The 121,896-nt window shown below is 43.0% G+C and overlaps 2 protein-coding genes across 4 annotated transcripts; one reads left to right on the plus strand and one right to left on the minus strand.

Annotated features, from left to right (window-relative positions):
* Nucleotides 1–22,501: 22,501 nt before the first annotated feature.
* On the minus strand, nt 22,502–97,819 carry BRWD3 (bromodomain and WD repeat domain containing 3). The gene is made up of 39 exons (XM_083722008.1): nt 97,022–97,819; nt 96,864–96,922; nt 96,650–96,679; nt 95,717–95,776; nt 83,074–83,224; nt 82,548–82,646; nt 81,007–81,167; nt 78,904–79,125; nt 78,476–78,576; nt 76,087–76,157; nt 75,180–75,280; nt 74,165–74,205; nt 73,029–73,133; nt 71,490–71,643; nt 69,267–69,401; nt 67,520–67,648; nt 65,742–65,967; nt 59,877–60,044; nt 59,574–59,757; nt 57,257–57,350; nt 54,775–54,924; nt 53,561–53,637; nt 47,309–47,486; nt 46,693–46,809; nt 44,620–44,727; nt 43,745–43,869; nt 43,166–43,248; nt 42,805–42,916; nt 40,673–40,734; nt 40,391–40,546; nt 38,351–38,471; nt 37,764–37,889; nt 37,181–37,316; nt 36,619–36,765; nt 35,476–35,628; nt 33,592–33,761; nt 32,683–32,777; nt 31,667–31,822; nt 22,502–29,220 (listed from the first exon to the last, which is right to left on the minus strand). The coding sequence occupies exons 1-39, from the start codon at nt 97,053–97,055 to the stop codon at nt 28,454–28,456; spliced, it is 5,364 nt and encodes a 1,787-aa protein (XP_083578134.1). The 5' UTR covers nt 97,056–97,819; the 3' UTR covers nt 22,502–28,453.
* Nucleotides 96,831–117,324, plus strand: LOC310836786 (uncharacterized protein). Of its 3 annotated transcripts, none has more exons than XR_014560194.1 (4): nt 96,831–96,911; nt 97,855–97,926; nt 111,324–111,583; nt 117,021–117,324. XR_014560194.1 is itself a non-coding variant. In XM_083722647.1 (4 exons), the coding sequence occupies exons 1-3, from the start codon at nt 97,362–97,364 to the stop codon at nt 111,568–111,570; spliced, it is 360 nt and encodes a 119-aa protein (XP_083578773.1). In that variant the 5' UTR covers nt 97,336–97,361; the 3' UTR covers nt 111,571–111,583; nt 117,021–117,324. The 3 variants fall into 3 exon arrangements, 1 of the variants encoding a protein (XP_083578773.1); XR_014560195.1 differs by lacking the exon at nt 117,021–117,324 and adding an exon at nt 114,403–114,689; XM_083722647.1 differs by lacking the exon at nt 96,831–96,911 and adding an exon at nt 97,336–97,402.
* The last annotated feature ends 4,572 nt before the right edge of the window (nt 117,325–121,896 follow it).

Consider the following 121,896-nt stretch of genomic DNA (forward strand, 5'->3'; position numbering starts at 1 on the left):
CCAAAAGGCATATAAATTACTTTCAGCCCAGGTACCCAATGCATGGCCAGAATGTCTCTGGCAATAGAATTAGGTTATTATTTACCAGCCATGGTAGGTAACTATCAGAAGCAGTTTGCTGGATGTGGCAGAGGGTGGTAGCAGTAAACCTAGGATTCATTTCACTTAAAATAACCCATGATTAAGCCAAAGTAAAAGACTGGAATGCTGTTAAAATTAGTCTGGTCATTTCTCCCGAGGGGCTGTGCTTCTGTCTGAGCAACATATGAGTTGTGAATCAGGGCATTATCCTGTAGGAGGCAGACACCTTTGGTCAGCATACCACACCTCTCAATTTTTATGGCCTTCCGCAATTTCTGCAGCAGTGAAACATAGTATGTCCTGGTAATTGTGGTACCCTTTGCCAGGAAAGCCAACATCACTACTCCGCAATGGTCCCAAAAGACCATGAACATGACCTTGCAGGCTGAAGTGCCTACTTTGGAGGTGGTGAGGCAGAGTGCTTCCATTGTTTGGACTGAGATTTAGTCTCTAAGTCATAATGATGGACCCATATTTCCTCCTGAGTAATTAGACTATTAGCTAGTTGGTGAACGGTTATGCAGCAATCCTCTAAAATGGCGGCCTCCACTTGCTGAATGGTGTCTTCATCAATAGTGGACTGTGGTCACCCAGGAATGGGAGCTATTCCACCAAAGTCTGACCACACTTTAAATGATGATGCCAGTGCTTGACAACGTCATACGATGGGGCATCCTCCCTATAAATCCCTTTCATCTCATTGAACGTCTCCCATGGTGTGCACCCTTTCAAGTACAGGAACTTAATGACCGCTCTGCATTCAACTGGTTCCATTATCAGACATTACTCCACATTAGCACCCATAGCAGAGAAAGCGTTAGGAGTTCAGGGCTACAAATTACCACGTTACCCATGGAGAGATGTATCATTACACAAGAGCAATTTCATCTTCCTATGATAACCGGAAGTGGGTCAGGAGAAATCTTTAATGAACGACCCTTGTAATCACCTCAAACTTTTGAAAGTGAGCATGCCCTTTTTTTTAGTGCACTCACTCTCACATTCTAAGTGTCTCCAATTGCTCATTTCTGTGGTAATATATTGCTCTAAGATTACATTACAAAGGGGATAACAGACCTGTTCATGACTAGTAACAAAGGAAGTTGGTATAGTCATTTTAACAGTCCTCTTCTTCTTCAAAGCTCAATCTCATGACTATAACAGTGTTTCTCAAACTTGGGTCGGCAGCTGTTGTTGGACTACAACTCCCATCATCCCTATGTCGCAGGACCAATGGTCAAGGATGATGAGAGCTGTAGTCCAACAACAGCTGGAGATTCAATTGTGAGAAACTGTGCATAGAATCACAAGGTTTACGCACATGTACTGGATTAAATCACAGCCATCTCCAGGTAGATCTGGGAAAGTCTTCTAGATGAATCCCTGTAGTGAGAAGAAGAATTTTATTATTTATACCCCGCCCATCTGGATGGGTTTCCCCAGGCACTCTGTAGAGGTGCCGCCACTCACTGTAAAAACAATACTGAATTAGATGGACCAAATGGCCTAACTTTGCATCCTATGTTATTGCAAACAGTTAATCACTGCATATGCAACAGCATAAAAATAACTACTGTACTTACACAACTGCCATCTCAAATTATGCTCCTTTAAGAAACTCTGCCAAATCTTCCTGAGACTCCACTCTACTTCCTAATTCATGAATTCCTCATAAGGGCACGCAGAAGGATTTATAAATATTCAGAAAGCAATCATTTCTTTAGTGGTTAATTAAACAGAGCAGTTCATAGCTACCAAGACTATGTGTAATAATCTTTAAGACTCATTTACTGAATTTGCTGAAACCAAATGGTCATAATATCCATCTACCAATTTATTTACTTAATTAGACTTACAGCCTGCCTTTTTTCAAGGACTAGGGATGGGCAATGGTTCTAATGGCATTTTTTTCTGCCATGACCTGGTTTAATCTTGTTTGGTTCTCCCACATGCAGTTCCCAACTGTGGCCAGACATTTTAAGAATACCAAGACTTCCAGACCATAACAACGGTAAGGGAAGGGCCATAGCTCAGTGGTAACACATCTGGCTTGCATGTAGAAGGTCTTAGGTTCAATCCTCAAAGCAGAGATTGGAAAAACTCCTGGACAGCCGCTGCCAGTTAGTGTACACAGTTCTGAGCTAGATGATTCAATGGTATACGGCAGCTTCCTATGTTATGCCAAATTCAGATGACAAAAGAGAAATGGGTACCACAACAGAGTGCTACATATCTACACAATTTTCCCCAGTGGTTTCATATATTGATTGATAGTTGGTTGAAGAACCACGGCTCAACAGTGGAGTGCATACTCAACTTACAGAAAGTTCCAAGTTCAATCCCCAGCATCTCTTGTTTTAAAGGACCAGGGAGCAGGTGATTTGAAAAACCTCTGCCCGAGGGCATGGAGAGAAGTTGTCAATCAGAACAGACAACACTCAGCCAGGAAAGCTTTAAGGAAGCTTCCTATGTTCCTGTGTAATGGAGCGGGGCTGACCTTCTTAGAAACACTAGTAGCCCAAGATCATTTGTTACTTGAGCCCAAGCCAAAATTATTATTAATTGCACTTATTAGGTGCTTTTCCTTTCCTTTCCTTTCCTTTCCTTTCCTTTCCTTTCCTTTCCTTTCCTTTCCTTTCCTTTCCTTTCTCCTTTCTCCTTTCTCCTTTTTCCTTTTTCCTCTTTCCTCTTTCCTTTCCTTTCCTTTTTCCTTTTTCCTTTCTTTCTTTGCATGATTTTTTATTGAAGCATTTTTGAGACAACAAAATTAAAGGGGTGGTGGTGGAAAAAAGAGAGAAAAGAAGAAAAGAGGGCTTCCATCTGTCAGTTACATAAAAAGAATTATTCAAAACTTTTGCTCCACGACAACATCCTATTATCAAAATTCCACTTTCTGCAAATCAGTATTTTTTCCAATCTTCAAACCCAAATATCATATGTTCATCTTCCTTTTTACACAGAAAGTCCAATTAATAATATTGTTAAATGTCAGCAATAGCTGACATTCTCCAATTAATTGTACCAGTGTTGCCTCCAGCCATTCCAGGTTTGATCTTCTTGCAGTCCATGGGACTCTCAAGAGTCTCCTCCAGCACCATAATTCAAAAGCATCAATTCTTCGGCGATCAGCCTTCTTTATGGTCCAGGTCTCACTTCCATACAAGGCCTGGTTGAAGAGGAATGTTTTTGCCTGTTGCCTAAAGATGTGTAATGAATGATCCTCCCTGGGAGAGCATTCCATAAAATGTGGAGCCACTGCAGGAAAGGCTTGTTCTTGTGTTGCCATGAGAGATGTTGCCTCTCAACATCTCATGGAGGGGGCACATGAAGACAGTGATGATTCTCCCCCCACCCCAGCAACTGCTCCCATTCTACATACAGAAACTAACCAGTATAGATGGGGCAGAAATTCAATTCAGTAGACATTTAAGTCACATCAAAAAAACCAAGACAGACTTTCAGCAAAGTAAGCGACTCACATCTATGCCAAATAACAAAGCTTTAATAATAAAGGAAATTGTAGCACAATATCATACTATCGGAGAGAAACTAAAACAACATGAGGCAAGAAGCAAGAATGACAGTTGGTCTTTTTAACTGAACTGAACTAAACGCCTGAAGGGAAGGGCCGATTCTGGAGCACAACACAAAAGCCCCACCAGATGCCAGACATTCTACTGTTCAAATTAGGCTCCAGTGTTTTTCTAACAAAACAAACTGGTGGCCAATGTAGGAAGGGCTGGGAAAGACTCCTTGGTCTGAAACCCTGGAGTGCTGCTGCCAGCATGTATAGACAATACTACACAAGATAGACCAAGAGTGAGTCCGCATAAGGCAGCTTCCCATGTGAAGTGTAGTTGGGTTTGAATATATGGCACTATGTACCAGGGTTGCCAGGTCAGAAGCATTCCAGACCCTAAGATTTCAGGGGCCAAACTCGAGACCTTATTTGCATATGTGGACCTGAGTGAAAACTATCTACAGTATCCCCCTGCTGGCCCAGGGTGAGAACTTCAGTACATAACATTGAGTGTTTGTGGAAACTAACACTTTGCCTCAAAGATAAAGTCAGGGCCAGATGTAAGATACAGAATGCAGAATATACCTGAAAACATCTGTGCTGTTTGTAAGATACAGAATGCAGGATATACCTGAAAACATCTGTGCTGTTTGTTCAGAAGGGCTCAAACTCTAGAGCAAAGCCTTGAGAGTGAATCATATTCAACAGACAGCTTCAGAAAAGAATATCCAATATAGACAAAACATTTAGACAAGCTAAAGTGAAACTGCTGAGTCCCTGCAGTCAGTACACAGACAAGAGTAAATAAAAAGGCACACAGATAGAGTGAATAAAAAGTGCCGGTACTCACCATGAAGTTGTTACACTAAGTGCCACACTCTTAACCAGGGCTTTTCTTTTATGAAAAAAGAAGTGCCAGTACTGTGTACCCCTAAGTACTCCCCAGAAAAGAAAAGAAAAAGCACTGCAGGCAAGCAATAAGCATTAGTATCATTTGAGGACACATTCCAGGCAGGCAAAATTTAGGGAGGGTGACAGCAGGGCTGGTGAGGGGGTGTGACCTGGGGAACATCTTGAGGGCCAGATACAGAGACATGAAGGATTGTATTTGGTCCCCAGACCTGTGCTTCCCATCCCTGTCTTACAGAATAGTGATATAAGTGACACCTGCCACAAAACGTTGCAGGGCATTCCCGGCCCCTAAGGGCTCTACCATTATAGACCAAGAAGAGCAGGAGGCAGAAGTCATCTTATTCCAAAATAAAGCCTCGGTCCATACAGTATTGTTTACTGTCTATTTCTATCCTGGACGTGTTGTTGTTCAATGTCTTTATAAATGACTTGAACAAAGGAGGGGACACTCATCAAATTTGCAGATGATACCAAACTGAGAGGGGTAGCTAATGCTGTAGAAGACAGAATCAGAATTCAAAATGACCTTAACAGATTGGAGAACGAGGCCCAAACTAATGAATTTCAATATAGACAAATGTAAAGTTCCTGCACTTGGGCAGGAAGAACCAGATGCACAAATATAGGATGGGGAAAACGTGGCTTACTGGCAGTACATGTGAAAACGATCTAGGAGTATGTAAAGGTAAAGGGACCCCTGACCATTAGGTCCAGTCGCGGACGACTCTGGGGTTGCCGCGCGCTCATCTCACTTTATTGGCCGAGGGAGCCGGAGTACAGCTTCCGAGTCATGTGGCCAGCATGACTAAGCCACTTCTGGTGAACCAGAGCAGTGCACGGAAACGCCGTTTACCTTCCCGCCAAAGCGGTACCTATTTATCTACTTACACTTTGATGTCCTTTTGAACTGCTAGGTTGGCAGGAGCTGGGATTGAGCAACGGGAGCTCACCCCATCGCAGGGGTTTGAACCACCGACCTTCTGATTGGCAAGTCCTAGGCTCTGTGGTTTAACCCACAGCATCACCCGTGTCCCGCCCGCAAGGTTAGGGTTACCATATTTCAAGAAGTAAAAATCCAGACATTTTGCCGATTTTTGAAAATTCCCCCCAATGGTAATTTCCTGGTCCATCAGCTCTGCTAGCTGTCCTGTCTTTCCTGCTTAAGCGTGTTGAGCTGCATGCACCCGAGCCAAAGCCAGAGCTGTCTGAGCCCAAGCTAGTGTGGTGTAGTGGTTAAGAGCGGTGGACTCATAATCTGGTGAACTGGGTTCGCTTCCCCGCTCCTCCACATGCAGCTGATGGGTGACCTTGGGCCAGTCACACTTCTCTGAAGTCTCTCAGCCCCACTCACCTCACAGAGTGTTTGTTGTGGGGGAGGAAGGGAAAGGAGATTGTGAGCCGCTTTGAGACTCCTTCGGGTAGTGATAAAGCAGGATATCAAATCCAAAATCCAAATCCAAGCCTGGACCCGAACCACCAGCGCACAAACACAAAAAAACTCCATAACCCCAAAACCCTGACATTCACTTCTAAATTTTAAAATTCCCCAGTAGGCCCTCCCAAAATAGGGCATGTCTGGGATTTCCCAGACATATGGCAACCCTAAAAAAAAGTAGCAGAGGTTTAGGAGAATAGTTTTCCTTCTCCTAGATGGGCCACCTTCCCAGGTTGACGAGCCCCATCTGCCCCTCACTTCCCTCTACAGCACGTGCAAAAGCTGCTTTCTTGAGTGTTGTACCCACTATTGATCTTGTTTGCTCAATCAGCCAGAGCCTGTCTCCACATGCCATAGGAGCCAACTCCTAGGGGCCATGGGGGCTTTGGCCCCCACAATAAAATATTTGTGGTGGCTGGGCCCCCACAAAGTTGATGGGCATTCCCATTCAAATGGTGTGCATATGTACTGCATCATGTGATTGATTTTGCAGGGCGGGGCTTACCTGGGCCTCCACAATATTTTATTCAAGTTGGCACTCCTGCCACATGCAGGGGAAGTCCCTAACTCACCAAGGGATTGAGACCCACCAGCTACCCTCATCTGGCTTAGCACAACATGTCCCCCATCAGAGGTACTACCCATCCCCTAACACCCCATGCACCCCAAATCCTTCAATTATCAGGTTGTTATAATTTTTGTCTGTTTGTTTTTCAAAAAAGTCATAAGATCCACAGCTTTGTCACTCTGGCTGAGGCCAATCCTTCAGAAAAACAAATCAATATTCCAATTATCACTGAGGTTAATCTGCACTCTGCAGGAAATTGGACTTACCGGTTGGTGACTAAGGATGGCTATAATGGCTCCAAGTACACAAGACACTTCTGTGGTATCGTGGTTATGCATAATCTCAAAGCATCAGAAAACCTGAAAGAACAGAAATGGAACTGAAGTCTCTGTTGATTAAGATACGCACAGAGGCAGTGGGGGCTGCTGCATTTGGGACAGCGGTTCTCAACCTGTGGGTCCCCAGATGTTGTTGGACTACAACTCCCATCATCCCTTAGCTCTGGCCTTGCTAGCTAGGGGTGATGGGAGTTGTAGTTCAACAATATCTGGGGACCCACAGGTTGAGAAAGGCTGATTTGGGAGAACCAGGCACTGCCCCACCAACCTCATCTTAGCCCCCACTACAAAAAAAGGGATACTCTTAACCTTATTTGCACAGTGGGTGGTATTTTTGGTAGTATTCTACTCCTTAGTCTCCTTAGTCTTAGTTTCCCTTTGTAAAGAGGAGAATAGGAGCAAACCAATAATTAGCTAGATCTGCCTGTCATTGGCTGTGGCGCTACCTACAGTTGGCCTCCATGCCTTCTTCCCTACCAGAACCCAGGGTGCACTAGATCTGGAGTTAGATCTAAGCTGCAGCGCTCGGGGCTTTAGCTACAGACCTGTGAAAATCACAGCCCCTTTAAGTATAACCCAGTTTCCCCCTTTCCTCTCAAAGTTCAGCTTTAATTGTTGGGGGGGGGGACCCACATTACTAGGACATTTGAATGCTCTAAATAATAAATAGATGTTGTTGGGACTTCAGCTTCCAAGAATCCCAGTCAACATGGCCAGTGGTGAGGGATGATGAGAGTCAGGTTGCAGCAAATCCTTGGAAGGTCACAGGTTTCTCTGCCCTTGTGCTAAAACATAAATTAAATGCTAAGTAAAATAATAACAGCACCAGGCAACGTTTTGAAAGGCTATCACATGACCCAAGTTCATCTAATGCTCTACAAGCATTAAAGTCAGTAAACAGAAAAAAAAAAACTTGGTCAGACAGCCTCCATCAAGTTGATCAGGTATAATCCAACAGAAAATGCATTGCAGAACAGTAGTAAACATGACGTACATTGTCTATTTCCAGACACATTTATGAGATTTTGTTTTAAAGGTGAGATTGCTTTGCTGCCCTTTGGGTACACAATGAGCTACCCAGAGCTGCTCTATTCAACCAGTTGCGTGGGCTGAAACCAAGGAGACAGGGAATGCTCCATTACTACTGCTGATGACATAGTCAAGTGCAACAGAAAACAGCTAGGGGGAAATATGGATAATTAATAAAATCAGCAACGCCTACGAGCACTTAGGCCAAACTTTTCCAGAGTCAAGCAGTATAGCTGTGGACCTCAGAAGCATCCACCCTCCATAGGCAGGGAGAACTGGCTGTGGCTCTACCCACCAGGAAGCCAAAAAACAAACTTCACATACTATTCTATAGGGGCAGCAAAACATATTGAGAAACCAGGGCCAGGATTAGGGATGGGGGAGAAGTTTTGAAAAGTTTGCATTTAAAATGTGAGCCTACCTAATTGGTTCTTTCTGACACAATAAGTGAATCAAAACACAGCCATCTTTAGGAATTCACAGTTCTCTGATTTTTGCAATGCAGTTGTCCAGCCAAGTAGTGTGCATAATGCATATACTAGTGCAACAATTCATTTTCTTAGGCCACAAGATCCCCATGAGTACTCAGTTGATTACCGTATTTTTTGCTCTAAAAGACTCACTTTTTCCCTCCTAAAAAGTAAGGGGAAATGTGTGTGCGTCTTATGGAGCGAATGCAGGCTGTGTAGCTATCCCAGAAGCCAGAACAGCAAGAGGGATTGCTGCTTTCACTGCGCAGTGATCCCTCTTGCTGTTCTGGCTTCTGGGATTCAGAGTATTTTTTCCCCCTTGTTTTCTTCCACCAAAAACTAGCTGCATCTTATGGTCTGGTGCGTCATATAAAGCGAAAAATACGGTATATTACTGCTAACAGTAATGAAACCTAACATTTTCAATAGTTTGTGCCCGGAGGCTGCTTTGAAGTGTCCCTAGTTGTCATAAACATCTGTGCTGTAACAAGCATTTTTGTGGATGGGGGCTTTGCTCTGAGGCTCCCCACCCCCGTATGTGGATGCCTTTGCGTTTCATGCTTATGGCAACAAATGAAATTAAACGGTAATTTCATTGCTATTGCTATTGTTATTGCTGTTTCAATCAAAACAACCATCTGAAGGCAATTTGCACCGGAAATAATTCAAAAGCGGCTAAAAACAGACACATCCAAAACAAGAATAAAACCATACAAAGTAGGAATTCATAGCAAAGGGCCCACTTATTCAGCTGACAAAGTCTTTCAGAGCAAACATGTCTTCAATTGTTCCCGAAAAGTGCAAATAGTAGGTCCTGTCATAGCCATCTCCTTTCTACCCCACCTACAAGATCAAAAGCTCTTTTTAAGAAACGCTTCCTGTAACATGATGAGTTGAAAGCTATTTTGATCCAAGATTACTGCCTGGTGAGTATTTTGATGGAGAAAGATGGATAAGCCTTAGCTTGTTTTAAAAAAGGAGCCCTGAGAAATCTGCAAGCAAGCCTTACATAAGGTTGGTTTGTCCGCCCCCTCCGAAGCATCTTTGTCTGCCGCTTTTTCCACATAGGTCATTCAACAGGCAAGTGTCTTAAGCAAAGATAGTAGAAGGGCCAAAGGCATTGAAATTCTTTTGAGAATAGAGGGGGCACAAGAGGCTACTCTTTGGTCTGGGATGCAGCTAATGCATAATGCTGTGGCTAGATGGATGATTAGAACAGATTGACACCAACACATGACAGTGGTTTTAAAACACCTGTGCCCAGCGCAAAGTTGTTGGAGGTTCCAAAATTACAATACCTGGTGCTGCCTCAATACAGCTGCACACTTCCATCGCTGGGCTCCATCCTGAAACACCTGCACAAGATGAGTCAAATCCAGTTTCTCAATTTCTATGCAGTGGCAGCCACTTAAACACTGCCTCCTGCCCCAAAATTGCTCCCTTATCCTTCCTTAGGAACCCACCTGTGACATCTCTGTTGCTGCCACCAAGATGTTGCTCCTGAATGTCTCAATCAGAGACTACCAAGGCATCTCTAGGAGAGGAGCACCTCAAGCTGGGCCTTGCTGATGAAAACACATCTCGGAAGTATAGCTGCTCTTCATCTTGTTTCTGGAGGAGATTCTGCTCTTCACAGTTTAGGACCAAGAGGGATTTTTCAGTTGATGGCTGATCCACTGGCTGAGAGTCAAGAGCCCTTTAGCTCTCGACTTCCAGCTCACACCTCTGGGCAGTGGCTTCTAGCTACCCAAGGGCTGGGAGGAGCAAACAAGAAGCTCAGGAGACAGGCTGAAGACTTTTGGGCTGGGGTGCTGTTTGTGGGGTCTTGTGGAGAGGGGGTTGCTGCTGCTGGGTTTTTGTGTCTTTATTTTAGGTCTTGTTGTGATATATGTGGAAATTGTTCAGTTTTGTTTGTATTTTTTAATTGTTTAATTATTGTTTATGACTACTTTTGTTGTGTTGCAGTTATGTGCTGTATTTTTATTATTATTAGATTTTCCACAATGATAACACAAACTTATGTGCTGTATTTTTGTTTAAGCCACCTTGAGCATGGTTTGAACTGTGGAATGGCAGCATACAAATAAAATTATGTATGTATATATGTATGTATGTACACATGTATGTATTTCCCTGGGCGTTTTACTCTGGGATTTAGTTTCCTGGGAATGAGGTTACTGGAGAATGAATGGCATAGAGCAATATTTCTATTTATTTATCTAAAAACATTTAAATTCTGCTTAATGTTTCATAAATCTGCAAGTGGCGTACAGGCAAAAAGCAAATATACCATTAAAACAAAGGGTTGTAACCAACTAGAGTAAACCTACTGAAACCAATGGAACTACATTAGTCATTCACATTAACTTCAATGGGTCTACTCTGAGTTGGAATAGCATTGGCTGCCACCCAAAAACACAACCTAAAACCCAGTAAACAAGCAATATAAAAATGCATAAAAGCAAATCAACAAGAAATCCAGAGATTCAAATACATACACTTTATTTTATACCGTTATGCAGGTTGAGTAGAAGTGGAAATGAACAGCATTAGGCCTGCAATGGATGTCTCAAAGTTCTCTCTAAAATAATCCTTTTAGAGAGCCCAATTTGTCTCTCTTTTCAATCAATCAAAAACAGCCACTGGCTGCCTGCTCTGTTCTCTCTAACATTAGTACCATATTTGTTCCCTTTCAATGGCTAATTGGGGGAATAAGGATGAATCATTGCTGCTCATCACATGGGCCTTCCTGGGTCATGTTGGTTTCCATTGACTTTCAAATCAGCTGAAAGTCAAGGGCTGTACAAAATATTTTGTCTGTACTTTAGTGATATATTGCTGCAGGTCACCAAACCCACGCACAGAAATATTAGATTTAAGAACCATTCTGGGAACCGCCCAGACCAAACACTCACACATGCTTCCATTAAATATATATATACATACCAGGAACCATTCTAGTGCCATTTCATAAACAAGTCACAAAACAGGAGAAGGCAGAGAAGAGGACAATTAGAATGACCTTCCAAAAAAAGGTTGTGATGGCTACCAACTCAGATGGCTTTAAAAGGTTAGACAAATTCATGGAAGATAAAGTTACCAACCACAATAACTACGTCAGAGGCACCATCTTCCGAAGAACATTGAGGGGACCTAACGCGATGTGCTGATGTTATGTACTGAAGTTCTCACCCTGGGGCAGCAAAACTGTAGATAGTTTTGCAAACAAGGGGTCGAAAGTGACGTTCAGTGATTGGATAGTTTTAGAAAATTATTACCGTTACATTGTACTGGAGCTCTATATAAACAGGCTGACTGAACCCTTCAGTTCAGTTCTGTTCTGGCCTGTGAATAAACAAGAGCTGTTTGAAGAATCGCTGTGTCGTCTGATATGTTCACCCACAATCTAACACTGCCAACAAGGGTGGGATGGATGGACAACAGAGCACAGCCAGATGCAGCCACCCTCTGAGCGGAGCTGAATCACTGAGCTGAAACACCGAGTGAAATCACTGAACAGAACCAATTCAGAGCTGACTGTTCTGGCTAGAGCACGGTGTTCCATCCATCGCATCCACATCGGCATCGGAACCATGGCTTCACTTGTGCCTCTACCACCTTTTGCACCAGCCTCTGAATCATGGGACTCCTACCTCGCTCAGTTCGACTGCTACCTCCAAGCCAATGAGCTGACGGAAATATCACAGGAGCTTAAGCGGGGCCTATTCCTCAGCCTCTGTGGGCCTGAGGTGTTCGAGACAGCCCGAGCATTGGTTGCGCCTATAGCAGTCCAGGCAGCACCGTGGGACACGATTAAAGAGAAGCTCCGCAACCACTACACGCCAAAACCATCCAAGATTGCTGCCCGCCATGCGTTCTACCACCGGAACCAGGCAGAGGGGGAGTCAATTAACAACTACACCGCCGCCCTCCGACAGGCTGCAATGCACTGCGAGTTCCGAGACTTAGATGATGCCCTGATGGATCGAATCGTCTGCGGGGTCCGGGACATCCATCTGCAACAGCGTCTCCTCGCCAAGCCAGACCTCACGCTGCAGAAAGCCATTGAGGAGGCCGTGGCCTCGGAAGCTGCCGAACGCTCTGCCCAGGAGATCTGCAAGGCCAGCAGCCTGCATCTTGCTAGGAAGCCAGTTCCAGTGCATCATGAAGAGGCCAGCAGTGATGAGGCATCCTCCAGTGAAGACGATGATGTGCACCAGACAAAGCGGGAGCGCAGGAAGTTCCAAAAGAAGTCCAAGGGCCAATCAGAATGTGCTGGCTGCGGAGGCAGCCATTCCCGTGCCAAGTGTCGATTCAGAGATGCCATCTGTCGGACGTGTTCCAGAAGGGGCCACATCGCTAAGGTCTGCCGATCGGCTCCGTCTGACATCCCCCCTCCACCGACTTGCAAGTCCAAGTCTTCACTCCAGTCCGCCAAGGAAAGCTGTTTCGCTCTCACCAACTGCCACTGCCCTTCTGAAACCACAATTGGCCAAACTGACTCGCCTATGCGACGCAAGTTGAACGTCACTGTGCTCATTGAAGGAACTCCATGTGACATGGAGATCGACACAGGGTCTGCCCTGTCCATTGTGTCTTGGAGCACCATCAAAAGACTGGTACCCAAAGTGTCCAAAAGGCAACTCGACTCTCACCACATACAACTGAGAGACTACCAGGGAAACGACATTCCTATGGTAGGCGTTGGCCGGTTCCGGATCGCCTTCAAGGATTTTTCGGGCCTGCTCCGACTGGTGGTGGTCGAAGGTCAGCAGCCAAGCCTCCTAGGACTAGACTGGTTTGATGCCCTTGGCCTGGAAGTCACCGGCATCAACTGCATCTCTAACGCAGAGACTGAGGGTCTGGTCAAAGACTTTGCTGAGGTTTTTGATGGCACTTTGGGGCAATATACAGGTACGCCCATCTCCTTTAGCCTTGATCCACAAGTCGCCCCCATCAAGCTAAAGCCACGCCGGGTTCCCTTTGCTCTCAAGGCTAAGGTGGATGAACAACTGGACAAGCTGATCGCCCAAGGAGTTTTGGAGCCGGTTGACCACGCCAAGTGGGAAACCCCCATTGTCACGGCTGTCAAGCCAGACGGGTCAGTGAGAATATGCGCCGACTATGAGTGCACGATCAACAAGGCACTTCAGCAGCATGCTTACCCGGTTCCTGTTGTTCAACACCTGCTGCATTCCCTGGGTGAGGGGAAGGTCTTCGCTAAGCTGGACCTTGCCCAAGCCTATCAACAACTGCCCGTCGATGATGCCACTGCTGAAGCCCAGACGATCATCACGCACCGAGGGGCATTTCGCTGCCGCCGTTTGCAGTTCGGGGTGAGTGTGGCTCCTGGCATCTTCCAAAGCCTTATGGAGTGTCTCCTGCAAGGGCTTCCGGGCGTGGTACCATATTTTGATGACGTCTTGGTGTCCGCAGACTCACACCAGCAGCTGTTCGAGCGCCTTCGCACAGTGCTGACCAGGTTCCAGGAGGCCGGGCTCAAGGTAAAGAGGGAGAAGTGCCAGATTGCCGTTCCACAGGTGGAGTTCCAGGGCTATCTGATCGATGCCTCTGGCCTTTACCCGACCACATCCAAGATCCGCGGTATTCAGCAGGCCCCCATCCCAAAGAACAAGACGGAGTTGCAGGTGTTCCTAGGACTGCTGAACTTTTATAACATGTTCCTGCCCCACGAAGCCACAGTGGCTGAGCCTCTTCACCGACTCCTCAGTACAAAGACACCTTGGTCCTGGGGTCTTCGGGAGATGGCAGCCTTCAACGCAGTCAAGGCTCTCCTTTCATCAGACAGTGTGCTGGTACAGTACAGTGAAGCCAGGCAGCTGGTCCTTGCCTGCGACGCCTCACCTTTTGGCATCGGCGCTGTCCTTAGTCACCGTTTTCCAGACGGAAGAGAAGCACCGCTCGCCTACTTTTCCAGGACACTATCTCCAATGGAACAGAATTACAGCCAGCTTGACAAGGAGGCACTGGCACTTGTGGCTGGAGTGAAGAGGTTTCATGAATACCTCTATGGCACGACTTTTGACCTCATCGCCGACCACAAGCCGCTCCTGGGCCTCCTTGCCGGTGATCGACCAACTCCACCAGTCCTCTCACCACGCATGCTGTGACGGACTGTTTTCCAGGCTGCCTACCACTACCAGCTCGTCCATCGCCTGGGGAAATCAATGGGCCATGCCAACACCCTCAGCCATTGCACTCTTCCAGCATTTGTGGAAGACCCGGCTCCTGCTTCATCGCTCCTCCTGATTGAGGATCTTCCGGCAGCACCTGTATCGGCTAACACTGTGGCCTCCGCATCTGCCCAGGATCGCACCATCAGCCTTGTGCTCAACTGGGTGTGGAGGGGGTGGCCACAATGGTCTTTTGCATCGGAATTCCAGCCGTTCGCAACCAGACAACACAAACTCTCAGCTCATCATGGCTGTCTGCTGTGGGGAGACCGCGTTGTGATTCCTCAAAGACTCCGTCAACGCGTCCTTGAGGCTCTGTACATTGGCGACCCGGGAATCGTTAAAATGAAGGCGTTGGCTCGTTGTTCCATCTAACATCGATGATGCCATCACTGCCTGGGTTTCCGCCTGTCAAGCATGCCAAGAATTGAGGCCTGCGCAACCGGCAGCTAAGGGACACACCTGGGAGACGCCCAAGACACCCTGGTCGAGGGTGCACATCAATCTGGCCAGCCCCTTTCACAGCTGGACCTTTATGGTAGTGGTAGACGCCTATTCCAAATGGCTGGAGGTGGCCCTGATGCCCTCCGCTACTCCCGAGGCTGTCCTTCGGGTGCTGCGAGGCCTCTTTGCGACACATGGGTGTCCTGATGTCCTTGTCTCTGACAACGGACCGCAGTTCACGTCAGGCACTTTTGAGCGGAACCTTTTGGGACTGGGCATCCGCCATGCTCTAATGGCACCATTTGAACCATCCAGCAACGGGCAAGTGGAGAGAATGGTGCATTCGGGAAAAGAGGGGCGGCTGGACCGGGGAGACTGGCACCAAATACTTGTTCGTGCAACACATCACCCCTCATGCGGCCACAGGGCGGAGTCCTGCCGAACTGCTTATGGGCCGCCGCCTCAGGTCCCCGCTCGACCGGCTGCACCTGGACTTTGCCATGGCTGAACCCCCAGGCTGTGCCAACGTGCCACAGTCATTTGTTCCAGGAAACCAGGTCTTTGCCCGGAACTTTGTGGGGGACATTCCTTGGGTGCCAGCCACAGTAGTGGGAGTCACTGGACCTCGCTCGTCCCAGGTGGCACTCAAAGACGGACGCTTGTGGCGCCGGCACATAGACCAGCTCAGGCGCAGGGTTGGGGACTTGGAAACAACCGTGGTGCCCCCAACTGCGTTCATGGCTCCGAAACAGACACTTACAGATGGTGAGGCTCCACCTACACCTCTCTCGCAAACTGTGGGCATGGAGCCGAACCAAGCCACTTCAGAAGGTCTGCAGAACTTCCCACAGACTCAGACCACTGCTGTGCCTGACATTCCGCCAACTCCACTTGCAGAGGTTCCACCCACAGCAGCAGATCCAGGGGACTTGGTTTCAATGCCACCTAGGGTCGCGCCACAGCCTCAGCAAGAATTGGGCGGCCCCGCGGACTTGGATACCAGTCCCTGGCAGTCTGGCAGAGTTTCCAAGTGCCCAACTTATTTAAAGGACTATGTTGTTGGACATGTAACACTGTTGGTCTAATGGAAGTATGTGAAATGTAACCAATATGCTTTTGTGCCTAATTGAACCATTACATGTAGTGCTGTATATAAGGAAACCATTACGATTGTAACTAACGCCCTATCTCGGTGGGGAGGGGTGTTATGTACTGAAGTTCTCACCCTGGGCCAGCAGGGGGATACTGTAGATAGTTATGCAAATAAGGGATCGAAAGTGACGTTCAGTGATTGGATAGTTTTGGAAAATTATTACAGTTACATTGTACTGGAGCTCTATATAAGCAGGCTGACTGAACCCTTCAGTTCAGTTCTGTTCTGGCCTGTGAATAAACAAGAGCTGTTTGAAGAATCGCTGTGTCATCTGATATGTTCACCCACAACTTAACAGCTGACATCACACAACGTCCTAACATCACTCTGTGACCAGCTCCTCATTCAGCCTCAACAATGAGTGGCCCCCTCAAAAAAAAAAAAAAAAGATTGGGAGCCCAAACAGCCTCTGCCTCCAGGAGCCAGTGCCTTTGGTCAGAGGTGTGGGTGGTATAACCAGCCTCATATAACCAACATGCTTAAGTCTAATTAATGCATGAAGGGATACACTGGTGGAGGAAGGAGGGTACGGGGGGGTGCGGTGCACACCAGGTGTCAGCTGTGAGGGCAGGTGACATTGCTGCGCCACCCCCACCCCCCGCTCACTGCATGGGCGGCGCCACCGGATGCTCACTGCACAGGTGGTGGGCCGCTAGGGACTATGCTGCCGTGGGCAGCTAGCTGCGTGTCCCCCCCAAAGCTCACCACATGGGCAGAAGGCAGCTAGGGATGCTTGCCGTGCAGGTGGCTAGCCCCACCTCCCACCACTCTGGGTGTTAGGGCAGGTAGCTCCGCCCCTGAAGGGAGGAACACCAGGCTTAGCTATGTCCGCTTATTGTTGTACCTAGTGTACTCAGCTACGTGGCTCTCACAAGCCTCTATTGAGTTCTATACCAATAATTTAAGAACTTTTATCACTTTGCAACTAGCTGAGTTTTACTGCAACTTTTCTGAAACATATGAACCTGACTTTTGAAGAGTATGTAAGTAAACCAATTTTTAAACTTACCAAATGTGGTCATTTTCCTATGCTGTGGGAAGAGGGAAACTTTGGAATGAAATGTTTTAGAGGGACATTTTGGAGGGGCACATATTTTAAAGATATAACAGCTTATATTTCCACACTTTACTTTGCTGAATATTTTGTGATTTAAATCTCTGCTGAAGTTCTCGCACCAAAGATTATTTGCCCCAAACTTGGAATTCTCCTTCGAATCTCTCTCTCTCCCTTTCACGCCACTAAAAGAAACTATGCCATGGGTAGGTAAACTAAGACCCGGGGGCCGGATCCAGCCCAATCATATTCAAAATCCAGCCCGCAGACGGTCCAGGAATCAGTGTGTTTTTACATGAGTAGAAAGTGTCCTTTTATTTAAAATGCATCTCTGAGTTATTTGTGGGGCCTGCCTGGTGTTTTTACATGAGTAGAATGTGTGTTTTTATTTAAAATGCATCTCTGGATTATTTGTGGGGCATAGGAATTTGATCATTTTTTTTCCTTCAAAATATAGTCTGGCCCCCCACAAGGTCTGAGGGACAGTGGACCGACCCCCTGCTGAAAAAGCCCCCTACTGACCCCTGAACTGTGCCTTTGAATACCAGTTTATGGGAACTGCAGGTGAGAAGAGTGCTGTTGCAATCAGGTCCTCCTTGCACACTTATCATAGGCATCTGGTTGGCCACTGCTAGAGCGGGATACTGGTCCAGATGCGCCTTGGGCCTGATCCAGCAGGGCTCTTCTTGTGTTCTTAAAATGGACAGGGGAAAGGCACATTGGGGTGTTCAAAATGTCATTTAAAAACAAAAAGCAAAAAGAACACCTTACCTCTTTATTCTAAAGAAATTAATCTCCCTCCTATACCTTTTCTTTCCACTCCCATTCAGTTTGTGTAGCCAGAGTCGTAGGGTGGAACAACCTGTTATCTCAGCAAAGGCTTTTCCCCAAACCAGTGGTTGGCTAAGATAGCATGAAAGCAGGTGTAGGGGTTGGGCACTGGAAAGGGTAATCCTGAAAGTGGCGGAATGGTGGAGGGATACTTAACTATTTCAAATTTCTCTTTCACTCTCTCTCACACACAGGGATAACATCCTTAACACCCTTCTATGTGCCCTATCATCAGAAGTGTAACAGAGACACACACTTCTCTGTGGTGCTGAGATTGTGGAAGGCGCTCTCTAGGAATATCTGCTTGGCCACTTCTGAGCTTCCACTTAAGCAGCAGGTTAGTGGGGCTGTGCTCCAACAGGCTTTAATCTTTGGTGGTTGTGGTACACAGGGGAGTCTGGTCTATTAGGACAAACAGTGCACTGCCCCCACCAACCTCAGCTGGCTCTCAGCCAGCCATCTCCTACCTGCCTCCTTTTCTTACAAGCAGTCCAGGAAGTTGCACCAATTGTCAGCACCCTGCTCCCTGTTGGAATTTGGCTCCCTGTTGGAAGCCAAGACCCAAATTTGGGGCAAGTACTCTTTGGTGAGAGAACCTCAGCAGAGATTTAGCATGGCAAAACATGTAGGAAAGAAAAGTCTGGAAATGTAAGCTAGAAAACCTTGAAAATGTGCCTTTCCAGTGAATTCCAAAGTACAGTGGTACCTTGGTTTTTGAGCATCTTGGAAGTAAAACGTTTTGGTTTTCGAACGCCAAAAACCCGGAATTAAATGCTTCCATTTTCGAATGCACCTCGGAAATTGAACGGCTTCCGCTGAGGTACCACTGTATTTTTCTCAATTTTCTCTGTAATTTGCAGACCGCCCTTTGCACCTTGGTTTTTGAATGTTTCAGAAGTCAAATGGTGTTCCAGAATAGATTACATTCGAAAACTGAGGTACCACTGTATCCCACTTCCCTAGCACACAGACTGCACATGTGGTAAGTTATAAAATAGGTTACTTAGAACTAACACTTCAAAGGTCAGATTCATGTGCTATTTCATACCAAGTTGCACAGGCAGTAAAACATTTCTTGGTTACAAAATGCTAAAAGTTCCTAAATTATTGGCTTAGGTTTTCAGACTCCATTCTTGTCTAGCACATTCTTTTGTGCTAGCTAGAGGCTGATTAAAGACATGTTTCTAGAGGGAGCATCTCAGAGCTGCTCACACAACACATTCAAATGTAGACTGAGTACAACAAAAGGTTTGCTTGCCCATTTCCTCCCAAGCTGAGGGGAAGTGACAGGAGAGCTTACTCTATGACACTATCCCCTTCATGCTTTAGACCCACGGTTCCCAATGTGGGGCACATGCACCACAGGGGGGCAATTTGATTTTTAATGGGGGGCAATTTGAGAATGAGTTATTAACAGTTAGTGGCCTTTTAGGCTCCCTCCATGTGAACAGTTCACTTTTTGAATAATAAGAATTATAGTTCATGAGGGGAGGGGGCATCAGGATTTTAGAGATGCTTAGGTGGGGCATGGCCAAAAAAAGGTTAGAAACCACTGCTTTAGACTCAAGCATGCTGGTTACCTTACACTCCCTGGTTTCAGTGTTACTTTTGTAGAACTTAGTACAGAGAATGGGTGGCTATGCCTGTCATTGACTCTGGCATCACCTACTTTTGGCATCCCTGCTTTCTGCCATATCAGGCACATTGGGCACCAGCCACCACTTTTATTTGCCTTCCTTTTCAATGTTTTATTGCGATTCTTAAGAAGTGGTTTTAAGGTTGCATTGAATTTAATTTTTTACTTGTTTTACTGACCACTTTGTTGTTGTTTTTTTAAATTATTTTTATTGAGATTTTCAATTAAACAGAAAACAGAAAACAAACCAGAACAATCAATCAAAAACTAAAACAAACACTGACCACTTTGGATATGGTATGCAGAATAACAGAATGTAAACTCTCAGCTCTTCTTGCTAAGAGGGAACAGATAGTTATAAAATCTGCCACTGTGAAGCTTACAAAAATAAAGTAATGATCATAATCATAATCCTTCTTTTCCACAATCCTATATTTGGGTTCACAACATGTTGCCAGGGAAATTATCCTGTGAGGGGAGTCCTTGTGCTGAATTTGTGATAGCGCAATCAAGTCCTGTAGAGGAGGCAACCCTTGGCTGCGTAGGAGGAAATCCTTATTTCAATAGTGCTATCTGTGATATTTAGCAAGAGGGAAGGAAACTAAGAGGTAGAAAACAATACTATATTTGAAGCAGAAGTACACAAGGTACCCTTTAGAAGTGAGTACGCCAATTTATTTATCTTGATGTGCTGTGTGAAAGACTCCTGCAATTCACACAATTATTTTGGTGCATGCTGGAATCATTCATAAAGACATTCAGCAATTACTTTGGCCAAGCAGTGATGACTCGCTAATTAAACCACACGGAAAGCCCTTCATTTGTAAAAAGCACAAGGCCATTGCCTCTGATCACAATACCAGAGTTCAAAACAAAAACTACAAAGAAATTAAGCCTTTCATATGTGGGTTATTATTGAGACTGAACAAGGTGGATTAAGGGCCTCTTTATGTGACCTAGTACTGGGCATCCTATAGTCACAAAAAACGTTAACAGCTGCCATGCTGATGGTCCAACAGGTTCAGCACTTTTCTCTCTCTTAGTAACCCCAGTATAAGTTTTCAGTAGTGAAAGCAAGAGCCTTTGTCCACTACTGACTCCCACCCAGCAACTGCTATATAGAGGCCTGCTGCTTCTGAACATGGAGATTCTGTGAGGCCAGCTCCCAAACTGCAGCTAGGTGGGTCATATGCAGGATTAAGCTTGAAAAGTGATATTCAATCATGGGCCAGTCCTCTACATTGTGTACAAGGTGGCAAATGCACCCAGTTTGGTGGCCAAAGGGGACAGGGAAAACAGGATATATATCCAGCTGCAAGTATCATTCTCCCCTGACCCAGAAACCACTTGCTGCTCTCGTAATGCTGTCTGCAAAATTGGGAGTGTTGTGATGACAAGATGACTAAACGGCTTTAGACATTGCAGACGCCAAGAAGATATGGATTTAATTTGCACATTTTATGTCCACGGTTCCACCTAGCATACAAAAAGGGAAACTGCTGTGAATTTCTGCCCTCATTGTCTTCTGGGTGACATTCTAGACTTTCCCTTTGGAAAGCAAACAGGGCATCTCAAGTAAGATCCTCTCTAGAGGCAGGGGCTGCCCTCCTTCTAGACAGGACTGGAAGAGCAACCCCTTTACCCCCAAACTTCATGCAAGCAGAAACCTCTGTAAAGGAAAAACCTAGGTCACGTTCACACCATACATTTAAAGCACATTGCTTCCTCCAAAGAACCCTGGGAACTGTAGCTAAAGATTCTAGGATTTGTAGCTTTGTGTAGGGTAGGCTACTCTCCCATGGTTCTTTGAGAGAAGCCATGTGCTTTGAATGCACGGTGTGGATGTTACCCCAGTGCAATAAGCACTTTTTCAATAGGTACAACAGAGGCAATAAAAGAAAGATAACTTCCCCAAAGCTTTAGGTAGAAGTGACTGAAAACTATGGGACAGGGAGAAACTGATCCGGGAGTCCCTATGTATCACCCATCCACCCACAATGTGTGGTGAGCCAGAAGCATGGAAAGAGGATCACAATCCACTGAAAACCCAAGTGTGGGTGGAATACCCTGCAGGAGACACAGATAACAGGAATTCAGTGGAAAAAAACCTGTTTCTCCTATGGCTACTGCAGAATGTCCCAAAACTTTGGGACAAAGCAATAACACCCCGGGATGTGCCTTCAGTTGATCCAACTGGTAAATCCTCCTTACAGCACATGCCTGTCAAACTCCTCATCCGCTAAAGAGAAAGCATCCAATGTGGTGCCCCCCAGATGTTGTTGGACTACAAATACCATTAGTCCCAGCAAGTATGGTCAACAGACATGGGATGGGTTGATGGGAGTTTTAGTCCACATCTGGAGGGTATCAATTGCCTAGTAGCCAGGGCCTCCCACTCATGGGGCAAAGTGAGGCAGATTTCTCCACAAGACAGGTGTAGCAGCTGCTCCTCTGATGGATCTCCAGCTATGGCACTTTCTACATTGCATGGGAGGCTAAGGTTATGCAATCATGTAGCCAGCAGAAGAGACCTTCTGCACTGTTGAGAAACAGGGCTGAGCTGGGCATGCAGGGGAGATCCACTGGAGAGGGTCATTCTCAAAGGGCAGTCTGCTGTCCAGGGGAAGTGACTACTTCAAGCAGCCACAAGAGAATAGCTATCCACACTTTGCAAGATGCAGAACCTAGCAGCACCTCTTGAACTTGTGCATCCTCTTTTCATTGTTTCACCATTATAACCAAACCTCCTTCTCTTGCTCACCAAGGAGGTTGGAAGCAGCCGATTAGTCTAACACCCTAGTTTAGGGTGGTTGTTGTTTTAAAGAACTTGATATAATTTTCCATCAATACATTCATTCTGTATATACAATAAAACACCAAAAAATAATAATCAAAAATCATAGAATGAGTGGGGGTTTTTATTGAGATAATCCCACAGCTGGAAAAATGAAACATCCTAAATTACATTAAGTGACTTCCTTTCCCCTCCCTGCTCTCCCCCCCAAAAAAACCCTAAGAAAAAAAATCTTTACAAATTTACATTTTTTTTACAATACAAAAAACTAATAGCTTGTTGCATATAAATATTACATTTGGTCTGCCAACGTCAAGTGGCATCAAAAATCCCTGAAGCATTTCATTTTAAAGGGACCTGAGATAGCAGATGTAAAGATATGAACATAGAGCACCCTCTGAAAACAAGATGAAAGCAAAACAGTATTAGTTTAAACCAATTTGTGTGCACCTTTTTTCTGCAGGGGTGTTAACTGTGAAGTACTTTACACTGTCAAGAACACAATATACAGGCATTAAGAGCTTTTAGATGACACTAAGATTCCATGTGTCTGAAGCTCAGTTGTAAAGAGTAATATTCCTCAACAAAACCTGCTGTGAAGCTTTTAACGAAAAGGCAAAATAGGCCAGAAACACAAACACACACACACACACACACACACACACATATATATATCTGCCTTGGAAATAGAAACAAGCCTTCTGAATACCACTTAATTGTTAAAAAAGAAAAAGAAAGAAGTCTTGGCATGAGCTTCCCGATCAGCCTGGCAAAGGTTAAGACTACAGGTGTAAGAGTGTGTGTGTGTGTGTGTGTGTGTGTGTGTGTGTGTCTGTCTGGGGGGGAGGAACAGACATATACTATAATCAAACACTGACAGCCACATTTGAAGCACTCCTACTCTCTTGCACACCACCTTGGGGAAGGAGGGAGGGGAAATAAGGAGGGCATGAAGTACAATCTTATAAAGACTGAGGCCTACTATTCTTAGTGTATACTTTAAATATTTGGATGGAGAATGCCAAAATGGTATGGCGGGTATGCAGCAGGATTATAAAGTACCCATTTTGTTTAAAAACACAGTCTGCTAATTACATACCCATATCCATGCATATACATGTATTCATAAAGCACCATCTGATATAATACTATAGGTTAAGGCTGTGACAGCGATTCTGCTGGAAAATAAGAGCACAATCCAGCAGAGAACTTTTCTGCGCTTGCTCATTTAAAATAAAGAGGGTGTGCAAGGCAAATCTTATGAGCACTTCCTGTTCATTTTAATAGGCTTGCACAAGAGCTGATAAACATGCGGGGATCTGTAACACATGTATTTTGTTGTGGGCCAACGTCTGATATACTGAGCTATACATGTCAAAGTGTTGTTCTGTGTTTGAAGGGTCTTTAAAAAAATGCTAGCAACATTGCAGATTGAGAATCACCATTGTGAAATTCTTTAAAAAATGTAAACATCTGATATACGGTAGTAATATTGGGAGGGGGAGAGATTCCTTGTAAATGTAGTCATTTAGAATACATCATTTTAAAGAACATAATCAAAATACCTAAGAGATTTCTAATAGAGCACCCTTAGGTGTTGAACAGTGCATTCTGCCCATAAATATTTAATTGTTCTTACAAATAGAAAAGTTATTATATTTTGTAGCATATATTATGAAACCAGTACACTAACTTTGCAATACAGAGAACTGCTTGCGTTCAGTGTGTAAGTTAAGGTTGGTGAAATGTTCTTAGACTAAATCTAGTTTATCCTGCTTTGTGCCAATACATGATCAGCTGTGTTAGGTGAAGATAAATTACTCAGCTTCCTTAACCTTAGCCATGACCAACAGCTTTGTATGGTTTGGCTTAATGCTAAGAAATATTTTGCAACCAAGGGTTTCCAAGGCTGCCAAACAACAGAAGCAACATATGGTAGAGAAAACAAAATGCAATAACACCTTAGGCTTTGATCGGGGGCGGGGGGGGGGGAGGGTATTGCTATTTTAGAATTTAAAGATTACATGAGAAGGAATAGGTTTACTTCAACAAGAAGTCAAGGTGGTATGTGGGAACTTGAAGTCCTATTACTTTTGTTACTTTACTTCTGAAGTCCTATTACCTTTTGTTCCTATTACTAACAAGCAAATTGAAACTAGAAAATGATAAAATGCAAAAAAATACCTCACAAACCCTTTGCTTCTTGATGGCAGATGAGAGACTTAAAATTCAGTTGATATAACCATTTAAGATGTTGCCCAAACTTCAAAAGTTCAGGAAAGCATTAAATGCATTTCAGATAAAAGATTTCAGTATTGCTCTTGACTGGAACAGAAAGGTTTCATATATCTTATGTAAAAATCCAAAGTTCTAAGTCATCTTAAAGCAGGGAGGTTGAACCTGAAATCTGTGAAAATAGGTGTTCTGCATTTCCACATATACCATGCTGGTTATTGCTAAAGATGATTGGTTACTGTTCTGTTTAGAATACCACTTCCAAAATGCATGTGGCAAATTGTGAAGGCAGCCTCAGGCAAGCACTGAACAGCCTACAGTCAGACATGATGGGCAATTCAGATAAAATGGAACAATTGTGTTTCACTGCAACAAAGTTTTCTGCAGTGAAACATAATCTAGTTTTGAATTTGAATGGCCAATTTATAGGATACAGCTTTGGCCTCCTTGCAGAATCCCTTAAAGCAATTCTGCTCAGCTGTTCAGTAGAATCCAGCACCATTTCCTTTCTAAATACTGTTGCTTTGGGAGGTTTAATGGTGAGCATAATTTGGCATAAATACAATGAAGATATTCAGTTATTGCCAGTAAGAATAACTGGGAGCAACACCAAGACACATAATGAGTTCACAGAAGATCCTAAGGCTTGCACAGTAAGAAACAAACAAAATTAAGAAGGGGTGATTTGATGGTTTGTTCACTAAATTTCTACAGTTTTGATCCTGAAACAGAATTGTAGACAGACCATTACACTGATTCAGTATGGCATTCTCTGGATTTTTCAAATCCCAAGCCTTTACAGTGAAAGTTCTTTTGTGGCATTACACAAGGCATTACACAAATCATGGGGAAGGCCAAGCCTCCCCATCTCCAAGAAGCTAACTTCAATTGAGTGCATCTGATCCTCACTGAGGCTGCCAACAGCCTAGTGGGTTGATATCCAGAAATTGAACATGTGGAGCATTCACAGGGCAAGTGGTACAAAGGAACCAGCAGCACCTGAAAGGAGCAGGAAAAGGTGCAAGGAAGATAAGAATGGGGTAGAATGAAGTAGGGCCTTGGCAGTCCAAATCAGAGAGGTCCTGAGTGAAGAATGGGTCCAATTTTGTTATTTCCAAGCCAATATTGCTACAGAGTCCTATACAATTTTAACTTTGGAAAGTAAACCCTGTCCAAATTAATTGTGTTTCAGGGTGGTCCACATCACCTGATTGATATCCTCAAACAACAGATGAATGGGTACAGTAAGGAATCCTCACTTGATAACTATCCCAACCACCAAACTGAATAAAACACCACCAGGTTATTCCTCACATGCACAAGAAACCTCCATTTCCTTTAGAATAGATGTTCTGTTGTTGCAGGACCATTGTAGCCTAGTTTCCTAGTATGCCTAGTAATGAACACATATCCTTAAAATACTTTCATCCTAGAAAAGTATTCTTGCTTTCCTATCATCTTCACAGTACATAATTAGTCCTAAATAAAAGAGAACACTGAAGGCATTTCTCCCAAATTGTAATTGTTGTTTCAAAGAAGCACACACCGCTCCTTAGGGCACAGGTCTCCACAGTAAATACCTGTAAACAAGTGAATACCTTCTCTGGGGGCAGGATTTCAGTTCTTTAAAATAACACTATTTGTCCCCATTGTGGTTACAAGCAACCATGGTGACAGTATAGCCGGTCTATATAGTATAGCAGGAGATATGCTTGAGGTTTCCTTTTAAGCACACACCTGTCTTGTAGATCTGAAATACTACACTGAACAAAAAGATTCTATACTTGCACATCCTGAGGCACAGCCTGCACACTCTCAGAAGCAAACATGGAGCTCTTGTATTAAAGAATGCTTCAGGAACATTTCCAGGCTTTCATGGGCAGAAAGGATCTGAATCAGGACAACTGTGTGCCATACCTGACTCCTGGATTTGTATCCAGTGTGTATATAAATAAACGCTTGGTTTCTATATCACATAACTCAATAACATAATTCTTCTATTTTTGCCCTAATTGGCAAATGCCTTCCCATTTGACTGTTTTTAAAATCTATTTTTTACGGTAGATGATCCACAGCCACTTTTGTATGCATGTGTATATATGTATTTTCTTACACACGTTATATATAAATAATTATACTGTAATTCTGTGGAGATTTTATTTGGCTTTCTGTTTCTCTTTCATATGCTCTGTCAACCCTTCTATTTTATCTCTGGGATGATGAATTACACAAAATAGAAAAATGAAACTCTTATTCAAGAGAAGGGGGAAAGCAAATTTCTGAAATTCACTTGCTACAGTGATGAGGGACAAACATGGTTCCCCAAGCCTAGATTCTCCTTACACTGATGCACTGTTCAACACTGTTACAAGAAGAGCCCTGTGCAAATTATTTCTCAGTATCAAACCGGATGGCACCACACCCAATGAGAAATCCATACATGCCAAAATTCACACAGAGATGTTCTGCATTTGTGGGGCTGTGTCCACTTCAACAGAAGGAGCTGATTAGCACGCACAAACAAAAATAAAAGTGAGCCAATCATGCCCTTCCACCAAAGTGAATGGGGAAGCTGGGGGGAGGGAGAGGGGAAGAGCTCAGTGGCCTGGAGCTCCTTTGCCAATTAGCAATCTCTTAATCAAGGGTGTTATGATTCCCCGCCCCAGGGAAGATTGAGATGGTTGTCCATACTAAGTGAGTTGGCAAAGTTACTATAGTATAAAAAAGTTATGTTGTAGTTGAAAGAATCAAATTAAAGCATGTAAAGCATCGTGAGTATGATTGTCAGGTTGAAACCTGACAAATGGCCATTTTGTCGTTTAATGACGGACTGTGCTAATGCCACACAACCTACAGCAACCCCATAAATGAAGAAAAGGAAATGAATTTGCAAGTCCAGAGGCAGCTAAGCTACTAGAAAAACAGTGGCTGCGAAGGAGAGAAAATATCAATGATGATGTTAACACCTTATTGGCAGTCTCAATTAATGCTATAACAATATGAGGGTATCAGAATGAATATAGAAGCAAGTTAACTTTTGCATTTGGCACCTGTGTGTCTAGATAGTCATAGTTCTCAAGTATCTCATTGTATAATATTATTAATGCATGCATCTGTTAATGCATGTCAAAAGTCTGCTACGTATTTACAAGGCACCAAGCCCCACCCACCCCTCTTTCTCCCTCTCATTTTCAAAACATGAATTAAGAACCAATGAGAAAAGCATACCGAGATACCCAAGTTGAACATACTTCATGAAAGTTTGGCTTGGAAAGATTGAAATTATTCATATTCTTTGCACAATAGAGAAACTGTAAACATTTTATAGCTGCCTTTAAGATTGGTGAATTGTGCAAAAGTTATTACTGAATGTAAGGAATTCATGGCAGACAATTCAAAATCTCTGTAAGAAGGTGCTGTTTCTATAATGCACAAAACACACAAAACCAAAAAAGAAAAACAAGGGGAGACATCAAAATCATGATTCCATTGCCACTGTCCTCCTATGACAACCTCAAAGTGTAGTGTGGGAAAGTATTTCTGCAGATATAGAATGAATGGGCAAGGATTCTTTTGGCCAAGAACATGTGGCAATCAGAAGTCTTTGAACATACATATGGGCAAAATGGAAAAAGCACCACAGAAAAATGTGAGCAGAGTCCCCACACAATTTGCGTTGTAGATTTTCTGGCAAAAATCCCTGCAGTAGAAGGCCTTAGATCGTCAAAACACCATTGTTCACTTCCAGTTTCCCATTTGTCAATAATTCCATCCCATGAGATGGCTGACCCTGGCCTTTTCTGTCATTTTCCGCACCCTGCCTGACCTGGAAGTACCAAGGTTCAGAGGATCCTCAGTGTGCACAAAAGTGTCATTGTCTGAATCGTCATTATATAAAACGGTTCGCCTGCCCTCATTCCTAGTTTTAATCCGAGGCGGCCTGCTGAACCGCCCACCAAATGTGTTCTCACTGAAGCGTCCCCCCAAAAGATTCTCAAATTCATCATCGGCAATTCGTGGGCGTTTGGCTCTGGAGGCTCCTCTGGAGGCTCCTCTCCCTCTCCCTCTTCTTCCTCCCCTGCCTCCTCTTCTTCCTCTGCCACAGCCTCTTCCCCTCCGGCTGCCTCGCCCCCCTCTGCTCCACCTACCCCACCGGCCCCATCTCCCTCTCTTTCCTGTCCCTCTACCCTGCCAATTTCTCTGCCCACTGGAGATGTTCCTTCGGATTTTTCTTTTCGGTTTCACTTGCACAGATTTGCTGTAGTCATGGTCTCCATCTATGTAGTCCTGATCTGTTCTAGAGCTTGATTCAGAGTCAGAATCAGAGCCACATCCGCTTTCAGAACTTGAGCTTGATCGTGAATCTCCACTTTCTGAGGAGGATAAACCTGGCTTTTCTTTTTCTTCTCTCTTCTTCTTTTCACCAATGGGCTCATCCTCTTCTGATGCACTTGAGAGCTTCCGCTTGACTGTTGCTCGGGGCTCTCTCCCATCACCATTTGTCAGGGGCTTATCAGAAGGCTGATCTACAGAAATTCAAACAAATGTATTTGTCAATGATGCTGCTACAGAGCTAGATCTCAGTTTCCTGGAGAAAACAAAATATTTTTTTCCAGCCTGTAAGAAATTTACTCATAGAAGAAGCAGTCTTGTTTCAAAAGTTCTCTGCCTACCAAGATGAAAGTGGATTGTTCATGACACCTGCTCAAAGGCAAGCAATTTTAAACTGAAGCAGAGTTGGTTTTTAAAGAAATACATGATTAAGGGCATTGCTGAATCAAGAGGCAGACGCCTACCCATGAGACACCCATGAGATTGGTACTGGGTCTCAGCAAGGCTGAGCCCACCACCCAACAGATCACAGGGATATTGCAATGCTAGGGATGCCTCTGAGCCACAGTTGCAACAACAACAACAAATTTATTTACACCTCATCTTTTCCCCCGACAGGGACTCAAAGTGAGTTACAAAGAACAACCTCCTGCTTCTCCTCCTTTTTATCCTTGATTATGCCTGGCCTACATTCCCTGAAGGCCTTCATTTTGTAACCAATAACTAAACATAAGTTTGCTACATGACACCTGGACCCTGGAACTGCCCACCATTTCCCTAAGCCAGTCTGTCAGGTATCTCCTCCTGCCAGTCCTGTTCAGATGCAAAAGGGGTACTTGACTGACTCTGAAGCTTATCGGTCAGAAGGAGTCAGGGGTCACTTGCCCAGGAGAGGGGACAGAGACTTTATGAGGCTGAGTTTCACTTGCAGCTTGTTCCCTCCACTGTCAGGGATTTGGCTGGACTTGCTATGAAGATAGATTTTTAAGTAAATTAGAACCATTGTATTGTAGTGGCTAGGCTAGGATTAGTTTAGTTTGAAAGCCACGGTATTCTGGCCTATTTTGTATTCTGTTTGACCTTCTGCTTGCTTTTCCTCTATCATTTTTTCATAAGAAAGTTTTATAATTTGACCCCCCAAAGTGTGTGATTGTCAAACCTCAGGGTTTCAGGATCCCCGTGTGCCTAGATTCTTGAAATTCATGCCACCTGATGTTTAGGATTGGAGTTGTAAGTAACCAGCCTACTCTTCTGAGGACTGGGAGAGAATCACGAGAGTGTGAGGGCTGCCTTTAGACTCAGAGCCACTCACAAGGAAAGTCTGCAAAGTAATTGCTTTAGTGCATCCCAGATCCCCTCCCATCTGGACTGTCAAAGTAAGTGGAAGGGTGGTGGCAGCAACTACTAGTAGTACTGCAGGGCTATTGTTGGGCAGTGAAGTGGGTGTAAGAAGCTTCTATTGGGCTTCCCACCCTTCACCACACCCCTAAACATGTTTGCTAGCTAATCAGTTTGTGGAAGCCAGGAAAACGACATCTCTGCAAAGAGAGGATTAAAATAAAAAAGTTCAAAATTGCACAGCTGTTACAGACCACCACGGACCTTTCTAATGGTTTATTAGAGTGAGCAGCGAACAGACCCACTACCCTAAACTAGTCCCCACCTTCCTGCCTGCCTACTTTACAACCATCAGACAATGGTGGTCCTGACTGTCAGCTCCTTCTCCTTTATCTCAGCATTGTCTTGTAGAACTCAGCAGAGAGGAGGATGGGGACAACTATAATTAATTGAGACAACTTGTTATAGGCTCTGGCTCCACCTGCTGCTGGCTTCCCTGCCTTCTACCCAAGCAGTCCCATTAAGCACAACCACCACTGCATTTATGTTAAAAATACCACACTTTGGGAGCTGGCCCATTAGGAATGTGTTCCCTCCCAGAGAGAACTCTGCCACATTGTTGCCCTGTGACTAGAGAAGGGAGAGACACAGGGTGATCTGGTGCACAATCTAACAGTACATTTGCTTCACAAAACACAAGAATCAGAATCACTCTGTAACCAAATAAAACCCTTGACCAGTGGTTTTCAACCTGTGTGCCATGGCTGTGTCACTTGATTGTCAGAGGAGCCACAGTCAACACTGGCCTCTGTCCCTCTTCCCTTCCTCTTCCCTTCCTCTTCTGATGCCCTCTCACATCCTTGCTTCTCAAAGGTTTGCATAGCTGTTTTTCTCAGCAGCTCTAACTACAAGCTCCCCAGGTGAATGGTGCCTCTGGGGCTGGCCAGGTAGTCCTTCCTAGGCCCCTGTGAGGCAGTGGGAGGAGGTACCTCTCTTGGGAGTGGGTTTGGGAAGCTCAAAGACAAGAGGCGGCAGCTATGACCGCCCATAGGAGTTCCAAGGAGAAGGGAGAAGAGAGGAGGCTGAGGGAACCCTCCACAAGGGAGGGGTGAGGGGCTGCCAGCTCTGCAGTCAAGGGGTGACATAACTGGGCCCCACAGAAATAATGTAGCTGGTCAAGGGAGCTGTGGACCCAAAAAGGTTGAAAACTTCTGACCTAGACACACGTCCCCAAAAGGGGGGGGGGGAGAGGGAGAGGGAAATATAGAGAGAGAGGGAATCTTTATTCCTCCAACTTCTCACCTTGTGTAACTGGTGTAGATTTATTTCTAACTAGCCTATTTTTCCCTGGTTCAGCATCATTTCCGCTATGATTTTGGGTGTTTGAGCCAGATGAAGAAGGATGACTGTCCATCTCTTCAGCAGCAACAGCAGAGCCAGGTGGTTCCTCAGTAGTATCTGAAAATTTAAACATGATGTCACAAGTTTCGCAATGGATGGAAAATGTTAATGAATTTGAAAGTAGAAGCATTGCATTCATTTGCTTTAGTGGCATGTGAGTGTGTAGGCCTCAAATCCTTTATGAAATTTCTTTCAGTTATGATTGCACTGCTAGTGCAATGTTAACAATCATACAAATAATTGGAGGTCACAGAAGACGGATTCCTTAAGACGCCAGGCCTTTACCTAGTGGGAGTCGATTACTGACTTAGGAGAGGCTTCTGACACACTAACACATTTCTCTAATGTAGGGGTAGGAAACTCGTGACTCTTCAGAATGTGTTTGACTCTCATCACCCCTAGACAGCAAGGCCAATGGTCATATGCATGAATTTACAAACATAAATATACAATTTCCAAATCCCTTAGTGGGGGGATCACATACATTTGGAATGAAAGAAGCAAAGATGGCAGTTGGACAGAAATGGGCAGTAACAGATACTGTGACTTGGTACGTGCTTTTTCATCTACACATTTTTGCATGTAGGCAAACTATGAACATTCCCGAGGATGCTGGGGGCAGAACAGACTGGAGAAGAGATCTGACACTCTGTGGCAAAGGGCAAGGTATGCAATATAATGGGGGGGGGGGGAATATCAGCATCAAAGGAACATAAAGGGCAGAACAATTTCCTCGATGATATAGAGATCAATTATAAGGTATGGGTAAGATGGTGTATCCTCTCTGTCTGCCTAGGCCCCTGGGGCTCAACTAGTACAGGCAAAAGCAAAGGGTCCTTGTAGTGAAAGCAAGGTGGAAAAGTGGAGTGCAGAAGCGGAAAAGGCAATGAAAGGTTATTGCTTCCAAGTTCACGTACCATGAGATGAAACTGAAGAATTAGTCCTAGTTAAAGGCAGTGAGGTATTCAGGTTTGTTTTAGGCTGCATCGGTTGCTTTTGTTTTCCTTTGGGGCTATAAGCATGACAAAAAACAGCAGTGCATTATTCTTAACAATGACCTCTGTGAAGTCTGAAAGGTCAGTTATGTCTACGTTGTGTCTTTCATTGCAACTCAGCCTGCTTATAATTATACTGCATTTCCCCCACAAAAATCTGCTCTCACCAATTTTGTTGTGGTACATAAATTTCTGCAGAGGCTGGATGTTGAGGCGGAATACATGGCAGTGGCATAAAACAAATGTACTACTAAATTTATTATTTATTTAAAACATTTTTTATAGAATTGTAGAATTGGAAAGGACCATTAGGGTCATCTAGTCCAACCCTCTGCAATGCAGGAATCTCAACTAGATCATACAGAACAGATGGCCATCCAACCTCTGCTTAAAACCCTCCAAGGAAGAAGAGTCCACCACTTATGTTCCACTGTCGAACAGCTGTTACTGTCAAGAAAGTTCTTCCTGATGTTTAGTCAAAATTCCTTTCTTGTAACCTAAATGCCACCGCCATCCCAAGGAAGCTTACACAACTCTTCAAATGCATGAAAATATAATTACAAGACATGAGCAGCAGTTAAAAATGTTACAGAGTGCAGTGCAGCATGGCTCGTCCAAAAGCAGACATGAATAAATGTGTTGTCAGAGGGTTTATTTATTTTAAAGGCCAAGGTGATGGGGCTTTATGTATCTCCCCAGGGAGGAGGTTCTGAAAGTGTGGGCTACTACTCAGAAAGCTGTATGCCTAGTAGTCCACACACAGTCCAGTAAGCTCTCACTAAATGAACATCAATGTGTGATCATACATTTAGCAAGTATCAGAATTGTTACCTGGGTGACCTGCTGCTAGAGGAAGAACTGCTGCTGCTCCGCAGTTGTTTCCGGTACCGTAGCCGTGGCCTTCGCCTCTTCTGATATTGCACTGCTGACTTGTATTCAGAAATTATAGTTTTAATATGATTTTCAAATAAGGCAGATAGTCGGAGTGTCATACTGTAGATCTGGTAGGGGAGGAAAAGAGGGGCAGAATGATCACATCTGAGAGTGAATGTCTGTGTAGAAGACTTGCGTGATTTTGGCTGAGGAGACCTAGATTCAAATCCCTGCTCAGTAACAAAGTTTGCTGGGTCTCTGGGCCAGTCACTACCTGTCAAAATGGGAGTCACAGTGCATAGCACCCCCAGCCTCCTTGGAGGATGGAAATGATTAAACACTCAGTTGCTTTGTAGAGGTGGCCATCTATTTTAAAAAGTTAAGCAAAACCCCTGTGAATTTAACATAGAGGAGCAATTCTTTAACACAGAGGGTCAGCAATTCTTCAATATTCAACATGAGATGAAGAGTGATGTTTGGAGAGGCAGGCTGTGCAGAAGCTAAAAATGAGGGGTACCAATAGCACTGCTGATAGTCCAGCCAGTCCCTGCTCTCATGAGTTTCAGGATAGTTGGAGAAGCTCAGAACTTTCATACTCTGAAGCATAAACCTTGGGATTCCCAACGAAGGAGATGAATGTGTATTGGATGTGGCACGATGGCACATTTATAAAATGGTCGGCAGAGTCAGCCAAGTCTATCTGCTGGCAGGACAGGGGACAAGTAGGAACTTCTTTTCCACTGATAGCATACATGCTCGAAGGCAGCTGCTTATTGGACAGTTACTATGAAACACATTCACACAATTACACACACAGCTTGAATCTAGAGCCTCTAGTAATCTTCCTTACATATATTAAAAATATTATTATTAATAATAATAATCTGCCCTTTAATCTGAAGTTTCAGCAAGGTACACAATGTTTCATTAAAATACAACATAGCAAATACAATGCAAAACCCATAAAACTGATGATGACCCTCAAAAAGCAGTAATCCAGCAGAGGATGTACTTAAAACTAAGCATAAGAAATTCATATTACTTGTGGTTATTATGGTAAGAATGCTTTGTGCAAAATAACAAAGAACAGATCAAACATAAAATGAAGAAGAGTGACAATGCACCTTGTTAAATTATGCTATTACAGCTAAATGAACTGACAAAGCAAAGAGAAACAAAGCAAATATTTTAACTATTCATTAACCTTTTATTCGCCTATTGTGCGAAAAAACATAGGAAGCTGCCTTGTAGCCTATCAGGCTATTGGTTCATCTAATTGGCAATTCCCTCTTCCCTAGGCCGAGGCAGAGAAGTCTTTCCCAGCCCTGCAGTCCAATATCCTCATTGCGTCAAAGTGTGTTGGAGACTAAACCTGGAATAGACTGCATACTAAGCATGTGCTCTGTCACTCAATTATGACCCAAACCATCCCTGGGTCTACTCAGGCTGCTGTCTGAGGACTAATGGGGCTACCGATGGTCCCAAAATTATGCACAAGTCACGAGAGAAGAAAGACCAAGGCCTGGTACCCAAGTCAGCTTGTTTGTCAAACTAGCTGATTATTTCCTATACTGGTGGAGGGAGTTGGGTATGTTTAGCCTGGATAAGAGGAAACTGAGAGGATATGATGGCCATCTTCAGATATCTAAAGGATTGTGACATGGAAGCCTGTTTTCTCCTGCTCCAAAGGCTTGGACTATCTATCATGCAACCTGCATTAGGAAGCCTATCAGGGCAACAGTCTTTAGTAAAGGCCTGTATTTTGGGACTATTATATTTTGTTTGCATGTGTCAGTTTGGAGGCTTGTAGTCATAGGCACCACCACCACTTCTACATCTTACCCTTGATTTCTTATTAGGAGTGTATGCTTTGGAGTTGCAGAATATCAGACGAACATCTTTGTAGAACTCAAGGGGGTTCATGTAATTTCCTACTTCCAAAGTTTCTTTCACAGTGCTGAAGTCCATTGGAGTGTCCACTATATCACGATAATCCTACAAGCAATATTTATATGTCTTAAATGAGCAATATCGCCACATTACCGCGATATGGTTAGTTATTGCACTTATTGAAGAATGGCTGCTTCCAAAGTTATTTCACAAAAACAAGCTATAAAACTTTTAACATTCCACAGACAATAAAACTTAAGGTCTGGATGCACAGTCAAAAGGCAGATCGCTTCAAGGCATGCATTCTCAGTGTGATGATTTCTGAGGTGGAACTATTCCGAAGATACTACAAGCAAAGAAATAATCATGGAGTGAATGCATTTGCTGCTAGTCCAACTGCCAAATTTCTCAGTGCTCTACAAGCAGGAAGGGAGAAAAGAGAAATATTGTATGGGGGAGGGGAAAGTAAATATTTTTACTATGTGGAATGTCCTTATGGGATATTACAGGAACTGATTTTAAAAAACAACAACAATAAACACTAGAGATTTTAGTGCTAAAACTGGCAAAATTGAATTAGCAAACACAAGTACATCAGAGCTTTCCAAACTTTCATGTTGGTAACACACTTTTTAGACATGCATCATTTTGTGACACGGTAATTCAGTTTTACTAGCAAACCAGAGACTAAACTAACCCCTTTATAGCCCCAGGAGGACTGCAGGGAGTGTTCACATGTTATACCTACACACTGCAGCCAACACACTAACGTGTCACAACACACAGTTTGGAAAGCTCTGTAGTACATAGTCATACTTCAAATTAAGTAAGGGGCAGGACTGTTTACTTTACTGTGCAAGTTGTACAAGCACAGCTTCCAGAAGAAATACAGGATTCAGATCCCAAGAACCTCAGGCTCTTTTCTTTTTTGTTTTTTAAAGCAAGCAACCACAGAGTTGGAAGTATGTGAGTAACGCCTAAGAAAACTCTGTGAATACCAAGAACATTGTGGTGCTATTATGGAGGGTAGAGTTTCAGTGCTTCACACAATTCTTTACTCCTCCTTCCTGAACTAAAGAAATGAAAGCAACTTACAGGGTAAGAAAAGAGATCAACAGGTTGTCGGAATGGCTCAGAATCTTCACGTTCATAGATGAGGCTTAATAGCTGTTTGCACTTATCTTTCCAGGCATCAGCACGTGGCTTGGAAGGCTGCTTTTTTATCTGCTGCTTTATTTGAACCTTTTAAAAGGGGAGCAACAGCAACATGTACGTTTTATGACAAAATTCTCCTTCCATCTTGTTTAATTTATACTGATTCAGTTCCAATTTGACAGAGGCAGGTGAAAGGTAACTCAGAGATTCATTTTGTGTTGACAGATATATAGTTTAAAACTCTACATATAACTGGCTCTATACAAACTGGCTGAAGAAAGGTGCTGTCAGACACAGGTCAGTACGAAAGACACACGGCTCCATTGTCAGTGAAGTTAACTCTGCTTCTTCATCATTCAGCCCTTCCTCCCAGGCCTCTCCCTCTGACCTCCCCTCAGTATCCTTCCACTAGTCCTGACTCTGATCCTTCCTTCCCCTTGGAGGTTCCCCACTACTCCTCATCAGCCAGCCAGTCCCTGACAGGTAACTAAGCAGCACTCACAGTTCTTTTCCCAGATGAGGTTCCTGGACCATCCGAATCAGCATACGTTTCTGTCACCTCTTCTTCATTTGCGCTACTCAGGTCTTCAGCTTTCACTTTGTTATACATCTCCAGAATATCTGTGCAACTCTGATCCCTAAAGGATAATATGATTATCAGCATTGGGGCCAACAGAGAGTCACGGACTGCTGGGACTGTAAAAGCAACATCATCCTTGCCCAGACGGATTACAAATTAAGGGCTGATTTGTGTGTAATTGGCATATCATGCTTGCTGAACCCGCATGCCAGATACTATGCAACATAATAAACTTTGAATTTATTAGCAAATGGTCAGATCATGTGGGAAGCAGGGCTTCTTCATGAAAAATTCCCAGTCTTATCTCCATGGCAGGCAGGACAAAAGTGAAGGAAGAGGTGATGGGAGAAGAAATTATTTGGTAGCATAAAGAAAGGGATGTGCAACACATATGCACACAATGCAACTGCAATAGTTCAGGAAACACCTTGCTGCTCAGAGAAGTTTTAGGGAAAGTATTTGGAAACTGTGGAAATGGTAGTTGGCAAGAAAAGTGACTGCTCACCCAATGTAGTGAAGTAAGACATCCGTTACTATTTTGGCTGCTTTAACTATAGGACTATCGGGCTCATTGAAAGTCCTAGCGTTATGTTCAATATATCGTACCTCCCACATTAGTGCTGATATTCTCCTGAAAAAGGAAGAGAACAAATTTGTAAAATTAATAAAAACAAATTAATAAAAACAAAAAGAAATGTGTGCCATGCTCATTCTGTAACCTAAAATCATTTTTACAAAAGCCTGCATGTGCTTTTCATAAACAATGAAGTACCAATCTGGCAGAAGAGCAAAATACAAGAAGCAGGGAAAACATCAACAATTCTTAAGAGCCAGGAAATGAAATCATGAGTGATTGAGAAACAGGGAAAAACCCACACATCCTGGTCTACATCAGAAATATAGTTAACAGGGGAGAATCTTAGATGCTGCAAGTAAGTTACAACTCTCTTGCAGCATTTTCCTGATTAAGCTGGGGGGGAAATTCACTAATACTACAGCAGATACAATTTAGCAAAAGTTAGCAACTTTTTTAAAAAAAAAAAGACAAGAGATACTCAACAATAGACAGTGGAAAGAAAAAATCAATCTGACCTGTAAAATCTGTTTTCAAGTCTTCTCCTTATTGTGGTGAGGTCAGTTGGGTAAGCAACAACAGTGCAATATAGAGGATAGGCACTAAGGTCCACTGGGACAGCAAAAGGGTTGGATATATCTTTAAAAAGGTAGCAAAGAAAGCTGATTAAAGTCCACAAGCTATGCCGGTCAAATGGTGAAACTTAGAAGCATTATATTATATTTTATATTATATTATTATATCATATCATATCATATCATATCATATCATATCATATTATATTATATTAATTATATTATATGCTTTTAAAAAAAACCTGCCCAATAAGGTAATACGATGATCAGTATAGTACTTAAAATTATTGTCGCCCTAACTATGTCATGGAAAGTTCACCACCTTGCAAACTGACAGCAACAGAATGTGTGCAAGAGCATGAGATGAAACCTGTAATGGATGCCCAATTACAATGATACAGTGGTACCTCAGTTTAAGAACAGTCCTGTTTATGAACGATTCAGTTTATGAACTCCGCAAAACCGGAAGTAGTGCCTCCGTTTGCAAACTTTACCTTGGTCTAAGAACAGAATCCGAATGGTGGAAAGGCACCGGAAGTGGGAGGCCTCATTAGGGAAAGTGTGCCTCGGTTTAAGAACGGACTTCTGGGACATATTAAGTTCGTAAACCGAGGTACCACTGTATATAATTAGGAAGAAGTGTCCATGGTTAGGAAGGGCGTGGGCATGGGAAAAGACAGAGGCATGCATGTTGGACAGAAAGAATCGGCTAGGGCAGTGAAATAAAAAGCAGGGACCTCAGGGAAGCATGGTGGATGGGGCAGAGGCTCAAGGCTCAAGAGACCAAAGAAGCAAAATTGGATGTTGGTGGCGGAAGAGAAGAAAAACTCTGAATGGAGCAGTAAATAAATTATTATTAATAATTGTTGTTACCGCCACCACCTGCCCTTCACCAGAAGGTCCTGCAGTGGGTCACAACAATTTAAAATCCACTATTAAAAATAGCTAAAACTAATTAGTTACAGGAATAGGGTGGGCTCTGAAAACACACATCTTAGGTGTGAAAGGCTAGGGGAGTGTGTCTTCAGCATTTACTGAAAGCTGTACAGTGAAGAAGCCCGAGACTTCTCTGGCTTCTTATACAGGAAAGGGGCCACCACAGAGAATGCCCTGAAAAACAGTACTGCAGTTGCCTAAAGAGAGCCCTGGGAAACAAAGCAGCAGTGGTGCCAAAGTGCATGGGGTTGCGATGGGGACATGAATTTGAACTAAACAGGTGAGATCGATCTTCAGACACAAGTTCAGTTTGCTAGTATATCTGCTGCTGCACTTAAAAGCTGTGTGCAAAGCAGTCAAACTACAGTGGTACCTCTGGTTAAGAACTTAATTTGTTCTGGAGGTCTGTTCTTAACCTGAAACTGTTCTTAACCTGAGGTACCACTTTAGCTAATGGGGCCTCCCACTGGTGCTGTGCCGCTGCCACAAGATTTCTGTTCTCATCCTGAAGCAAAGTTCTTAACCCGAAGTACTATTTCTGGGTTGGCGGAGTCTGTAACCTGAAGCGTCTGTAACCCGAGGTACCACTGTAGTGTGTGCCTGTTGTAAGGTCCTTAATACCAAATAAATGTTTACGTACTTCCTTCTGGATTTCTGTTTACCCAAATCCTAGTTTCATATCAGCTACATGCCTAGAATCACTTATCGACATAATTTTTCCACTTCAGCTGGTGATTACAAGAGTTCTGAAACTAAGAATAGTGCCCGAGTTTGCTTTCCCCCACTCCCAATACCTTGTCCTCTTGAGATATGTCTTTTAGTTTGAAAGCGTGAGGACAAGAACTGTCTTATCATTGACATCTGCAAGCCACTGCAGGAACATTCTTTAACTGAATAACATTCTTTAACTGAATTCTTTATCTCACTTTAACTTAAGAGTGAGATAATAATGCTTTAAAATAAGTAAATAGATATGTTAAGGGTGTTGCCATCTGTGTTTGTTAGTCCCTGGCATCATCTCCAAGTCTGCTTTTGAGGTCCACATACCTAAGGATAGAAGTTGATCAATACCGCGAAGAACCCGCACACATTCTTCATCTCGGGAATGGGATCCCCATTCACCTTCCTGTGGTTTGTACAGCAAAGATGCCAGCTCCTCTGTTGTCACAGGAACACCAGCCCCAACCTCCTCCGGATAAGCAGCTACAGAAAACCAGGGTCAGGGGAGAGGGAGACAGAGACAGAAAGACATACCCATTTGAGCCTCTGCCACTGTACTTATTCACAAATTATTGATACCCAATGAAGGGGATGGGGGAACATATTTACTTCCTTCTGGAATTGGCTCCATGTCCCAGGGGCTCATCTTTTCTCTTTCATTATTGTCCCAGCTGTTAGAACAAAAATTGTATTTAAAGACTTAAAACATACACAGATCTAGTGCAAAACAGTAGCAGTGGCCAGGCAGCAGAATCTCCAAGACCAATTTCAGTGCCCAGAAATATTCATATGGGTGGAAGCAATCATTCAAGTAACTAGTCTGAAGCTGCTAAGGCATTTATTTCAACATTTATCACACTGTGACTACTTGTGAAGTGACTGAAAGCTGTATCCAACCACGTGTTGCATGCAGCATTCAGCCATAAAGAGAATTTAATTCTAAATCAATCACACCATGGTGTGTTGTCAAGTGCCACAACAAGATATAGTCTACATTTTATTTATTTTAAAGCATTGATATAATGATTTTTTGCTTGAGAAGTCTCCAAGTAGTTTTAACAAAAACAAGCAACTGCATACTAATCCAAGTGAAACAACAAAAAAATTAAAAGTTTTAAATTCATACACATACAGACCACATCAATAAAAAGTTCTTTTTAAGTACTGTATATAAAAGGTAAAGGACCCCTGACAGTTAAGTCCAGTCGCGAACGACTCTGGGGTTGCGGCGCTCATCTCACTTTACTGGCTGAGGGAGCCGACATTTGTCTGCAGACAGTTTTTCTGGGTCATGTGGCCAGCATGACTAAGCCGCTTCTGGCGAAAACAAAGCAGCGTACGGAAATGGCGGAGCAGTACCTATTTATCTACAGTGGTACCTCGGGTTAAGAACTTCATTCGTTCTGGAGGTCCATTCTTAACCTGAGGTACCACTTTAGCTAATGGGGCCTCCTGCTGCCGCCACCCCACCGCCACGCGATCTCTGTTCTCATCCTGAAGCAAAGTTCTTAACCCGAGGTACTATTTCTGGGTTAGTGGAGTCTAAAACCCAAAGCATCTGTAACCCGAGGTACCACTGTACTTGTACTTTGACACGCTTTTGAACTGCTAGGTTGGCAGGAGCTGGGACTGAACAACAGGAGCTCACCCTGTCGCGGAGATTCGAACCACCGACCTTCTGATCGGCAAGCCCTAGGCTCAGTGGTTTAGACCACAGCACCACCCGCGTCCCTTTTAAGTACACAAACACACACACACACAGCAGAAGCATAAGACAGTCATTAAATGTCTTGTAAAATAAAGAAGTCCAAAAGTGGATTATATTGGTGGCTCTAAAGCCTAAGGTTAATGGAACCGCCAATAAAAAGGTCCCATCTGTGACTGACAAAGTAGAAGCCATTTGGAGAAAAGCTTCCAAATGAGAACACAATGTTTAAGCATTGTGTTAAGAGGGGAGAAGGTCAGAAACTATAAATTCCCACCACCCTACATAGTTACAGCATAATGATGTAAGAGGTTGCCTTATACCTGGGCCAGATAGCCTCAGATTGGCCAAAATCATCCCACCTAGAGCAACCCATGGCTGTCAAAGGGAAGAGTGGTTAGGCACCAGAGAAGGAGAGGCAGGCAGCCTCTGCCTCACTGGCATACGCAGCAAGCAAAAGCTTTGGGCTGTTTATCCCAAGGTCTCTCTTTGCACTAATGGAAACTATTTCTGCTCATGGAGTTAATGGAACCCATTTTTTGTCAATTTTTGTCATCTCTACCTCCTGTGCCATATCCCACACTTTCCCAGGAGGTCTCCCAACCCTTAAGAGCAGGTTTTTTGGCGATATGGAAGGCTGTAGGGGGTAGGAGAGATGAGGGAAAAGTAGGTGCTCCACCCTGCGTAAACTGGACACAACCTATTGCTTTTTCGTAAGTGCTGTAACTGACTGCTAAGTAGTTGCTAAGCAGTATAATGCTGCTGGCTCTTTGCTGCTGAGATATAATGTTTTAAACGTCTAGTCTTGTTTTGTTGCTGCTAAGTCTATACTATGATTTTATTTTGTTAGCTGCCTTGTGGATCCTTATGGTTCAAGAGACAGGTACAGATACTGTATGTACATCATTGTATCAATCAGCGAGCATGTTTGCTTAATTCACTTAGAAATACAGGTTACAGAACTCAGCTTTTCTTGCAGTGGTCTTTTAAAAAAATGCATCAAAGTACACACAGCCCCACTCATAGTCATTCTTACTGAACACTGTAGCACTGGAAGGAACTATCAGGATAATCGGACTGGAATGGTTGTTGACTCTCTACCGTTCCAAACCACCATGCATCATCTATTATGCTGCGGAATCTATCTCCTGCAACAGAAAAAGTTGGAATGAGCCAAGTGATAGATGCAGAAAAAGCACAAAAATACTAATAGTGGTGTGCATTTTTTTTAGTGTTGTTTCTTTTTTCAGTTTTTCTCATTAAAACATATACACTGCAATTGAAATATAGTCATTTACAAAATGTGTAAGATTACATCAAATAACAAACAAAAACTAAAATCAGAAAACATTTCATATGTTTAATATGGAGCTAGCCAATGGTAAGCTAGCACTCACCAATCTGCCAGTTCCTTTCTTTGGCTTCATTGTAAAACTGATGCAGCACAAGGAAATCAATAACATCTGGCATATCATGGTACCTGTGAAACAGAAGTGGAATAGCTCTTCAGAAGGAGGTAGTACAACCACAGACATGGCTTGAAGGTAATTATGATATTGATTCATATGTGTATTAGCAACTTCGTATTAATGTAACATTTTTATATGAAACTGTATTTTTGCAGCATTTTGTTTGTTGCTGCTTCAGTTTTTGTACATAGCTTAGAGATATTTTTAATATATTAAGCAGTACAGAAATTAAATAATCAATCAATCAATCAAAGAAGCCAGGCTAAATATTGCAGAGTGGTGGTGCACATTTTCCACCTTTTTAATAACATTTAAATCATGTTCTGTGCTTCTCTGCCATGTGATCAAATATATTGTCCGTGATTTGATGGCACAGGAAAATGCTCAAAGTGATGAGCATGCTTCTTTTCCTAAATATTATTAGGGAGACAAGTTTTTGAATTAGTTTGGGGGGGGGAGAGAATGTGAGTTGGTGATGGACAAGCGCCCATTTAGCCAGCCACTTACTTAATGGAAAATGATTCACCAGTCATTTTGCCTGAGGTTGGATAAAGAAAGGCAAGCTTCAAGCAGCAAAGCGTAGGTGGTCCAACTTCATACTTAATTCCCACAATCTTCACGAATTCTTGTTCCTGTTTGTCAAAACAGCACTGGAGGTCAAAGCTTAGTTGTGCATGTACATTTTATTTGAAGCACATACACAAAGGGGGTTGTTTTAAACAAGTGTGAATTCCCAAATTGACCATAAAAAACAAGCGTCCCCCCCGCCGCCACTTTTCATTCTACATTGATTCTGCATTAACTCATACATTCATGTCCACATTCTCACATGTATATTTATAACCTATCGCCTCCACACATCCATACTCCCTATTACTACTTTGCACGGGAATTGGAGGGAGGAGGGGAGAAGCTCAACAATATGATGGCAGGGGAGAAATTCAAGTTCACAAATGCAGATGTGCGGTTTCTGATAATGGCCTCTACACAATGTGAAGTTGAATGTGACCTTCAAGCCAAGTCCCACACTTCTGGATATCTGCTCTCTGCTTGTGACACAGTGTAATCTGCACCAGATGAGTTAATCAGATAGATGCTTCTGCACAGGATTATTTTGCCTCAAGTCTCCTTAAGTCTCTGTTGTTGGCAGGATGTGTGACTCAGACAGGTAGAGTATATGATTTGCACATGGGAGATCCCAGGTTCAATCTCTGGCATCTCCAGGTAAGGTTGGGAGTGATTCCTGCCCCAAAGCTTGGAGAGCTACTGCTGATTTGTGTAAGGCAATAGATTAGTCAATGGTCTAGCTTGGTATTAGGCAGGTTCACTGGGTTTATTCAACCCAGTGATAAAAAACAATATAACTCTGAAGCTCCCCTTACCCTGAGTTCTATTTTATTCCATGGTTGTTTCTGCATGTTTACACTGTAGATCTTTGCCTTTCGAACTGCACGCACATAAGCTTCATGCCCTTGCCTGAAATAGATTACCTGAAAGGAAGAAAATTAAATGACACACTGATTCATAATACACCAAGCCTCAGCTTTCAGAACTTATCCTTAATTTGGAAATAAATATCCCAAAGTAAATAAATAATGCTTCGCTTGCTAGTTCCTAAACATGCATCATTTGTGCATGCCAGGAGACACAAGGGAAAAGAAGAGACCTCAAAGATGTAGAAAAATCAATGTATTAAGGTTCAATGTACGTATTTCAAGAAACAGGACTTCTGATTCTTCGGGGATTGCTAAAACAATCTTCTGTGCTACGTGACTGAGCAGACTTTGCCAACCTGATGTGGAATTTCCAGTAATTTTAAACTTGTCTTATTAAAACAATGTGTATAAAACTGTATTAAAATCTACATAATGAATTTTAAAAGATTTTTAAAATAATTATTCCCAAGAGGCCTGAAGCATTTAATCTGGGGGCAGAGGTTCCAAAGGAAATAGCTATGTTGTTTATGTTTATGTATCCTCCTACCACAGCCAGAATCTTGTATGTGCAGAAATGGAAAGAAAAAGTCCCAATGAAAGAAGAATGGATTTTAAAGTAATGGACTATGTAGAGATGGCGAAGTTGACAGCAAATACAAGAGATCAAAAAGATGAGAATAAACTATAGCCAAATGAAATCACAAGCAGGATTTGAATAATAGGCAAGGGAAGGAGAATAAATAAACGACTGCAATATAAGTTATAATACAATAGAAAATAAATGGCAGCAGATAAAGGAATTCAGCAGGTACATCTTGGAAGGACGGATGGGAAGTCAAAATGTAAGAAATTATTATCCTGAAAGTGAATTGAATGTCAAATTTTGTGGGGGGGACTAATAAAATTATTTTACAAGATATATAATAAAATGAAATAAATTGCATAAAATGATTGCCAAGTACTTGCTGTTATCTTATATAGGCCTGAGCGTAACAGAAAAGTTAAAAAGCGAAGTGGCAAGGAGATGAGACAAAACAAGATGGCTGGCTGAATCTAAGCAGAGAAGTATGAGGAAGACACCTTCCATCAGCCCCAGTGCTTTGTCCTTGTTGGGAGCTGATCGATTGGTCTGACGAGGTTCATGAAGCTCCTTTTGCACATCAACTTACTACAGCTGAAATAAAGAAGTTCATTGCCGAATTCATTCAAGTTCCACTGTGGCCCTGTCATGCTCAATCTATGGAGAGGTGTGTACAACAAGTCACAGAGGCAGCAAGGCTACATCAGAGGCCAAGAAGCAAGTTGGCAGCTGATGTCCAAGAACGAAGCAAAGCAAGACCTGATGAAACTTGTTTAAGTTTCTTATAAACTGATGTCATTCTTTTCTAATGTTGCTTTATGTTGTACACTTAGTAGGATATGTTTTATGCAGAGAATTTAAAGTTTTCATAGCATTACCTGACATTTTCAGAAGGCAAAATTAAAATTAAGTTTGTATTTCTAAAAGCAGTTTCTGTGCTACTTAATCAAATGTAGATTCACCCAGCTAAATGTTGTCCAATCACAAAAAAATATTAGCAGATTTTAATTCCTCACACCCCAAATTATATACAGTGGTACCTCAGTTTTCGAACATAATCCATTCCAGAAGTCCGTTCGAGTTCCAAAACATTCAAAAACTGAAAACTGAAAGCGGAAGCCTCAAACCCAGCCAGATGGGCAGGGTATAAATAATAATTTACCATCATCATCATCATCATCATCATCAAAGTAGAAGACTCAATACAGAAAACTCAAAACAGAAACTGTGTTTCCTGATCAACTTCCAAGGCACGTTCAAAAACCGAGGCATTTACTTCTGGGTTTTCAGCATTCAAATTCCAAAACATTCGACTACGGAGGCATTTGAAAACCGAGGTACCACTGTATTTAAGACCCCTCACGGCAGAAATTTGCAAAAATTAGGTTTCACCCCCTAAAATGACATGCCCTGCTCCAGTTAAATAAACAAATAGCTACCTCATCCCCCATTTGTGGAACGAAGGGGGAACGCCGCGGTATGGTATCCAGTATCCAATGTGGAGCAAACCATTCTTCAGTGGGCTCACCATCCATCGAAAGCCGTCCACTAGGTTTCTTAAAACAAAAGCATTACAGAGTTTAAACACAAGTACCGTATTTTTTCGCTCCATAAAACACACTTTTTTCCTCCTAAAAAGTAAGGGGAAGTGTCTATGCATCTTATGGAGCGAATGCGTGGTTGATTGCTGGCTCCCTTTCTGGCCCCATCCCCTTGCCCAGAGCTCCACTGTTGAATGTTCTGCAGTTAGAGGCTGTTTCTTTCCCGAGTGACATGTGATAGGCTGATTGGATTATCTGTCTGGAAACTCTAGAAATGGCTCCCTTTCCTTTCCTAAAGAAGCTGCTGAACTGTGAGTTGAACCCCATAAAAACAGGATTTTTCCTCTTTGCAATGTAAGCTCAATAACTTTGAGCTGATCTTCAAAAAAAGCGGCTTTTCCCTTTTCCTCCTCTTAAATCTAGGTGTGTCTTATGGAGCGAAAAATACGGTAACTGGTTTACCTTTCCCAAAAGGGGGGAGGGGGTAAAGTTTTACTCAGAAAAGCCTAAAGACCTTTTTCCTTGTCTGTTTGGGTTTTTTGCGTTTTTCTTCCTGTCCCTTCATATCTTTCATATTTTCATCTTCAGAACTGCTACACATTTTGCGAGTTGCCTGTCTTGTTTGTCTTTTCGGAGGTTGAAGGTTTATTCCGGCATCTGCAGTCCAGTCAGAATATTCACTGGATGAATCGCTGAAAGATTCACATAACAAAATTCTTAGAAAACCCATTTTGTTCCCAGTGGGACATATTTTCAGGGCCACAAAGGGAAGACCAGAGCTTGCTGGTTGGGGGTGGAGAGGGGGAATTACTGATTATACTAGATGAAAAGCAAAAGGAAATAAAAACCCAACAACAGCCAAGTTAGGGTTTAGAATATATATAAACTAATACTATATTTCACGAATACCTTTCAAATTAATATATACCTATTTTTATAACCACCAAAATATAAAAGGAAGAAATTGATGTGGCTCTAAGGTATATGAAATCATTTGTAAATGATGAGCTCCATATGAAAGCAAACATAAAATCCTTCATTCATTACTAATATCAAAAGTGGTTTTATCAGGAACTCGGTATCATGAATACATTTACACATCTCTACCTGGCAGATCTACTGATATTGAGGCCTATTTAATTTCTCAATAAGAGAAAAAGTAGCGTTTAATGAGTGCTGCCACTCTTCCTTCTCCCAAACCATGGAAGACCCTCAACTCTGTCTGTGCCATGTAGCAGTGAGAAGAGAAATGAGGAGGACAGCAAATCCACCTCTACCTAGCAGCGCTACTGCCCATGAGGCCTTTGAGCTTCATCAAGATAGAAAGAGGAGATAAACACCACCTGTTGGTTATTGCCACCTCCTTTTTGTTTTTTGCTCTGTTGCTATGGTGGCCAAGGACATAAGTTTTTTGTCGTAGGTGCTTGTGGGCAACAATTTATATCAGTCAAGGCAAGAGCCTGCATGGTATGGAGAGTGGGGGTCAAAAATGTTAAGCTATTCAAAAGCCACAGAGTGAGTGTCAGTTGGCACATAGTAGGTTCCTCTTTGTGTTACAGGCAGAGAGGAAGTGAATGGGCTGCCATAAATGAAAACTGTAGATTTAAAGACCTAAGGGAAAACAAAGTTAAATAGATTCCCCTCCTTTAAGGTATTTAAAAACTTGCTGTTGTTGTTCAGATCAACAAGGTAGACAAACCAGAGCACAGAGAAATTAGGGAAACCACTTTGTAGAGTGAACAAAAGGTAATATAGTTCTGTTTAGAACAGAGGACTCAGCCGACCCAAACTGGGAAGATCTGGGGAGCAGGATGGCTCCTCCCTCCAGGAAGAGGAGGCAGAAGACTTGAAGGTCCCTGCCTATCCAGGTGAGTGGGAGGAACCATCTTATTAACTGAATGTGCTCCAGTCCACTCTGGAAAACAACAGTATCGAATGCTGCTGCGAGTGCAAAGAAAACGAGCAGGATTGCATTCCCCACATCTCTGATAAATGTTATCAAGAAGGATGACCGAGTCCATACGATGACCATGTCTGAATGCATCCAAGTAATTAGCTTCCTTCAAGCATGCCTAAAGCTGGACTGCAACCACCTTCTGAAGCACCTTGCCAAGTAAGGGGATATTTGTCACTGGGTGATAACTGTTTAACACTTCTAGGTCCTGTGAGGTCTACCCCCCCTCCATTTACTTTTTACTGTATTTTCATACTACAGCCAAAACAACAACAATATTGACAAGGCACAATATAGATAATGTTTACAGTTATGTTGAGTATAAGATGGAGAAGTTGTCAGTTTGGAAATGAAAATAAGATTTACCATTACAGCATAAAAGGAAGGATATTACAACAGTGCCGTTGATTAATAGTAAGTACATTTATTCTGAGACAGTGTGGTTAATGTTATTTAGTTGTTTTATTTATTTGTTAAATTATGTTATTTATAGTATAGAACTATACTTATTTATAGTATAGTTTTCAATAGTTATTTATAGTATAGAGTGTTATTTCTTTCTTAAATTTATTAAATGTAAGTATTCCATGTTACCTGACCCAATGGGGGTTATAACAAGTGTTCATTGGTGTGAATATATGCTATAAATGGCCACCAAACTATTTCAATTCCCCCCCCCCTTTGAAAGGACCTTAATCACCCAGCTGTGGTATGCTAGATGTTCTGAAAGTGCTACATCCCATATTCTATCAAGCCAGCCCTTCATGGTGAATCCTCTTGATTTCCAGTGCCTCTCTATTTCTAAGTTGGCCACTGCTAGTAATAGAGCTATTAATTTTGGATGTAATATATGAGGACCTTTTGAAAGTGGAATCATTAAAAAGGGGCCAAAGAAGGGTCAGGCGTTTTCTGTTTCATAATATTCAATAAATAGATATTTTATCGAATACAGTGATCCAAAAATCTTGCACAAAACAACTCTCTCACCACAACCCATCCAACATTCTGGAGATTGATTCTATTCAATTTAACTGGGGTCCAATGCCATCTATGTATTGTTTTGAAGGTGGGTTCTTGAATTCTGCAGACATGGTTTTAAAAGGTAATTTAACCCATTTAGCATTCTATACTTCATCCTGTAACTCCAGTCCTATGTCAGTCCCAGACACTCCTTTCAAAGATAACATGTTACCAGTCCATTCAAAAAGAAGGGCCTTATAAATACAAGATGTCACCACTTCTGAATTAGTGACCCCGTGTAAACCCTGTTATTTTCAGGCCATGTGAGTGAGTCCCTAATTCAGACCTAAACTGCTGCTGAGCAAAAGCAAAAGATATGGCTTTTCATCATAAGACACCAAAGCCATTTACAGAATAAAATATTTGAAACCTACTAGGACAGATATCATCCAAAAGTTGATACAGCTCCTCTTTTCTTAGTACAGTAGTTTATTATTTTTATAGGTATTGCATATTCTATACTCTTGCTCCCCCTACTGGCAAATTGATAGTATATTCATGCTCCAATATAGGTAGGTGTTAAAGGAAAACTGTAAAATGCCAATGATTTTGTCCAGCTTCCCCTGGACCTGCATGGTTGCTTTAAGAAAGGCATTATTTAGACCTGTAATCGTCATCTTATTAAGGTTTTGAAAAGGTAGTACTCTTAATCCAGAAGGATCTATGCAAAGTTCTGCATCAACCCATGGAATAAACCAATCTCTGACCTGGTAGATGTTTCCAAGACTACATTTATCTAGCTATCTCTGCTGCCATCCTAGCCAAGTAGGAGCTTGCGTAGGATAGCAGCAGGGAGGTTTTCCTAAGGAAGGGGTGCACCACTGCCTCCTTCAAGGCAGATGGCACCTCCCTACTCTCCAATGAAGCATTAATCACTACAGGGATCCATCCAATCTCCTAGAGCTAGTTTTAAGAAGCCAATATGAGAAAGTGTCAAGGAGGCAAGTGGTTGGTGGCAGTTCTTTAAGCAGCTTGTCCATATCCCCAGGATGCAATAATCTAAACCAATCCAGTATAGATGGAACAAATGTTGCTCTATAAACTTCCATTGGACTTGGCATCCAGGTCTGTCTGAACCTGAACAATTTTGTCTCTGAAGTATCTTTGCAAAGTTGTTATAGCACACCTCTGAAGGCGTCAGAGCATCCGTTATTGGCCAGATCATAAAATCCCATTCACTATTCTGAAAAGTTCTGCCAGACAGCTAATTGAGGGTGCAATGGTGGCAAAGAAGTAGGCTTTGTTTGCTCCCACCACTGCTACATGGTAGGCATGATGGTGCTTCCTCACGCATGTTTAGTCAAGTTTGCACCAAATCATACATCAACTGTACTGTAGTCTCTACCCCTCCTCCTATTTCACCCCACACAAATCACTGGAATACTGAGGCGATCTATGTGCTTGACAGTGAGGGCACTGCTCTGCTGTCATTTATGCTATGGTTGTTTAGGCATGTTACAGCAAACCAGCTTGTCTAATAAGGTAAAGGTAAAGGACCCCTGACAGTTAACTACAGTCGCAAACGACTCTAGGGTTGTGGTGCTCATCTTGCTTTACAGGCCAAGGGAGCTGGCATTTGTCCACTCCGCAGTGTTTTTCCGGGTCATGTGGTCAGCATGACTAAGCCACTTCTGGTGCAACAGAACACCGAAACCAGAGCAGTGCACAGAAACACTGTTTACCTTCCCACTGGAGCAGTACCTATTTATCTACTTGCACTTTGAGGCGTACTTTCGAACTGCTAGGTTGGCAGGAGCTGGGACCGAACAACAGGAGCTCACCCCATCGTGGGGATTCAAACCGCCGACCTTCTGATCGGCAAGCCCAAGAGGCTCAGTGGTTTGAGTTATGTTTTTTTTGGGTTACAAACGTTTTTAACCCAGAAGTGAGTGTTCTGAGCTCTCTGAAGCCTCGCCGCTGCCTGGAGCCAAGTCCGGACATCCACAGGGCCTACGGGGGCTCCACGAGCCAGGCCCCAACATCTGAGGGACCTACGGAGGCTCCGCAATCAGCCTCCAGCCGCAGGAGCTCTCTGATGACTCCACAAATGGCCAGAGCCAGGCCCTGACATCCGCAGGATGCCCAGCAGGTTGTGTCCCAGCCCCAAAGTTAGGTAAGGAACACTTACCTAACAAAGACCAAGAGCAGTGAAGCTATTAAGAAAACAAATATGAGCCTGGACCAAAAAGCCCTTTACCAACCCTTGCCCCACCGGCAGCTGTAGCAAGATGGGTGGCATCTAGCCAGGTAAGCCCACCTACCCTGTGGGAGGGGGGGAGTGTAAAATTTTGGGATTCTTGGGATTTGTTTATGTGAGTCTGCTCTGTGCCTTTGTCTCTGCTTTGCATAGGGCTAGGAGATATATTGATAATATTGTCCAATACCAGTTTCCAGACCACAATGCAATGACCATTTAAAAATAATTGGCAATACATGGCAAAGCCACTCCCGATCTCAGGAGGGGGGGGGGTTGCGGGGCTCACGACCCCACCCACACTCTCGCGGGGCTAGCTCCAGCCCCACGGGACTCAGGAACTCATTATTATTCAGTGTCAGCACCAGCCAATGGGTGGCGTCGGGGGGCAGATCTTCCGGAGGGCACTTAAGGTCAGGGTAGCCTGGGCTCGCCCCTTTTCTCTCCTCGCTGCAGCCTAAGGCCAATACCGCTCTTACCTGTAATCAATAAAGTTGTGGCCATTTTTCGCCCATTAACCTAAATTCTGTTGTCCGTGTCTTTATTTACCCATCTGTGGGAGGGGGCGGGTATTGCCACGCAAATCACTGTGTGTGTGTGTGTGTGTGTGTGTCCGCGCACGCACACACACGAGCGCGTGCACAGATATAACATGTGTTTGCCTGGTAGCAGTTGACAGAAAGCTCGGTTTCATGAAGCCACTGCCAATGCTGAGTCACTGACTTCCCTCTCAGATGTCGCAAAAGAAAAAAACAAAAAAACCAGCAGCTATCTCCAAAGACTGAGCCTTCACCCACCCTGCATAGTTCCATGTTTCAGACACTGTGATATATCACTAAATCACAATGTTTAACTGGTGATATATCATGATGTTGAAAACCAGATATCACCCGGCCCTACATAAGTACCTGAGTAACTTCTACCCCTTGGTTCAAGCAAGCATACTGTGTCTTGTCCTATTTGAACCCCGGCTATGCTTTACAAGTTGTAAGCCAGAAATAAGCCAAGGTTTATTACTGGTTTATTTCTGGCTTACTGCTTAGTTTGCATGAAACACATAAACCACACTTTACATTCATACAATATGACAAAGCATACTTGACTCATTTGAGCCAAGGTGGGGGGTGGGGAGAATTGGGAGAAACTATTGTAATTAAAAACATGGTTTAAAATGTGCAATTGAGGCATTACTATAGAGACGTGTCACTCTAGACACACGTGTGTTTAATTCTGGGGGCCATCAAATATGTTATATGAATTTATAAGTTATTTACTTTTTTCCTTTACATTTTTTACAGCTTGGCTGTTGATCTGCTGTGATTATCTTGTTCAGATTCTGCAGAGGATGAGACTAACAACAAGGGGAAGCAGGTAAACTGAAAGGAAGAAGTTAGCACTCACAAGTTTATTTGCTATCAGTTTAGCAGATAAAAATCTGCACTAATTTCTGTTACTTGTACAAAATTCTTGTTGTTGAGCAGCAAAAAGTTCCTATGTAGAGCTGTGCACATGGTGCCCTCCCCACATTAGGTGGCCTTGTATCAAGCAGCACATTCATTGTGAAATATTCCCCTTTAAAACAGAGTAAGAGAAATTACCTAGAGCTGCTTTCACTTTGCCATGCAGTGACATTGTCATCCACAGACGCATCACTTGTGCCACCTGTGTCATCTTCCTGAGAGGGGAAGAAAAGAGAAAGCTTTGTCCATTTGCTCCATCACTTTGCTACAGTCACAAATTTGCTAGCAGAAAGATGAGTTCCCTCTCATATTGCACACCTCCTGTTACGTGTAGGTCTAAAAGACACTGTCAATAACTAAACGGGGAAGGGCTGCAGCTCAGTGGTAAAGCATCTGTTTTGAATGCAGAAAGTCCCAACATCTTCAGATAGGGCTGAGAGAGACTCCTGCCTGAAATCCTGGAGAGCTGCTGTTGCCAGTCAGTGTAGGCAACACTGAGCTAGATGGACTGATGGTCTCACTTAGTATACAGCAGCTTATCTTCTCAAACTGACTCAAAGGAGTGCAAAGAAAGCACCTGTGTCCGTCTTTTGTCACAAACTGTAAAATCCAAAGCTGAGCATTAAGCAAAGCTTTAGTAACTGCTCTTGACATTAGATACAGCGGGCGAACAGAAAACTGCAAGGGAAAACATCTTCCATGAACATCAAAGCTGCCATTACAGCATTCCAGAACTAGCAGAGTGCCAGACTCATAAGAGCAGTCCTGTTAAGGGCAAACAGCCAGCATTTCTCCCTCCAGAATGTTTGCAGACCTGGAGATTGGACTCAAATAGCAATAAGGGAAGATAGCTGAATTAATAATTATACTTAGCATCTGTAAGCATCTTATAGATGTGTTATAAGGATTACAATTAGATAATGCAAGAGAAGAGCTGTAATTCTTACAGCAACCCTATGAGGTCATACTATCACCCATATTCTCAGACAAGCATGCTTTTATAAAGCCACGCAGTAAATTCATGATAAAGGCAAGATTTGAATTGGAGGTTTCTGTTTCATAGCATCTTAGCCACTACGCTACACAAACTCCCAACCATAACAATTTGAGGGTGATCTAAATAGCTGGTAGGGGTTTTCGTACTGGCAAAACCAACCTGTTCACAGATCACTGCCAGCTCCTAATTGTCCAACTGAATTTGTCTTGAACTCATTTCCAGTCTTACTTTTGCTAATTGTGACAAAACTCTAACTCCAACATTTTGATCATATTTGGTAATGGTTTAAAGTCCACTGTTTATTTTAATGCTTTCCCCCACTAACACGATTTAATATAATAACCAGACACCTGACCTCAGAAGAGCTTTCAGAGTCTTCCTGAGTATGTGAGCTTCTTCGTACACCTTGTGAATGATGATCAAAGGTGGAGCGCGTTTGGTAAGCATGCTGACGCTTGCGTTGGTTTCTTCGCAAAGATCGCCCACTGCCGGGTTGATAATCACACTTTCACAGTACCAGGGAAGAACAGAACACAGAATTTGAGATTACAGAGGAAAGTTTGCAGCATCGAACATCAAGATTGACCAAATCTATGCAATAATGTATGGCTGGCTCATGCCTGTAATGCTGAACTATGGCTCTCTAACAGGTGAGCATTTTTATTCAAAACCTTGGTTGAAGTGTTTGAAACATCCATTTTAGCCAGTAAAAGGGTCTGTTTCACTATTCCAGCCTTAAATATTCATTGTGTAGATAAAGTTCTTTTCCTCACTGTACCCAAACCCCCAAGTGTTTCAAGAGCATACTGCAGTATAAGCTATAATAAACCCACAACCAATGCAAATTAAACAACTGAGCTAAAAGCAGAAGTAGGGAACCTGTGGCCCTCCAAATGTCAGACTCCAACTCCCATCAGAGACCAGAGGTGATGGGATATTTATTGGCAGGGAGGCCATGAGTAGCACAGTGAACAGGACACCATCAGAATCCTTAACCTGCCTCATGTGTTCAACACAAGTTAGATCTGTACTTAGGCGGGGGTGGGGTGGGGAACAAGAAACTTGGGGGAGAGAGACTGAATTCTTATAAACTATACAGTGGCACCTTGGTAGTCGAACAGCTTGAGTCCCGAACAAATCAGCTCCTGAACGCCACAAACCCGGAAGCAAGTGTTCTGGTTTGCGAACATTTTTTGGAAAATGAACATCCGAAGCAGCTTCCGATTGAGTGCAGGAAACTCGCCTTAGTTTTTGAACCAAGCCGAGCCTTGGTTTTCGAACTGTTTCGGGAGTCAAATGGACTCCTGGAACAGATTAAATTCGAGAACCAAGATACCACTGTACATGGGGGGGTGGGGAGGAATCTGGTCTGATGTTGCCCTGAACACTTAGACAGGCAAGGATTGGGGGGGGGGGCACAACTCTGCCCCTGCTGGCCCAAACTGTGGGTGAATGAGATTATATTTAAAACTGGTCTGATGTTTAACAGCAGTATCTTCAGGCTTGAGGGCTGGCTGACAGGACACTGGTTCCCCAGTTGGAGGAGGAAGAGCCAGCATGCAGCAATCAACAATAAGCATTCAACGCCCTCTGTATCTGCCCTGTCTCATGCCTTACACCATACCTCCCACTACCTGCAACCACTATAATTGGAGCCTCCTTGCTCTCCCTACCTAATCCCTTACTCTTAAAAAGGTAAAGGACCCCTGACAGTTAAGTCCAGTCATGATCGACTCTGGGGTTGCGGTGCTCGTCTCGCTTTTCTGACCAAGGGAGCCGACATTTGTCTGCAGATCATGTGGCCAGCATGACTAAGCCACTTCTGGCAAAACCAGAGCAGCACACGGAAACGCCATTTACCTTCCCGCCGGAGCGGTACCTATTTATCCACTTGCACTTTGATGTGCTTTCAAACTGCTAGGTTGGCAGGAGCTGGGACAGAGCAACGGGACCCCACCCCGTCACAGGGATTCAAACTGCCAACCTTCTGATCAGGAAGCCCTAGGCTCAGTTGTTTAGACCACAGCACCACCCACATCCCCAATCCCTTACTCTTACTCCCAATTTATTAATGTATATGAATATACATGGAGTTTATCCATTTATCTGTATAGTCTGAGGACATGAACCCACTTGCATCATTCTTCCTAAGATGAGGAGGCCCAAATGAGATACCCTCCAGTTCCCTGGCTCTCTACTTTGAAGTCAAGTTTAAAGCTACGCTAAGCTTATTCATCATATTATGCACCACCAGCCTCATTCCCCTGCAATTTATGTGGAACTTTGCTCTTTTGCACAAGCTTAGATAAAAAGGTAAAGGTAAAGGTACCCCTGCCCGTACGGGCCAGTCTTGACAGACTCTGGGGTTGTGCGCCCATCTCACTCAAGAGGCCAGGGGCCAGCGCTGTCCGGAGACACTTCCGGGTCACGTGGCCAGCGTGACATCGCTGCTCTGGTGAGCCAGAGCCGCACACGGAAACGCCGTTTACCTTCCCGCTGGTAAGCGGTCCCTATTTATCTACTTGCACCCGGAGGTGCTTTCGAACTGCTAGGTTGGCAGGCGCTGGGACCGAGCAGCGGGAGCGCACCCCGCCGCAGGGATTCGAACCGCCAACCTTTCGATCGGCAAGTCCTAGGCGCTGAGGCTTTAACCCACAGCGCCACCTGCGTCCCACAAGCTTAGATACTCCCTAAAAAATCCTGGACGCCTGTGGTATTTCAGCCCTTCCTCCCAACAGCACTGCCCACCAAAGCATTAAGATCCTGTATCTGTGCTTGGCTACCTAGCTCTTAGCATGGAATACACAGGATTTCTGAAAACAAGCAAAATTTCTCACCCTTTGTAAAGTATGGGAAGGCTTTCTCTTCTTTTCAAGAGTATACAGATGAATTTCTAATTCGCCTTTTGCAGCTCGGCATTCCTCTTGAACTCTTAAGAAGATGGTAAGTTTGGGTTAATCTTTGAACCTTTAAACATGTTCTTAGATTTTCATCACCCTGGCTTCCAAGCTTTTTTATTTATTTTATTTATTTATTAATTTTTTGCTGGGGGTGGGGGATTCAGAATTTTCCCCATCTATTGAAGCTAGTGTACTTCAATCTAGAATTCTATATGCACTCCTGCTATGTGTTCATTTCAACAGAGAGATTAGATCTGCATGTACAAAAGAAAGACGCAACAGCCACCACTTAATTGAACGGGGAAACTGTTCTGGATGAGAAAATTTGATGCGCAAACTGGAGCTTGCTCAGCCAGGATAGTTGGTGGATAAGTGTGGTCTTTATTTTGCACTTAAAGAACAGACGTCAGTGCAGGGTGGCTAAAAATGTAATCCTGTGCAATTTCCTGTGGCAGGCCACAGTGAGCACAGCAGAGTTTATTCCTGAATTCACATGTATAAGATTTCATGCGCAAAGCTACCATTTCTCAAAACTGCAAATTTAATGGGAAGAGAGAAAAATATTATGCTTTTAGGACTTTTTGAGCAAATCAAATGGTCTTTGATTAGAGCAGTTGTGGGAAACCTTTCCCAATTGGTGAACTGGATCCTGAGCTCCCCCACCCGGGGAAGGCCACTTTGACAGATGAGGAGGACTGCCCACCTATTAATCACCTGCCATCAGCATGACACCAAGCAGTCAATTTTTTCCTTTGTAGCACAAACTGAGCTCAAGCTGTGCTGCAAGGAAAAACCCAATCCAAAGTTACCACTGATAAGCTGATAAGGCACTGTTCAAGTCTGGCTTTTGGCTGATTCCAACCAGTTTGCTGTTACTCTCAAACAGCTGATCTGCAGCAACAGCAAGTCTCCCTTGCGAAAGAAGTGCACTTTAAGGCTCCAAATTGTTCACTGGCAGCTACATCACAAATGACGTCAGGTGTGGGGCAAGTGGGTGTGGTCTTGGAAAATGGCTTTGTGGGCCAAACAGGGACTTGTACTAGGTCTAATCAGGCCTGTGGGCTAGAGGTTCTTCATTTCCAGATTAGAGGGATCCTTACAGCAGCGTCTCTAGGAAGGGGTAATTTATCAAACAATGCCCCTTGCAATTCTACAAGGACTGGAACAAAGGTGTATAGAGTGCTGTGTTTCTGTGGTGCTGCAACTGGTGTATTCATGTTCCAAGTCCAGCAAAAGCAAGGGAACACTAGAGAAAAGCAACACAGCTATGTAAACACTATATTTGGGGCCTTGTTGCTTAACCCACCAAACCACAGCTCTCTGCTGCCTATGTCTGTCAATTTCAAGTATGAACTGGTGAAGAACCAGCCTTGACCTATGCATTTGTTACCTGGGCTGTTGTAACATACTCCCTCAGTGAAGATGGAATAATTAAAGCTTGGTCACTCCCTTTCTAAAACAACCAAGAATTCAGATATTCTCTGCATGTGGTAGGGTATAATATAAACCTGCAGCAAGGCCTCTTGATGCTGGGGAGTGCAGTGAAAACCTATTCCCCAAGCTAGGCAGAAATCAAAGCTGAGGCACAATGGAGACAAAAACTGTTTCTATTAGCATACATTCAAAAAGGATAACGCTTGAAGGTTTCACTATTAAAGGCACAGTATTTATTTTCTCCCTGAAATGCCATTTTAGGTTTAAACTTCACTTATAATTCTCTACAACAGAACTGTTTCTATTAAAAGTATCTCCTCCTACAATTACTATTTGCTTTCCCTCTTCCTAAAGTATATCTATCCTCTTTCTCAGTCTATTTCCCCCACCTGAGGAAATTAAACAGGCTTATCCTGCCAGACAGACCCCTAAGCACACCTAGCTACCTTTGTAGCCAGGCTCTATCGGCCATGTAAACTTTCAAATTTCTTTACCAGCCCCATACACTCCTGATTGGCTGTTTCTCTCCCCTGCCATGACTGGCTAAGGGTTTCCAAGATGGTTACCTACAGGTATGTCCGTCAGTTAAACCTCCTACTTTGGCTTAGGTTTAGAAAAGCTAAAGAAGGGAGTTGGTGTGACAGCAAGCAAGCAAACAAGCAAACAAACAAACAAACAAACAAACAAACAAACAAACAAACAAACAAACATACTCTGCTGATCTGTAACATGGGTGAGTTCCTTAAAACGATTCCAGGAAGATCATGGCACACACATGCATAAAGACAAAACCTGAAATAATTCTAAACATTGTTTTTACCTGCTAACCCCAGGATGCAGCTCGTTCACCACCACTCTCCTACTCCATGCCATGAGATCCCTCTCCGTGGCCATCTGACTTCTAGGAGCGTTGTGGTGCATCTGCCGAACACCTTCAATCTGACCACTCCGTCTGAGCCCAACATTTGGGGGGGAAGCTATATCCAAACTTGGACTTCTCAAAGCTACCAAAACAAACCAGAAGACTAATCAACTTCCCCCAACGTGTTTGTTGTATCAAAAGACGACCAATGAACACTGAATCCTTCTACACTTGTCTAGAAGAATAATAGATGACTCTTACTATTAGCAGGCTGCAATCTGATTTGCAGAAGATTTGAAGTAGCTTCACTTCCATTAAGTCTTCTCTGATCTTGCTCTCGTTGTAGCTCCCTGATCATTCCATCAAGGATGCTTTCTTCTTGGTCATTAGTCTGCTGCCCAATCACCTGCTCCACAACTTCACCATCACCTTTGCAAGAAAAAGAGCATCAAGTGAACATTCCGAGATGTACAACAATACTTTATTAGAGTGAATGCCAAAAGGTGTGCCATGGGAGACCCCGAAGCAGGTTACCATGTGCCCATCAAGAACCTTGTGCTAGCCAGTGAGCCCGCATGCTAGTACTGAACTGAACTGAACTATTTTTCCTTGACACACAGGTGAAAGAAGAGCCCCGTGCAACTCAGAAGACTGCATTCTCCATTTAAAGTAAGAATTAAACGTAGGAACCGCTTGCTCATTAAAAAAAAGGAACTGTTGTCTGGCTAGGTGTTTATGTATGCACAATATTCATCTTGCCTGCAGGTTTAGGATCCTATCCAACGCAGAGCCTGGAGGTCTCTTTGGAGGTCAAGGCTTGTGATCCTGCAGATAAACCTTACTCCATCTGGACTGGAAGAATCTCACAGTAGTTTGAAAACAACCTGAAGAACCCCATCTCAGGGACAACTCACTCATCCCCCCATAATCCATCAAACCCTTCTTTCAGTTCCTGATTCCCACCCACCCCCAGGTCTCAAGAGCAAATGCAGCAACAGACCTGACAGGAAGTCCAAGGGGCCAGAGGAGCACCTACTTGGCTCACAGACAGATCTATTGCTGCAAGTCTATGTGGAAGGGACTACTTGGGGGGAGGAAGGTGATCCTGCTGCAAACAATGACCTAGCAGAGCAACTGACAGTGATTATAAGTCTTCTCTGAACCTGTACTGGGTTAACATATCATCACTGTCATCATCTTATTTGTATGCCACCATTCCATTCCATAGTTAGAAACCATGACTCCAGCTCCAGCCTGGATCAGCACCAACTGGAAGCAGATCACCCCTATGGATTCAATCTTTTACACCTTTGACCAGATCTCATTTGTGTTGTGTATTTGTTGATTTTTTCAAGTCTCCCTTGTATTGTGTAATTTTCTGGCCTCACTCTGCTAAAACGTTTTTTGCAGGTGATTAAACCTATCTATAAAGGTTAAAACGTAATGCACCTGATGAAATGGTATCTGACCAACAAATATGATACAATAAGTCTGTAGGTCTTTAAGGTGCCACTAGACACTGTTTTTCATTTTTCTTTATTTTATTCTGAAACAGACTAACACAGCTCCCACCCTGGAATTTGTTTCTAAAGGTATTATTGTCACACTTGTTCTAGGACAGTGCTACTCAAAGTGGTAGTCCCTGGACTACTGCCAGTCCATGGGCCATCAGCTGCTAGTCCATCATGAGTTTCCTGCCCTCCTTACTGAATGTGTGGGTCTCTTGCACCAAGCAGCAGATCGTGCCGCCACTGCCACCTCTCTTTCTGCTTTTCACTGCTTCCCACTAGCTTGAGCAGAGGTGAGTCTTTCATGGAGCACTAGGCCTTGCAGTCTTCCAGGCCTGACTGACTGACTGGGCAGGTATGATGACAGTGACACTATTCTCTGACCAGTCACGAGAGGGGTGAACGAGAAAGGGGAAAAGACCTTCATCAGATCACCCAATAAGAGTTGTGGGGAGAGGAAAATATTATTTTGACTTCTTGGGGGGGAGGGATTGGACTGCAGTATCGTGTGAGTTCACTTGAGTCCTGTATAAGGAAGCACCTACAGGCTGTTCTAATCTGAATCACAGGAACAGGAGTGTAGCCAGTGGTGGAGCTAAATTTTTGGGGCCCTGAGGCTTGAAATGTTGTGGGGGCCCTTCGCAACCAGCAACAAACCACTTCCTCAATAGGGTTTTTCCACAACTGATCAATTAAAACAAATTAACTACTACATCTCAGATATTGATTTAAATTGCTGTACTGAATTATCTCACATGTACAAGTCACTGGTGTGAACAAAAATTTCCTTTGCCTTTTAGTTTCCAAGCTACCTTAACACTCCACCTTTATAACATCTGAACTACTGACTCTCAAACTTTAGGATTGTTGAAATATATATAACAAAAAATTAATCAATTTGAGTTGTGTGACTCAAATTGTGTCTATTTTAAGCAATATGGGCTAGAGTCAGTATTAGGGCCCCTCTAAGATTAGGGGCCCTGAAGCTTAAGCTTCATTAGTTTCATAGTAGAGGACGCCCACGAGTGTAGATGCATGTAAACGGATCAGGATCCTGCCTCATGAGAGCCTTTTCTTTGGGAAACACTCAGCTGAATCCTGAACATCTCTGCACATTCATTCACAGAAGCTCCACTGAATTGGCTTACTCCCAAATACAAGGAGTGTGCATGACACCTTTCTTCCCCACTGCTAATCGCCCCCTTACTTCTGTCTACATGCGACCCAGTAAATAAGATCTTGAAGCCTGGTAACTCTGATCAGGCCTCTGATAGTATTTTGAAAAGGATTAGATAGTCCCCACAATTCGAAGGGACCAAATTCCTGGACTCAAGACAAAATGTTACACTTGACAACAACCCTTAGTAACTCACATTCTATTAAGGTAGTAATAACAGCTTACTCCCAAGTAATAGACAACTGTGGTACAATAGCTAAGCCTGCATCTGTTACCCTCTCTAATCCCTCCCCTTGGTTTGACCAGGAATGCTATACAGAGAAAAGATTGCTCAGAATATCGTTCAGAGACCTTTGCAAAAAGGGTGACGATAAAACAAAAAAAAAACTATTTTACTCGTAGGAAGTTATATAATGAACTTATTGCTAAGAAGAAGAAAATATACCATCAGAATAAATGGACACACTTAATAAATGCAGTAAAAGTGAATGATCATAAAACCTTCTGGCAAATAACCTCTGGCTATCAGAATACTATTTTTTAATTGTACCTACCATTCCCTCCCAAACCTGAGTGGACTACTATTTTAAAATACTCAAAATCTCCCCCTGCTTTCTTCCAAATGCTGATGAGCCTGTCCTCTTTATTATACCAAACTTGCCCCCAGTAAGCTCAGACAAAATTATGGAACTTATTGCAGAGCTTAAACCCCGTAAGGCCCCTGGCTCTGATGGGATTTCTGCTGAGGTTTTGAAAAAAGTATGCACATCGGTGGACATCACCACTTGCTAACCTTTTAACTCTTAAAGATGAATATGGAATTATACCATAATCGTGGTTAACTTCTGTAATCATCCCAATTTATAAAAAAAGGTGATCCTGAACAGCCGTGTAATTATCACCCTATCGGTCTGCTGTCCACTATAAGTAAACTCTAAACATTTAGAGCGCTGTTGGATTGGATTAAAAGGAATAGAATTATTGGTCCTTAACATTTGTAAATCAGATTTACAAAATAGAAATCAACTATTGATCACTGTCTCTCACTTGCCTTTCTAGCGGATAAGTATAAGAAATCCGAAAGGGGAAATTTATATGTATTCTTGCCCCACATTTATTTAATCTATTTTTGAATGATATGAAACAACATCTACTCGTTGTGAATGGCAACCCTCCTAGGTTAGGATCTAAGGCAGTTCCTATGCAGTGGGATCTAAGGTAGTTCCTATACAGTGGTACAGTGGTACAAACAGTCCTGCTTACGAACACATCGGGTTACAAACTCCACAAACCCAGAAGTAGGTGTCCTGGGTTGCGAACTTTGCCCCGGGATACGAACGCAATCCACAGGAGGCCTATGTAGGGAATGTGCGCCTCAGGTTAAGAACACTTCAGGTTAAGAATGGACTTTCCAGAACGAATTAAGCTCGTAACCCGAGGTACCACTGTACATTTATATGCAATGACACTGTCCTCCTCTCCTGCAGGTGGCGCTGTGGTTTAAACCACTGAGCCTCTTGGGCTTGCCGATCAGAAAGTCGGCAGTTCAAATCCTCACGATGGGGTGAGCGCCTGTTGCTTGTCCCAGCTCCTGCCAACCTAGCAGTCTGAAAGTATGCCAGTGTAAGTAGATAAATCGGTACCACTGAGGCAGGAAGGTAAACAGCATTTCCATGTGCTCTGGTTTCCATCACGGTGTTCCGTTGCACCAGAAGCAATTTAGTCATGCTGGCCACATTACCTGTCTGTGAACAAACACCAGCTCCCTCGGCCTGAAGAAAGATGAGCGCCACACCCCACAGATGCCTTTGACTGGACTTAACCATCCAGGGGTCCTTTACCCCCTCTCTTTTTTTTAACCTCTCCTGCACCAGAGTTCTAAAAGTTCTAAAAGCGTACTTTCATTACTGTCAAGGAAATCACCTATCGATTGATTATTGCCAAAGAGTTGGCATCCATCTAAATTGTGTATTGGTAATCAAGAAATCGAACAAGTTAAAAGCTTAAAATACTTAGGGATCACCTTTTACAATCTAAAATGGGTGTCCATTTGTGCTCTGCAGACCATTTGTGCTCTGCAGCACAAACTAAACAATTCTATTTTCTTGATGGTAAACAGAATGTGCCTGCAGCGGTTAGGCATATAGAGCAAAAACTGTATTGCAACTCCTTTATGGGATTTCCTTATGGATAACTGACTTTAACAACCAAGTCGAGGGTGTAGAGGCATTCTTCTTCCGACAAATTCTAGGGGCTCCAAAATGTGTCTCCTATCTGGCTATATGTTCAAAGTTAGGCCAGCATCTCCTAGAATCCAGGGGCTGAATTATGACTTTCAAATACTGGCTAAAAATTCATTTCAATACAGACCCAGAATGCTTACTAACTTCTTTATTGAGAGACACACATAATTCTACATCGTTTTCTGATATTACCCTCAAACACAGGCAAATAGGGATTGCAATAGATTCCCTTCTTCTATTGGATGGCTCACAAATCTTCTCTCTCATCAAGCAGAGGCTGCTAGATAATGAAATCCAAAAACTCCACCCCTCCCAGCCTTTTGTATGTTCACCTGCTTACTTAGGATTGCAGCCCAACCATGGAGTAATACTTAATTACTTTTCCAATTTAGAAACTCCATCGCATCACAGAGCTTTTATGCTAGCTTGTCTAAATGCATTCCCCTCATCTGTATTGTTTGGAAGGTTTCAAAAAATAGCTACAGCTACAACTTTATTTTGACAAATTTTTGTTGTTGCTTAACATGGTTTCTAAATGATGAACAATAAGGTCACAAAAAGAATGCATTAGAGACAAAATCTGGTAAAGTAAACCATAAAATCAAAAGAAGAAAAACTTATTTAAATAGTATCTGATGAAATAAGGTGTTAATCACCAAAAAGTCTTCACTTAAAGTAAGCCCAAAATTGCATTCAGAAAGATTTACAGTGGCAAGCCCAACCATGTCTACAAGGAAGTAAATCTTACTGAATTTAAAGGGGCTGGCTTGTACATAAGTGGGTTTAAGACTGCATCTTTACTTATGAGTAAACAAAAAAACAAAACACCTTTGACATTAAATTCAGAGGAAAGACTGCTGGTCTGCCTCATCAGGAGACCTATGTTATTACTTATATTTTCATAGATTATTTTTAATGTATGGTTTTCCCCCATGCAAGACAGAGAGGGACCCTTCTTTCTTGAGTTAACCCATATCCCAGCCTTACCCCAACCTGATGCCATCAAGATGTTTTGGATTGCAATTCTCATCTGTTCCAGCCAGCATATATTGATAATCCAAACCATCTGAAGGCCAGCAGGATGAAGACTACCATACCCAAAAACAGAAACTTAATAGGCATACTACATTCTAAGAAACTTCATAATAGGCAAGAAACACCTCTTCATTTCAGATTCTGTGATTTAAATATGGTGTACCGTTTGCCACATATCCCAGCTGAGGAATGAGTTGCTCATCGTTACAATTTTCCCGCCCTGGCACCAGTCGCTGGTATTTTGTGGGGTGAGGATTTCCATCCACATCAACTAAGAACGGGGGAGGCATGAGATGCGGCGCCTGTTGAGTTTGTTCATCTAGGACATAGTTATTCGCATCACGGATCAGAGGGCGGTAATCTGTGTGGAAGAACATCTGGTCCGGGATCTACATCGGACACAAACGTAGAAATCAGTACAAATACACAAACATTTCTTAATTCTTCTCATACAACGCATACTCTGTTAACTGTCTTTCTGGCTAGAAATTATCTGTCAAATGGTAATTCTCACCTTGGTCCCATCGGACTATTCAGACTACTTTAGAGGAGCAAACCTGCATGTGAACTATTTCTATGCACCACAAAAGCTTAGAATTAAGTGTCTTTTCTATGTGGATTTCATTTTTTTTTTTTAAAAAAGCAAGCACAGTTCTCACCCTTAGGACTACAAAGAAAAGCTTTAATGAAACATGAGGGTGGTATCCTTCAGAAACCACAGATATGAGGTCCTAAGTGGTCAACCTCAGGAGAAGGAGTTTAACAAACTTCTTTTTATAACCAATTCACTGCAAACTGTGTAATTTTCCAGTTTTCTTCCAAATTCAACTCAAGGTTCTGGTTTTGACTCAGAACCTTTATGGAGTGCACATCTCGCTAACACACTTTCACATCCTTAAATATTTTTAGGGCAGTCCTGCTCAAAATTTCCGCCATAAATCGGTAGGTTAAACTTCCTAGTGGGCAGAGCAGTTTTTTAAATAGTGCCCCTAACCTGTGAAATACACTGCCCAGGAGGAACGCCCTTGGCCAAAACTTGCTTTCTTAATCATTTTGAGTAATATTATTATTAATAATATTATTTATACCCCACCCATCTAGCTGGGTTTCCTCAGCCACTCTGGGCGACTTCCAGCAAAATTTAAGAAAATAATAAAATGTCACACATTAAAAACTTTCTGATACAGGGGTTGCTTTTAGATGTCTTCTAAACGTTGTGTAGTTCTTTATCTCCATGACATCTAATGGGAGGGTGTTCCACAAGGTGGGTGCCACTGCTGAGATGGCCCTCTACCTGGTACTTCACTTCTCGCTGTGAGGGAACCACCAGAAGACCATTGGCGATGGAACCTCAATGAACGATGGGGGTGGAGACGCTCCTTCAGGTATACATGGCCAAAGCCGTTTGCGGCTTCAAAGGTCAGTACCAACACTCTGAACTGTGCTTGCAAACATACTAGGAGTCACTAGCTGGTTTTTTAATTATATTTTTTCTTTAGAAATTCTTCTTTATTGTGAGTGCAAAGAAGCTGCTGCTTAAGACAAAGCATGAGCATGTGCACACACACTTCTCATTTTCTTAGCCTTTAAAAACATCTGCATCCTTTTCACACCATTATTAGCAGTTTATAAATCAAGGACTCAGTTCCTCTAGACATTATCAGTTAATCAGTCCTCAAACCAGCAGCTATACAATAAACACCACAGAGTAGGATTACTCTAGAGTAATTAGTTCCAGTCTGAATGTCTCCCACAGAAGAACAGCACACACAATCCATTTGCAAAGCTAGGCACTTTTAACATCCCATTAACTTTAAGAGAGATTTAAGCACATTCTTACATTTTCCTTGCAATTCACAGGACTTTAAAAGTAATTCATTCTGGCTGGATGATGTCAAATACTGCTAAACACAGAAGGACATTAAGAGTCCACCAACTCACCTTTTCATAACTCTTATTGCATCCAAATCCAAACAATAGTAGGTGCCCATGGGAATCTGTACAGGCAAAGTGCTGACCATCAGGGGAAAATTTACAGTCAAACACTGCACCATGGCCTTGGCCCTCAATCTGTAAAACACACACAACACCCATTTGGATCTGCTTAACTTTTCTGGACAAATTTATAAGCTGAAATTTCCTTTCTTTTAGGGTTGTGTACCAACAAGAAGATTTGGTTCTGACCCTGATTCAGCACTTCAAAAAAACAACCATTCTCAGCTCAAAGCGTTCCAGACACTGCCCAGTTCTGCCCAGGTTCAAGTTCACTTTGGAGTAAAAAAAAGGGCTTTGTCATCTTCCATTTAATTACATTGCCTGCAGATTTAATTCACAATTTTTGGCAGAAAATTGATGAAATTTGTAAGCAGAGCACCTCTTGCCAAATCTCAAGAGGTTAGCTGCAACAGTTCCTACAAGAATAGCATTCAAAGTTTGAGGGAGGGTAAAAAAGAAATAATGAAGATGATGCTAGCAATTACTATGACAACAACTAAAGGCATACTATGGCTTGGCTGGAAATAAATAAGAATCACTTGACACACAATAAGTACATGCAAAAGCACACACAAAGGGAACCGAAGAATGTAAGACTGACAATGGATGAATAAAATCACTTGAGACAAACAGACCACTTAACTCAAAGAAACAGACCAGAACTGAGGGGGAGGGGAGGGTCCACTGACTAAAAGGAACAGGTGAGCAAGCACAGGAGTCAATGTAATCAGGAGCAAATTTGTATCAACGGGAAAGAAAAAGAACTAGGATCTGAAAGTAAAGGACAGGGAAAGGGAAGGACTGGGCTAAACTTAGGTTAAAAAGCACCCCTTTGCTCTGAGTGTGCCACAGGAACTCTTAACAACATCCCTCCCACAAAGCACTTGGTTTTTGCGAGCACCTGGCAAAACATTTCCCTCTGATTACAAATTAGACCTGTTAATCACAACAGAGTTCTCCCCCACCCCCTTCTCAACCTGCATGGTTTTGTTATATTGTAAGCTTAAGGGACGCGGGTGGCACTGTGGTCTAAACCACTCAGCTTCTTGGGCTTGCCGATCAGAAGGTCAGCGGTTTGAATCCCTGGGATGGGGTGAGCTCCCGTTCCTCGGTCCCAGCTCCTGCCAACCTAGCAGTTCGAAAGCACGCCCAAAAGTGCAAGTAGACAAATAGGTACCGCGCCGGCGGGAAAGTAAACAGCGTTTCCGTGAGCTGCTCTGGTTTCGGTGTTCCGTTGCACCAGAAGCGGCTTAGTCATGCTGGCCACATGACCTGGAAAAACAGTCTGTGGACAAACGCCGGCTCCCTTGGCCTGTAAAGCGAGATGAGAGCCGCAACCCCAGTGTCGTTTGCGACTGGACTTAACTGCCAGGGGTCCTTTACCTTTACCATTAAGCTTATAGAAACTTTACTTCTATTTTCAGCAAGATGTATTTTCACCAAGGACAGCAAGGGTGGGTTCTCTCTGCTTTGGTATGAGGTGCTTTATAAAGATCCTGCACCAACACAGATAAACACACAGTAATTCTCAGATCTGTGACTCTTAATCATAGGGTCATGAGCTCAAGCCCCATGTTAGGCAAAATGTTTTCTGTACTGCAGGGGGTTGGACTAGATGACCCTAGGGTCCCTTCCAACTCTACAAGTCTATGATTCTAAGATCTGACCACTCATTCTGCCCATCATACAGTACCATGTTAAAGTAATTGCGCATTTTTGCTCCTTTCTCGAGGTCCCAAATGAAAATATTCCCATCATGGCCTGCAGAAAGCATGATCCTTTGGTCAAATGGGTGAGCTTCCAAAACAAACACTTCATCATCATGGCCCTGCAACAAATGCAAAGAAAGTAATATTTTAAGAAGTAGTTACTGTCCCATATAAGCTTCATGTTACATTCCCCCCTCCCCTGCTCGTCACATACACACAGGTGACCAGTGCCTCAATCTTGTGAAGGTGGTCTGCATGTTTCTGTGGTCTACCACCTCAGACTGAAGGCTTCGATGACAGAACATTCTTTCATTACAAAAAGGTGTGTCACCCAGACCATCAGATCCTTGTGAAGTTTAAAGAATCCTACGTGTCCACCACTATGCTGTTGCTGAACTAATCCCTGGTTTGGGTTTTTTTATGATAGTATTGATCTTTTATTAGTTGTTTGCAATTGTGTGTTTTATACTGTGCTTTGTAAACCACTTGGCAATTTTTATGAAAACTGGTATATAAATGGAAAAATGAACACCCCTAATAGACACAAAACTAGCATGTCAGAAGGGTTCTAACACAGAAAACTACAATGTCAGGTAGAAGCCCATATTCAGGGACTTTTTAATATTTTGGAATTGAGAGAGAATGGAGGCATATCCACACTGACCTCCTGTTTAAAGACAAGGCAATTGTTTTAAAAAGTGGGTAGCTGGAAATGCAAGCAAATCTGCTCATACTGGAGCAGTTCCAATTTGAAGTGGGGACAGGCTCCACAGATATTTGCTGCTGGGGACTGAAGGGCACATCAGCCTCCTGAGTGCAAGCGATAGCTCTACACCAGGGATGTCCAACAGGTTGATCGGGATCCATTGATCAATCCCCAGAGCTTCAGGTCGATCACAGTCGATCATGGGCTCCTTTTCCTTTGCTTTTGCCTAAGAGCATCCGCCCCCTCACCCCACTCTCCATTTTCGCTGGAAAGGAAGACAGAGTTTTCACTGTGAGGCAGATTGTTTTCATAGCAATCTTTTGGTGAGCAACTAATCCCCTTTCCCCTTTACTTTTGCCAGACCCCCCCCCCACAAAAAAATGGAACTGTACTCCCTAAAAAAAGTCAACAACTTTGACCTGAACCCCTCCCCCAAAAGGGGTAGATCGCTGCCACTTTTTTTCCTGTGAGTAGATCACAGTCTCTTTGGAGTTGGACGTTCCTGCTCTACACAACCTAGAAGACAATTGTCCCACTTGCCTGCCCACTGCTCCCAGTTCACCCTACTCCCACAGGTCAGGATTTTGTTATTGGGAATAGTCACACAGGAACAAATCAGGCTGCTCTATTGTTCAGCTTAACAATGGAGAATCTTACTGAGAATACTTGAACACAAGAGCAGCTTGCTTTTTTGGCCAAGCAAGAATTCACCTATCCCTGCTGTTCCTGGGATCAGACAGAGTAATATACATGCCTGTCACAGCATTTTCCAACCCTGTGGGAATTTTTTGAACACAACAGGTATCTGGAAGGATCTGATATTCATTCATTCATTCATATATATATATATATATATATATATATGAGAGAAACTTTAATACTGGGGGGGCGGGTTTTAGTCCCACTTATATTATGAAAATTCTAATTGTATTATGAAACACAAGTAATCCCCTCCTGAACAATAAGTGGTATCTTTTATTCATTCAATTGTAAACACGCTAACATTTTCTCAGAAGTGCCTCAGAAGGGTTCCTTCATTGAAGTTTTGGTAAAAAATATAAATATATTTATAATTTCATTAGTTAATTGATCCGTTAGAAGGCAGATGGATAGTAAACAACAGGAAAATCTTATTTGATTGATTAACCAACCAACCAACCAGCCAGCCAGCCAACCATCAATCGGTTAGAATGCAGGAAAAATGATAACAGCTTTCTCCTCCCATTAGGAAAACGATACTAATTTGATCAATTATTTTGTTTTCTGTATATTTGTTTTGATGTGTTTCTGATAAAAGATCACCAGTCCTTGGTCCGCACCACTCCTGGACTCATCTGATGCTGTTTGCAAGTTTCTCAGCTGTTCTCCACAAGCATGATCAGAATCTTAATTCTTAAAGATGCCAAAGCTTAGTGCCAGACCCCAGTTCAGTGGCACACAACAGAGAGAGCACTAAATGCAGATCCTCTTAAAAAGCTAATCGACTGAAGGTCTAACTTACAGTTAGGTTGTGAAGAAGCTGCCCAGTAGTAGAGTTCCACACTTTCAAAAGGAAATTGTTGACTGCTGTAATAACAGTAGTATCATAACGATCCCAAGCTACCATAGTCACCTTCAACTTGGACACCTTGTCTTCCCCAGACACTTGGCTATTTCTGAGAAAATGTAGACGTTAAAGAAGAATCTAGTCAAATGAAACTTTTAAGTACCAACTTAGAGCCAAACTAAATGCGACACTGGGAAATCTTTGATCAGATTGTTTTTTGAAGATGTTAAAAGCAGCCATGGGATACATTTGGGCTGTGATCCTAGGAACGTACCCCTCCCCATCCACCTTTTGTGCAGCTGCCCCAGAGGAAGAAACTACAGGTTCCAAAAAGGTTACTAGTCCCGCCCACCTGTCGAAGTGGCCTGTCAGGTGGGAGTGAAGAGCTGAAGATTCGACCCACATGCTACATCCTGTTTCCCACCCCTTTCTTTAAACAAACAAACCCTTCCAGTTATACATCATACTTGGCCTTAATTTCCAGATGTCGGAAACAGATTATCATCACTAAACCATTGTCAGTAAAAAGCTGGCCAGATCAAAACAATACAGTCAAACCACGGCTCCCAAATGCCTCCATTTTGGAACGTTTTGGCTCCCGAAGGCCAAAAACCCAGAAGTAAATGCTTCGGTTTTCTAGCGTTTTTCAGAAGCCGAAAGTCCGACACTGTTCCTGCTTGAGTGCAGGAAGCTGTTGCAGCCACTCTAAAGCTGTGCCTCAGTTGTCAAACATTTCGGAAGCCAAATGGACTTCCGGAATGGATTACGTTCAACAACCGAGGTTTAACTGTACATGCAAACAGTAGTATAAAGGAATTTATTTATTTAAACCTAACATTTTTCAGCCGCCAGAGAATACATGTAGAAAATGCAAGTTCATTCAAATTTTGCTGAATCTTTAGAGGAAACAAGAAATGTAGCATAAGTAGCTTATAAAATAACCAAATGCTCTCTGAAAAGATCTGCCTTTTATATTTCTGATAATTATCCTGTTTGGTTTAATGCTCAACACAGACTACAAGGTTCCTTTCTGCGGAAACTCTGTCAGATTCTAATGCAAAAAAGAGCTCCCTTCTAGTGCAACTCACTGTGTCTCAACCAGGTACAGTTAGTTCAGAAAGTAGGCCAGTGCTCCCCTCTAGAGAAATGCATGTGCCCAGTAAGATGTACTGTAGCTTTACAAATTTTTAACAGCAAGCCCCATGCGCCACACATAACATGATGATGGGAAGCAACCAGACGGGTGCAGCTTAATGCTACTATGAATACCATGACAAAACTTTCCATAGGTAACAAGATGGTTTGGTTTCCCCAGAAACCCTGAGTTACACAAAAGCCACAACAGGAAAATGGCTAGAAGGGAGAGATGCTGAAACAGGTGAAGAAAACAAACATTTCTGGATTTCAACCACAGAAATAAATATTACTGTGTTTTGAACATTTGAATTCCTTTGTCTATTGAGGTTAAATTATAAACATTTTTCTGCCTTTTACCCAGTCATCTTAGTCGCCATCTCCAACACTATACTCTTCCATTCTTGCTGCTGATATTGCCAGATTCTGGCTGTTCCATCTCTGCTTCCACTGACAAATCTTAGTCTGTATTTTCAAGTAAAAGGGAAAAGGAAAAAAGTTACATGTGTAGGGCTCTGAAGCCCCTCTGCTTTGCTCTCCAACCTGCTTTTCCCCTACCCAGTTCAGAATTTGGTCTACCGGCACCCTGAACTCCTGCATAATAATATTTCCACTTTATTTTTTTTAAGGGCCACTATCTTGTGATTGACCCTGCACTGCTACCCACAAACACACTTAACACAAAATGCAGCACAAGGGGGCAAGGTATGCATATGCCTTTGATTCAGGGTAGCTTCACATGCATGTTCTAAATGACAGCAACCTCTAGAAACAGCTTTCATGGCTGAACAACCCAACCCTAGAACTCTCCTAACTCCTCAAAATGCAATGCTTTATACCATGTGGTCAGTTCACAAGCTCACCAACCAGATATTAAACATTTAGTAAGCATCGGAACAAAACTCAACTGAACTGGCTTCTAGTTGCTTATCAGATGTTTTTATATAGTGGCTAATTAACAGGTAATATTTTCATTAATTTCCTTTAATTAAAGGCACTTAGTGAATATAAGTGGGATATAAAGGTTTAAAAAAGTATAATACTGAACAGCTATCCACACACTTCCCAATGCAATTCAGAACACTTTGTCCCAGCTGAGATGTCACAGCCTAACCACAGTTTGGCTACTCATGCCATTTTTCAGCTTTGCCTCTTCAACCCATTAACATGCCCCAGTTAACTATTTCCTGGTTGCAGCAAACCATAGTACGCTGTTCAATCCAAGCCAATATTGGAAGCGCAATTTAGACTACCGTTTTTAGTTCTGCTTTGAATCAGAAGTCCAAACAGATAGAAAGTTGCCATCGATCAGTTTAAGATAAATCCCTTATTTTAATTTAGAAAATGTATATACTGCTTGACTGTAGTAAAGCAGTTTACAAGACGTTTGTAAATGACTGTTTATATTTCACAAGTAGCGTAAGACATTAAAAAAATACTATGGAAAATCAAATACAGCAATAACATCATGGGAGAAGAACAAAAGAAATGCTTACCTGCCTCCACTGTTGCAGAACTGAACAGCAACTACTTTGTCCTTAAAAAAATAGAAAATAATTGTTTTCATCAATACTTTTCTCTACAGTCAGCTTATGTACAACCCTGCTCTCCTCCATCCACATGTTTCTAGAGTGTCCAAAACATTTTAGCAGCAAGTGTCAACAAAACATACATCAGCCCTTTATCTGACTCACCTGTCTTTTGCCCCAGTGTATGGCCAGCAGCATGTACTGAATTCTATGAAGTCACAGGCCAGTGTTAACTGAACAAGAAGAAGGCCAGCCCTATGCCCATCGGTTCCTGAAGATCATAATGTATCTTGTGTACCTATTGCTCCCTGAGGTCACTGGCATACCACTTTCAGCCACCATGTTTCATTTGGATACCATGCATGCACAAATTAATACCAGTAAGTATTGGCACTCTATGGAGGGGCACCTTCCTATTTGCTATCCCAAAACACTGGTGCTTTGATCACCCACCACTCCACATAACCATGACATTGGCTCAGAGGACCATGTACTTTGGTCATAGCATCCCATGGCCTTGCTGCTTCTGTCAAAAACCAAACAGACACATATCACTTTCCTTTACAGCAAAATACATTTGACAGAAAAAGAAACTACACGCTGCAATATTTTTGCTAAAACTAATTCTACCATTATAAGTGGACTGTATTAATCTTAACACCATTTCTGCTTATTGCAGAAGGTCCTGGTCTATTAGCATGAAAGTTTTGTTACCCAACCATAGATTAGTCTCAAAACAGCAGTCTTTGCACGCATAAAACTTCATGGAAAGCACCATGCTCCCTAGGCTGCAAAGGCTCCCTTGTTTGTTTCAAAAGAGAAGCATTTTTTCTTGAATGTGCCGTGAAGCAGTCTCTTCCACAGAAGATAACAAAGATGTTTTCCAGACAAGAACTTTTATCAGGGTAAGCCTGTGTTAAAATACACAACCTAAACTTCTGAGCAAAAAAAAAGCAAGTGTGATTTCCTGCTTCATTCTTACCGTATGAGATTCTAACACAGCAGTTTTCTCTGGAGTCTCAGAACCCAAGTAATATATTCTTATCACATGGTCGGTGCTCCCTGTTACAACAAACATACCACCTAAAAAGCAGGAGTTGGGCAGGAGATAGACAAGAAGAAAAAAATCAAGAAACCTTACATTTTTCATTTCGCAAATCATGATTGTTGTTCAAATGGTATTGCAAAATGTGAACCATGTGATGCATTTTTCCTTCAGGAGCTATGAATTCTGAAAGTGTTTTATTATTCAAAGAACACTGACATCTATATTTGGCAAACTAAACAGATAAAATGCACACAATTATCCAAAACATTACCATAGAATTACTGCACCATGGAATGTCAGACTAGACCCTGCACCACCCCCTCAATTTGGCACAATACAAGATCATGCTAAAGGTCCACTGAAATGGCATTAAGAACCTCAAGTGCTTTGCTGAAGTACTTTTTATAAAGAACCTAAACAGCAAGGAATGTGTAACAGTAATTCACTTTATTTCAGGTTTCAAGAGAAATACTCAAGGGTGGAAATCCTAGTAAGACAAATTGCCTACAAAGTAAAGCTGCTAGCCAAATCAACCTGTACTAGAACTCAATATAGATTTAATGACATAGTGTTGTGAAAAGTTAATGCTTGTGCGTGAAGCTGAAAGTTCCATCAATTATATTTTCCAAGAGCAACCAATGTCCTAGATCCCAATCATTTCCTAGATATTTTTGTCAATTAATACTGGCTCTGGTTAGAATCTTCCTGAAGTCTAAATTTTCCTGAAAAAATTAGTTGTGTTTTCTGAACTAGTTAGCGGTTTCAAAAACAAGCACCAACAAATTTTTTTGCAGAAAACCATTTCCTACGTGGTTTCTGTTCCTGAAATATATATACATACCAGAGCTGAAAGAAGAACAAGATATTTGAACGCCAGGCCTTGACCTCTCAGCAAATTTGATTGGACGATCCCTGAAATGTAAATATGAAGCACTTTAATTACTTCATGGTGCAAAGGTTATTATATAAACCTGTTAAGAAAACAATTTATATTTGTACAATATGAGCTGCTAGAACTGCAGCAGTCCATAGAATACGATCCCGGTTACTAACATGCAGAGAAAGTAACATCCTTGCAACGTTAACACGTTTGCAAAATAAAAATTGGTAAGGTGTTTGTCTGCAGCCTGTCAAAACTAAACCAAACCTGCATAAAGTTCGTGAATACAGATATACAGAATCAGTTAAGTTATAGTTTTCCTAGAAAGGGTTGATCTTCTGCTTTTTCCCAAAGGCTATGAATCTACTGGAGCCACTCGACAAAAAGAAAAGCCCCTTTTTAAAAAGCTATTTTTAAAAATCCCAATTCAACTAAATACAAAAATTGGTGTGCTAGAAGTTTGAATGGAGGGGAACCTCAGGAATGCAGGCTAAATGTCTGCCAGCCCTCTCTATCGAGCTATTCTTAATGTTCTTTTACATATGGAGAGGGTAGAAACATCTGACCTGTGGCTGGGATGTAGCCTACTGCATAAAGAGTTACATGTGTACTTCCACCCACTTTGCCTCTGGTCACACCCATTTCTTCCTCTGGTGCTGCCCGTCACAGGCATGTGGGGCCCCCAGAAGATTGCTCAGGAGAGAATGCAGCTTTCAGGCTGGAAAAGGTTCCTCACCACTGGCTTAGGGAAAGACCAGTGAACAAATTATGCCAACAGTACCCATCAGATTACAGTCTACCTCTGCACCCTCACCTGAAACTACAAATGTCTCAGCTGTGGGACAAAATCTCCTGGCTGAGTCAGAAGACTGAAGCTGCAATCCTTTACCCAATTTCCTGGGAGTACTTTTTAGTAGAAATGTATAGAATTGCACTGTTAGGAATACTCTTCAAGAGGGCAATTTCCTATTCACTGTGCTTGTAGGGAGATTCAGAGGCTCTACCAAAGGACTGAAGATTTCAATGAGGATACAGAATGGTAAGAATCTACGAAGTTTTGTTAAAACATTTGACTTAGCAAAAAAATAATTCATCTCTTTTCACGGCCATATCAAACTGCAGCCTAGAATTCCATTCTTTTACATAAAATTCTAAAAAGGGGGAAGTTCTGGGAGCTTAATCTGAAGAGACAGCATGGACAGAGCCATGCCAAAGTTTGGGGGGGGGGGGAGTGATGCAATCCCTGGTGACATTAGATAGTCCTGCTTTGCAGGAGTGTAAAAATTTAGGCAAATCAATCAATAGAATAAATCTCTAGGTTGGGAAATATCTCTGCCTCAGCTTCCACTCAGTTTAGCATTGGAATGGAAACTTTTTCCAGCCCAAGGGTCACATTGCCTCAGGGACAACCTTCTAGGGACAGCATGCCAACATTGAGCAGGTCCAAAGACAGAAGTGGGCAGTGCAACAGGCGTGACTCTTAGCATGGTATAGCAGTCTGTATTCCCATCATGCAAAAGTCACAAGTTTTACATACACGCACCTCCACTGAGGCAATCAAAAAGCATCATCACAGCTCAATTTCATATTTGTCAAGCAAAAGCACTCAAGGAGGCCACAGAGCATGGCTGGTGACCCCAAGAGAGTCTTAAGGACCAGACAAAAAGGCCAAGAGAGCTGCAACTGTCCCCTAGGTCTAAGGTTGCACATCCCTCATTTAGACCATGTTGAACAAAATAGAACAACGGTTCAGCTCAATGAAAAGGAGCTTCTAGGAAATACAGGATTGCCGTAGTTCTGAATTCTCCATCCAAAACATCAAGACTCAAAAGTAATGTGCCATTGAGGCCTTTTTTTGTGGCCTTTCACAACATTTGATGCCACGCCCCCCACTGCAGTGGGCTTGGGGAAGGAAGTGTGAGGGTTCTGACAGGATCCTAGAGTCCTCCTGCCTCCTTCCCAAAGCCTAGTTAGCACTCTTCCAGCTTTGAGAAGGAGGTGGGAAGGCTCTAGGAACCCACCCGAACCTTGCACCTAGCTTAGCCAGCTTTGGAAAAGCAACGCAAGGGCTGGAGGGGTGACAGATTTTTGGGCTCACTTCCCCCCAGTGGAACAATAGTGTGCTGCCCATGTTGAATTACTCTTGCAGCCCCCTTGATAGAAAACTTGGACAGCCCTGGTTTAAACCCTACAATGCTCTACAGTGACCCAAGGTACATATGGTGAAGTTTATAGCACAGCAGAAGCTAAGTCATATTGTGGCACACCACCAAGCTGACCTAAGAAAACACTGATGCGTCCAAAAGCAGAAAACTGAGCTAAAATAATAAATCTAATGAAATATACGTACTTAAATTTCATTGTATCTGAATGCCATTGCCAGAAGCAGATAGTTCCATCAGCACCTGTAGAAGTGAGGTATCGAGTTGTTCCTTTTCTTGATGGAGAAAACTAAAGATTTTAGAAAAAGATATTGTAAATTGGTTTTAGGATTTTTCCTCATTCGTACAGCTTAAAAAAACAAAAACAAAACTATTTTACTGGGCATATGAAACACACTCACTGAATAAATATTGTTCTGGACTGCTTTTGACCATGAGAAAGTAAGCAAAAAACAAGAAGGCTAATCAATAAAATAGGCCCATCACAAAATTGTTTGATGGATGGAAATTTCAAATTTGAGGTGGATTTAACATGCATTTGGCCAAGCAAATGTAGTCTTGTAACTCAGTGCTAAACAAAAGCAAAGAAAAAAACAACAGTGTTCATCTACTTTACCTGTATAGAGGTTATTGAAGCTGTGTGGCCAAGCAGCACTGCAACTGGTGCACAGGTTCGAAGACACCAGACTCTGACTACTCTGTCACAGCTGCCTGCAGCAAGGAGGGTGTTTTCATAATTAACACCCATGTCAGAAATTTCAGCCGAATGTCCACGGAGTGTTGAGAGCAAACGTCCGTCATCTGTAGCCCAAATTTTCACCAAGCAATCATCCGAACCCTAATGTTTCACACAAAAAAACAATATCCAAAGTATAACATGCAGAAGTGCCACTGTTTTCACTATGACCCTAGAGATGTATGTATCCCTTCTTTTTGCTAACTGCCTGGGTGCCATTAGGTTTGGTAGTAGTAGTAGTGTATCCTTGGCCTTCCTCCAAGGAGTGCAAAAAAGCGTAAACAATTTCCTGCACCCACCCACCCTTTATCCTCACAACAGTCCTGTGATCACAATAGTGAATGTGTTTTGGTCTTGGGTCAACCCCCATTGTTTGATCATTTCTTAGCACTGCTGCCACTGGAAAATGACCTTAATCCAACAATTAAGCATAATTATATTGTATTGCTTATGGCTCATATGGTCATTGCTCAACAATGGAAATCTTGTATAATGCTATTTAGAGATAGCATTCAATAATGTCTGGGATATAGCCCTGTCTTAATGTCGTACACAACACAGACAAGTGATGAGTGTTGCAGTGAAGAAAGACTGGTTCAAGAGGGTGGATGGACTATACTGAGGCATAATAATCACATAAAATGTAATGATTCTTTTAAGGTAATTAATTCATCTTCTGTTATCTATTCTGAGTCATAAATAAATAAATATTAAACACCTTCATCGGCATTTAAAATCACTGGGATAATTAAAAGGACAAGAGTGAAGCTGTCGAAGGTCATAAGGTCACACTGAGTGTCTGATTCTATACTAATTATTCTACAATCTGCAACTGGGTTCTGTTATGTTTACTCAAAGCTGCTGTTTTGTTTTCTTGAAGTCAATAAAAAATATTTTTAAAAACCAGCCTGTGATGTTGTGATCACCCTGTGATGCTGGACTGAGAGAATGAAATTGACCCAAGGTCCACTAGTGATTAGGGATTAGAACTCAGATCTCTCTGATGACTTAGTTCAATACTCTAACCACTACAACAGAATGCTTTCATGCCCTGTTTGGAGAGTGCCCCAGAGTCATGTTTTGACTGTTGTGAGAAGCAAAACTAGCTAGATGGATCTCGAGTCTGGTCCATCCTAACTTGGAGGGCTTCATGCTGTCCTGCAAAGAAAATGCTACAGTTGTATGAAGGACTAGCAGCTTCTGTAACATTCCCGTAAGTTGTTTTTGAGCTATAAAAGAAAAGTAGCAAACACGAAACCATGGACATTACATAACATTCCTCTTGGAAAAAGTGGGGTTTCTAGATGATTGACTATAAGCAAAATATAAAACCTTTTCATTTTCTTTTTAAAGGACGCATGCATTCTTTCTTTTCATTTTTTTAAGTAAAGATCACATAGTCTTCAACTGGTTGGTTGGGAGCCACTGCCACAGAGGTATGGAACCTCCGAACATGAGTTTAATTGGGGCGTCAGGTCTCATCATTTGTCCTAAAGACCATTTCAGCCAAATACCCAATATCATATAGATATGACAGCAGGTGTGGGCACGACTTGGATGAAAGGGTGCCTGCAAAGCCCCCTGCACAGGGCTGTTGGTGCTTGGGAAGCACAGTACAGGCATTTTTGCAGAAGTTTTATTTCAAACCACATAGGCAAAAATGGGCCACCAAGTGATTTACGGCTTTACAACTATGCTGTCCCATCCAACTGCCAAGCTTGACCCACAAGTGTGTGTGGAGATAAAGATCCAGCCCCCTGGTCAGCTCCAGTTCACCATGTCCAGATCTAAGGTAGATCACAACAGAAGCATTACCTACCACTATACAGATATATGCTAAAATATATGAGTGGTAAATAAGAAATAAAGCCTCAGATGTGCTTGATTTAAAGGTGGCTCCTAGGTCTGAAAACAGTATTTTGAGAGAGCAAAACAAACAAAGTCAAGCAATGTTTTGAAATATTGCAGTTTTCTTCAACTCACTGTGAAAATTCGCCGCCCAGTGCGATCAAAGGCTACACAATACACAGAGGACAGATGCCCAAGAATTCTCTTGTGCATCTTGATGTGCTGGTAGAAGGACGAGGGGAACAAATGGCTGAAACGCCCATATCCAGTTGTTTGCCTGGCACAGATTATATTTACTAAAAGCGAGGGAGAAGGGAAAAACACAGTTATCCCAATGACTTAAACTGCTGTAAATCTACTTATCCACCAATAAAACAGAGGTTAACATGGCAACCATTAGAGCAGTATCAAGTGTAACAACAGGTCTGGCCTACTTATGGCTAATATTAGTTGAAAACATGTAAGGCCATCTCGGAAGAAGTCATGGTGGGTGCAAGGGGACTACAGAAGCGCCACCCTCCCACTGAAAAGCCCCTACACAGTATAAGGGCTGTTACAATGTGTTGGCATCAGTAGTACAGACCTGGCAGTGCCAGATTTATGGTCTGCAGGGCCCTGTGTATGGTCCTCTATATTCTTGCGCTCAAAGGTGATTTCACCAAAACATGCTGGGTATTTCACTACAATGGTACCTCGGGTTAAGAACTTAATTCGTTCTGGAGGTCTGTTCTTAACCTGAAACTGTTCTTAACCTGAAGCACCACTTTAGCTAATGGGGCCTCCTGCTGCTGCTGCACCACATGATTTCTGTTCTCATCCTGAAGCAACGTTCTTAACCCGAGGTAATACTTCTGGGTTAGCGGAGTGTGTAACCTGAAGCATATGTAACCTGAAGCGTATGTAACCCGAGGTACCACTGTATTTTATTAAACTTGTTCAATTCCATTTTGAACATTGCCTCTTTTTTCTGCTCTTGCTTATTTTGTTAAGCCTCCTGTTACTGTCATTTAAAGCTGTTCCTTTCAAAGTTTCTGTTTTTTTAAATAAGCACTTTTATTTTTGAGCCAAGCTTCACATTCTGTCACTGTTATACACATACATATCGAAAGTTGGGTTTTGAGATTTTTTTATGTTTATAAACAAAATTTAAAATTATTTATTTTTACTAACGTTTCGGGTTTTATTTTTATTTTTGCTCAGTAGAATCATTAAGTGTTATCTACTCCCACCATAATATCTTTAAAAGAGGTCATCTAGATGGTGAGTCAGTGGATGCTGTTTGCTCACAATCAGGATTTCATTTACTGCCATAATTCAGCATCTACAAATTAAACAAATTCCCCCAGACAAACATGTCTACGGGATGAATAGTCCTGCCTTTACAGCAAGAGACTAGATAGATGTATTTTTGTCCTTTCCATTTTTTTATAATACAACTTTTTCTTACAGGAAAAGTAAGTGCATATTTTAATGCATTCTACATGTACCATGGCAGGAATTGCTGATGATACTAATAATGTTCTGGCTGGAAGAAAATCACCTGCCCCATTATATTAATGCTCTTTCTATGATGCCATAAATCTAAGTTAACTTTTGGGCTAAAGAAAAATTTCCAATATAAAAAGCCACTCCATAAATAATAAACATGCACTTAAACACTGTAAGTTATTCCTTACCCACATTTGGTGGTTTTGAATAGTTTGAAGGTACTTCAGGGGGCCTTCCTCTGTGGAGAGCTGCAAATGCTGATACTTTCCAAGCTGTGTGCCTACAATCTGTGTGAATAAGATTCAAAGCTGGTAAAAAACTTGAGCTGAATGCTTGAGTTCTACAACCAATACTGCTTTGTTTTGCCAGAACTATGAAAGCCGTGACTTCTCTGAGCTCGTTCTCATTCCTCCCTTCTCTGCAAAGCTATTTCTGGGAAATGCTTGTACTTATTCAGAAAAAAGCTTTCATGAGACGCAATGTTGCCTGTTTCAACTTTTCATTTCAACTAATTACTTTCTTTCTGCCTATTTGCCCATTTATTTTCAATGTTAACCAGAAGTGCAATTTATGTAAAAAACACATGTTATTTTCACTGCTTGCTTTATGTATGGTAAGTTTTTTTATATATAAAGTTAAGCCACATTCAGGGCCTCTGTAAAATGGTACTAGAGGTTTTAAAATATGACAAAGGAAAAATGCCACATATCTTACCTTTGGCTGCCCTTAGTAATGACTGCCGTCCCACTCCCAGCAAAGTCTGCACCCCAAGCACACTCTGTGGGATCTCCTTATCCAATAAAGGTCCAATGCGTTCACAGATTTTGAGAAGATAGTTTGGAGGGATGTGAGCATTGGCTGCCACCTAAATTATTTTTTTAAAAGATAATTAATGTAAGAGCTTTTCTTCTATTTCCCCAACATATCAGCATTTTTCAGTTTATTGAGTGCCAAGCTCCTGTTTCGTATTTATCTGATTACAAAGTGGAGGGAAATGTCCTCTATCCCATGCCTAGCACAGAGAGTACCTCAAAATACAATGCAGTAAAAGATGAAAGGAAGCAGCACATCTGCACCAGCAGTGGTGCAGGTACAGCCTTTATATTCACTGCAATTGGGGAGGCACTTTTTTCCAAAGTGCTTAACTTCCCAAGACTGTTAGGAATTGTTGTTGTTGTTTAGTCATTTAGTCGTGTCAAACTCTTTGTGATCCCATGGACAAGAGCACGCCAGGCACTCCTGTCTTCACTGTTAGGAATTTTTTAATTTTTTCATTAAAAAAATAAGCTAGAAAGCTTAAAAGCAAAAACAAACAAACCCAAAACTGTGCCCAGTTCCTAGACTGCTGTGAATAGCAGTCTCCTTTGAACTAGTGCTCTCAACCACACCATTCTCAGGTGAAGAAGCTGCAGACACAGAGGACATCATGGAACAGAAGGAGGGTTGGTCTCAGAATCAGTCTCAAATATCCCTATCTCCTTGGGAGTTCCAGTATCAGAGAAGCCTGTGATGCCAGTGCCTCTCTGTTGCATTCCTCAGACTTCAAGGAATCTAATTTGGAGGCAACCTAGAACTTTGGCCTCCCTCATGCCTTTTAAGAGTTGAGCCTCTGTTCATGGAGCAAGGAATGCTGCTCAGAGGAAGGTGCAATCCTCTTTAAGGGTGACTGGGTTTTTTGCTTGTTGGAGCAACATTCAAGCCTGCCCTGTCCAACCGCCACTCAGAACTGCCCAACTTGCTTGTTGCCTTTTGAATTTTGATCCCTGCTTTGCCTATTCTTACTTAAATTGACTGACCCTCTGCTTGTGTGTCCACCAACCTTTCCTTGACCTGACTTTGCTTCCTAGTTTTAGAACCAGTGCTGGCAGTATGTGACCTGTTGTTCCTAGACTCTGTGCCAAGCACGAAGGCCACACTTGGGCAAGAACCCAATTCCACAGCTGGTACCGCTGCCTAGGACACAACACAGTAATTGAGCTAATACAGTAAGCCTGCAACTTATGCACATTAAACATGTGTACATTCAGGTTTACACACATGGCAAAAAAGATTAAAAATTAGAAAGGAGGCAGAAAGGGGCAGGGTGCTAGGGAAAATGGCATTGGCAATCCCAGCCCCCACTGAACCCAACTATACACGATTCTGGCTTTAGGCACGATCTGCGGAATACAACCACATAAGTTGAATTACTATACAAGATTCTATGAATGTGCAGCAACTCCCAATAAAGCTTCAACCCTCCTCCCCCAAGAAGTCTCTGACTATGTCTTGATTCAGGCATTGCACCAAACTGCAACTTGTGCTTCCAAATGAATAGGCAAATAGGAATTTGGCAGCTGCTTATCTGCTTTCATAGAAATCTGCCTCACACCAGATCAGACCATTTGTCCATCTAACCCTGCGGCCTGGTGCACACTTAAAAGCCATTATTATCAAGGTCAAAACCGCGTCAGAACATACCGCCTGGTTGCTCCTGCTTCACTCCTCCCCTGGTGATCATAAAGCCATGGTTTGTTCTTGGCTTGCTGATCATAGTTTCTTCGGGAGAAAGAAACCACAATCCTGATTCAGCTGTAACTACAAGTCAAGGCTTCGTGGCTTGTTCCTTCTGCCTGTGTCAGTGGAGAAGCCAAGTGGGAGTACACTGGCAGCAGGCATGAGCAGTACTGCTCAATCCTGCAAAGCCTTATCATTATGTGTGAACTAAGCTTCTGAATAGCAGTGACTATTTCTTCTTGGGCAGAAATCCTTTCCCAGCTCTGCTACATGAGCTTCTTTTTAACCAGAGATGACAGAGACTGAACCCAGAAGCTCATTAAATTCAAAGTACATGTCACCAAACTTTCACTTTTCATCTGCTCAGAAGTCCCATTTCTATGGTATGATCAACTCAGAAGATGTAACAATGTTCATAACTATGGTATCAGGTCAAACAATAATTAAACCAAAACACAATTTGATATTACATAAATTTATATCAAGGAACCAGCTACAGTAGTTGAGAATATCTGAACCATATTTAAAAGATTACATACAAGTGTTCCCCCTCTTCCACTGCACACACCAAACTAAATTGCATTGTCACTGTCAATACTAACCAGGGCTTGAGACAGGTTTTGAAGAAGTGGTATCTGCATATAATTTCAACTGTTTAAAAACTTTTTTTTTATCATACTTAACACCAGTAAGTAGCATTTCTGTTCAAGCTGTAAATAAATGAAGTGTGGAAAGACAGTATATATAGTGTCTGCCAATAATTATAAACTTTACAGTCCTCAATTCCCCTGTGAGGATACCCTAAGTAGACACAACATGGAGGAAGTCAATCTCTACTACTGAACAGATCTTTTTATGACGGTGAACTAAACATTGAGTTACATATATAATTCTTCTCTGTGTAGACAAAATAGAAAAGGGAGTTAATTCTTACTTATAGCTATTTCACATAAAAATGGTTGCTTTTGCCTCTATGTCATCCTTCCTCAGGTAGGGAATTATGTGGGAAAATGTACTTTGCTGAAATATCCATGATTTTGGAAACTCCAAGAAATGCAACAATAAGGGTAATCACACAAGCACAATGAAACAGGCTTGTTGTAAGAGTCATAGAGCAAATATGCAACCAACATACTACTAATAATAATGTAATAATAATGTCCGCTTCATGGATCACTGCCTTGCCGTGGCGAAGGGGCTTGAATAACTCAGAGAAGCTATGAGCTATGCCGTGCAGGGCCACCCAAGATGGACAGATCATAGTGGAGTGTTTCGACCAAATGTGATCCACCTGGAGCAGGAACCGGCAAACCACTCCAGTATCCCTGCCAAGAAAACTCCATGAACAAAGACAACAGGCATACAGTGCCTGGCGTGCTCTGGTCCATGGGGTCACGAAGAGTCTGACACGACTAAATGACTAAACAACAACAATAATAATGCAATAATAATAATGTATTTCTTATACCCTGCCTATCTGACTCTGTTGCCCCAGTCATCAGGAAAAACAACAACGGCAAGAACACCAAACATTAAAAGCTTCCTAAAACAGAGCTGCTTTCAGATGTCTACCAAAAATTATATAGTTCTTTAATTCTTTGAAATCTGCTGAGGATATTCCACAGGGCAGGTGTGACAACTGAAAGTTTCCCTGTAGTCTCACTTCTCACAGTGAACAGACTGACAGAAGGCCCTTGGAGCTGGAACTCAGTGTCTAGGCTGAATGATGGGGATGGAGATGCTCCTTCAAGGACAGGCAACGGCCGATTTATGCACATCCGATTGGTGCATGATCCCACACGAGTGCACGGTGCCAAACCCAATGTGACCCTAAAATGTCACTAAAAGAGCGATTGTCTGTATACAAGGCTGGAGTCCTGTACTTCTTTGAGCACACAAAAACCAGTAGAAAATATTACCATGATATGCAGAATTTAAAATAAACCTAAGCTAACTGGCTGCAGGAGCTTCCTGCAGCCAAACAGAAGCCGCGCTTTGGTTTCCGAGCATTTTGGAAGTCAAACAGACTTCCAGAACGGATTCCATTTGACTTCCAAGGTACAACTGTATTAGGAACATTTGGCTATTCTCTTCACACAAATTAAAATATGTTGCGTAATCAAATTTTGCATTTTAATGTTATTCCAAATTCTAACATTTATAGCTCTTTAAAATTCATATAAAATGAGGATTCTCATAATTCTCACATGATTATATAATTTAGCAGTGAAGTCTCTTACTATTTATTGTTAATTCACCAAAGAATGAAGGGTGGAATACATAGGTCTCTCATTTCTCCCTTCACAATACCTCTATGAGGAAGCTTAGGGTGAGAGAGTGCTGCTTGCCCAGGTAGGAATTTAAACCAACTAAGTCAGGAATGGAGAACCCTTTTCGGTCTGAGGGCTGCATTTTTTCCTGGGCAACCTTCTGGGGACCACATGCCAGCAGTGGGCAGGTTCACAGGCAAAAGTGGGTGCAGAAATGAATATAAGCTAAATTCTACACACACTCCTCCATATCCTCCATCCAGGCAAGTGAAAGTCATCATCGTTCAAGGCAAAATCACTCAAGGAGGATGTGAAGCAGGGCCTGTGAGGGATGTGGCCTGAGGATAGCCCCAAGAGCCAGACAAAGAGGACTAGAGGGCTGCATTTGGCCCAAAGGCCTGAGGTTCTCAACCCCTGCTCTAAGGCAAACATTCTCTAGCAACTTTGCCACACCAGCTCCCTTGCAGACAAGGGAGGGGACAGGGATAACAGATCAGAACAGCAACCTGCCTAAGGTTACCAAGTAAATCCTGCGGGTAAGCTAAAATTTGAACTACACACTTCACAGCTTACAAACTGCATTAAACCAGATCTCAGCAAGTATCTAGCAATTTATATCCCACCTTCCCAATAGTAACAAATGCCCAAAGTAGCTTATAATACCGTGTTCCTTAAAATCCGAAAGCTACTTAAAAAGCTACAGTAAATAAGGAACAGCAGGGCTTATAAATGTTGCAAGTGTGCTGAATCAGTGGGCACATTTGCACAACCAAATCTTAGATTAATAGCAAGCAGTGGACAGCTGCTCACAGCCCCTTTCTTGTGCCCAGATGACAAGACCCCATTCTCTGCCTCACTGATGTGGTCCAAAAGAAAGCAGAGCACTACGTTTGGTACCAGCTTGGCTGCAGGAGTTGCCAGAAGGAGGTTATAAGGCGCCATCCAACCATATTTGTGCAGGATTTACTGCTTTTCTTCTCCCAAAGAAGTTTAGGTTCAGATTTTCCTTCTCCTAGATGGGCTATCGTATTTTTCGCCCTATAGGACACACTTTTTCCCCTCCAAAAATGAAGGGGAAATGTGTGTGTGTCCTATGGGGCGAATACAGGCTTTCGCTGAAGCCTGGAGAGCGAGAGGGGGTGGTGCACACCGCCCCTCTCGCTCTCCAGGCTTCAGGAAGCTATCCGCAAGCCTTGGGAGCCCGCGGGAGTTCCCGCCGGGCTCCCACAGCTTGCGGAGAGCTGCCTGCATCCTGAAGCCTGGGGTGCGCTGAGCTTCGGGCAGATATCCGCATGCCTGGGGAGACCAGCGCGACTTCCTGCCGGGCTCCCTAGGCTTGCAGATAGCAGCCTGTTCTGGGGGCTGGGGTCGGGGGAAGCTCGGGCTACCCCCGCCCCGTGCCTGGGGGGGGGAAAAATAATTTTCCCTCCCTTTATTTCCCCCCAAAAAACTAGGTGCGCCCTATGGGGCGAAAAATACGATACTTTCCCAGATTGACAGGCCCCATCTGCCCCACACTTCTGTCTACAGCATGTGCAGAAACCACCTTCTTGATCGTTGGACTTACTCCAACGATTGGTCTCCTCCGCTCAATTGGTCCCCTCCGCTCAATCCGCCACAGCCTGTCTTTGAATACAAGGGAGGTCTCGAACTCACCAAAAGTTTGAGAGAACCATTGGCTACCCTCACCTGGTTTAGCTAGTCAGTCGAAGCAGTTTCCCGGGTGTAGCCAGTTTTGCATGCTGACAGCTTCTAGGAACCACAGGTGAGAGCTGAGTGCAGGGTGGAGACCAAAGAAGACAAACTACCCCCCAAGAAGCACAAAGTGTTCCCCACCAGAGGTACTACTGCACATAAAATCATTATAATAAAAAACATCAGAGCACTAGCCCTTTCCTTAAAAACAGTGAGTTCCCAAGGATTTCTTTAACTTTTAAAATTATAATGTAAATTTGTGGCTTATGGCAAGAAATTTTTTGAAGAAATACTGCTTGTTAAGTAACACTGCCACAGCGAAACACATTTAAATCAAAGGTTGGGAAAATACTACATAGTAGCACAGTTTTCAAAGAAAGATTTTTATGCAGGTAAAATGATTTCCAGTTGTTAAAAACAACAACAATAAATCCCCAGAGCACTAAAGCTGACAGATTCCTTACCCAAGGTATTTCTTATATCTTGTTGATTTTTTTTATTGGCATAACTGAACTGACATATTCACAAGGAGAGATAATTTGCAAAAAATCTCATGTTTAAGTCACTGTTCCTCTTTTTAAAGAACCATCTACACAGATAGAACACTGATAGCTGAACAAATAAAATTATCTGGCATAGAAACAACTTTTTTGATTTTTCAATATCTGGCCTGAAAAACAATATAAACTTCAAAGGTATAGAATAAAATAACTCAAAGGTATAGAATAAAATTCCAGACATGTATGGAAATCAGATGCATAAAATGGCATCTGGGAGGAATATTTTTCCAGGGCTTTTTTGTGGGGTGCAAAGCGAGGGCTCCAGCTGCCCATGATGCCACTGCTGTTGGTGCTGACCACTGCCTCCCTTGCTTGGCCATGCATGGCCCCCCGTCAGAGAACAGCTTCTCCGAGATACGGGTGGAGTGCTAGGTAGCAGCGGTGCTTCGGCATGTGACGGCGGTGCAGTGTCCTAAGCGCAGCGGGCTCTTGCTGCAACCACAGCGCCAGCCCCTGGCATGCCTTTCCCAGGCATCCCTTCCAAAGTCTGCCTGCCCAACCACAAGGTGTGAGCACTCCTGCCCAATAGTTCCCACCATTTCCTGCAGGTAAAGGGGAGGAAACGTGGGCTAGTTTGTGTGAAAGAGTGAGTGTGTGCACTATACAGTTGCAGCTCTTTGGGCGTTTTTCTAAAAAGAAAGACGGGAAGCCTAGTATGCTCTCTCCGCCCCCCCCCCCACCAGGTTAAGTTAGATCAGGGATAGCCGACAAGGTACCTTCCGGACATTTTGGATTAAAAACCATTAGCCCAAGCCATCATGGCTGATGGTTAGGCATCATGGGAATTATAAGTCCAAAATATCTGGAAGTCACCATGTTGACCACCAGTAGATGAGCAGTAGATAATCCTACCCCCAACATTCTAAAAAGCAGGAGAGATGTAGAGTTCTAGTGCCAAAAGAATACCTGTATTCTACTAGTCAATAAGAAGATTGTTTGTCTAGTTAAGTATCACGTCTATGCACCAGGCATACAAGTTACTCCCCTCAGAAAGTTCAGTGCTCCCAACTTCACAAACAAGAACTTAAGATGAACCCTGCTGCATCAGGGAAAGTACTGTTCCAACAGGGATTTAGTTGTCCACTATAAGAACAAGAAGTTCTTGGCCATGGCCTGATCCATCATTGCTCTTCTTATCAGGCCAAAGGTCCATCAAGTCCACCACACTGCTTGGTACACTGGTCAACCTGACCCATCTAGGGAGCTCACAAATTGGAGAATGAAGCAAATAATGTGACACACACAGCCAATTCAATCAACTGGTATTCAGAATAATACTGCTTCTGAAGCTCCAAGTTTGTTTCATCTGTGTTGGCTACAAACTATTAATCTATCTGTCAAAAAGCGATCAAAGCCCTTTTAAAGATAATTTAAGATAGTGGCCATAATCATATATTATGACAGGGAATCCCATAAATTAATTACATCAGTGTAACCTATACAAGTGATCCCTCTTTTTATTATTATTCTTTTGTCCTGATGGAATTGTCATAGATAACTGCCTAGCTGACCAGAGGCAGAATGGGACAGGCAGAATAAAAACCAAATTAACCAAGGTCAGAACAAAAGATAGCTGGGTTCTGGTGGCTCAGTACATTTAATGCAGTGCTGCAAATCAATAGTTACCTTAACCATTTGCAAAGTGAACAACTAAATAGCGCAATTTGTTTCACCCTTGGTATGAAGCCCTGAAAGGGTAGACCAGAGGCCAATTAATCTGTAAATAAAAAGCCACTTGATTCTAGCAAACAGGTATGATTGGACAGACATTTGGAGTCCTGGGTATGTCAAGATAAGGAAGAAACAAAACAATGAAGCTGCTTTGTTTGTAAAAACAGCTGCCAGTAAAGAGAATGGGGAGAATATTCATGCTTCTTAAACAGGATTGTTGTTATGCAGTTGGTGGTCCAACCCCTTTAGCAAGAGGGCTACTCTGATTACACTATAGTTCATAAGCAGAACCCAGGGGTCCTACCTTGAATAAAATATTGGGGATCCCAAGTAAGCCTTGCCCCCACATAATCAAATGATGCAGTGCATGGACATCATCTGAATGACAATGCCTATCAATATTTTTTATGGGGTGGCTAGGAATTGGCTCCTATTGCAGAACCCCATCACCACTAATAGCTTTGGGGCAGCCTTGCCTCTAGTCTTCTGAGCTAAAGGAAAAGCTGAAACCATGCAATTTTTACTCAAGAGTACACCCACTGAAATTAGAGGACCTAAGTTTGTCACGTTCATTAATTTTAATAAGTCTACTCTGAGCAGGGCTCACATAGCTGGACTTTACCACTGTCCGGCCTTTCTGGCACTTGTAGCTAATGAATTATATGACATCATGACCGTCTAGACTTTTTGCTATAATTTACATATTAAAACACATATACTCTTTATTTGCATTATGAAGGAAATAATATCAACCTCCCTTACCTGGTGCCTGCAAAAGCAACTGAGACAATGTATGCATGTAAAACATTTTTTACACTGAAAATGTGCTACAAAAATATTTAATCCATGATCCTATCTGCACTTGCTCTGCAGTCTTCCTCCAGAGATACCTTTGGTCTCTTTTCAGGGCAAGTTAATTATTTCAGCCTTGTTTGTCTTCTGCTGGTCTGTGAGAATTATATTTTATCTTGCTGTTTTGATTTTATTTACAAAATTGCCTTTTACTACATATTTTAAATTTAGAACACTACTTGGAGAGAGACTTCAGTCTGAAAAGCAGTTGAGACTTATTAGAACATATCTGCACAGTGCATTGCACATCGTATTGTTATTGTGCTTCTTTGCATATATACTCCAGACTACACTAGTAGCAAACTAGTTTAATTCCCAAATGGCAATGTATTAGGGGCTTTATCTAAAGCAAGAGCATCTGCTCCAGTTTAGATAGTTACAAAAAAGTAATAGTAGCTCAGTGAAAAGCATCTGCTTGCCTGCAGAAGGTCTCTTGTTCAATCCTTGCATCTCCAGGCAGGGCTGATAATGTTCCCTGTCTGAAATCCTGGAGAGTCACCAACAGTCATTGTAGACAATACTGAGCATGATGGATCAATTGTCTAAGGGTAAAAAGCAGCTAACTAGGATCCCAAGTATGAAAATGACTATGCCGATGTTGTGCTTGTTTGTCAAAATAACACTATTTATCCTAAGGCTCAAGGCCAGTTCTGACACTATCCTTTGCATCTTCAGAATGGGTCAGGAGATGCCTTTTAAGTAGAACTGCAGATTTAGAAGAATCATATCTAGTCAAAAGGCCTGCCAGTGTGCAGGGAATCCCGTACTAGCTTTGTATATAAGTCCACAAAGACAAACACACAAACACCCCAGAGCAAGGAGACTCAGGTCTGATAATCTACTCATCCAGGCAAATGGTCAACTCCAAGTCTAACACATCTCCAATAAATTATCATCCAGCTTTTTCTCGGTAAGTTTAAAGCACATCTATATATGGACGCAAGAAACTTAATAACTTTATACGATAGGCAGTTCTCAGTACCTTCGGATTGCAGCTCTCAGGATTACCTGGGCAAGGCAAAACAAAAACAAAAACACAACCTTATGGGGTAAAAAAGGTTGTTTAAAATATATTGCCTTTGTTTAAGGAAAATATAACTTGAAGAGAGTGCCTTAGCTACGGGGGGGGGGGGGACTAGCATGGTTTTTTGCCCCAGGTGAAGCCTCCAGACAGGCACCATTGAGGCTCACTGCCTGTGTGTGTGTGTGTGTGTGAACGCAAATGTGCATGGATGTGCCAAACGGGATCTTTGACCTAGGTGAAAAACAGCCTAGTTTCATCCCTCCTTGAACACCTTGAATTAGTCTATTACTATAGTCACATAAATTAAAACTAGGCATGGCTCTGTGAAATTAGAGATCCAACAACTAGATCTGTCAACGTCTAGCAACTCATATTCACAACCATTTTTCTTCTACTATAGAATGTACAAATGTGCTGAGTGCATGATCATTTCTAATTATAACCACCAGTATTGGTTGAGTATATTGTTCACTTGCAGCAATAGAATAGGAGCACCTTTCCTTACAGAAAGATTCTGCCATGTAAAATAGGTGTCACAAGTGCTAGTAGCAATTACTATAGTATTTGCTTGTGTAAATATACCAGCCAAGTATTAACAACCATACTCCTATCTAAGTAATATTTCATACCTATAAAGCTTGATCATTGACTCACAATTAAAGGAAGGTTTCCTGAAATGAATGTCAGAAATATTTAAGTACCTTGAAAAGTCAGTGAAGACTTAAGAGAAATTAAATAATCTGATCTCCTTACATTCACTTTATTCCCAGTCATAAGATCAGCAAAAAAAAGAAGGAAGAAGAAATGCAACTTCTTGCTTATAAGAAATTACAAATCTTGCCACACAATTCTTTACATGGTTTTCCATCAATTGTTTTTCATATTCTAATTGTACTGGCTTGTTTCTGTTTTGCCTCTGCTGGTTTAATTTTCCTGCTGGCGTTAAAAAGACAGCGGGTCGGGGGAGAGAAGCTTGATCTCAAATGGTGGAAAAATTAAACTGGGCAAGGACAGAAGGGTCCATTCAAACAAACTAAATCATATTCTTCCCTGCTTACATGAGTTTTTCCTCTCATATCTAATTTCAAAAGCCACGCTCAGAAACCTGGAAATATGGAGGTATGTTTATATTACCCCATGAGATGAAATATGTTGCTAAAGACCAGCGGCCCATCCTTATTAGCTTCCAAAAAATAAAATATTAGGTATAGGTTAAGAACTAAGGATGAGGAACCCGTATCACCCCAGGTGTTGTTAGAATAAAACTCCCATTATTCCTGATCACTGGCCATGCTAGTGAACCGTTCCCCATACATGAACTAAGGGATGGAATTAGCCCCAGTGAGCAGCTTCAGATCATCATTTATAATATATTACAATCTGAAGTGAAGTACCCACTAAACAGTTGAACATGCCCAGTGGCCAATATCAGGGGTCCTCAAAATGTCATAGGTAGACAGTGGTCAATGAGATTCATTCAGCTAGTCCACAATATGGCCACATTAAATATGCATATTTTATTGCTTCCTTTTCCTGATATTTTATTGTATTACAACATGAATTCTATGGAATGTAAATAATAAAATACAATCTATAAGAAACAAAAAAGCAATAAAAAATAACAACATGATACAGCATCTAGCACAGTGCATTAGTACAAGGCTAAAAGGGAAAGGAGCAAAATTTTCAGAACTTGTATTCTGCAAAAAAACATAAACCTATGGAATCAAGGTGGACAGAAAACACATCAGTAGTGTTTAGATCAGAGGTGTAACAATAGTCTTCCTTTCCTCAGGTGCCTCTAAATTAAACACGAGTACCAGACATAAGAGATAGGAGTTTATAATTCAAAAAAGTAGTGAGCAATTACACTAACTGCTACAGTACCAGCAGAAGCAACCATACAATGTTGACTTTAACATCATATTCCATATAATGATCGCCACACACAGCAACTGGCATACTCCAGCATTTGATGACATAGCCCACTTTAGAATCAAAACCAGAAATGTATTCTAAAAATATGTAATATTTTATACTCAGTAAATCAGTTCGCACTAATACACTTCTCACAACTCATAACTTGATGTGCCACATTATCATCTCACCAGAACAAATTGTAAAAACGAAATGAATCCAAGGATAGCTCAAGGATTGCCTTCCAATAAACTTTCAGCCCTTCTCCCTATTTACATTCCCCTTTTGGTCAGCAAGAATTACAATTCCTTTATTTCTCAAGCAAATATGAATGTTTCCTATGTTTAAAGCAATGTACTTCCATACTGATCTTCACCTTTCATAAGCAAAACTTAACATATAATGACTCGCTCTATAATTTGTTTACATTTTACATTTTGTTCTAAAGTGTAAAATAAATATCTAACAGCAAATGCTCTGTTTCCGCATAATATGGCTATGAAGTGAGAGTGTAGTATTTTTCTTTTGAATGCTGCAAAAAAAAAAAAAACAACCCTTCTGTTCAGTTCCTATCTTTAAAGCTGCAACCAATCAGCAGGCAACTCTCATTTGCAAACACGGAACTCCAGCTTGGTAGGTGCAGAATCATTGGCCTGAGCTTTGTACGTGCCCTCAGATAACCCTCCCCGTTCCCCGATTCACACAAAAAATAAACCAGGAACCCCTTCCCAAGTGACTAATATTAACATTACTTTTCCTTTCTCCCTCGGCTGGAGTAGAAAAGAAGGAGAAAGGCAGTAACTCTGCCATATCTTCCATAGCTGAAGCAACCCCGACCCCACCTGCAAGTTTAAAAGCCAGCCTTCACTCACCAAATCCTCAAAACTTCTTCGATGCTCTTTGCCTTGCCAATCCAGGCGCCTTGGGATCAACTGAGTGGGACGGGGGAGGAGGTGCAAGGAAGAGATACAGGTCTTGCAATTAAAAGCGTGTGCAAAATGGAGAAAACAAATGATTCCCTTATCTCCCAACAACTCCCCCACTGATTCTTACAGCTGCATGCCATGTCACTTACACTCACCAGATGGGTGTAAAGAAAAAAAACTTCTGAAGATAAAGGAAAATAGGTTTACATGTAAAAGCTGTCCTACTTAGTGTGGGAGAGAGCCCTTTACATTTCATGCAGCTTCTCCTTTGTTGGCCTGGAACAGTTCTTCAGAAAAGAAAGCCTATCTGGCCGTTCCACAAAGCCTCTACTAGCTCCTTGACCAAAATATACCCACTCTCTCACTCATTTGCCACCCCAGGGCGTCCCACAAGCAAGCACTACAGGGGGAAATAATGCTCCTTTCCTGAGCAGATAAAAACTGCATGTCCTGTGTTGTCACATTTGGGGTGGGGTGGGGGAAGGGAAGAGTGGAGGAAGAAACCAGGACTGATAGTAGCAACACCTCCCTCTTTCTTTATCTTTTTAAGAGCCAAATGAAAGGTCACCAAAAGCAAGCACGGTTTATTTAAATTGAGAAAGCTGCTCGGTGAATAAATATAATTTAAAAAGAAAATAAGAGGGGGTGGAGACGGAGGCTTCGTTGCAAAGGTGTGCAATTAATACCTATCCCAACAAGTTCTTCACGGATAGCAAGATTTGTGGGAAGGGGTTACGAACCAGGAGGGCATTTGCACGGCTACTGAAGCGAAGATTGGGGTCAAGGGCTGAAGAGGAGGCATATATTAATTCGGCATTAATCAATCCCTCACACACACCCCAAAAAAACCACCACTCAGACCACATGCTGGGACATTACCTGGTGTTCTTCCAGCTCCTCCACCAGCACCTGAGGAAAAAGACATACAGATACACACACAAAGAGCGTGAGGGGAGGCAATAGATGTCCCTTCCCCACAACCCCGACTAAAAAAAAAAAAAAAAAAACCCAGCTCCATTCTAGAACAAGACCGCCGCCGCCCCCCGACCGACCACCACAACCACGCTAGCTTTTGCCCACAAACCCTTCATACCTGGGCAGATTGCTTGCACGGTCCGGACTGGAGAAAGCGGGCAATTAGGTAGTACAGCTCTGAGGAGGAGAAGAAGAAGAAGAAGCCAGGTTAAAGCAGGGCGAGGGAAGCCCAAGGAGGCAGCCTCCGCCTCAGCCCCCGCGGCACCCGAGACTCACCGGCTTCCAGCTGAGTCGGGGCGGCCGCCGCCATCCCTCCTCTTTCCTCAGAAGAAGGCCCGTCAGGAAGGAGCACCGGGGTAGAAGGGAAAGGCGCCGGGGGCGCCGCCGTCGCTGCCGCTGTTGGGGATGGTCCCTGTCCCAGGAAAGGGCGGGCGAGCTGCCTGCCTGAGGAGCGGCTCCTGTTACGACCGCCCGGAACAGCCCCAGCGGCAGGGTATATATGCTGCCGCTGCCGCACGCCGCCTCATTAGCGCCTCGCCGGCTCCATATAGCCCCCGCCGCGGAGGAGGGACCGAGCCCGTGCCGGCCCTCAGACTGGCTGCTCGCCTGAAGGGGAATGGAGGAGGACGGAGAGAGGGGAGAGACAGCGGCGGCTCCGTAATTACGGGGGGGGGGGGGGGGAGAGAGAGAGAGAGAGAGAGAGAGAGAGAGAGAGAGAGAGAGAGAGAGAGAAGCAGGCAGGAAGGCTGTTCAGTAGCCGAGGGAGCCTCCGGCCGCATGGGGGCGGTGGTACGGGGTGGCCTGTGGGAGGCGGCCGAGGCGGCAATCGGAAGAGGCAGGGAAGGCGGAAAAGGGGAAGGGGGCTTGGGCCTAGCGGAGCCTGAGGCCTGCGCACCCCGAGGGCCTTGGGCTGCCCCCCCCCCGATTCCGCACCTCGGCTTCTGCGGCTTGATCTTTGCCCCAGATTGGGAAGAGGTGGCCGTGGTCGCCGGCTGTCAGTTTCAGAAATGTCGGCTGCTCGCTTGCTGCGTTTAATTTGTTGATTTTATCCATATGCAAAATAAAAGATTACTATTTAAAACCCCATCCATTGTTGTTGTTGCTTTCAGGAGTGCAGGGATGCGTTTCCGAGCTCCCGATCCTCATGCCCCACGATTATCCTCACGCAGCAGCCTCTTGAGGTAGGTTAGGCTGAAAGAAAGCCTCCCTAGCCCAGTGACCGTCGTGGTGGAATGGGGGGATTTGAACTTGGACCCCCCCCCCAAATTCGGTCTTGGCAGGGCATGTATGGAGATGTGACGATCACTTGTCAGAGCTGTCAACATTTCGTGCAAGGTAGTTCAAAAAGCACACATTATTAACACACTAGGTGTAAAGGTAAAAGGACCCAGTCCAGTCAAAGGTGACGGGTTGCAGTGCTCATCTCGCTTTCAGGCTGAGGGAGCTGCCATTTGTCCACAGACAGCTTTCTGGGTCATGTGGCCGCATGACTAAACCGCTTCTGGCACAACAGAACACCATGACAGAAACCAGAGCGCACGGAAGCACTGCTTACCTTCCTGCCACAGTGGTACCTATCTACTTGCATTGGCATGCTTTCAAACTGCTAGTGGCAGGAGCTGGGACAGAGCAATGGGAGCTCACCCTGTCGCGGGGATTCGAACTGCCAGCGTGCCAGTCAGCAAGCCCAAGAGGCTCAGTGGTTTAGACCACAGTGCCAACACACTACAGTCATACCTCGGGTTACAGACTCTTCAGATTGTGTTTTTTCGGGTTACGAACGCACCAAAACCCGGATGTACCGGAACGGGTTACTTCTGGGTTTCGGCGGTCGCGCATGCGGAGAAGCACTAAATCGCAACCCACACATGCACAGACGCAGCGCTGCAGGTTGCGAACGTGCCTCCTGCACGGATCACGTTCACAGCCCGAGCATCCACTGTATGTTGTTGGCATCCACCTATCCGTAGAGACAATGGGAGTGAAATCAAACTGTTGTGTTAGTTGCAGTGAAGCAACCTTTTCAGGGCGCAAGCCTGGGCAGTGTGTGTGGAAGTCCTGAGCTGCCCAGATAATAATAATAATAATAATAATAATAATAATAATAATAATAATTATTTATTTGTTCCCCAGCCACTCTGGGCGGCTTCCATAGAAACCAAAAATACACTAAAATATCACAGATTAAAAACTTCCCTGAACAGGGTTGCCTTAAGATGTCTTCTGAATGTCAGGTAGTTATTTATCGTTTTGACATCTGACGGGAGGGCGTTCCACAGGGCGGGCACCACTACCGAGAAAGCCCTCTGCCTGGTTCCCTATAGCTTTGTTTCTCACAATGAGAGAACCACCAGAAGGCCCTCAGCACTGGACCTCAGCATCCGGGCAGAACGATGGGGGTGGAGATGCTCCTTCAGGTATACTGGGCCGAGGTCGTTTAGGGCTTTAAAGGTCAACACCAGCACTTTGAATTGTGCTCGGAAACATACTGGGAGCCAGTGTAGGTCTTTCAAGACCGGTGTTATGTGGTCTCGGCAGCCGCCACCAGTCTAGCTGCCGCATTCTGGATTAGTTGTAGTTTCCGAGTCACCTTCAAAGGTAGCCCCCGCGCATTGCAGTAGTTCAAGCGGGAGATAACTACAGCATGCACCACTCTGGCGAGACAGCCCGTGGGCAGGTAGGGTCTCAGCCTGCGTACCAGGTGGAGTTGGTAGACAGCTGCCCTGGATACAGAATTCCCGATTGGAAGGGATCCAAATGGTCTGCATCCTCCAGGCGTGCCTGGAGTTGTTCAGCAACCACGCGCTCAATCACCTTGCCCAAGAATGGAAGATTTGAGACTGGGCGATAGTTGGCCATACTGGCCGGGTCTAAAGATGTTTTTTTAAGAAGCGGTTTAATGACCGCCTCTTTCAGCGGATCTGGGAATGTTCCCTCACAGAGGGAAGCATTCACCACCCCGCAGAGCCCATCGCCCAGCCCTTCCCGGCTTGCTTTTATTAGCCAGGATGGGCAAGGATCAAGGAGACAGGTGGTTGGGTTCACGTGTCCAAGCAGCCAGTCCACATCCTCGGGGGTAACGGATTGAAATTGATTCCATGCAACTTGACCAGACAGAGCTCTAGCACTCTCCCGCCCCAGCCCTGCTCCCATGGTGATATCTAGCTCCTTCTGAATAAAAGTGATTTTATCTGCAAAAAACTTTGCAAAGTCGTTGCAGGAGATCTTGGGGTCTTTACAAGGCCCCGGTGGTAAAGGTGGTTCCGTTAAATTGCGAACCACCTGAAAGAGTCTCCTGCTACTATTTTCTGCAGATGCAATAGAGGCAGTGAAGAAAGTCTTCTTCGCCGTCGCTATAGCCACTTGGTGGGCTCGACGTTGAGCTCTAACCTGTGTCCGGTCAGATTCGGAGTGAGTTTTCTGCCACCAACGCTCTAGCCGTCTCAGCGATTGTTTCATCGCCCTCATCTCCGAAGAAAACCACGGGGCTGTCCGGGCTCCATGCAATCGGAGAGGGTGCTTTGGAGCCAGACAGTCGATAGCCCTGGTTAACTCCGCATTCCAGCGGGCCACCAGGGAATCAGCTGAAAGGCCATCAACATGGGATAAAGCATCCCCTACCACTCTCTGGAAACCATTTGGATCCATTAAGTGGCGGGGGCCGACCATCCGAATTGGTCCCACCTCCCTGCAGAGGGGAAGGGTCGCGGGCAAGTCCAGTTGCACCAGGAAGTGATCTGACCATTGCACTTCTTTTGTTTCACTTTTACTTAGTGTCAGATCACCCACGTCACTAGAGGTGAACACCAGGTCTAAGGCATATCCATGACTATGAGTTGGGCCCAACTTATTCAGGGACATCCCCATGGAGGCCATGCTTTCCACGAAGTCCCGAGCGGCCCCTTGTAAGGTCGTGTCGGTATGGATGTTAAAATCCCCTAGGACAACCAAACTAGGTGTCTCCAGGAGAAAATCCGCCACGACCTGAAGCAGCTCGGACAGGGAATCCTTGGTGCAGCGGGGAGGTCGGTACACCAAAAGGAAACCTGTACTGCCCCTATTGCCCAACTTCCAGAACATGCACTCAGAAAACTGGATCTTCCCAGTAGGACGCCCGGTGCAAGCTAGTGACTTCCTAAAAATCACTGCAACCCCCCCCTCCCCGCCCACATGACCTGGGTTGCTGTGCGTAAGAGAAACCTGGTGGGCAAGCAGCAGCAAGGACAGGCCCATCTGCTTCCTCCAACCAGTCACACATGCCAGGTCAAATCCTCCATCCACAATCAGGTCGTGGATGGCAGTGGTTTTATTCATCATTGACCTGGCATTACACAGCCACACCTTCAGGTTATGTAGATTTCCCCTGTTGATTCCAGTATCCATCTGGTCAAGGCCAGACCCGGAGGCAGGGATAGTCTTCAAACAACAACTAAATCTGCCTCCTCGGTAATGACATGGTCTGGTCTTAGCGTAACTCCGCCTCCTGCCTATGATCACCGAGATCGGATGTCCCAGTGCTTCCGCCCCTGTGGAAATCGTCCCAGCCATCGTGTTGGCTGGGGCCCCACTCCCAGGCAGCCCTGATCCCGCCCCTTAAAACAAAACACAAACTATACAGAACCAATAAAACAACAACAACAAAAAAAGGAACAGAACAATTATACTAAAATTAATCCCCAACCAAATATCCATCCCACCCACCCACCCACCCACCCGACTGCTTGAGGACATTTTAAAGCACATTAACCACCTGGAACAGGGAAGCAAAGTTAGAACACTTCCCTCACTTCCCCAAAAGTTTGTTCCAAATAAGGGCCTGGGCCACGCCCCCTGGGCCAGTTGGAGAAGGCCCTGGAAGGGAGCAGGCCCTGCAGTCCTCACCCAGCCGATGGTCCCAGATGACAAGACGCACTCCCTCGGCCTCGCCAATGTGGTTCAAAGGAAAGACCGGTATGTTTGGCACCAGTTTGGCTGCAGGAGCCTTAGGAACTCCACGCATGTGTAGGGCTTACTCCTTAGCCTTTTCTCCCAAAGATGTCCCACGAGGCAGCAGAGGTTTAGGATCAGAGTTTTCCTTCTCCAAGATGCATGGGCGTAGCCAGGATTTTTGTTACGGGGGCATAACCTCAGATTTGTAATTATTTGTATTTATTGATTTGGGGAGCAGCTCCCCGCCCCCCCTATGCCCATGCCTAGATGGGCTACCTTCCCAGGTTGACAGGCCCCATCCGTCACTCACTTGCCACTACAGCACATGTAGAAACCACCTTGTTGACAGTCCACTCAATCCACCAGAGCCTGTCTTCACATGCAGGGGAAGTCCCTAAACTAGGGTTTGAGAGCTATTGGCTACCTTCACCTGCCTTAGCCAGCCAGTCAAAACAGTTTCATGGGGTGTAGTCACTGTTGCATGCTGACAGCATCTAGGAGCCACAGGTGAAAGCTGAGTACACATTGGGGGCCAAAGGTGGGCAAACTACCCAAGAAGGAACACAATGTGCCCCCCACCAGAGGTACCAACCCACCCCATACACCCCCTTTTACACTGCAGGCATTGCATTATTGAGATATGAGTGGGCTTTATTTTGGGGAATACTGGTTCCTGTGTGTGCCTTGGGTTTGTATGTGTGTCTGCTGATGCACAAATAAATGATAGGACTATCATTGGGTAGGCAGACCCCTCGCTTAAGAAATGTTATAATTTCAAGCAGAAGGGTGGTTTTGTTGCGTTTTGAGGGGTCTGTTATAAATATTCAGAGAACACGGCTGTTTCTTCATGGCAAAAATTCTGAAGCGGGGTTTCTTAGCTTTCCATTTCCAGAAATATTTTTAGTGTAGTAGTTGCTATTATATTAGTTTAAGAGCAAAACGAGGATTAGAGGTGCTGCCTTGATTGAAGTATAGTCTTGCAAATTGGGGGGGGCATGGGCATAGCAGGGATTTTTGTTAGAGGGGCAGGCTTTTGTTGGGGAGCAGAACCTCAAATTTGTATTGATTTTTATTGATATTGATTGATTTGTGGGGCAGCTGCCCCTTCTTGGTTATGCCCATGGGGTGGGGTGTTAGTCTGAATACCTGGGCACTCCTAATTCCTGGATCAGCCAGGCCAGCCTGATAATCACCTGGGAGATCAGCCAGTAATAAAGACAAGGGGAAGATAATGGGCCATTAAGAAAAACAAATGGGAGGGGTCCATCCCTCAACCCAGAGTTCATTTGGAAGACAAAAGAGAATTTTGAAGTAGAGTTTTAAGCATCCCGCCTGGAATTTTTGCATGATGTGAGCTGAGTAGGGGGGTTGGGCTGAGAGGTAATGTGGGAGTCTGTAAAACACAACAAGTTGGAGAAGGAGAGTCAGAGCATGGCTGAGGTCAGTTTGAAGCCAAGGTTGCAGCTATGGGAGAAGCAGGACCTTCTTATTTGTTCTTTGCTTCTAATTTTCCCCACCCATTCCTTTATTTTGAATATTTTCTTCTTTCGCTTCTTTTTAACTTTCCTTCTTTAAATTTGAAAACTTCCAGCAAATTTCCAGCAAAAATATGACGTTGCTCTAAAGGTAAAGGTAAAGGTACCCCTGCCCGTACGGGCCAGTCTTGCCAGACTCTGGGGTTGTGCGCCCATCTCACTCAAGAGGCCAGGGGCCAGCGCTGTCCGGAGACACTTCCAGGTCACGTGGCCAGCGTGACATTGCTGCTCTGGCGAGCCAGAGCTGCACACGGAAACGCCGTTTACCTTCCCGCTGGTAAGCGGTCCCTATTTATCTACTTGCACCCGGTGGTGCTTTCGAACTGCTAGGTTGGCAGGCGCTGGGACCGAGCAGCGGGAGCGCACCCCGCCGCAGGGATTCGAACCGCCGACCTTTCGATCGGCAAGTCCTAGGTGCTGAGGCTTTAACCCACAGCGCCACCTGCGTCCCACTTGACGTTGTTCTGCTTCATGTCAAATATGGCAGCATCCACTTTGCTCCTCAGGGTGCCACACCCATTTTTTTTTGGTCCACTGTTGAAAGGTAGACACTACTTCTCTACCTGGTGGCACATCAAAATATGCACCATCCTATCAAGTTAACAGCTGAATATTTTTCATTTGCAAAGTAACAACAAAGCTAATTTGTGGTGAATGTGGAATAGTAGGAAAGGAGGTATCAAGAAATACCAAAAGGAGAAGGAAGTGGGTTTAGAAAGAAGTTAAAGTAAGGGCGTATTCATTCAAAGGATTACATTTTTTTTAATAACACCCCCCCCCAATTCCTTCTCATAATCTAGAATATTTCTTCAGTTGGTTTGCCACATACTTCCTGTGAAAGGTGATCATATTGCTAAATATGTCAGACCCTCCAAGGGTCCCTGTGTTCCAGGGACGTCCCTGATTTAGAGAAGCTGTCCTAGTTTCTGATTTGATCCTGGAATGTCCCGCTTCTCCTTAGGATATCTGTACTGTATTATCATTGGAGAAATGTTGGAGGGTATGATAGATGTCCCTCTTTTCAAGAGAGAAATGTTGGAGGGTATGGAGTTATCCAACCCCCGAGCTGCCTGAAGGCACTCTTGTATAGTTTTTTAATGTTTGATATTTTATTATGTTTTTAAATGTGTTGGAAGCTGCCCAGAGTGATGGGGCAATCCAATAAGATATATGGGGTATACATAGTAGAAATATTATGGAACGGGGCGCCCCTATTTTCATCAGAGAAATGTTGGAAGGCATGTTATGACTATTATTTCTCCCTTTTTCGTGCTTCATACACTAACAAATTAGCTAGTATCAGTTATTATGTTGGTTTTTCATTATATTTCCAGTTTACTTATAGCATTGTTCTGATTATTAAGGTTTCATGTAAAATCCCCCCCACACACACATACACATAAATCTTGGAACCAATAATACAGAAGTGCTGTAAAGCAGTTGTTTCTGAAGAAGACGCTAATAGCAAATTGCTTATTTTAAGACATTCAGTAATTTCAAAATATCAGCCATATCCCCAGGAGCTAGCTTTGATGCTCTAGCTCAGGCATGCCCATCAGGTAGATCATGATCTACCGGTATATCACTGGACATCTGCGGTAGATCACTGGTAGATCATCGGCTCCCCCCAAAGAAGCTGAACTGTGTCTCCCCTAAAAAAATGCTCTGACCTGAACCCCCAAAAAGGGGGTAGATCACTGCTAGTTTTTAAGTGAGTAGATCACAGTCTCTTGGGAGTTGGCCACCCCTGCTCTAGCTAAAACAAAAAAAAATTCCTTCCAGTAGCACCTTAAAGACCAACTAAGTCAGTTCTTGGTATGAGCTTTCGTGTGCATGCACACTTCTTCAGATGTACAAGTTGTGCATTTTATACTCAATAGGTTGCACCCAGTAGCACCTTAAAGACCAACTAAGTCAGTTCTTGGTATGAGCTTTCGTGTGCATGCACACTTCTTCAGATGTACAAGTTGTGCATTTTATACTCAATAGGTTGCACCCAGTAGCACATTAAAGACCAACTAAGTCAGTTCTTGGTATGAGCTTTCGTGTGCATGCACACTTCCTCTAGCTGTACAAGTTGTGCATTTTATACTCAATAGGTTGCATGGCATGCTTTTTAAAACTGATACCTACTCTACAGACCGCCCCCAGGCCCCCTGACAGCCCCGTTTTGTGTGGCAGCCCCTCTTTTTGTACAAGTGCCCCGGGGTTCGGGCGTTCTGGTTTTTTTTCGGCTGCGGCAGCTGCATTGGGAAGGAGACGTGGGAGCTCCTTCCGAAAGCCGAGTTAGTGGTTCCTAAGCTTTGTGATGAAGACGGGTGGGACTCTAGGACCTTGCTGCCTGAAGCCAGGCACGTCCATCCTATCTCAGTTTACGCTTCCATAGAAGGATCATAGGGATCTCTGCCATCCCTTCCCTTTCTGGCTTGGAAAGGCACCCTCGCCATAGGAAATCTCCAGGAAGCGGCATCCTCAGTGACTTCTTTCCAATACGACCCCTCCAACGGTGCCGCTTCTTTCTTTTTCTTTCACTCCATCGGAGATTCTTACTGTGTCTCCTCCATCACCATCACCGGTTCCCAAGAGCGCTTGTCTTGCCCGCGCGCGCGCGCGCGCGCGCACACACACACACACACACACACACAGGCTTAAGCAAATTGATGTTTATTTTATTTTATTGTTATTTGTCCACCACGACCATATCGCTCAATGTAAAGGGCTTGCGGCTTGTTCTTTGTTTTCCGCTCCAGAAACTAAAAGGGGATGGGGGAGGGGAGACCAAAATCCTCTTGCAAATCCAGCCCTCCAAAAATAATCCCCCCATTTGGCTACCTGAGCCATTCATGGATGGAGCAAGGGTGGATGTGCTTGCTAATTGATTTTTGGGGTGCTTTAGTTCAGTGCCTGCTGTTGGGGGGAGGTGTGCGGACAATTTGCAGCTATTTTTTGTTTTTCTGCCTGCCTGTTGAAGCCCATCCCCAGTCATATTTGCAAATTTACTTTGAAGTAAGTAACCTTAACTGCAGTTAAGGTTTTGCTCCCAGGCAAATGTGCAGGACTGGGCTCCAGGGCTGCATTCCAAATCTTTTGCATGCTCACATGAGAGTAAACCATTGATCTCAAGAATCTTTGCAGTAAAAGCATACAGAATTGGGCTGCTGATCTTTTTGGCCCTGGCCCTGCTCCCTCTTTCTGCTCTTGCGGAAAGGTGACTTTGAGATGCCTTCCCTCTTTCAGCTTAACTGGCAAATATATATAGAATATATGCATTTGGAAACTAAGATGCAGATTATGTTGGTGATTGGGCTGCTGTCAGTGCAAATTACAATTGCTGGGTTTAGATATATTGTGATGTATTTTAAGTATTGATTTTAACCAGCTTGTTTTTGTTGTTCTTTATTTTATAACTGATTTTTGAAATGTTATAAGCCGCATTGAATCCCAATTTGGCAGGATAGAAATATATTGCATAATTAATAAAATAAAATAATATGAGAGGCAGTGGGTTGGAATCCATGTACATTACTTTTGAGTTTCTTGGAGGATAAACATGCAAATTTAGTAATAAGAACATAATTTGGCATCTCACTTATATTAGTGTGGCTCAATATTTTTAGTACATATTTTTAAATGTGTGGTTTTTAAAGCACAAAATATATAAGAAATATTTCTACACTAAATTATAGAGGAGTAGTGAGCAGAGCTTCATACACACAGAGCTGCATATACGTGAAAATGGAATTCTAATAGGTACAAATGTAAGGTTCTACACTTAGGCAGGAAGAACCAACTAAACAAACATTAAGGTGAGAGATACCTGGCTTAAAAGAAGTACATGTTAAAAGGATCTAGAGCAGTGGTTCCCAATTAGAGGTCCAGGAGCCCTTGGGGGTCCTTGGAATGCAGCCAGGGGGTCCACGGCCCCATCCCTTGCCTCCCCCCAACAAAATTTTTGTCATTTTTGCATGGTAATATCACAAATTTTATGGTCTAAAACAACAATATACTGGCCAAAATTGGTTTTGAAATCACACTGCAATAACAATTTTGACCCTGCAGTATGCAGGAATATATCACTCCTCATGCAAGGGAGGACAGTTGATTTCAAGGCACCACCAATAGGATGATAAACAGGGCAGCTGATCACCCTCAGTTCAAGGCCCCATGGTACTGAGGTGGAGCAGCTTTTCTCATCCAGCAGGAAAGCAGAAGCAGCCACAGTGGAGGTACATCTTCAGTGGCCGCCCCACTGATGCATACCCCCCATCCCAATCCCTTCCTACTCAACCCATGCAGTGGAGGTGACTCTGCTTCCTTTCCTCCCTCCACCCATCCAATCTCTGCAGCTTCTTCCCTCATCCCCACGCCTGATCTCCAATTTCAGACATTGTGACATATCGAAATATTGTGATTTTAATTGCTGATATATCACGATGTTGAAAACCAGATATTGCTCAGCCCCGGTCTGTTTTTTAGTGTACCTAAAATCCTTTGGTTATTAAGAGCTAACCCACATTTTGTTTAAAAAATTGCTTTGCAGAGGTAACTACCATGGAGTTATCAAATTTTTCAAAAGTAGGGGATCTGCGGCTTGACTTCTGAAAAATAAGAGGTCCTCAGTAATTAGCTAATTGGGAACCACTGATCTAGAGGTCTTAGTAGACCACAAGCTGAACCTGAGTCAACAATGTGATGCAGCAGCAAAAAAACAAAAAACACTGTTCTAGGCTGCATCAACAAAAGTATAGTGTCAAGATCAAGGGAAGTAATAGTCCCACTCTATTCTGCCCTGGTCAGACCACACCTGGAATACTGTGTCCAATTCTGTGCACCACAATTTAAGAAGGATGTTGACAAGCTGGAACGTGTGCAGAGGAGGGCAACCAAGATGATCAAGGATCTGGAAACCCAACCTTATGAGGAACGATTGAGGGAATTTGGTATGTTTAGTCTGGAAAAGAGGAGACTGAGAGGAGATAGGATAGCCATCTTCAAATTAGTGTTTGAAATTAGCTGGGTCCCAGGCAAGTGAAGATGCCTGGGCAGCACCATATAGCGGTGAACAACGTTATAGTTAATTGTTGTAGCTTGTCTTCACTTACCGCACTCCACTGCCCTGCTCACAGTTGTGAAGAATATTCTTACGTTGTGAATGGTTTGTGTCACCATTAAGAAAAAGAGGTAGGTATAGGCCAATATATATGTGGACTGTTCCTGGATAAAGTGACTTTCCTTCTTTAAGTTCTCAAAAGTTCTTAACCTAGCTCAAGGTTGTCATCTGAACTAGCCAGATGTTTAACTGATAATCAATCACAGTCAGTCAATCCTTGGCAAAAATAAGACTTCACAGCTGTCTTGCCCCCAAATGGCAACCAGACATTCCTTTTCGGTGACTGTAATCTTGGTATAAGGAGCCATTTGGTGCTTAGTTTATATATCTGAGTTTCTAACACTGCTTCCAATATCTGTCACATGGAAGATGGAGCCAGTTTGTTTTCTCCTGTTCTGGAGGGGGAAGGCATTCATCCATGAGAAGAAAGGAGACTTCCACCAAAAATCAGAAATAACTTTCTGGCAGTAAGAGCTGTTCCCTTGATGGTGGACTCTATTTCCTTGGAGGTTTTTAAGCAGAGGTTGGATGGCCATTTGTCATGGATGCATTTGATGAGATTTCTGCATGCAAGTAGTTGGAGTACATAACCCTCAGGATCTCTTCCAATTCTACAATTATATCAGTAGCCTGCTCCAGAATAATTTGGAGCAGAGCTTTCAGGGAGGTTCCTGTTTTGTGTATTGCTCTTGATATATGGTGGCCAGCCACTCTTTGTACTTAATGGAAACAGTGGGACTTCTTTTTTCTTCCAACAAGCTTTACTGGCTGGATGAAAACAGATCTCTTCCTCATTTGTTCATTTTGTATTGTTTAAAAATTGTTTTTGTAATGTTTTGTGCTGTTTTTAAAGTAGCTATTTTTATGGTATAGTTGTAAATCATAGAATTGCAAGGGATCTCGAGGGTCATCTAGTCCAACCTGCAATGCTGGAAGGTAAACTAAATCTTACATGGCAGGAGGCCATCCAACACATGTAAAACACAATTCTGTAATTACTGCTAGCAGTAATCAGTGGACGCAGGTGGCGCTGTGGGTAAAACCTCAGCGCCTAGGACTTGCCGATCGCATGGTCGGCGGTTCGAATCCCCGCGGCGGGGTGAGCTCCCGTCATTCGGTCCCAGCGCCTGCCAACCTAGCAGTTCAAAAGCACCTCCGGGTGCAAGTAAATAAATAGGGACCGCTTACCAGCGGGAAGGTAAACGGTGTTTCCGTGTACTGCGCTGGCTCGCCAGATGCAGCTTGTCACGCTGGCCACGTGACCCGGAAGTGTCTGTGGACAGCGCTGGCTCCCGGCCTATAGAGTGAGATGAGCGCACAACCCTAGAGTCTGGCAAGACTGGCCCATACTTGCAGGGGTACCTTTACTTTTTAGTAGAGTAATATTATGAAGCTGCTTATATACAGAGTTCAGCCATTGGCCCATTGAGTCTAGGACAATGTATGTCATGTAGAGTATCACCATGGCTGTGCTAAGAGGCAGCTGCTCTCTGAAGCGGAAAGTTGTGGCAAACCCCACCATGTGCACTCCGGGGGGGTGGGGAGAGAGAATGCATCGTAGTTCTGTCACTCTTAAAAATGACTCTGTGTGTTCATACCCTCCAACATTCCTGTGATGAAAATGTCCCTCTTTTCACCGGCAGAATGCTGGAGGGTATAACTCTAGGATCACAAAAAGGATGAAGGGCAGGATATAAATCTATACCGTTAATAAATGAATATCCTTATATCCCATATTGAACCTATTATAGAAAGGTAAGAGTCACATTTGCCGTTCCACCCATTTTTGCCTCTGGATTGCCTATCACTTCCATGTGGCCCCATCCCTGGCCAAGATTCAGTATGATGTACAGCAGGAGTCAGCAACCTTTTTTAGTCATGGGCCGGTCCACCATCTGTCAAACCATGTGGTGGGCCAGACTATATGGGGGGGGGGGGATGAACGAATTTCTATGCCCCACAAATAACTCAGAGATGCATTTTAAATAAAAGGACACATTCTACTCATGTAAAAACACCAGGCAGGCCCCACAAATAACCCAGAGATGCATTTTAAATAAAAGGACACATGCTACTCATGTAAAAACATGCTGATTCCCGGACCGTCTGCTGGCCAGATTGAGAAGGCGATTGGGCCGCATCTGGCCCATGGGCCTTAGGTCGCCTACCCCTGATGTACAGTCACTACATCATGTGTGGGCACATGCCAGCTGACTGGCACTTTCAGAGCTAAAGGCTGCGTGAAATTCTCTCCATTAAGGAAGGTAAACAGCGTTTGCGTGTGCTGCTCTGGTTCACCAGAAGTGGCTTAGTCATGCTGGCCACATGACCCGGAAGCTGTACGCCGGCTCCCTCGGCCAATAAAGTGAGATGAGTGCCGCAACCCCAGAGTCGGTCACGACTGGACCTAATAGTCAGGGGTCCCTTTACCTTTATATGCCCTACTATAATAATAGCAATAAGCAATAAGATAACATAACATGCTGACAAAGAGACTGAGCTTGTGAACCAGGAGCTTCCCTGGTTCAGATCTCACCCCATCTCTCACCTTTGACTTCCCATCTTCTATATGAAGTTTATGATTCTAGATAACTATCAATTTGTTTTCATCAGCATTTGGCCTGTGAGTTCCTTGCACTCAATGAGGGTCGCACTCCAAAAATGTTGCCTTGTTGAGAAATAGTTGTATTCCTGAAAAATCTTAAGGCTACCATGACAGTGAGACATGGGAGGGGTAATGTGGTTGGGAGAAGTGGAGTAGGAGAGATGGAAGTTAACAAATGGGTGATAGTGGGTGCAAATGTCATGTCACACTGGTTGTTCAGCCAGGGGGGAGGGCAGATGTAGAAAGTGAGTGCCATTTAAGGAGGTCTACCTGGCCTAGATGGGCACATATTGGGTAAGGGGTACAGTGAGTAGACTTGCTCTCCCTCCATGCTGTCCTCGTCTTCCCTTAGTTCTTAATTTAGTGCTTTGTAAAAGTACTTTATATGTGTATCCATAGCAGTGACCAGAGGAGGAATGACCCCTGGGAGGAGCACAGAAAGAAGAAATGCCGTGGTGCATCTGCAGCAGCACAATTGGATGCCTATCTGCACCAGCTGCAACAAAACATGTCTCTCCTATATCAGTCTCTACAGCAACAGCAAGCAACCTTCCAGCAGTTTGCTCTCATCCCCAAAGGCACACTCCTCCATTGTCTCCTGAGACAGATGGATGACAACCAACCACCTCTTGTAATTCTTAAATAGCCATGCAAAACAGGTAAGTCAGTGTTATCATCTCCATGTTTCAGAAGGCAACATGGAAACTTTGTGAAACTGGTGCTCTTTGGAAGTTTTGGACTACAATTCCCATCTGCATGTGCAGGCTAGGACTCATGAGAGTTGTAGTCCAAAACATTTGGAGGGCACTAGATTAACAAATGGCTAACCCAGCAACAAAGGTCCACATAGTTAAAGCTATGGTTTTCCCAGTCGTGATGTATGGAAGTGAGAGCTGGACCATAAAGAAGGCTAATCGCTGAAGAATTGATGCTTTTTAATTATGGTGCTGGAGGAGACTCTTGAGAGTCTCATGGACTGCAAGAAGATCAAACCTATCCATTCTTAAGGAAATCAGCCCTGAGTGCTCACTAGAAGGACAGATTTTGAAGCTGAGACGCCAATACTTTGGCCACCTCATGAGAAGAGAAGACTCCCTGGAAAAGACCCTGATGTTGGGAAAGATGGAGGGCACAAGGAGAAGGGGACGACAGAGGACGAAATGGTTGGACAGTGTTCTCGAAGCTACCAACATGAGTTTGACCAAACTGCAGGAGGCAGTGGAAGACAGGAGTGCCTGGTGTGCTCTGGTGCATGGGGTCACGAAGAGTCGGACACGACTAAACAACAACAACAACAACAACCCAGCAACATTGTGACCAGAGTCTTAGCCCCGTCTTCTGTCCATTTCTCCTTTAGCTTCATATTCTTCCTCTTCCATTATCCCAGAGCTATACAATACTCAGTGATGTAACTGCCGTTACTATCTCCTAAATTCTTGTCCTGGGGTTTCTCTTTCCCACCGCAGCTATTTGCTTTGTTTTAAATCTGATGCCAATTCATTACCATCCTGCTTTATATAAATACTTCCCCTAGATGGAGCTCCATAACCAACAATTGCTTTTAGTACTACGATATAGCGCAAGGCTGAATTCAAAAGACTGCTTATTCAAAGAGGTCTTTCTTCTTTATACTATCTGTTCTGTTTCCAATTCAGTCTGCTTATGCAGAAACAAATGCTGGGGAGTCCATAAAATACAGATTTATTACTGTAAATTATAAAAGCTGTTCATACGATTGGTGGGGAAACAATTTCATATAAGGCACAGTATAATATGTTCTGCTGTGGACTGATTTATAATCTCATAGCTGCTAGGCAGCTGTTATGTTCTATGTCCTGGTGTTCTACAGGATGGTACACACTTTATAGCTGCAATATATTTGATTCTTATAAATCAGACAATTCTCTATCAACTGTAATTGTATGTGTTTTATGAATGATACATATTATATAATATGTGACTAATTGCGGATAAAACATGGGAAAATAATGTAAAAGGTAATGGTGATTCAGTGATGTAGAAATGGATACTGTCTTTTCTTTTTTTCTTTAGAATTCTTCACTTTTTAAAACCTTTTTTAAGAACCCCACCCCCGAGACCATTCCATTGTAACTACCCAACCTCCCATAATTTCAACACCTCTTGACTACTTTCCGTTTTAACAGAACAAATTCTACATATCACCCTCCATATCTCCTCAAAATCATTTCTCCTACATATTCCCCTTCTTACCTTAATGACACGTTAATTTATCATTAATAGCTATATCCTGCATCTCTTTATACCATTCTTCCATTTTATATTCTGCTTGCCCCTTCCTAGCTATAATAATTCATGCAGCTGTCAATAAATTAGACTACTTCTCCAGGTTAGTGATCTGGCCCTGAACCCTGGCTTAACTGTTATTCAACCCACCTTCTTTCATGCAACATGTATTTTCCATACATAAAATTATTATCCATGCACCCCACATGTAGTCTCTTGCAAGAGGTATTTTTTCCTCCTCCCCCATTTAGATTAGGAATTGAGCTGTTGGTTTTCTTCAGCTTACTCTTTTCGAACTTCTCAACTTCAGAGAGGTCATGTTTGTCCCACATCTTGGCCACGGGAAAACAAGACACCTCAAGGACTGTAGGCTCTCAGCTGTTCAAGCTACCTGGGCTTTGCACTATCTGCTAGTCCAGTACTTTCCCAAATTTTCATGTCGGTGACACACGTTTTTAGACATGCATCATTTTGCAACATGGTAATTCAGTTTTACTAGCAAAATGGAGGTTAAACTAACCCCTTTCCAGCCCCAGGAGGAGTGTGGGGAGCATTCACACAATACACCTACACACTGCAACAGACACACTAACGTGTCACGATACACAGTTTGGAAATCTCTGTGCTAGTTGGTTCACTTAAAAATCAACATTCTTTTCCATCTCTACTCTTAGGTGTTTTTAACATAGAGTAATCAACTGTTTTTGAGTACTTCATCAGGTTTAATTTAAACAAGCTTTGTATTTAAAGCTATTAAAATAAAACATCTTAACTATTAAAAAGAAACTTCTCTGTGCTAATATCATCATGTTCTTGGGGTAATGCTTAAAATTAAGTTCAGTGTGGTGTTTTACATCTTTATGGAGGCAGTCAGGTAATGGGAAGAAGTATGCATTATGTTGATGTGATACAACCATTCTATTAATGTGATAGCTTATCACTTAGGAACATTTTTTTTCATTTTCTGTTGCATGAGATTTTTCAGCTGTTATTATATGTTCTTTCAATGCTGATTTCAAATCTGAAATTGATTTTCATGTACATGCTGTAGTTATCTTGTAATTTCCGACTTTTGCTGATATATCATATTTACACTGGGGATAAGTGGACACTGACACGTTGATCTACCCTAACCACATGGTAATTATTGTTTTGCAAACTTAGTTTTTATTTATTTTTATAGTTTTGTAACCTAAATATCTGTATTTTTCAGAATGGACCATGGCTTCTTCAAGTAGACAAAAATGTGTAAACAAGCCTGATACCTTGTTATGTATGTGGCTGCTACACACTTCCTTGTGAAAGATGCAATATAACAATGTTTGTGAGGCGTGCTTATAAAAGCTATTTTGAAATTCCCCATGGCGACCAAGACAAGAAATGGGCTCTGCATATTGTTTGTCACAATTGTGAGGAAATACTTAGAGACTGAACAAAAGGAAAACGGAAGAGTATGCCTTTTGGGGTTCCCATGGTTTGGCGAGAACCCAAGGATCATACAAGTGAACCTCACCACGTTCACTTCCTTCATCTTTAGAAGAGACAAACCCCTTAAAAACTGGAATTGGGAGTTCCTCAGAGTGTGGGATAGGTCTAATTGCTGAAGGAATACTGGGATAGGTGACAGCATGTTGGTTTTTGTTGCCAATACCCTTTGTATTGACCAAGCAATAATAGCATAACAAATGGCATCAGGCTTGTTTACACATTTTTGTCTACTTGAAGAAGCCATGGTCCGATCTGAAAAATACAAATATTTAAATTACAAAACTGTAAAAATAAAGAAAGTTTAAGTTTGCAAAACAATAATTACCATGTGGATAGGGTAGATCAACATGTCAGTGTCCACTTATCCCCAGTGTAAATATGACATATCGGCAAAAGTCGGAAATTGCAAGATAACTATAGCATGTACACGAAAATCAATAACAGATTTGAAATCAGCATTGAAAGAACAAATAAGAACAGTTGAAAAATCTCATGCAAAAGAAAATGGAAAAAAATGTTCCCCAGTATACTGTGTATCCCAAGGGATTAATTTTTTTTTTTGCATACCTCCAACTGTACATAGATATACATGTCATTTTCAATGCTATACATGTCATGCTCAATGCTGTATAAGTCACTTACATTTATACTCATATTATACTACTTTGGCTATGTGTTTAAAAAAATATTGAATTATTGTATTGTGAAAAACAAAGATTATGGTGAAAAGTGAAAAACATGAATTGCAAAACAAAAAAAAACCCCTAGAGCTTACAGGACAAAACCAACTTCAGATAAGCACGTCAAAATTAGGTTAGAACAACTGCAGGTGTCAATACAACAAAAATTTTGTTCCCCAATGATTGACTATATTTCAGATGGTTTTCTGGGACAGGAATGTATTTCTATATTGAGACTCAAAGCATGACTGCAGCTGCTAATAAACAGGGAAGGATATTACAATCGCTGTACTCTGTGATCTTTTTTACAGTTTGTCTTCCTGGTGTAAAGACCTGAATTTGCTTCAGTGTCTGATTTATGTACAGTTTAGGAGTGATGAAAGGGAAGCTTGAAGTATGTGTTTTATTCTCTCCTCCTAAGAAAGAATAGGTGGCTTGCTGCTTTTGGTGGTGGAACTCTTCAACCAAGCCTTTGGCTAACTAACATCCTATATCCTTTTAAATGTCTTTGTGGGATAGTGGGGGGGGGGAGAGGTTATTGATTTGTTTTGCTCTTGTTTTTATTATGTATTTTAGTTTTTTATCTAGTCATTTTATGCTGTGAACCGCCCTGAGATGAAGGTCAGTATACAAAATTAATAAATAAAATAAAGCCTCACTAGTTCAGAGAGAGATCCATGTCCAAATTAGGCAGCCAGGTAAGTTTTGTGCCACTGATTTTGTGTGGACATCTGTACTGATGAAACTGTGCTTTTCTTTCTTTCTTTATTTTTGCCACCCATTCTAATGTGTGATAAAGATGGGCAACCTATGCCCCTTCAAGGCATTCATTGTGAGAACCCGCATGTGTGCCCAAGCCACCCTTGCCACAGAATTCCTCCAGTTTTTACCATCACCAATTTGTTCTGCTGTCGGTGGAGGGCATGACTGCAATAGGCATTAAGCAACTGTTTCCTCCAGTTGTTTTAGGTTGCTTTACTGTTGCTTTATTTTTTGCTTTAATTTTTAAAAATCTGAAGAAATTTTTAAAGAAAGCGTGAGTGCGTGCACACACGCACACACACAGTGCTTTGTTTTGAGTTCATGACAGCATATTCTCTAACTTTGCCACAGAAAATGTTGTTAGGATGCTGCAGCTGCATCTGTTGAGCTGTCAGTTCATGAACTGCAGGAAAAGGTTGAAGCAACAACAAACATGTAGCTTGGAGAATGGAAAACTGAGTGGGGTCACGATGGCATTCATCAAATAATTGAAGGGCCCTTGATTATAAGAGGGAAATGGCTTGTCCTTTGCTTCCACAGGATTAGTTCTAATGGGCTTGAGTTAGGTAGATTTCAGTGGAACTTCAGAAGCAGTCTCTTAATGGAAAGAGAAGTTCAATAATGAAACCAATTACCAGAGCACACCGCTCTCAGGGTTGATTTATATGAACAACTCGACATAATTGTTTGCTCTGAAACTATCATGATTCAGTCTCTGCATTGTAGATAGAATTTGCTGATCTGGAGGCATAAGTGCAGAAAGCTTTTTCTTTTATATTTTTCCATTCCAACCTCCACATGCCTCTCATAAATATTTTTACCCATCTCTTGTAATTCCTTCTCCCATTCTCCTTTCATACTCAACTCATTATGCCTTGCTCCTTTTCATTCCTCCTTCCAGGTCCCTTTTACATTCACCTCTTCATCACTGGTCAGCTGCTGGATTCTGCCTTTTTAGCTGGAAAAGAAAGAACCTACTCATCGGACTTAATTTACTAGGGTTCTTTACTTTAGCAACTGAAATAAATCAGCCTATTAACATCATCAGGAGCAGATGTAGACTGTGCTGCGGAAACCAGAAACTTGCCCACACACCACTCTTCCATCTGCTGTATTCTTCTAAATTCATATTCTCATTACTTGTGAAGAGCTCTCATTTTATCCTAAGTTTTGTCATACTTAACTAGAAAATTGAAGCACATCAATACTGCAGTGGTAAGTGTCATTTTTCCTAGTTGTGATTAGTACATGTTTACTATACAGTCATACTACTTTGTGGAGGACAGACCTCTGTTTGAAAGGCTATCCAGTCTAAATCCGGTTTAAAGATAAAGAACTATAAGAGCAGGAGGGGCCTTGAAGATAAAAAAAGATAAAGTGGCCCATCAAGCTGGAGAAGGAGACTGGTCAGGTGGTCAAGGTCACTGGGCCCAGTCTTCCCCACTATGGTGAGATGTAAAAGGTAAAAAAAGACAAAGGACCCCTGGACAGTTAAGTCCAGTTAAGTCCAGTCAAAGGCGACTATGTGGTTGCGGCGCTCATCTCGCTTTCTGGCTGAGGGAGCTGGCATTTGTCCACAGACAGCTTTCCGGGTCATGTGGCCAGCATGACTAAACCACGTCTGGCACAACGGAACACTGTGACGGAAACCAGAGTGCATGGAAATGTTGTTTACCTTCCCACCTCAGTGATACCTATTTATCTACTTGCACTTTGACGTGCTTTCGAACTGCTAGGTTGGCAGGAGCTGGGACAGAGCAACGGGAGCTCACCCCGTCGCGGGGATTCGAACCGCTGACCTGATTGGCAAGCCCAAGAGGCTCAGTGGTTTAGACCACAGTATGCATGTTTATTTAAATTATAAGTAAATATTTCTTAACTGGAATCTATACGTATGCATTAGCAGATGCAAACTTTATGTGAAAAAAACTTCTGTCATTCTTTTTGGTGATAAATCTAAGTCAGCCAAGTCGGTTAAATTCAGTGGGCACACTATGCGAGTAGGGCTAGCAGTGGACACCACTCATGTATTCATGTCAGTTGTAGTGATGGCACTGAGGATTCAGCTTTTGGCCCAAGATGAACAGATCAAAAAGCAATATGCCACAGGCAGACTGCTGACTGAAGTGGGCTCTCACGGCTGACAAGGATCCAGTGTAGTACAGCTGAAACCATGCCACCTCCACATCAGGGCTTCCTCTCCCCACCCCCACCCCCCGCAGTTCAGCTTGATTAGCCAAACTGTTGCTTATAACTTTGGCAGATGTAAAAAATATGGGGTGTTTTGGGGATGCACATAGTCCTGATAAAAAGGTAAAAGTAAGGTCCAGTCGTGACCGACTCTGGGGTTGCGGCGCTCATCTCGCTTTATTGACTGAGGGAGCCGGCGTACAGCTTCTGGGTCATGTGGCCAGCATGACCAAGCCACTTCTGGCAAACCAGAGCAGTGCATGGAAATGACGTTTACCTTCCCACCAGAGTGGTACCTATTTATCTACTTGCACTTTGATGTGCTTTCGAACTGCTAGGTTGGCAGGAGCTGCGACCGAGCAACGGGAGCTCACCCCGATGCGGGGATTCGAACCGCCAACCTTCTGATCGGCAAGTCCTGATACTGTACCTTAAATTACCAGGAGCCAACACAGCCCCCTCTAAAAGCTTTAAATAGATGTGAATGGGAGCCTCTCTCAGGGATGCAGAAAACTACTGGTATCCTATGGATATATAGGATATACTTGACTAGGATAGATGGGGCAGTCCACTGGTTGGCTGCGTTTTCAATCTCCCCACTCCACCCCTATTTCCCTTTTGGGGGGTGGGGATGGGTTTCAAGCTAAATGATATTTAATTGGCACTGTTTGTGGCAGCCTAGAACACATACACATTATCTTTTGTGTGACACAGTCCTATTTGGCTTCTTGAGAATGCGTCTTGTGCTATTTCTCTGGCAGATCACCTTCAGCTTTCATTCCTTCCAAATCCATTCTTTTAAATTATTCTTGTTCCTATTAAAAATGGCAGAGGGAAGGATTCGAAGTGTAAACCTCCTCACAGAACTTGACAGTGGATGGAATGAACTTGGCACAAAGGCTGAAAGTTAACAGTAAGCAGAAGTCTAATGAAGTTAAATATTATAACAGTGCCAAATGAGATGCAATGGTTTTTTTAAAAAATAAAAAACCCTAACTTTAGAATTCAGGCGCCCCCTGAAACCCATTTCCTTTCCACATGCTTCTCATTTAATTCAGCCTTGTGCCTCTATTTTCTGTTCTGCACAAAATAAAACCCAAGCTGGTAAAATGTACAGCTGTCGGTCATTTCCCCTGTGAATGCTAGAGTTTTGATTAGACTACTCAAAATGGAAGTGTTATTTCAAGGTACTGGCACTATCAGACATGCTGGGGGTTGAAGGCAGAAATCTCTTCTTCACTAAATGTGAAATATGTGAAATATTCGTATTATATATAGCCCCAGATACTCAACCAGAGGGAACAGAATGCAAGCCACAAGCACTCCATCCCATTTGTCTGCAAATAAATAAATTGCTGGTACTCTACATCAGCTAGTAGAGGAAAAGCACTCATTTCTCTTACCATCAGTTTAATTGCACACTTCTTTTGGACTAATTAGGACCACGCTCATTCTGAGGTCAGAAATGGAACAAACATTTCTGAGCCTGACCCATGTCATTCTTTTTTTAATACCATCTGCCATTACTATGACTGTGTGCTTTGCTTTTCATGCTTCACTACAGTAACTAGAAGATATGCAGGGTAATGGGGCTATTTCTTCCCCTTAGGTCTTTTTTACGGGAAATCAAGAAAGAAAGGATAAAACTGCTTTATTCTGTTCCTTCCCTTCGCCCTCCTCCAGAAGCTCTTTAGCATACAGTTCTTAACAATTTACAGAGAAAATTGCCCTGGAAGAATGAAACAAAAAAAATGTTTTATTTAAAAATAATTATGATACTAACCCAAATCCCCATCTCACCGTACAAGCAGCTGCAAAGGCTTTCTGTTCCAAATGGGTGATGTAATGGGCTCTTTGTCAGTCAATGCTATAATAATGAATGAAAACCCCTAGATCCTAAGCTCAGCCAAGACTCTGATGAAACTCTTAAGGTTTTTGGTGCAAAGAGATGGGACAAAATGGATTCAAGCTTGATACAGTACAATGCTGATCTTAAGGTTAAAATAAAACGGATTGAAACAAGGAACTGAAATGTTGTTATGAGAGAGCTGTGCAACCTGCTAAGTCTTTTCCTATTATTCATTCAAGCAGGAGAACTGGATGTGCAGTAGTACGTATACTGTCACACCCCAAACCTGTTTATGCAAATGCAGTGCTTTTAACTTGTCCTTTCAGTGCATATTTGGCCTAACGTAGTTCCTTGTTCTGCTCTATTTACTTGAAATGTTTAATTTCATTTAGCCAATAATTAGGATTTATTTATTTGCTTGCTTGCTTACTTTCTATACCATCCCTTTATCCAAGGATCAATGGGCTGTTTACAATATAAAAGCACAAAAATATATAAAGTAGTAACAAACAATAACAATAATACCCCCACCCCCTCTCTCACACACACAGTTTAAAAGGCCATAGATTGTTTAATTAGCCAAAGGTCTGGGAGAATAGGCATGTTTTTGACAGGTGCCTAAAGATATGCAATGAAGGTACCAAGTGAGCCTCCCTGGGCAGATCATTCCACAAACAGCCACCACAGAAAAGGCCCATCTCATGTTGCCACCCAGAACATGAAGAAGGGCCTCAGATGATGGCCACAGGGTCCAAGATAGGTTCTTGAGGTATTGCAATCCTCAGCTGTTTAAGGCCTTATAGGTCACTTTGTATTGGGCCCAGAATGTAATTGGCAGCCAGTGCAGCCACTTGAGCCAGGATTGGCATTATATACTCAAACTGTTTTGCCCTAGTGAGCAACATGGCCACGGAAATCTGCACCAGTAGAAGTTTCCCAGCTGTCTTCAGATGCAGCCCTATGTATAACACATTGTAGTAATCTAACCTAGAGGTTACCAGAGCATAATCAGCAGAAGCTAGGCTATCTCTTTGGCACAGCTGGGTCAGCTATCAAAGCTGACGGAAGGCACTCTGTGCCACCAAGGCCACAGCAAAAGTACCCCCAAGCTACATATCTGCATCTTCAGAGGAAGTGTGACCCCATCAAGAACAGGCAACCTCCCATCCATCTGGCATAGGGAACCTCAATTTTATCTGGATTTGGATTCAGTTTGTTGGCTCTTCTCTAGTCCATTACTGAGGCAACACAACAGTCTAACACAGTGGTTCACCCTCACCTAGCCAGTGGATCTCAAACCATCTCCCTAACTCACCAAGGATTTAAGACCCACTAGCTACCCTCACCTGGTTTAGCCGGCCAGTTGAAGCTGTTCCTGGGGTATAGTCACTATTGCAAACTGACAGCTTCTAGGAGCCACAAGTTAGAGTTAAGTGCAAATTGGGGGCCAAAGGTAGACAAACTATTTCAGTAGGAGCATGATGCATCCCCCAGCAGAGGTACCACCCCATCCCTAACAACCCATACACATCAAACCGTACAATGAAAACCATAAAAAAATTAAAAAAACAGGCATCAATTAACCATTGTGTAACAATATATTGTTAATTGGCTGCATAGTAAAGATTTCAGCAGGTGTTTAAAAATTGGCATGGAAGGTAGTGTTGCAGGGGACTGGGCCAATGGCACTAATGACTCGGTTTCATGTTACCAGTTAAGCCTCGACAACCTGGGGGAT

This window comes from Podarcis gaigeae (genome assembly GCF_964106915.1).
Source record: "Podarcis gaigeae genome assembly, chromosome: Z".
NCBI lineage: Eukaryota > Metazoa > Chordata > Lepidosauria > Squamata > Lacertidae > Podarcis > Podarcis gaigeae.

What these genes read in the sequence shown, in the direction of transcription:
- BRWD3 (XM_083722008.1), bottom strand. Translation starts at nt 97,055, where the DNA reads ATGGCGGCGGCCGCCCCGACTCAGCTGGAAGCCG. An exon ending in TTCCACAAATGGGGGATGAG is followed by an intron (nt 44,728 to 46,692) that starts GTAGCTATTTGT and finishes TCTTCCTTTCAG; the next exon opens with GTAATCTATTTCAGGCAAGG. An exon ending in CCTCATCTGGGAAAAGAACT is followed by an intron (nt 36,766 to 37,180) that starts GTGAGTGCTGCT and finishes CCCTTTTAAAAG; the next exon opens with GTTCAAATAAAGCAGCAGAT.
- LOC310836786 (XM_083722647.1), top strand. Translation starts at nt 97,362, where the DNA reads ATGGAGGAGGACGGAGAGAGGGGAGAGACAGCGGCGGCTCC. An exon ending in GGAGAGACAGCGGCGGCTCC is followed by an intron (nt 97,403 to 97,854) that starts GTAATTACGGGG and finishes TGTTGCTTTCAG; the next exon opens with GAGTGCAGGGATGCGTTTCC. An exon ending in TCACGCAGCAGCCTCTTGAG is followed by an intron (nt 97,927 to 111,323) that starts GTAGGTTAGGCT and finishes GTGTATCCATAG; the next exon opens with CAGTGACCAGAGGAGGAATG.